Source organism: Colias eurytheme, chromosome 18 (genome assembly GCF_061535395.1).
Source record: "Colias eurytheme isolate Ceu_HAF_F1 chromosome 18, ilColEury1 Martin Lab GWU primary, whole genome shotgun sequence".
In the NCBI taxonomy this organism is placed as follows: Eukaryota; Metazoa; Arthropoda; class Insecta; order Lepidoptera; family Pieridae; genus Colias; species Colias eurytheme.
Window position 1 is genome coordinate 4,686,752 of NC_142997.1, and position 144,179 is coordinate 4,830,930.

At 33.3% G+C, this 144,179-nt stretch overlaps 1 protein-coding gene across 1 annotated transcript; it reads right to left on the minus strand.

The window, feature by feature from the left end:
• Positions 1 to 20,214: 20,214 nt before the first annotated feature.
• Positions 20,215 to 94,137, minus strand: LOC149900603 (neural cell adhesion molecule 1-like). Its single transcript, XM_090112224.1, has 18 exons — positions 93,922 to 94,137; positions 82,246 to 82,468; positions 74,672 to 74,813; positions 69,334 to 69,542; positions 62,232 to 62,342; positions 57,495 to 57,701; positions 56,248 to 56,393; positions 52,511 to 52,661; positions 45,486 to 45,616; positions 43,990 to 44,149; positions 39,551 to 39,712; positions 36,580 to 36,714; positions 27,493 to 27,675; positions 23,833 to 23,991; positions 21,626 to 21,874; positions 20,890 to 20,961; positions 20,741 to 20,817; positions 20,215 to 20,668 (listed from the first exon to the last, which is right to left on the minus strand). The coding sequence occupies exons 2-18, from the start codon at positions 82,334 to 82,336 to the stop codon at positions 20,360 to 20,362; spliced, it is 2,694 nt and encodes an 897-aa protein (XP_089968350.1). The 5' UTR covers positions 82,337 to 82,468; positions 93,922 to 94,137; the 3' UTR covers positions 20,215 to 20,359.
• Between the last annotated feature and the right edge of the window lie 50,042 nt (positions 94,138 to 144,179).

The following is a 144,179-nucleotide window of genomic DNA, read 5'->3' on the forward strand; positions in this document are numbered from 1 at the left end:
GTGTATAGTATTTACCCATCCGCTCGAAAAGCAAATATCAATGCGTATGAAGAATACTCATTAAAATTCATACATATCAATTTGTTTTATAAAATTGGTCCGTTAGGGGATGGCTTTAAACATTATATTTTACAATATCACCTTTACAGAGATATAGCTGTGGGTTGAAGCAAATTACGTATAAATTGGATAATTAAATTTTAATTTCTGCGTTGTGTCAATTTTGCGGGAAATATGTTAGTTATTATCGGATTCGCGGTTGTTCAATTAATGCTATAGTAAATATTATCATTTATTTAATTTTGATACATAAAATTTGTACTAATTAATTGATAGGCACAAACTTCCATGAGCTTAATTTAATTTATATAATATCCATTTAGGAGAGTTAGAATTTTATCCATAAATCAAATGAAATTTATAAAAGACTAGCTTTCCGCCCGCGGCTTCGCCCGCGTTTTCAAAGAAAAACACGTTCCCGTAGGATTTCCGGGATAAAACCTATCCTATGTCCTTTCTCGGGTATCAAAATATCTCTATACCAAATTTCATGCAAATTGGTTCAGTAGTTAAGGCGTGATTGAGTAACAGACAGACAGACAGAGTTACTTTCGCATTTATAATATTAGTATGGATTAAAAGATAAATTTAAACAGATAAAAAACGACAACACAAAATTACTTACTGACTTCAAACGTAGACTTTTTCGGTAATGTTTCGATCGAGAAAGCCGTTAGCTGTCAGAGACCGCAGGCTCCAGAGGTCATTAAGGCGGTTATCAAATTATTCATCCCGTGAGCTGTGATGTAGTGACCCTCTCGCGCGATTAGTCTAAAACTAATTGATTTCATGGCGAAGGGGTCCGAACCCGCTAATAAGCTCTGAGTGCTTTCACGCATCGCTCAACACTTGCGGTCTGTATCGTTCATCCAAATTAATGTACAAAATGTTTGGGCATGAATTAATCACGACTGATGTGGGTACAATCGAAGTTTTAAGCGATATACGGAGCGGAGTTGTATTTTGTTTTATCGATAAATGTGCAAGGTTTACGAAAGGCAACAGCAAATAATACATACATTATTTCGGATGTCACTGCCATATGGCATTTCGTGAAAAAATATAACTGTTTTGTTCTTCTCCGTTATTGCTTATTGTTAAGAATGTAGGTACATATTCTTTTTGCCCTATTTTTTGCTTCTTTCACAGAACTCAATTCAGATATCAGAAGTGTCGGTATTTTCTAAACTATGTCATGCGTATAACTCACAAGGATACCATTGTAAAAATCTATTATGTCTTCAAATCACAATGCAAAAAAGAACAAGGAGCTTAAGCACAATACACTGAAGACATAATAAGCTTTAATTGGTGATATATTATGAGTGATATAGATCCTGTATTGGATCCGCGTAATGTATCTATAATATCAGTAATTAATACGGGACAGCTAATTAATGATGAGATAATTGTTTAGGATTATATGTGTACAAGCATATCGTTTTCTACTATATCTTGTTTTAGCACAGAATTATTTCTTTAATCGATAGATATAAATTTCCAGAGATTTTTGTAATTGTAAAGCTGTTCATGAAGTATGAAGATTATTTTCATACGTACGTAAGACATATTTTTTATTAAATTTGTTCTACATTTTCTACACAATAGTGATACTGACGAATATAAAATCTATCTATCTACGAGATGTGCTACGAGTATAATCTCTACGGGGTACCAAATGCTATATAGTATTCAATTATACGAGTACAGTTGCATAATATTCAATACCAAATCCTCTGCTTATTTACCATCTGAATTCTATGTAATCAAATCATTAAGATTATAATTAATCATCAAAATTCAATCTTAATAAACATAATAATTAGCACGGATTCAGAATTAACATAGAAATATAATTTGTATACGAAAGCAGGTGTTATTTTTCGTCATTACAAGCGCGGTGCTCGCATTCATTAAAACTTCATGGTAATAGAGCGCTGTAAACAAGTTTAAAAGTGAGCTCTAAAATAAATATAAGGCTGATTTAGTCGTAGCGTTTATAGCACATGAAATATATATGCGATTAAATATAGATCATGATATTATCTTTTTTATTATCGTAGAGTATAAGACAGACTTTGTCTTGTTTGTTTTATTGAACTTAAGATATTTTTTATAATTTAACGTAATTCAAAATTGATGTTATACTTATCATGATGGTATTGTTTAATGTTGATTTGTAGGGGCGACATGAAATATCGTTGTATGATTTGATTATCTATATTACTTTGCTTTGATTGGTTTGAACGGGATATGACGACCCTATGATATAAATTATGAAGTATGCAATTATGAAGTTCATAGCGTATAAAAGATTAAAAATAATTATTGTAAATAACGATTTATGTCGACGTTATATTGTTTGTTTATTATATAAGACCGTAAATACTTTTAAAATTTTATCACATTGAAAAATTCTGTCGATGCTATTCAGTGGGATCAAAGGAAAATACGATTATTGAGTCGAATACACGTTACAGTTTCAATGTTACCGTTTCAACGTGTGCGCTCTATATGTTTATAGCTCTATGTATATTATGTAGGGATGTGTGATATGAAGCTGGGAGTAATCAAATCCTCGTTATTGCTCAATGTCACTGTTGTTATGTTTGAAGAATCATTTAAATTGTGGAGGTTTATGAAATAAAGATTTTGTGTTTCTATGTACGAACATACGTATATCAATTTGTTAAAAGGTTAAATATATAATAAATTTTGTCCGTGTATTTAGTTCTTTTAATATTAGTACTTAAATACTTATCATTATATCTGTTATGATGTAAAATTATAAATAGTTAATAGAAAGGAGAAAAAGTTTTGTTCTCTATCATTTATTCAGTATCTAAGGTTTCTTAATCGAAGACCGCTCGTCTTTTATTTATATCTAACCCTTTATTAACTTCCGAGAAACCGCAAGAATTATAAGGATATAATTTTTATACAAAACTAATACGTGAAGTGTTTTTTCAGTAGACAAACGTATTTTTTTAGGGAATGCAATGAATATTCAGTTTTGGCTTTCCTTTGTTGAAATGTTCATTATATTTATAGGTATTGAATGCCTTAAATTTCAGCTAAATAGTTCTTAGGTTCTCTTGGGTTCTATGCGTCCGTTGATGAATTGTCAAAATGAATTGTTTTCTATATCAGACCCTTTAAGGAAACGAAGTGCTCAATTTTACTGTTCTGAATATTCTAAAATTGTCTGTAAACTACCTTCAATTTATGTTACTTTATTTTAAAATAATATAACATAGTAAATCACACTGTTTAGCTAAACTGTCCATTCATAACCGCATACTTTATCTTTAGTAAATTGGTACTCATTTAAACTTTTATAAATATTAAATTCTGAAAGTAAACGAAAATTCATATCAGAATATGCTTGGTAGACACATGGTTAATGGAAAGAAAAATCAATCAATGAACTCCACACGTCTGCTGTACCTTGGGGATGCCGCATTCACGCATAGCTATTTTCGAACTCGCATACATATACAATGGATCAAACCTTTTCTCTGATTACACACGATTTTCAAACTATATCGTGGAACTATTAAGTTTCATATAACAATGAGGAGCAAGTAATATTAGTATCGCGTGTATCGCAACCGATCCATCACCACTTATCATTGAACTCGGTTCCTAACTTCGATTATCAAGACAGTAACGATAGCACGACGTTACTGAATCACTTTATTCACTTTGCTAATGGGAATTTATAAAGTACTAGGTTTCCGCCCGCGGCTTCGCCCGCGCAGTCAAAGAAAAACCCGTATAGTTCCCGTTCCCGTGGGATTTCCGGGATTGCCTTATAAAAAGTATAAAAGTAGGTTGCGGGATAAAAAGTAGCCTATGTCCTTCCTCGGGTATCAAAATATCTCCATACCAAATTTCATGAAAATTGGTTCAGTAGTTTAGGCGTGATTGAGTAACAGACAGACAGACAGAGTTACTTTCGCATTTATAATATTATAGAAATAGAATAGAATAGAAAACACTTTATTGTACAATGCACACAAAAACAAAATTTACAAAAAACGATATTTAACTTAAAATAAATGTACAATTTGGCGGCCTTATCGCTTAAAAGCCATATTATAGTATGGATTCCGAACCTAATGAGACGTTGGACATCATAATATCGGATTACAAATGCTTGAATATACTATACTAGCTATCCGTCCGCGGCTTCGCCCACTTTGTCTAAAACCTGTTATATTATATACTAAAATCTTCCTCTTGAATCACTTTATCTATTAAAGAAAACCAAATCAAAATCGGTTGCGTAGTTTTAAAGAGCAGAGAAAGCGTCTTTGTTTTTATTTATTTATTTTATTTAGCATCAAAAATTCGGATATCAGAGATCCATTTGTTAGTAAAAAAATAAACCTAAGTATTAATGTTAGTAAAATTATAAAATTATCTAAAAACTAAAAACTAAGTCCAAGTTTTATACTATGTAGTGATATTGTAAATACCGCATCCGACGCTTCGTATATCTAAAGGAAGGTTTTGGTATAAATCCCTTAAATAGATAATCGATCACAGAGTAATTTATAAGTACATATTTTAGTCTTTAACGTTGACATGATGTGAATGTTGAAAATAAATTGGAGTCAATTAAGAGATTAATTAATTTTAATTGACTGCCTAATTATTTTAAATCCGCACAGTTTTGTACACAATTATCGTCTTATTTCTCTGCTGTTTTATAGAAATAACAGGGACAGTTTAATAATTGTTTGATAATGTTCGCATATTACATTAATAACCACAGATTCAAAGCGATGGATTGCGTAACAGGCTTTTCAGTTGCTATTAACATTATCTATCAATAGGCGAATAGCGAATGTACATCGCGGTTTGCCCTTTCCCCGGTCCGGACGCGCTCACCGTTTAAGGTCTCTAACGAGCGATAAAATTCCCCCGAATTCCTTTTTAACTGCAAGCGGAGTTTACCTGCGGGTTGGTAAATACAAGCCCACATTTGGTCCCGGAATTGTGATTCACAATCTGAAAATAACAAGAAGAAATTTGGCCACATTCGAAGTTCGTGCTGTTTCAGGCGTAATTTAAGAAATGGCTCGTGATGTAATGGTAATTTGAGCGTTTTATTGGGCGATTGCTGGTTATTTGTAGTTTATGATGTACTGCAAATGTCTCTATTTTTACTTTTTATTGCTTAATAAAGTGATAAGTAAAATGTGCTATGCGTGCGTTTATGATATTAATTATAATTATGTATATACATACAATAAACAAATTGTTTAAACATATATGTACGATATATCTAACCTAAGTCTGACTTTTCTGTTTGTGTTAGCATAATAATTAGAGAAGATAATAATAATTAGGTATGACGAATACTAACATAGTTAAATAAAAATGTTACTAGCTACTAAAACAAAATAACATCACCTTAAAGACTTTTAATAATTATAACAACAGCCTCATAGACATAAACCATGCATAAACCGCATGTCGTAATGAGACTGTGTATGTTCGAGAATAAAATAATAACCTCTTGTTAATCTCTTGTTAAAATTACTTGCCTCCCGCTGTATCATAGCCAATCTTTTATGACCTGCTCAGCTTTTGGGAGTAAAAATTGTAACACGCGCTAAACAGAGCATGAAAAAGGAAAGTATTGGGACAAGTGTAGCGTCACGGGTGAACGCATTGATGTTCCTAATGGCCTCCATTACACACATTGTGTGCTCTATCGAACATAAAGGTCACTGGGCTCAGGGATCAGCATTTAAAAAATGTATCAAAAGGGATATTCATACATTTGTGGGGACTCGGGCGATTTGTTATCCGTGTCGTATATTTCACATTATGGAGTGCGGTTTGCAGCTCGAGGAGAAATAAATAATTATTTATTTATGTTTGAAAAAAATTAACAATGTGAGTATATTTGCGATGAAATTACAAATAAATGACTAAAGTGTAATCTCAAGGCACCGTAGTTTTGAAAGCACGTTCATTTGTAGTTGCTATTCAAAATACGGTATTGTACAGACTCAAAAACTAAACCGCTTTGTGAGAACGAATTCAATTGATAAACCGGGCACAATTTAAGTTTGATTATATATCGCACAATAGACAGTCAACGAAGCTTTGTTTCGAAGACTGCGAAGATAACTTTTATCTTGAAAAGGCACGACCACAACAAACTTAGCGACTGTCTTCGGCCAGGATAAGGAAAACTCGATTAAAAGAAGTGGGAAAGGTAATTGGAATGTTAGAAAGTAGATACGCAATGTACAAATAATATACCATTGAAGTTTCCTCATTTAGTTCTTAGCGTTTGATATGGTTGTGAAAAGAGCTGGTGTTTTTTGAAGAAACATTAACTTGGATAAATTAAACTTTATTACGAACGTCACAATAAGAAATAGCGTAAATTAACAGCATTTCTATTCAAAGAAAGAGTTTTACGAGAGCTAACCTTTTTGTTGTAGTAGTGGCTTGGAAATGTTATTTACAGAATAAGAAAGCCGGTGGCCCGGGACGGGGTGAAGGACTCTCGCTACTGCAATACTGGACCTCATTGTCTTGTACCCTCTTCGAGTGGCCTCCTCATCTGTATTTGTAGGGCTGCGCATTTGACAATATCGAATTATTTCATTAGTTTCCTTTGATGATATCGTTTTACTTTACGAGGAAAGAGCGATTTGGGTATCGGCGAATTTAATGAGCGTAAATGAGAATGGGATTAAGTTGAATCGTTTTAAGGCGAATGTTTTTGCATTTTCTAGACGATTTGTTTATGATATAAAGTTAATTTGTTTTTGTAAATCAGGTAGGTAGCCTTTTACAGAAATTACTTAAGAGCACTTTTAAATTACGGCAACCACTGTGTTTGTATTTTCCAATTGCATCATTGTAGTTATAATAATATGTTGAATCGTTGTCGTCGTTGTCGAGTATATTATACAGACATACTTTACTTTGTATTATTATATCTAGTGTATCGAGTATTCAACTGCAATTTAGATATTTGTGTTTTGTAACCCAAATCAACACAATGGAATCCTTCCATCGTAAATATTCTCCTTTCAAAGTAGTCTGGGCCTATAATTAGCCACTAATTATATATAGTGGCTAATTATGTATTGATATTTCTATTAGATATTAATAAGACACACAGCCCTTTTAAACGTATTCTGTCATAATATTTTAAAATGAACAATTGCATTCCTTGTTTCAGGAATTAATGCAGCCCTTGTAGTGGACAGTTTCGGGCGAGTCCAACTCGCAGGAAGCTTGTTAGCGACTTCTGCGGTTTGCACCAGATAACATTGTGCTAAAGATTTAAATTGTGCCCACTAGAGAGCCGTGCGGTTTGTATGTGCAAGGCGTTAACAAAATGTTAGGTTCCTACTGTATAAGTTATCAAGATAATCACGCTATTCGATTATTTGATGTGTTTTATCTTAACGATCATAAAACAAATGGCTTTCGTGCTTTGTGAGATTTTCTATATAGGTATAAATTAAATTGATGTTAAGCTGGAACTTGGACGATGTTATTTATTTATTTTATTTATTGTAATAATTCTAATTATTAAAATATATTGTAGTAATTCTAAGAGTTATACTTTATAACTCTTAGAATTATTACAATAATACTTAACCTAAGAATACAGTTATATGTAATAAGTAAAACACGTTTCAGATAATAAGTAATTTATTTATAGCAAAACTGTCCATACATTCTTAGAAAGTTTCTTCATTTGAATCAAGCAGTCCTTGGAAAGATGTCAAAGAAAATTAGTTAAGAAAAATAATACTGAAAATAAATCCAATATCTCCTGTAAATTTCTAGTGAAATCTCGCTATAAATTCAATGGATTTAGAAAATAAATCAGTTTGAATAAGCAGCGCAGTTCAACCAACTCAAATATGAAATGCGCACGACATAAAAAATTTATCAATATAATTTTAAGTGCTCATTCCAGAGATTGCCATAACTCTGTTTACGCTAATAAAAGCAAAAGTAATTCAAATGTGCGATTTCGCGAGACACTAAAACGCGTAATGTCATCTCAAAAGTTCAAAATGAAGGCCGTATATGACATCTGACATGATGATATGTGCGTGTGAGATTGAGTTTTATCGCCAGAAGCTCCAGTTAAAGTATCTTTACGACTGTTTTGAATACCTTACAAATGTGATTAAGGAACAAAATAAAATGTCGATGGAATTAAATTTGCCGGGAGCTCGTCAGCTACATTTTGTCCGGGATAAATTGGAATCAGGCTACATTGTATGAAAGTTGTGTATTCATAATTTGAGCATAAAAGTATATTTATTGCCCAAAAAGTTGGAGTCCTTTAATATCCATCAATTAAGAAGCTTTTGAGTTGGACAGCTCATTGAGTAGTTCCACGTATCGCATCTATCAGATTGAATCGCAAAATGTGAAAAGATACAAATTTGCCTCGTTAGCGTTTTATTAAGATTACAGAAAACGCTTAAAATTATATCCCACTTAATGAGGACTTTTTTTTTCACGACGATTTCATTTGAGAATTTCTTTATTTAAAACATTTAAAACATGGTACCTGTAGTTTTATTTTTATTTCAAAATAGTAAGATAAGCAAAATCATAAAATACCTCGAAAAGCTCAAGTGCGTTTCCCGCTAAGTGTGTAATCGGCTTAAAGTTGTATGAAACGTTTATACCTACTTGTAAAGTTCTAACTAGAGTGATGAAGTCAGCCCGGGTATTACACAAATTAAGGCAAACGACAGTGTGTTCCAGGCTTTACTTAGCGATTGCTTGTCAAGCGCTGTTTACCAAGTACAAGCTTTTAACCTAAGTGCTGATGAGACTTAATGTTGCTAGAAACATCTTTATTGTTTACGACTTATTAAAGCGCTGATGAAAATTTGATTTCGCTAAGGCCGTGCGGCGGGAACTTGGCAAAGTATCGCATGATTCGGTTTCGAGAAGCGAAGACTTAATACTGAATTATTATCTTCTTTACACTTTTATTTTAACTAACGAACAATGTTTGGTCTTCTGGTAAACAGAGCGAGAAGCATTAAAAATATTATTGGTTATATTTTGCTGTTTAATGCAATACAAAAAAGTGAATCATTAAATTAGTAAAAGTTTTTAATACAATTTGGAAATTTATGCATTTATAATAAATGCTTACTTAGTTAATAAATGGTTATTACATTATACTCTAAAAACACCTATAAAGTTCATTTTATATAAAAACAACCTTTCTCTAATATTAATACAGCGTAAAATAATGAAACTGATTACAAGGCTCGTCAAATATGCTGAATAATAAACACGCTCGTAAACACAAGTTGATATTACAACAGGATGTGGTGGGGATTAGAATTCGTATATTGGCAGCGTTTGTTCCCTGCTGGGAGGGTTCTCGTAAAGGCCCGACAATATTTTCCAATTATTGACTCCGCTATATTGTGCCAAGAGATGCTTAGTGGTTATTACGACATCACAGATACTACAAGTGGTTCATATTTCTTTTTTATCTGTGCTTCACGGTGTAACGCTTTTAATAGCCGCAGTAAATAGTTTACACTGCGTTGTTTTTATATTGGCTCATCTTTTTGAATGCGCTCGAATAAAACGAAGTTTAAACGTCCGCGTCGGTGTAAGATTATAGTCTAGGTTATACAATAGTACCTATGTAATGTTGCCGTAAAAATGAAATAAAACTTGCGCTTCTAGTGGTATAAGGAAAGATTTTATTTTAAGTCCATAACTGTTTAAAATATTTGTTGTTAATCGTCATTTACAAGTAGGCAGGCTGAAGATAAAAAATAAAATTAAATCAAATTTTATCGTAATACTAGCTTTCCGCCGGTGGCTCCGCCCGCGGTTTCAAAGAAAAACTCGCATAGTTCCCGTTCCCGTGGAATTTCCAGGATACAACCTATCCTATATTACTCGTGGATAATGCAGCTTTCGAATGGTGAAAGAATTTTTAAAAGCGGTCCAGTAGTTTATGAGCCTATTCATTACAATCAAACAAACAAAGTTTTCCTCTTTATAATATTAGTGTAGATGTGAGCTATCTAACAACATTTCACAGGCTTACTTAAATCGGTATCTGCATTTAAAATGTATTAGTATATTAGTTATATCATTTAATGATTATAAACCCTAAAACAAAATATGTTATGTTTAAGTACCAAATCACAAACTAAACGTAACAATAAACGCGGTTCCTCTTAATGCTAACTGAATAAATACACACAGAGAATGTGTTTGTTTGAGTACGTGCTATAACGTAACTCGTTAGAAATGGCTGCCTAATGAGCTGATGATATGTAACTTTAATTCGCATGTTATTGTTTGTTAATTTAATGTCTTAATGTTGGACAAACGCCAGTGCGGCGCAGCCTAAAGTTCAACGATAGTGTCTACAAAATAGGCGTGTACTTGGCAGAGAAATTTCCGAGCGAGCCGCCGGAGGATCCGACTCTATAATACGTAAATAATCGTCAAGAACACTCCATAACTTTCTAATTGCTTTTTACCTCGATGGGTCCATGCTTTTAGTCAGATTGCTTATTTTGTTAATGAACTTCGACGATTCAAAACTTTTTACATTTTGCTATGGTATTTAAATATGAAAATTGTGAAATTATTTTTAAAGCTTTATTCTCGTAATTTAGTGATTCAAAATGTTTGCTTATTTCGGTGCTTAAGTTTTTGAAGTATTCCTGATAAAACAGATTAGCTTTATGCGTAAAATTATATTACTGTGAGGTTTTCAGAGTAAACAAGACGATTGTGAAAAAAGCGAAGTGTAATTAGATTGTTACTTCGCGTCTACGAATGCAAGCCGGCATAAAGTTTTATTGAAAAATGTTGCGGTATGATTCAGAGTCAGGTAACATTTCGGACATGTAAAGGCGCGTTGTACAAAAGAATTTCAATTTGGTACCGAATCGCGCAACCCTTTTCAACTTTACAAAGTAATTTCCTGACGCGAAATTGATTCGTTGGCTTCGTGGTTTTTGTTTGGTGTGGCGACCGCGATTTTAATTAAAGTAGGAAAAAATGTTACCTTGTTATGCTCCTCGTTTGCTGACAACCACTTTTCACTACGAAACGGTTTGTTAGCGCTCGTCCTCCGAAACGGCAGACGGATGGTCGATAAAACGAGATGAATAGGCGCACCACTACACGGCCGGCCCTAAAAACGTCGATAAATTACCTAGTAATAGTCTTGCTTAAGTAAAACCGATTTGATGCTCCCCGCCGTAATGGTCAGCTTTCCTCCAATCCCATTAAATAAAAATAATGACCTAATAACTTGTTGATTATATTGCCGTGTAATTTCTTTTATAACGTTTATATTATCTAATTTTGATAATAATGGCTGCCGTAATTTAGTCCGAATTTATTTGCATTAGCGTTAAATAATGTAGATGGTGAAAAAGATACTTCATCGTTGGATCCTTTTATAGCAAAACGAGCGCGTTTTAAAGAGATGTAGTAAGAACTATTCTGCCTAGTATTTTGAATCGAACTGTACACAGTATGAATGTCAAGTTACTATTTAAGAAAGCCTTAGGGTATGATTTAATATAACATTTGGTGGAAACTCCGTTTGGAGTGACGTTAATATGACAAATAATTTCCAACGAAGCCTACCTTCGGTGTGCCGCGGAAATGCGTTGAATATGCTAATAATTTCCCCTGTGCTTTCCTTGCCAGTTTCATACTTGCTTCCGTCACTTAAAGTTAGGAATACTTTTGAATTTCAATATTTTAACGTTGAAATTGGATCGACTAGCGGATAAAGTTCGTCTAATTTGGATAAGTAATTTTTGCTTAAATTTTATCAAATTTATTTTATGAAATGAATAGAATATTTTTTTATTGGTAGGCCACATATTATTATGTGGCCACAGGTTATTATAAAAAATAAAAAATAATAAGTTATGTGGCGTTTGGTATAAAATATTACAGCTCTACCTCTATATGTATAGATGAAAAAACTGGTTTTACATAAATAACAGCAATGTTAATAATATTACTTGAAAACAAAACACTTTTAAAACTTGTATCCAAAAGTAACGATAATATTCGCACAGGCACATATTAAGCTTTCGATTTCACCTGAAGCTATGTAAGTAGAAAAGTAAATTCCTTAAGAGGCTATAACTAAAGATTAGACCAATTCTGTGCCATATCCACCTAGTGTGCGACCCATTTATAGGAGGAGCGTAGTAAATGGCTTTCTGAACACGGCGACAACTTTAGGAACATTTTAAACAATAATTTATTATAAAAATTGTCATAAAATGACAATTTCAACGAATATTAGCTTTTCATTTGTATCCAGTGATTGGAATCGAACCCGGTGTCCTATACGTTTTAAGTAGTCCATGAATAACAAAATGCAACTTATTTCTCATATGTTTATTTTAAAATAAATTCATCCGCTTTGCCGTGCTATCACCATTCTTGTATACTGCTGATATTGTGAACGCTGCCTAATATTAGTCCTTGTGGCTAGGCTCTCCTTTGCTCTTAGTATAGGGATACAACTTTTATACGTTTTTTATAGAATGCAATGTAGATTTTTACAGTGTGGAACAAACATAAAATTACTTTACTTTTGAAGTCGTTGTAAATAAATGTGTACCGTGAAATTGGATCGTTTGTATAATTATTGTGCTTTGTATTGCTGAAGAGGTATCTTTTACAGGTTTTATTAGGTTTTCAAGTGCTTTATATTTTTCTCCATGAATTAAAAATACTGTTAAAGATATCATTGTTTTGTTTTTTGCACTCTCCTATATTAGTTGGTCTATGGAAGTAAAATATGTTTTAATTACTGTATATTTATGACATTCAATAGAAAGCCACCCGACTCTATTTTTATAACATTAGTCTCATAACCAAATAAACCATAGTAAACACAATAAATATTAACTTTTCCGGCAATATTATGATCAAGTTAATCGGATGTTCAAATAGCAATTTTCCGGGCGTGTCGCCCCTGCGTACCATGTTACTTATTATATTGGTTATCTACCCCACTCTATTATGGAGACGTCACCATATTATGGAATGATGACCCCGCTACTGAATTCCGGACACATGTTTTGCTTTAATTCCGTCCTTGTTTTGGAAAATACGCATTTTTATCATTCATTTCCTTACGACGAAAAATCATGGAACATCATAGAATTCGTTTTATAGAAATAAATAATTGGATGCGTATTTCATAGAATTCATAATGATGTAGAAACGCACTTTTTATACGAGATTTTTTGTTGCTTTGAGTAATTAAATAAAAATGGCCCAGCGTTGGAATAAGAGTTTATGCAATTTTTCAACTGCCATGTTATATTTATGCTGAGCTAAGTAACATTTATGTAAAAAAAAAAATCAAATTTTCTGTCAATATTTAAAGCTTTGATATCTAATAAGCAATAAATTTAACTTATATACCTACCTTTTAGATTTGGGTCATGACATAGTTTAATATCACAACTAGTAAATATTTAACTATAAGCATTATATAATTTTAAATTACATTATGCTTAGTAATTCTAAATCTAATGAAACCGATTTGATTAAAATTGTTCACGCGAGCTTATTATCTATAATTATGCCAATTAATATAATTCAATTCAATCATCTCGATAGATTTGAGCTATTGAATTATAATGGATATTGGAATGTTAAGTTTAATGTGAACGTCAAGTGCAACGCCGCGACTTCGCCCGTGGTACCTACATATCTAAAAGTGAAATGATTTTTGAAATAGGTTCACTTAGTAGGTTCAACAGTCCCTAGATTAGCGCGTTTGAATAAAAAGACTCTTCCACTTTATATCATTAGTACATACGTATAAGAACAACGTGTAATAATAGTTTTAAACGATTTGTAAATATTTCTAACACAAAGCGTTAAAACGGGTTGAGCTTTTGAAGGAATCTAGAACAAGGACGGAATTCTATGACACGGTAGGGCAAAATTATGATTGCGTTCAGAAAATTACGTTATTGTTGGATACAAATTGTTGGATCGAGAGACATTCGTAGACATTCCTTCGGAAATAATAATAAAACATTGTGCCGTCTTTCACGTAAGGGGTACGCAGAAGGGTTGCCAGTTATGTAGAAGTAGCGAATGTAATGCAACTCTGTTATAAATTTGTTTAATTTGGGTAAATACTTAAGCCTTGTAAACTCTAAAGGAGGGAACTACTAGGTACGTACTAATTAATTATTTAACTAGTAACGTACTAATTACCGAATAAACGATCTAGGGATTTTCAGATTGAACAGGTACCAAATTTTTCAATAATTGTGTTCGTGTTTGAAACAATATAGTTAATGCCATAGCCTATTTTACAGACTCTAACCATCAGAACAAGCTATATAATCTATGCAAAGAAAAACAAATAACCGTACGTTGCAATCCCGAATCGATTCAATTGCTGAGGTACGAAATACTCGATGTATAAGTGAACGAGCCTAGCAATGTGGCCTTCAAATCAAACAAGTGTTCGTAGCGATTCGCTTTGCAGTTTGTCTGGATACATGCAATGAATGAGAGTGCTTTTTTTAACCATTTTTGTATGCTCCTAATCGAAATACACTCACGTTTTTAATAGCTTCACATTGAATTGACAGAAATAATAGCAATTGATTTTTTATTATTACGGTGCTTATGTTAAACTAGAGGCATATTTTCAAATATCAGGTATCACCGCTCTAAATTGCATCATTTAGATGCAATTTAGAGCGGTGAAAAGATAATCGACATGCGACTCTAATGCTGCATTTAGTCTTATTTTTATGACATGTTTGAATCAGGATAGCTATAGAATTCTGCTCGTTCATGAAGAACAATTTAAAAGTAATAACTTAGGGCATAATTCAGATTAAATCAATTTGCTGAATGTAGAACCATGTAGAACTATCGTGTATCGACACAATAACTAAACGCTTTCCTGTACAGCACTAATTTCCAATTTGGGAACTTTTATAATTATTCCATTAATAAAATCGTTTCGGGATTAATCAAAACACGCAGGTGGAATAAGGTTTTCTTTTCGTTTTCCCAATTACATATTATATATCATAATAAGCGGTGTTATTGGCTCAAACACGGAATTCGCTCGTAACACCTCTACTCGGGGCTATTGTAGTCAAAGGGCCTAAAAATAACATGTGATTTATGTATTTTAGTATGGCACATTTGGTATATATGATGCGAGATCGTTTTCTATGAGTATCAATTATGATGAGATTTATAAATGCAATTAGACAGGAACTTTATGAAAGCATTTAAATCAAATAAATGTTATTGTTAATATTGCAATCACAAAGTAACTTAATTAGTCTCAAGTCTCAAGTACTTTTGCTGTACTATTAAGTGAAGAAACAATTGCAACACACTGAGAATAAAACGTAAACCTGCTAAATGTTATATTGAATTAGAGAGAAATAAACAAATTATCGTCGTGGGGTTGTAGTAGTGGCGTGATTTCCATGCGTCGAGCGTAGAGATTAAATGGTCCCTGAAACGCTTGTTAAATATTCAGAGTGGGGTTAACAGATATTGAGGGAAATGCTTGATAATGTTCAAAGGAGTCTGTTTATTGTTAGCTATGTATCTTTGTTAGATCGGATTATAAACAAATGCGAGAATATTTCATTCATGTTTAAAAATATATTGTGTATTTTAAATGCATGCATCCGGAACAAATTCATTTTTCATTTGGGCACAATACTACTGCATGTATCTATTTGATAAGGATTCAATAAACCGAACTGTATTGTTTAGCGTAGTTAGGTATTATTTTGCGAATCCTTTCAACTGTAAAGTTAGAGCTCTACGGACCAACAATAAAATGAATAAAAACAATTTGTTGCGAATTTTATTGGATTTTATTATCATCGGAAAAAATGTGTACGAACTTTATAAAGGGTAGATTTAATATATTATGTTTATGTGGTATATTATTATTTTTCTGCATTTTGACGATTCAAAAGTGCTTCGAAATGAAGTCTAATAGAAATGTTTACATTTGTGTTTACGACAGCGTTGTACATATTTAATACATAAGAGTTATGGAACATCTCAATGGTTCAAGTTTGCCTTTAATATACATAGCTAGTATGATTCTGGCAATTGTCACATGCACGTGTTTACAGAAGCTGAGTCGCAGTTTACCTGCACTCGGCTTTGTTGCTGGAGTGGGTCACAATGAAAGCCCCCACCGGGCCTTTGTCTCAGCTAAACTCGACCACACTGGCTTTACTAAACTTACGCTTCTATATCCTCGTGAAAACAATTATCAACTGAAATATATTTGGGTAAATTATATTTGAAATGTTTCCAATAAACAACATTCAATTTACATTCAAAGACATAGCGTATTTTTTTATAAGTGGTGAGTAAAATATTTTATTGTTTCAACCAAAGAATAAAATACAACACAAAATTTAACAAACATGTTTTTATAGACCTCTTTCTTATATTTAATCCAAGAAACACTGTGTAACTTTATCTCATAATGTTATATTACGCTGAAAATGTTTCATTAAATGATTAGAATATCGTGCTTCCTTTATGAGCGCAAACCCAGAACCGAGAACGTAAGTTATTATAATTTAATTATCATTATAGAGATTACATCTGTCGTTTCAGGACTCGTTTTATGAACGCTCGTAATTCATTCATTTTTATCTTCTTTCACACTCCCAATAATATTGACACGGAATAGAATATTTAAGTCTTGTAGCCAAAATTACCGCTGTAGACGCCCGGTCTCGTTGAATTATTCATCGTCCCGTATATAATTAGCCCTGAGTATCGTCTAACGTAGACAATTTAAGTTCGACAGTCTATTTGTTTGAGCCTTGTCAATATTTGAGACCCGCGGTGAACGGTTGCGACTTACAATTCGTATAAATCGTAGATTTTTCCAATTTATTCCTGAGATTGGATATCGGAAATTTGAATTAGCGATTATTAAGTTTATACGTACAGTTTTGTTTTTCTGAGAGACATATTCCAATGATTGAAAGTAAATTATAGATTTGTTTGACAACTTTACAAAAATGTAAAAGATAATATTTTATTTTAGCCAAGGATAGCATAATGTTGAAACCATATTATTGCTTCAATGTGTATTTTGTTAACTATTGATTGGGTGATATAGACCGGGAGATACTGACACAAAATTTCGAGTCATTTGTAACAGGATGGCGGTTCCACAGGGGTCTTAGTACGCAATAACAAAAAGAAAAACGATGGTGTGAACACTGGTACCGGCGGCTTAGTCGCGTGGGCGTTAGTCGAACTCGTCGTAAAAATAGCGAAAGTCAAACGATTTGTAACACAAAAATTTTAGAATTTACCGATAGCCCATAAAAAAGAAGTAGGCGGTAGTGTCATGCCATACTTTTCCGGTGTGACTTACAGCCCGCCATACCGACGCAAATGTGTTGATTTAAAAAAAAACAATTCAACCATTTGTACCAGGCTAACTTTTGCACAGGTAACCATCGTCGTGTAGCCATTTACGAAAATCACCGTACCATACTTTTCGGACGATTCCAAATGGTCGCCATACCGCCGAAAATCTGCAAAAAATTTTTTTTTCGCCAAACTTTTTGTACCAGTATTGCATTTGGATTTTTGGAGAGTATTTGATAAAATGTGACCATTATTATATTTGCCATACTTCTAGTAGGGGGAAAAAGTGCTGCCATACTTCATAAATAAATTTATTATTAATTTATAGAAGTGAAGATTTCTACCACCTAGATCTTTGAAATTTTGTATTTATATTTGTTGAACCTCAAACTTATAGGATAGATTAATGCCATACTGTTACAAATCGTTCAAAATACGAATAAAATCGTACAATAAAAAAAAATCTTATACACATTCGCCACCTCCCACAGGTATGGCATTATCACACTTCTATTTATAATCATTCAGGAATTGTTGAAAAAAAATTTAGGGTGTTACAAATGGTTCGGCGAAAAAAAAAATTTGCAGATTTTCGGCGGTATGGCGACCATTTGGAATCGTCCGAAAAGTATGGCATGGCGATTTTCGTAAATGGCTGCACAACGATGGTTACCTGTGCAAAAGTTAGCCTGGTACAAATGGTTGAATTGTTTTTTTTAAATCAACACATTCGCGTCGGTATGGCGGGCTGTAAGTCACACCGGAAAAGTATGGCATGACACTACCGCCTACTTCTTTTTTATGGGCTATCGGTAAATTCTAAAATTTTTGTGTTACAAATCGTTTGACTTCGCTATTTTTCCGACGAGTTCGACTAACGTCCACGCGACTAAGCCGCCAGTACCAGTGTTCACACCATCGTTTTTATTTTTGTCATTGCGTACTAAGACCCCTGTGGAACCGCCATCCTGTTACAAATGACTCGAAATTTTGTGTCAGTATCTCCCGGTCTAATATATTTTATTGAGATAAAAACTTTAGATATTGGCATAAAGTAACATTATTGAAATGCAGTCTAGACGACATTAAATTTATAGTAGGTACGTAGAAAAGTTATTGAAATAATATGACACTTTATCTTTTTGTAACTGGTGTATGGAGATTGGTGTTTTTCCAATATAATATTCAAAACCACCTGATAAAACAATATCAAAGCGTTGTGTTTGGCCACAGAGTATAAAGGACCTGGAAAAATATGACTTTATTGTTGTCTGGATAACAAAATATTTTTCTGAAATGGCATCGCTTGGTATGATAACTTAATTTGGGTAAATTTGGCTTAGAAATAAGACGGGTTGTGTTTCAATGACTTGAATATTAAAACTAATATAGAAAACTGGGTCATAAAATATGTGAGTTTGTTTTTATGTTTTCTTAAAGTAAAGGAATACAATAGAATGAAAATGAAAGATAATCTGTTTTGTAAAAAGGTTTATTTATTTACCGAATATAAAATTACCATCAGATAGTTAGGACCGCATAAAATCGTTACTGACGACTACAACAAATATGGTTCGACTTAATCCAGGACATTAAACTCTATATAGAATCAACACAAATAAAAACATTTAGGCATTTATCTTATAAAATGGCACTACCTAATTTAGGTAAATATATACATTTCACAAAGAAACAACAAAAGCTCCCATCGCTACAACTTTACATTTTTATACACTTACACTTATTCGTATTTACACACACAACCGATTTATTTTAAATAAATATAAATTCTACAAGCCATTATAGCTACAATTTATGTAAGGAAAACTTAATATTAATTGAGACATTACATTGAAGTATTTACAAAATGTACAGTTTTTACAAATCTCTCTATTAAAATTAATACTTATAATTACGCTAGCTTTCAATAATACAACTGCCTAATATAAAATGTGTATTGAAATTTTAAAGATTTCATCATAAATGCAAAGATAAAATACATTTTTTTTTAAACGATAAACTTACATTTTATTTTATAAAAACGCTTTTAATTTGATGGAATGCAGTCATAAAATCAATTTTAATTTCTTGAAATGCGTTCAGCTTTATGAAATAATGGTAAGACATTTTTTGAGCAAAATTGTAAAATATTATTAGTTGCCTGCTCTTTGACCGATATAATATAACATATTGTTTACATTAAATAAGATTTTATAACACAATAAGATTATTATAATTGTAAACAGCACGTGAAAAAAGTATAATGAAATACACGAGCTTAATTTTTTCTTAAATTATTTTTTACAATTCTAATTCTTTTGTAAACAGCACGTGAAAAAAGTATAATGAAATACCTACACGAGCTTAATTTTTTCTTAAATTATTTTTTACAATTCTAATTCTTTCTATAGGAAAATTTGTATTGTCTAAGACTCGTCAATAAATTAATAATTTTGGCCGAAATTCTTTATGGCAGTTACTGTTACTGAATACATACTAATTACATAGTTAGGCTTTTTACAAATTATATACTTTAAACAATGTACATAATGTGATAAAATCATATAATACATTTGCCTAATTTGTAGATTCAATCAAAAGGAGAGAATCTTAAATCAATTGTTTGTGAAGATAATAATTCCGCTAAGATTTCTACAATTCTAAATAAACGGTAACTTCGCTTGAATCATTCATAAAACAAAACGTTTCGAGGATTCCATGAATCAATCAAACTAATATTTATTTTATTACTCGGCTGAGTCATAAAATATGGACAATTTATGAGAGTCGTACGGAGTCAGCTAGGAAAAGAAGTTAGGCCAAAGGTTTTAAGCGTTTATTCTATAAGTTTTTACACACAGCTCTCGGGGCCCGGCAAGTTTTCAGCTAAAACGTGTTCTCTTCTCCTCACGTTGGTCTTCCCTTTCCTATGTAAAGTGGAGGTGGCGAGGCTTCCAGAACTTAGAGTCGGGCCACTTAATGCTAAAGTTTGACTTCCAAATGGCGAGCCAACGTTGCCGTTTGGACACACGAAGTTGGGGCTTCCGAGCGTTGGACTTAGGTTCGGTCGGAAGTTATTAGCTAATAGAGGTTGTGATATATTTTGATTTATTGCGTCTTCTTGTCTGCTGATGGGCGTCATGTCGCTGCCGGGCGTGAGCTATAAAGAAACGCAATAATTGTAATTTTAACTATATAAATTAATTTCCAATATCTACTATTGCCAACTTACTTGTTGCGGTCGTCCCGCCGAGTCCAAAAGTGCTAAATCTTCAGCGGAGAATACTGCTCCAGTTTTAGTCCAGTCACCTAGAATATTTTTATAAATTAATTAAAATATTCTTGACATTTTATATTACGAAACAGCCCAAGTTATGGTACCTTTAACTTCCCGCACCGTAGTCCATTCTTCGGAATCCGCGTTCGCCTGAGCGACGTTCTGAGTTTCGCCATCTGAATCAATGTTAAGAAAGCGTGTATTTCCAAGTCTTTTTGCAAAGTCAGCTAAATGAGCGCGATAATGCAGGAGGCGATCAAAAGGGAGGAACGGGACCGTAATATAAACTGGGGCTCGCTATTTTGCCTCTTCTTGCTTGTTTTTCGCCGTACTCGTTTTATTTTTTCGAATAAAGAGCCCGTTTTCGACGGACGAAAACAAGTCTCTCAAATTTTTGTTTAATAAATTCACTGACGCAATTTTATTAGTATCTTTAATGGACTGCTGCGAGAATGTTGCGGTGAAAATACTTAAGTAACGATCTAGGCATACTATAAAACAAATTTCAAATTTCCATTCCGCTATTCTAAGTATGAACTTGAGATGTTGAAATAACCGAGTTATTTAAAATTTTTATTAAAATTGAGCCACTTTGCAAGGTTTTCGGCTCTGAGTACGACTTTTTGCTGAAATTATATATTTTACTTCAATTCAATAATTTTGCGGTTAGTTACTTTTTACGTTACAAGTTTTACTACCAATTGACACTAATTTCGAAAATGCTCTTATAACTACACAATATATTAATTAGAAATATACTACATACTTTATTTTCTAAAAATACTACTTAGCAATTACTACTCTACTGTTTATCAAACTACATCTTCACTTCAACACTACCTGGCGGGTTCAATATATCCGGCTGGGGTTCCTTCGACTCTGAGGGTTTGATGGTATATGCAACAACATATCGTCTTCCACCATCACTAAGTTCCAACATATCTCCCGGCGGGTGCTTGTGCGGCGCGCGGGCGCGGCGACGGCGCGCGAGTAACGCGGCTAGCAGTACTCCACCTAGCGCTAGCAGTGCGCCTAGACCAGCCGCTACTAGGATTCCTAGTGTAGCACCCCCCATGGTGTTCTTGCCATCTGGTTGAAGGAAATAATTGTGTAAAATATTATAATTATACTGCAATCATTGTTACAGTCTTAACATGCCATTACATAGACGTTGTTTTCTTTATTTCTTTATTACGGCGTATTTGATACAATGGTTGAATAATTGAGGGGTTTTATTCATCTACCTATTTGTCCGTAAATAAAACAGATCAGTAATTTCAAGAAGTTATTAAAATACATCTCATAGAATTATAAATAAATAGTAAAGAAACTCTACAAAAAGAAAAAAGGTTAATATCTACGTACTTTTATTTGAATGATCAATTGCATGTCCTATATTCGTATTTCTATAATAGAGAGACTCATGCATCTCTTTTTCAATGTATGTTTATAATATCATTTCTGAATATTATCATACAGCAATATCATCTATTTGAGTAAACGCATAAATACAATATTACTCCCATAAATGAAAAACACGTCTAGCCCGAGGTTGTTCGCAAAAGCTGCGGTTTAGATTATCTGGGAACTTTGGTATATTCCTACTGTATCTTACCGCAAAAGTTCGTTGCACGGTACAAATACGGTACAAACACGATACAGGACAAGCATATTAGTTGGATACGTTAGCGGTCCAGTATGACGTACTTCATTGCTTTAGGCAGTTAGCAATCTTAGCATACGAACATCGTATTGATAGACAAGACTGGAGTAGTTTGAAGTACTGGTAAAAGAACATACAATAAAAATTCACTTCAATATAGCTTTGTTACTGGTGCATTTTCCGATTTTTCGTAAACGTTTGCAACGGTAAAAATAGAGCGGCATTTCTATTCGAATTTTTCAGGTTAATAAAAAATGTAACTGTTGTTTAAGAGTCGACAACAGAGACCAGGCTTTTGTTAGCTTACGAATATGTTACTGGACTGAAATATCACTTTCAACAAATATTTCATATACGCATTTTTTATATGAAACTTATTCGTTGCTATGTTACCTTTCAGAAGTTTTTTTTTGTTCGGGTACCTAAACATTTTTCCATGAAAAATAACTTTTATTCATAACTCGCCTAAAACATTTAAATACAGTCCTTTAAATATAAAATTGTTTAACTCTCAACATAAACATTCTAATTCGCTTAAAAACCGCGATGTGAAATAAAAATTAATGTTATAGAGCAATAGAGCACTTAATCCAATTTTTAGGTTATATTAAAAACTGTGACACCAGCGTTTTGAATAACAATCGTAACATTCCGCGCGCGAGTTCAACAACAGACCACTTAATGAATAACTGACAATTAATTTGTTACAACCACAAAACCTCAATATTTTTAGCTGAAAAGCTTTGAGCTTCGCAATTCCGCGATCGCTTGTTAACGACTTTATTTATTCGATATGATTCTTTAATTATATCTATAAAATAATTATAACCTTCATTAGTTTATAAGTTGAAAGTACTTGTGAGGATGATAAAACAATATTTATTTACTGATCTAATTTCCGGGTCCTGTGAAGCGAATTCCAATTTAGTTTGTTTATTTTTTTTAAACTTTAATAATCTTCACTTTTGTTTGGCTTAGGCCAATTAAAAAAAAATTCATCTGTTAATTAACTGATCGTGTGACAAACTTTGTAAACCAGAAAAGTGTTATAAGTGTATTTTTTTAATCATTGACTGATAATGTTAGCAGAAAGGCACCTTTATATGAATTCTACTAATATTATAAATGCGAAACTTTGTGAGGATGTGTGTGTGTGTTTGTTACTCTTTCACGCAAATACCACTGAGGCACTGAACCGATTACAATGAAATTAAGCACACATATAGAAGGTAACTTGGATTAAACATAGGATTAAACATAGGTTTTATCCCGGACATCCTACGGGAACGGGAACTATGGGGGTTCGAAGCCGCGGGCGGATAGCTAGTACAATAAAGTAAAAGACCAAAACAACATAATGAATAGGTAAATAAAACAATCTCACCAGTCCTCCTCGCAGCGTCATTGAACGCAATGTTTTCCAGCAGGGTTTTCTCCGAGTCGCCTTTGAGGTTTTTTGCATAAATGAGTAGATTAAACGTGGCGCCCTCTGCATCGCCCGGTGACAGCTGCCCGAGATCTAATTTGAACGTCACTAGACCATCTGAAAGGCAAATTACACCAACGTACTGTGTATTAAAGGATTACGCTTTTAAATTTAACCATATTTTTTTATCTATTTCATAAGTTCTTGCATTTTTTGTTTGATTTTACGCGAGTATTCATTTGGAAATTAAGGATTTTAAACTGAGCGTGGTCACGTGCCAAACGTCCGCGTCGGGATAATAATATAATGAATAAATCGCGTTTAAAATCCGTTTAATTTTTAAAAGATCTTGCATGTTTTTTATGGAATTTAACATTAATCTTACATTGTCAAAATGAAGTGTATTTTTAATACAGTTGAAAATAATTAATTAGTATAAAACGCCGTTATCGGTAAAGCTGTGTGAAGCGGTACTCGTTAAAGTGCTTAACACTTATTTCAGTTAAAATGCGTGAAGTAAGGTCAGCCGAGGCAAGTGTGACATAAATTTAAATGGTACAAATTTTTTTTTTAAATATTTCGTTACCGTAATAGTCCTATACCGATATTTTAATTTTAATACATTAATTATTCATTTGTTCAATGTTTTAACAATGATTTGTAATGTTCCTAGAAGTTTTGTGTGACATACGTAAGCAAAAAGAAAGGAAGGTTGGCGATTGACACACTTACCCCAGGAATGGGGCAAGTGTAACAGATAGCATTTTTATTTGTTCCTCTGGTTATTGTTGCTGGTCTCTTACTGAAATAATGAGATATTAAATATGTCAACTTAATTTATGATCTAATCCAATAACACGATAGTCTATTCTTGCTTGCAACAGATTTATATTCTAGAAGGGGTAAGTGTGACAGATTTTTCGAAGACTAGTGATGTGACAGTATGTTACACTTCCCCCGGTAAGGTTTAAGCATAATAAAACGTAAATATGTACTTATTAGTTAAAAATTATATTTAATTAAAAAAAGTAACTATTACAATTGAAGCCATTTTCTTCTCAAACTCCTCTGAAAAAACTGTTGGTCCCCATGAGATTTCGATTTTACACCACGAACACCATTTACGTGTGAACATTGTAAACTCTGGATGCTTTCAAAGCTGTCATATGCTGCTCCCGTACTGCTTTGACTGCTTCGCGTAGAGTTTCTTGAGAGTATTTATCAGTAGTTTTTCTTTTATAGTATCGTACCATCTAAAACAAAACAAATGCTTCAATTTTACTTTAAAAATAAACGTTGTATAAAATATATGCTGTCCCATCACTATCATGGTATCCTCATACAAAAGGCCTGGGGTAAGTGTGACTGTGTCACACTTTCCCATGTTAGGTTAGCGGGTGAGGTAAGTGTGACAATGCACATATGTCAAAGAATATCAGAAATTTGGGCACAGAAACATATAAAACTTCAAATACAAATCGTAATACTTTGTCACTTACCTTTATTTCCTTAAAACAACACTCCAAAACACCAAAAATCACTAAACGCGACGTCCCAAATATCACGGACTTCAATCATAATTCGCTTTGTTTTTCAAAATGGCGTATGTCGGTAAAACAGTTGAGTATTTGCTGTGTGTCAATACAAAAATTAATGATGAAAAAGTTCTTCTAACGTACGTTAGACGGCGTTAAAACAAATAAACGTGTTTAGGGCGCGTAATTTGAATTTGTTACACTAGCCCCACTGTCACACTTGCCTCGGTTGACGATATACATTTTCAATATTAACGCCTAGTAGTTTATTGAATTTCCTTTTTATTAATTAAAATTCAGCTGTAATGTTACGTCAAATGAATGTAAAAACCCAGGATCAGAACTTTTTAAATCGATGTTATCCGTATTTATTCTTTGTCAATGTATTTATCCAATCTTTCATACATATTTAAATACAGTTTTTTCTACAGTAATATTATAAAGATAATTGTTGCTGATTTCAAGCTACCTTTTTCTTTTTCAGTTTCTAATCCGCTGGAAGCGGAACCCAGAGCGCCTAGCTAGTCAATCTCAAAATATTATTCTTCCAGTATTCCTACAGGAGCAGGATGTACTCTTATAAAAGGTAAAGTGAAGGCAAGACGTCATTAATTAAGACACGGTTACAGATCCCGAGAGAGCGCGCGCGGCTGCATACAAATGCACTGCGCACGTGATGATCTCGAGCAACGAACAAATGTAATGGGGATTCTGTGTGAGAATTTTGTGTTACTGTAAGTAGTAGGTAATAACTGGGCAAAGGCGAAGTCGATATTTTATTTCGTCGTAGATCAATAGAAATTTTTACATATTAGGTGCAAGTTAAAAATAATATAACACTTTTAGTTGATTGAGTGGAAAATGTCACTTACAAGTTAAACTGTCTAAAATAGTTATTTCGTCATGTCCATTTCTTGATTAACGTATGAATAGATACATTAGAAATCACGTTTTAAAATATATAGAACCTATTATAGTACCCTAGGAATTTGTAAAGTGCTACTCTATTTTTGGTAAATTACATAACAATTAATAAAAGAGAATTAAATGAAATGAAAAGTAATTTTCAATTCAACCGCAATAGAATGTTATCGACACAAATTATGTAATTGGCTGTTACACGCAACAAATATATTTAAATTTATTTAATTATATTTAACGATCTGTTTTTTTAGAATAATTTGTTAGATTACTATCACACAATACTGTAAATTCTCCAGCAAGCAATCTTGTTACCTTAAAGAGCTTCCCAGAAAGTTGAAACCATACTACGTAACTTTCATTTTTATGTATAACGTCTTCAATGGCAATAAAATAACGGGAATTTTATTTATTGTAACTCAGTTCTACCATAAATTGAAACTGATTTCGGAGAATTAAGAACAAAAAGACGAGACAGTTTTCAGCAAAATTGAACTTAAGAACATTGTAAATATCTTTATTGTTCTATTCATGAAATGTATGAGATACATTCAGGAATATCAGTAAAATACTCATAAATATAACATTTATATAACATCAATTTAAATTCATTAGTTGTAATAAATTTCTAGTTATAATATTATTTACTTGATCCTATTAAAAAAGAAGATATTTAGGTCAAAAATTTTCCATTCCATTTTTATACTTTGTTAACCTATGTACTTTGAACATCTAGATGTTGAAATCTGATTTCAAAATTGAATTACACGCGTTTTACTAATTCCACTTGTTTTACTAGCTCCACAAGTTTTTATTAAATATTAGATGCCCCGCCAGGCAATGTTCTACCCCATTGCCCCTTTAACTCAAACTCAAATACTTATTTATTCAATTAGACTTCTTTTAGAAGTACTTTTGAATCGTCATTTCATATTTTTAACATTTAACACCGACTTTAACTATCAAGGATAAGTGACAATACAATAATTCTATAAGTTAAAGCGTGTTTTTAAGTTTTAAAACAATATTTTTTATTTCTCTGTATAAGAACCTTCCTTGTTCGTTAACAAAGCCGTTATAAAATAGCCGAATTGGTCGAGACGTTCCCGAGTTTTACGCTTAGCAACACATTCAGCGATTCATTATATAGATTCAAACATACCTGTATCATTAACAGTGCTATTATATCTGTTGTTGTTCGTGTTAGGGTCCAGTGCTTCCAACACAAAGGTCTGGGGAAGACCTCCATCGTATCCCGCGACGCAGCGCACGAACAGCACCGCCGCGCCCTCCGTGCCGTTCGCACCGGCTTGGAGCGAACAGTTCCTGGGAGGCGCTGGTCGTGCTAAGGAGATCATTTAGACAGATTTACAAGTTAAAATATTATAATAATAAAAAGACGTGTGGCACTCGAGGACTGCCGCGGTAAAGCTATTGCATGCTATGCCTTCAAGCCACACCTCCGCGCCCGTCCCCGTGGGGAGCGTGGGGTTTTTTTGTTACGGAATTTCTGGATTCGGTCCCCACACTCAAGGCCCGCGATAGAAGCTATGCAATAGCTTAATAATTGATTTTCGAGGAAAAAGGTCCTTTTGTTAGTAACAAGAATTTCTTAAAACTATGTTAGTGTGCCTTAAAATTAATAATACAATTTAGTACATGTAGACATAATGACTACTAGGTATTATACGTAATACATGATTATGGAAGGCCAATTTCATTATTAACCATTTTAAGAGCCAGTTAAGCAAAATACAAGAACATGCCCAAAAGATGTGACGACCATAAATAAACTATTTAGGAAATAAAGAGTTTAAAACAGATATACAACCCAATTTGTGAATATTAGAATAATCCCTATTATTCTAGCAGTTGAACGTTGCCCTCGACGTATCGTGATGTAACATACATTCGACAAATCTGCATTGTGATTTGTGACGAAAACAAGGATATGTATCATCGCGACACGTGAAAGGGACAAAACGTTCCACTGCGTACTACTAAATTATTGGCAAAATTTCACTCCTTTGGAAATCAGAAATGTACTGTTAATGTGCTAATCCAGACTGCTATTAGGTATATATCCAGACTATCAATTTTCATACGTATTTTCATAAAAAAATTAAATAGCTAATTGGATATTCATACAATTTTTTGTATAAATATAATATTTATTATTATTTATGTTGGAGTAATTTACAACAGGCCTTGTCACGTGCAGACTGCAGCTGTATAATGTCAGTAATTTGTGTTACAAAAATCGTTAAATGAAACAAGTTCCCATTTCTCCTAACTATTGAGTGAAACGCAAACAAGTGAGACAAGTCAAGTGTACTTGAAAGGATTTTCATAGTTCTTTCTACGTTAATTGGGGCCACGTTCGCATGTTTCTGATATAAGCATGATCGGTGTAATATAATGACTTGTAAATGAATACATGGGCGCATATGAATAAATCTGAATGTCATCATACCTAGTATTTTCAATAATTAGTACAGACATCATTCGACATCGATTTATCCAAGATTTATCAAAATATATACACACTTCATTTTACCTTCATATATTTTTAGTTTTTACTCTAGTATTTATTCAAAATACTCAATGTATCGTTTTAAAAGAAGTCTAAATTACATTGAGATAATTTTATTTGTAAAATTACTTCAGATCATTTTATACAATTTTTGATATAAATAAAAGCAAATTTTGCACGCCACATAAGCGAAGCGTTGAGGTGGGTACTACTGTCACTTCGCGCAAAACATCTGATTTTTCAAACTCAAAATGTCTTTATGTATCATACATTGCACTTGTAAGATAATACATACACACACATATTAAGAAAAAACACTATTTTTAACATTCATGATATTTTTGATGTCATTTTTGTTATTTAAACTAGTTAAAAAACAGTTTAAAAAAGTTCTGTCTTGGACGTCCGTGTGTCTGTATGTGCGGAGGATTTTCTTGTTAACACGATAGCGACCGAAATACTTTACTAATCGAGTCTTTTTTTTTCTCTTACGCTTGAGTATGCTCAGGAATAGAACCCTTTCATTTTTCAGGGTCTGATTCGATGTGGTTTAATTGTTATTAAATAAACAAAAATAATAATTAATAAATAATTATTAAAAAAAATTATGAGGCGTGCACTTTTGGATTTTCCAAAGTATTTTTAGTTTTTACTCTAGAATTTTTTCAAAATACTCAATGTATCGTTTTAAAAGAAGTCTAAATTACATTGTTTGATAAGTTTTATTTGTAAAATTACTTCAGATCATTTTATACAATTTTTGATATAAATAAAAGCAAATTTTTAATAAATGTTGTAAGAAAAGCCTCATTAAAAATGGACAGTTGTAACAGCGTAGCTCGTTGCAGTGCCGTTGTGATTTCCATTCGCGATAATATAAGAGCTATATTTTTTTTAAATGTTATAACTTATATAAAATTAAGTTAATTATTATGTTACAAGTGTCAATTAAACGTTACTACGTAAAGTTTTTGTCAATAAAGTATATATTTATTCGCCAACATTTCTGCAAAGAAAAGGTAAAAAGGAATACTCAAATTATTCGGTGTTCTTGTGAAATATACAATTTATGTCGGAAAGCAAGGTGGGGTAAGGTTTCAGCTTAACAACGTAATATCTTATTAAGAACATTTTTCGCGTCAAATAATTTAATCATAGTAATCCCGAAAGGCTCGGGCGATATTAATTCATGTTACATGCGTTGAAATGAAAATTAAGTGCAGAGCTAAATTCACTAATTTCGACTTGACTTATAGCGGTAGGGTCGACAGTTTAACGTGTTATGTGTTATAATTCTGAGGATATTAAACGTTGCGGCCGAGGACGGTATTTCGTTGCACCTAACTTATATTTCCCCCTGCAGCTGCGTCATAGATATATTTTCAAAGGCATGGCTGTTCTGGACAATTTATGTGCACTTTCATGCTCAATAAATGCTATCTAGGACAGCGTTTGTCTTATGTTTTCTGCTCAGCGTATTGTTACAGAAATATAATACAATGGACACTTTAATTAATTTCTGAACTATATGCATGCGAACATGGATATAGAATTGATGGAGTTTCCTGTATAAATGCTAATTGTACTATTTTTAACATGCTGCATTTCACAGACTTTTGAATGCATTTTGAGTTTAACTTGTGATTGATGGTAGGAAGACATATATATCTTACTTAGATTTATTTATATTTAAAGGTTTGATGAGTTCAAAAAAGAGTAGTTAGGTAGGTACTAAAGTTCAAAAGTGAAATATTAAAAAATGTAGAGATATTGTGATATCACGCTCTCTTAATAATTTAATTTCTCCTATATTCTTACTTACCGGGTTTTTAAACAATTATGCACTAATCAAAGTCATCATAAATTCACTCTTAAAAACACAAGCATATTGCAATGATTAAAACAAAACATATTAAATTAGGTCTCTTAAACCCGGGTTCACTTGTAAACAAACATGATGAATTTATAGCAGCTATATCCAGAGAATCTCCGGACATAGTTGCTATAAATGAAACTTGGATAAGAAGCGGCCAAGAAGGCTTAGCCCCCCAGGTACCAGGTTATGAGTTTCGCAACTCTCCTCGTAAACACAATCTCAAGGCACGCGGTGGTGGGGTCGGGTTTTTTTGTAAACTAGGAATTTCTTTCAGAATTCTAGCTTTTCCTGTGATTGATGATACAGTGGAACAAATGTGGCTATCTATACACTTAAATGGGAATCGTTTAATAATTGGAACAGCTTACAAGCCTCCTTGGGTTAACACAGAATTGTTCCTAGATGCGTTGACCTCCTCAATTAATTCGTTTAATGACTACAGCTATCTCCTCTTAATGGGTGATTTCAATATCAATTTATTGAATGAGCATGATGGGAAAACTTTGCAATTAAATCAATTTCTATATTACTCCGGTCTAAAAAATTACGTGCAGTCACCTACACATATCACTCCTCACAGTGAATCGTTAATAGATCTTGTATGTACAGATGCCCCGGTAGTGAGTATAGTTAACCATCGAATTCCTACATTAGGTGCACATTCCCTTATTGTTACTGAGTTAAAAATTAAAAGACAAAAAATTCCACCCAAATATATTAAATATCGTCCCTTAAAAAATATACCTATTAGTTCATTTAACTCTGATTTAAATTCTATCAACTGGGATCTCTTTCTAAAGCAGGATTGCGTAAATGACTCGGTTAAATTATTCAATGGTATCATTCTTAATCTGTTCGATAAATATGCACCCACTAAAACTTCAATTATCAGAAAACCGCTTCCACCTTGGTTCACAAGCAATTTGCAGTATATGATTTCTTTACGCGATAAAGCACACAGAAAATATCAAGATTCAAAATCGGATGTCCATAAAGAAGCTTACAAAAGTCTCAAGCAGTTAGTCAATTGTGCTTTTTTCAATGAAAAAAGGGCATTCTTTAATCATAATATAAACAGTAATTTAAACAACCCAAAAGCATTATGGAAAAATCTAAAGAGATCTGTTCTACCTGACTTTAAATCTAACACATCACTACCACATACTTTTAATGACCCCGATAAAATTAATACTCATTTTCTCAATATTCCAGGAGATAACAAAGCAGATACAAATACAGTTCTCCATTTTAATTCAAAAAAATTTTCAAACGCTACATTTTCGTTTACATCTGTTAGTGAAGACAGCATAGCTAAAATTATTTTATCAATTGATTCAAATGCAGTGGGGTCTGACGAAATTAATAGAGATATGATCATATTGACATTACCTCATTCATTAAAATTCATAACCAATTTAATCAACAGATCGCTTGCTTCAGGTGTCTTTCCCTCTCTTTGGAAAAATGCTTTAATTCATCCCCTCCCCAAGGTTAACAATTGTTCAGATTTAAAGGACCTACGTCCGATTAGTATTTTGCCCTACCTGTCGAAAATACTAGAGAAAGTAGTTCAAAAGCAGCTTGTGCATTACTGTGAATCCAATAACATATTTCCATCTCTACAATCAGGGTTCAGGGCTAAACATGGGACCTCAACAGCTCTCTTTGATGTTATTGATAAAATTCTTGCATCTCAAGATAAAGGCTTTGGAACTGTCCTAACTCTTTTGGACTTCTCTCGTGCTTTCGACAGTATTAACATCTCCCTCCTTTTAGCTAAGCTATCGTACTACGGATTTGACTCAAATACTGTTGACTGGTTTAAAAGCTATTTGGAAAATCGTACTCAACAAGTTCTTTTACGTAATCCTAATGGCAACAATATACTTTCAAAATCTATGAAAGTTACCAGAGGAGTACCTCAAGGTAGTATTTTAGGGCCTATCCTGTTTATATTGTACACAGCAGACATTACACAGTCAATTAAACATTGTCAATTTCACTTATATGCCGATGACCTTCAACTTCTCATTCCTATCAGCAGGGACAATTTTGATGAGACTATCACGAAACTTAATTCGGATTTAAATAATATTTCATGTTGGTCTAATAATAACTCTTTAGTGTTAAATCCGATAAAATCTAAATTCATGATCGTTGGTTCCAAAAAACAGGTCAATTGTTTATCACAGTTAAAACCTAAAATTTGTATCGATAACTTACCTCTCGAATGTGTCAATCAGGTGCGCAACCTCGGTATTGAAATGGATAATAATTTGAATTTTGAAGCCCATGTCTTAAACGTTACTCGAAATTGCTTTTATCGTATTAAAGTTTTATATAAAATTCGTAATTTCTTATGTGAAGATATGCGCATTCGCCTATGTGAAACTCTAGTCTTGTCCAAACTAAACTATGCTCTGGCAGTTTATGGTCCTTGTTTGCTTCAAAGAACACAACGTCTCCTTCAGAGAGTGCAAAATGCTTGTGCACGATATTGCTTTCAGATTCCTCCAAGAACACATATCTCACCATACCTAAACATGCATAACCTACTTAACATGAAAAACCGTCAAAAACTTTACTTTGCCAGTCTCCTTTTTGACGTTATTAAATTTAAAAAACCTTCTTATTTATATGATAAACTTTTATGGAGGTCCTCCAAAGCCTCGAGTGAATGTAGGTCATGCACAAATATTTTTTCTGTGCCTAAATACAAAACAGCCGCCTTTAGAGGAAGTTTTAGATTTCTTGCTACGAAATGCTGGAATGATATCCCGCCTCCTATTCGAAATTCTCAATCAAGGGACACTTTTAAAAAGAAGTTGAAAGCTTATTTTCTCGTTATTCAAAAACAGTCTACATAAATACCTATAGTTATTTTCTGTGTTTAATAATATCTACTATAAACTATAACCTCCTTGATATTCATTAAAATTGTGTCCTTCTTTTACTTTATCTATATTCTACGTTTTATATATTATTGTTCTGGAAAGGATGTCTTTAACTTCTTCTACGTACTTGGCGTTGGCAATATAAATTCATAAATTACACATAAATTCATTATTACACACTATTTATTTTTTATTACTGATTCGTTTCCTCTCAACTCACTCAGCGGATTTTACGTTCTGACTGGCAAACTATGTTACATACTTCATACATCAAAATCTTCTTACTTTATTGTAATACTGTATAGCATAATTTAGTCCGTTCTTTAAAATTATACCCTATTTTATTAGTCACTCCTCTCTACTTATATGGTGCTGACAGAATAACAGCGTTACAGCCTCAGCTGTAACATTCATGCTGAGTCAGTAATCCTTTTCCCTGAGGTGATACAGATATAATATAATATTATTACGTCTACACAATATATTGTTTTACCCAGTTATACCTTGTTTTTTAAGTTATAAGTATTTTTTGTATCTAATGTACTGTATCATTTTTTTGGGAATAAATGTGTTTCTATTTCTATTTCTACAGGGTGTCCAGTGGCAGATTTCAATGTTTGAGGGCTTGTAAAAAAAGAAGTATTATTTCTAAACAAAATATTTTTATTAAAGTCAAAAGAAGACGAGTGCGGATTTTATCTTCTGAAAATTACATTTTCCAAATGCCGCCCTTCTACTCTCACACACTCCTCAATCTATTCCGCATGTTGAGAAAAACTTGTTTGCAAAGGGAACTGGGAATTCTGTTTATTTCAGCCCGGATATTTTCCTTCAGTTGTCTTATGGTTGTTGGATTTGATTGGTAAACCACAGTTTTTAGATAGCCCTACAAGAAAAAGTCACATGGACTTAGGTCTGGTGACCTGGGTGGCCACGGGATGGTGCCGTTTCGGGATATGTGCTTTTCAGGAAATAACTACCGCACTCAATTCATTGACACATTAGCAGTATGAGCCGTAGCAAATCTTGAATAATCTGAATTTAGTATGGATGGAGCTTAACCTTTTTTCACATAATGACCTGAAAAACGATTTAGGAATTCCCAATATCGACGAACGTGTGCGAAGTGATAAACGAGGATTTTCAATTACAGAATTCATAACGAGTTTAATGTTTTCTATCGTGGATACTGATGGTGCTGGTCCCGGCCTAGGGTTATTAATGACTGAACCTGTAGCCCTACACCTTGCTAGCCACGACTGTATCAAATTTATCGAAGGTCCATCTCTTAAACGATGAATTTGATAATGGTTATTAAACCGACGGCGTGTTTTTGCCAGCGAAATCACCTGAAAAGTATGCCTCAATAGCATAAGCGCGATGCTCTCCGCTCCACTGCTCTATGGCGACAAAAAAATCCGCAGAACTCACGCGCTGAATGACACCCCCCGCGTCCCCCTCGTACGTCGCGTTTTAAAACTAGAAGCGCTCAAACATTGCAATCTGCTGCTGGACACCCTGTATTTCTATTTCTATATGTTATATTCTTAAAATAATATATAGGTAGTATTTACAGTTATAATATATGATTTGCTTATAATAAAATGTCCATACCTACTAAAACCTTTTTTAAATTAGTTTTAAAGAGCAAGATATATTTTAGCACCCTCAAACCGGCTGTTAAATAACCATACTAGAAACCGTACGTATATATTAATGCTATAATTTGGAGACGTGCTGAGATTATATCTAATAATATAAATGGAAGCGGCGATAAGAGAGAACGAAGAAATTCACATTGTCACTGAATTTAAGACGTATAATGAGACAGCCGCTACAGCCGCTCTCGGGGGTGAAACCGGAATGTGGCGAAAATATCTTTTACGCTTATATTTGTCGTATCCAGCCATATGGATCCGCAAATAAGAGATATGAGATTTTGCACATTTATGTAGGTTGGACTAAAAGCTGCAAACTGAAATTATAAAACGTGTAGCATTCTCGGCTTTAGAACGTTCAATGCAAACGTGTGCTCGTATTTTTATTATGGCTGTTATTGGATTTTTATTTCATCATTTTGATTAAAAAGTGACGTGTGAATATATTTTCCTGTTATTGAAATGTACGACATTCAATGTTGTTGCTAAAATGTGTGAATGAAATATGATTTAAATAAGGCTACTTCTAATAATAATAAAAATTAGCATACCTAACAAGATAAAACATAGACCAACTGGTTACATGGATATTTTTTTTATATCATCCCATAAGTTGTTATCCCTTATGAAGTACCAAGTTAGCTTGATTCACAAAGTTAAATAACTTGGCACAAGATGGTATGCTGGTAGGAACAGGAGGGTAAAACTAAACACTATATGAAGTTTGTGCTCCGAGCTTTCTGAATTTTGTGCGTAGTTCTTCGTTTTAATGCTAACATTTATTGTCTGTATAACGATAATAATAACAAGCCAATTAATTAATTAGAACTGTGAATCATTGCTTTAAGAATTAATATTAGATGTTAAGTTGTTTAAATAAAATGAATGATTGAAAAGAAATAAATAACAATATTATGAACACTTTCAAATTTAAAAATTTCACAGTTATAATAATAAATAATATTCCCGAATAAGCACAATAAAGTAGAACAGTATTAGGTACAATAAGCACAAAAATCTTTATAAATAATCCAAGTCGAGAAGTGTAAGGGTAGGGAATCTAGCATCTAGGTAATAAATTGTGTGATATGTATATGGATAGATATGTACATTGTACACGTACATAATATTATATTATAATTAATCATTTTATTCAATACGTACATAAAGTAATAAGTCAATGATATTTATTATCTTTATAGAGACTCTAGAGGTTATAAGTTAATCAAAATCTTCTAACTGTAAGTACATTGTTAACTGAAACAAATAAATAACTACGCAAACTCACCAGCCGGCACAATCTGGAAGACGCACGGCTCGAGCTGTCGCCCGACCGAGTTGGCGCCGCGGCAGCTCAGCGCGCCGTACTCGCGCTCGCTCTGCGGCTTGTAGCTCAGCTCGCTCGTGCTGCCGTTCGCTGTGCCTAGTGTTAACAACATGATTACATGAAACAGGCTGTGTCTTTTTTTGTTGTAAATGTGGTAGCGCTTGACCCCAGTCTCGCCTTTTTTAAGTGGGGAAATGTTGCATAGATACCCAAAGCCCCCGGGGTTTTAATGATAGGGCCGCAGGTTTTGGTTAGAATTCTTCCGCGGCCACTACAATCTCGCCTGATGTAAAGCTAAGAAAGATTTTACGCGCTTCCCTAGTAGGTAGGCCCGCAGTTTTACCCGTATTGCTTCTCCCCTATTGGTCTGCCAATCTCGATCACAGCCCTATGGTGTGCTATCCCTTCCCCCCGAATTCGTTATCATTAAAAATCGTGTTCAATCAATTGTCATTTATAAAAATAATTCATCAAGTTCTCAATTATTTAAATGAGAGGAAAACAATCGTCAGAAAAATACGTTTTTTTATGTTGTACAAGAACATTTTTCTATTTGATCGAGTATGATGTGCCCTCGGATAGCGCCTGGTCTTAAGCGAGATGATGCCTTCCTCGTTATATGAGTTAATAATAAATTGGTAATATGTACGCATCTTTGACAGTCTTTCTACAGATATTAGCAAATAACGTTTTACAGGATGGCATTCGAATTATGAATCGAAATTGTCTTCAATTAATTTGATTAAAATTTCACGCATACCGGAACTATCGGTAGAAACTTGAACAAAGGGAATAGGTAACATTTTACAAGATGGAATTCAAATGCTGTGAAATACTCTAAAGTCTAAATCGTCAATTAATTTCATTGCAAAATTTATTGCACTTTTAAATCCCTACTAAAAGAGAAAATCAATAAGTCGTTTTAGGAAGGTGTAGTTTTCATACAAAAGCGAGCACATGGTCCATAAATTGGTATCATGACAAGAAGAGCTGGTTAACTTGTCGATCTGTGGTTTGTACTTTCATCAGTTCATTAGCGGGAACTGTCGGGTATTGATTTTTCATATACGTTTATTTTGTGCAACGTTATTTGATGTCAGTTTATCGTGGATGTGTTTAAACGAAGCAAAAACATTTAAAAAAACAACCCTTTAAAGTTTTTATGATAACTTTTCAATAAAGAAACCTAACTAATTCTAAAGAAAAGCATTTCATAAATAATAAAGAAAGAACAAATTGATACAGAAAACGTTTTAGGTTTCTTAAATATACCTAATGTTATAAAATAAATTGTATCTTCAAAACATTCGCTTGAAAGAAAATAGATATATTTAATACAACAATACAATTTATGATATTATGTCCTGAGAGAGTTACGTTCGAGTTGCTTTGGTTTCAGTCTAACAAAATAATATTTGTGATGGAAAATACATTTCTAGTTCTGAAGATATTCGTAAGGGAAGAGGCATTTTGAATAAAAATGTAAATTTAAATACGGGTATATTGCTTAAATGTAAATTTTAATACTTTTGGGAGGATTTTGTAACAATTATAGCTATAACGATTTAATTTAAAAGTTTGACAGTGTCTATCTTGTGTACAAAAAATCTAAATGAAACTTGAAAATGCACAATACTTTCATCTATAGAAGTTTAAGACGATCTAAACTTCAATTCAAGTGTATGAAATTGTACTGCTGTAAATAAATGCCAGCGTAAAAAAGTGATAAAACGGGGTATATTTATTCTTATAGTGCTCTATTATAGTCACTAGTCGCTTAAAGAAAAATCCAAGAAAGATGACTGCAACAGTACAAAGGAAGCGAGATATTAATTTGAAATCTTTGTCCCTAATTTAAGTTCTGAGCACGCGTCACGTGTTCCGTCTTCGGCACAATTAGATTTTCTCCGGCGGGATGTCTTGATTTTGTTCTTGTTTGCTGTTTTGCTTCGTACTTTGTCTTTTGTGTTTCAGACTTGGGTCTAGCTCATGCTATTTTGTTTGCTTTAAGCAATTATGAAGCTTGTTAGTATGACAGTAACATATTGTAGTAGGGGAGCCCAAGAGGGGATTTTGGGATTTACTCGAGCGCGTCAGATTACTATAAGGGACGGTACCTTAGCTATTCATTAGTACCTCTAGTCAATATGAGCAGTTATGGTTGGTGGGTGCGCTCAGGGGCCCCGCTGGAAAATTTGAATAATCCATAATTTCCTAAGGTTGAGCTCGAATCGTCAGATTAGCGAAATGGGGACTTCTTATAATGTAATTAACCCCCCCATATATTAATCTGACGCGCTCGAATAATATTACTTAAATTTTTTACCCTTTCTTCATAGCGATTAAATCGCCACTTAAATCGTCAGATTAACGTATACTTTTTTTCAGTGACGTCCTGGAGCATGCAAAATATCAATATCTAACGCGCTTGAGTATTTCCAAGCCAATTTTTTTCTTTTTTAAATAAAAAAAAATCAAAAAACCCTTCCCCACCGCTAAAAGTGAAAACATTATAGGACCTTTTTTTCTCGCTATGGTCTAATCTACCAATTCTAATAGGTTCCCGTGACGCTCGAGTAAATCCACATTTAGCATCCTGGGCTCCCCTACTATTGTTCTTTGTAAACGCTAACGAACGAAGGATGCGGAACTACAAGGACAGTATAGTTAGCGGACGATAATAGAAAATGTTCAGGGAATATTGATTGTAGAAAATTACGTTGAAGCGAAAATTTCCCTTTAACCGTTATTTCATTAAAACTAAATACTTTTAAAGTATGATTTAGTCAAGCAATTGTTAATAAAACATTTGAGAAACTTAAACAATCATTTCATTTCATTTAACTAACCTAACCTAACCTATACTTATATATTTATGACGATGAGAGTTGAGACACACCATAATGTAATACCCATTTATTTAATATCTTACCATATTTAGAAGGTGAGACATCCAAACTCTCCCCGCTATTATTGAACTGCCAGAAGAACGTGACGTCAGGCGGGTTGGCCGTCACCGAGCAGCGCACGCGGAGCGTCTCGTCCAACTGCGCGCCGAGCACTTGTGGTGAGGTGTGCGTGCATACTGGGGCATCTGTTACACACATATAGAACTTTGTAATAAAAAAGAGCGTGTGCCGAGCACACGTGTCAGAAGTGAAACTTCTTTGTTCGTTCTTTAAAACTTCGTTGCAAGATTCAAAGATACCAAAATCATCGCCTTACTCCATGACGTGACGGTATTGCCATGACGCTACCTTGAATTTTACTCTTAATGTGCCTGAAGAAGTTTCACTTCAATAAATAAATGACTAGTTAGAAACTTTCCATAAAAGAACAAAAAAACATGATTGCAATAATTTACGAACATTGTTTTGTATTCTTCCTTGTGAAATACCCTTAATATTGTGTAGTATGTATGGGTTCAAAATATTATTTAATAACAAAAATTTAAACCCTGTGGAAAAGTCTGTAAGTTATACATCTGTCGCTGTCCTGCTTTATGTTATTTTCGTTTTAAGTGTTTTTAAATCGCCTTAATGCATAAGTGTGCGTCCACACTGAATGCGCGGTGGCGGCGGCCTAGGCGGGCGCGACGAGCGGGCGCTCGCGGTGGCCACACCGACGCGCGAGCTCAAGTAGCGGTTCGACGTTTTTCGGGTGTTGCAAACTTTGGACGATTTGCTATTTTTACTGGACAGTCCGATTTTGAGATGAGATCATTATAGAAGTTGTACACGAAATAAATAAAACAGAGGAATAACGGGTGAATCTTATATGAAGAATTGAGATTATACCCTACAAAATTACTGTGGTGTATATAAGAGTTTTAGATTGAATCGCACTTATAAATAAAGAAGTTTCACTTCAACAATTAAGTATTTACCGCTATTTTACGAAAAATAATAAAGGATATAATATAAGAAGTCGAGCGACAAGACCGAACTGGTTTGATACCCCCGCCGTCCGCGCATTGGGTCGCTTGCTGACTAGGCCCGTAGTGTGGCCAGAACGCGCGGATAGGAGAGTTTGAAAACTACGCGAGCTGGCTCGCTCATTACCGTCGCACTAGGCTTCCGCCAAAGTCATTTCAATGTGGACGCAAAGGCGCGTTTCATACGTTTGATATTTCGCGCCCGCCGTCGCAACCGCGCTAGGCTCGCAGTGTGGACTTGCACTTAAGCTAACAGCAGCAGCGAGAGACAACATCGCCTTAAAATTTCGTTCAGTAATTGGGCTGTCTATGAACGAATCTGACGTTTGACAGACACTTTTAAGTTTCACTTATCTTAAGATTTTTTAAATTTTCTAAAATTATTATCCTTCATTCATTTGTCCTAAGTTTTATGATGATAGGAGCTAGATATTATATGTATTTCTGAGTTTCCATCCTACCCCTTATTATATTATATTTTTTACGCTTTAGTAAAGCGTTGTATATTCCATATTTAATTCTTAATTTAAATTCAGACTGCTTGTTGTTGTATGTTGCCTGCTTATTGAATATCTCCGCATTTTTTTTTGAGCAGGAAGCCTTAAACCCCTGGGACACCATGTCCACTGAAGTGCCATATAAAAATGTACTCAATTTATACCCAACAACACTTTATTTTTCACTTTTAATTGTTATAAATGATAATGCTTACCATTCAAACGATGCGGGTAGCCTTCAAAAAACTTGTAACAATTATTCCTGCTTATCTAGATTATTTTCATTGTTAAACTTATCAATTTTAGTATCAATGGAAAAAATCTCTTGAAAATAAGGCTCTATTATTCGAAGTTAATGGAATCTTGCGATTTTACGCTCGAATGAATAATGTAATTGTTTTACTTTTATTTTCTTAGCTGAATTATTGGACAAAAATCATTTTTCAAACTGTGCAGACATTTAATATTAGGTTTTTAATTTAATTTTTCTATATAAAAAGGTGTCTTTTCAAGCTGTCATATTTAAAGAATGTAGCGATAAAATCAGATGAAATTAATTAAAGTTCTGAACTTGTTCTGAATAAGGAATGAGGAATTGGGATTTAAAAATAAACGTTTAACATAACCAAATATGAGGTAAAATAAATTTGTATTATCAGGATACCTATATCAAATATACTCAAACGAGGAAATGTTTTGATCACATTGTTACGAGTCAATATCATAATTACTGAACGCTGCTTATCCATTATTGTTACATCATTATCTACGAAACAACGTAACTTTCAGTACTTCCCTCCAATCAATAATTTGTTACTGTTGTGATTGATGCTTCGATAATGATTTACGATTCAGAACTTTTACCTCCACTTGTTTACCAAAACTTTGTTATATTATTAACGAATTAATTAATGATCATTGTGAATAAACGAATCCCAACGCAGTCATTACAGTACTTTGGTTTGATCGATTATAAATCCACAGAGGCTCTATCTAAATAAATTTTGCATAATAGGGATTAAATTTCATAGAATATTGAAGTAACTGAAGTATTTAATACTTCTATAGTATTTTGAACAACAAATAAGCTTTTAATGTGGTGGTAAAACATCAAGTATAAATAAAGAATTAATAACTGGTCATAAAAGATGGCCGAGTGTAACATTAATGAATTTAATACGTGCTGGTATTGTGGGTCAACTCTTATCTACTGGAAATATCTCAGAAATAAACTAAACATGCAATTATGTTAAATTATATATTGCTTTGTTTAATCAACAGCAGTGTGTCATTAGTGAGCATTGATTTATCATTTACTAGCTTTCCGCCCGCGGCTCCGCCCGCTTTGTCTAAATCCTAATAAATTATATACTAAAACCTTCCTCTTGAATTACTCTACTTATCTATTAAAAAAATCGCATCAAAATCCGTTGCTTAGTTTTAAAGATTTAAGCATACATAGGGACAGAAAAAGCGGCTTGTGTTATACTATGTAGTGATATCGCATATACCTAATCGGGGTTAATGTGTATCTGTGGAGCAAACAATGCGTCCTTCAATAAATATTCGTCTTACCCCGTTGACTGTAACAAATCTACCCCGCTATCTCTGAAAGAATGATTGATATTCCGCGATTAACGGCCCTCCCGATGAAATGAAATTAGTATTTCTTGATAATGGAAAACAAAAGGCCGATTCAAATTGGAAAAACAATCGCAACAATTTACTTATTGAGGTGTTTTGTTTTTATTCGACTATTTTTATGGAACGGAAAGCCGTTTTGTCCAGTGGCCTATTTACGATTCAATTGTCTGTCGCATGAAAGTGAAATATCATCCAATTAATTATTCTAGGTGTAAATTAGAATCAATGTTTTATTCTTGCTTGTGTTTAATTAAATACTTATTTACTAATAACGTACAATGTAATTAACGCATTATTTTTCGGTAGATCGACGACGATTTGACTTCGAGAGATTATAATCTATCGCAGTGAAAACAAACGCTTACAGTATTGTCCCCAATAATTTACTTTACATCATTTACAATGTCCGGCCACGGTTTCATTTCGATATATTTTAATCTATCGAATAACATGCTTTAAATAGTAATTAGATGATACGGAGCACAATTTTTTGATAGCTATTGCGTGACAATTTCACGATATAGATTAAATTTAAGGTTTTTTACAATTGTACGGCGACACACAAAAAATAAAAGGCGAGTCCGCACAGAGCGAGCAGCCTCGCGAAGCAATTGCTACACGTATCAGCTCCATAAACGTAGACATGGTTCGACTGAGAAAAATGGCAGCACAGGATATTTTCCTTTGCCGAGCCACGACCACACTGGTCGAGTTGCTTCTTTTACTTCGCGAGGCGATGCGCTCCTTACAGACCCGCCTATTAAACACCAATTCAGAAATCTGTAAAAATTAGGGATGTAACGATACATGATTTTGCCGATACGATACCGATACCGATATTTGTAGTAAATAATCGGCGATGTCGATACCGATACCGATATCGATGGCTTGGTAGAAAAATAAATAGTGAATTATGCATAAAAGTTACCAACATTTAACAGAGACTCAACTGTAAATCGTATTCTTTTAAATAAAAATGCCAAATCAAAAAAACAAGAAAAACATTTATTTTAGTATTAATATTTTACAAAGTCAGTTAAACTTGAAGTAATACACATGCAATCAGTAATCAAAGTTTACTATTGGTAGAGTTTTTTCAGAAAAAGAAAGTGCCCGCGCGCTGGCGACCTCCTGCATCGTTCATTGGGCGCGGTTTTTTGAATTGTTTGATTTCGATATCGGTTGTTTTATAATCGCCGATACCGATATATCGGCTTGGCGATTATATCGGCCGATATATCGGTATCGGTATCGGTATCGTTACATCCCTAGTAAAAATAATAAAGGCGCACTCACACTGTATGCTGAGGTGCGTGGCGCGGCTGGCGGTCTCGCCGAGCGCGTTGGTCGCGCGGCACGAGTACTCGCCGCTGTGCTCGCGCGTCACCTTCTGCAGCACCAGCGACTTGGTGCTCACTATCACGCCGAGCACCACGTTGTGTACTACTGGCTTGTCCTGTGTTGAGAGATATATGATTTTCAGTTAAACCGGTTTGAGTTTTCTGTAATTCGATTATTATTAACCCATTGAGCCCCAAGCGGCCCGATCGGTCCCAGACACAATAGATTTTCTTAAAAACTAAATTGAGTTAGTTAAAACTACTTCTTTGTGTCTCGCTAACATAATTTTTACTTTTTACTAACATCTATTTATATTCATCTAGACAGTTTAAAAAGGTAAAGTAAAATGAATGAGGAATCAAATCATTAAGTACATTATTAGCTGGTTAAAATAGAAAGATACGTTACCGTGAATAATAATATCCATTAGTCCAATAAAAATAAATAAATATTAATATTCTAAATGCTATTTTTTTCTATTTTTATTCTAATTCTAATTCTAAATTGTCACAGTTTTATAAAATATCTATATTGAATAGTCTTTGATAAAACAGGAATTCAATTCTTCTATAATATGCCTTATTAGTATCATAAAACAATTATACACAAATGATGATCTAATACGTTGTTGTAATTTGTTTACCGAGTAGAATGTAATTATATAAAGGTTTAATAAGATACATTGTTCATTTTTAATAGAATAAGTGAGTAAAACAATCAGCTGACACCGTGAACAATTACGCGTTTAGTTGGAATTGTTCATGATTTATTCATCCCCTTTCCTCGACAGAACTGAATCGCTCCGTGACAATGCTATTTAGATATCTCGTTATTGTTATTCAATAGAATATTGTTTTAAATCGACAATGTTCGTGTTCTGGTAGTTTCGTGTGAAGCGATAAAGGTCACGAAAGCGCGTCCTGATTACTATACAGTTCAGCCAAGTGTGAATGTAATCATCAAAACGTACCCGAAATGTAATGAAAGCATTTGTTTGTACAACCTCGTTACAGCCAGACGTATTTATATATAAATTCATTAGGATGAAAATTAGTTTCATAATTCAATGAATTACGAGCAATTAATATGTAGTGTTTGATTATTATTTGATATAGAAATGTTTATGTGAGATTCGAATATGTTATGGACCAAATCAAGAAATGGAATTTTAAAATTATGCCAAATATGATTCATTCGAGCGCGCTTAAACCGACTGTGTTAACATTGGTTAGAACATATTTAAATACGATCGATTTTAATACGGTAAGAAAGAATTCCACAGAATCAATTGATAAAAAACATGTAAATTAGAGTTGATTTTTTACATTTTAATGTATTCTATCAAGGAGAAAGCATTCATATTCTGTTGAAGTTGTATCTATGCTATTCATAGTAAAATGAATGTAACTGCAATTGGTAGCTTCAACAATTTACAGCTATCTAATACTTACATTATGGTACCAGGAGATGCGATGCTCCTTGGGGTTGGCGCGAACTGAGCATTCGAAGTACACGTCATCGCCTTCTTTGATTTCATGAGGGTTGAGGGTGCTCCCCAGTGATAGTGATACAACGGGAGGATCTAGAACAAGATTCTTATTTATTTTTTAGTCAATTTCAAATTCTGCTAAATAGGATGATCAGTTTTCGACCCGTGTTTTAATGTAAATGTTATGGAAATTTTGATTTAGTATCATTTTATGGTAAAAAATAGAATTTCAAGTGATCATTTGACAAACGTAAGCCTTATGGAGCCATTAAAAAGATAAAAAGGCCGTGAAGCACAGCTAAATTAATTTGTGATGAGTACAAAGTTTTGACAATTTAATCGATCTTGAACTACATATAAGAACGTCAAAGTTAATAGCATTCAAGATTCTCTTAAAACGATTAAAGCTCAAAAGCGATGTCTCCCCTTTTTGAAGAACTTCGGTTTAGGACGAAATTCTATTACATTAAATTATTTAAGATGAATTTGCTGGGGTTTTCGTAGAATTGTTAATAAAAGCCGACGCAGAAACATTTCTAGTAGCTGGATTATAACAGATCCTTGATATTGAAGGAACTTGTAATTATATCTCAGCTTCTTATAAATAATGAAATATTACTCGATTAAGTATTATAGAGTTGTAAGTTTCGGTGTGGTCTAGAAACTTTTAATTTAAAATTGATTCATTAATTCTATAAAATGTGCTCGTGCTTAGCTTATACAGTAAAGCTCTATTATAATAAACAGTGTCATTGTTTTTCGCAAATCGTTAAATTAACAAGACAGTAAAATACCACCTGACACATGGTGGTGGATATGGAGGTAGCCTTCAAATAAGAAGTTTCAGCAAAACTCTTGAAATGCAATTCCAAGAACTATTAAATAGCCAATCATAGCGTAGAATTAGTGGAAGTAACATTAGGAATAGCAATGATCGCGTAGCTCGTTCCAGATTGCATCGAAGCGTCTGGCCGCGTTCAGGTGAACGGTTATCTGCGGGAAACGGGCGCTGACACTTTATTGGCCATTAAAGACCTATAACGACGTCGCCCCGCACCGCGAGAAACGTCCTACAAATAAACATTTACGATTCCTCCATTTAAATTGTTGCCAAAACGATTCGCGCCGGGAGCAGCGAAATTCTCCCCGCTCTAAATGCGTTACGGTTCGCCAAGCAGAAGTAAATAGAATTTATTTATATTTGAAAATTAATTTCCTTTGTCGTTACATAATAGAGTCAGTTATTTTGACGACTGGCCCGTTAGAGAATTAAGTCGAACTGTTTGATCGTCACGTTTAAAGGTACAAAAATTGTGTTATTAAAATTTCCTTCTCAAAAATATTACCTTCATTCAACACATAATATTTCAAATAAATATAACATCACTAACAAAACATCGTGTATAGTAGGATGCTTTTTCTTTCCGGCATATAATGAAAACAGTAGGTAAAATAAGCTTGCGTTTCAATTGTACAACAATAACAGTTACAAGTTGAAAACAATAGAAAATACAATAAAGTTCATTTGAAACGCGAATAGGCATGAAGTTGTAGCAGGAATGGGTACAATTTTCCATTCTAATTCAACGTTCTCAGCTCACATTTACGTATTTTCTAGAAGCTAGTACGAGCTCTGTGAAACATAACGTAATGGCTGTGAAAGTGTTTCGACTTCTAAACGGATGCGGACTACACTACTCTGAATTAGTTTTTGGCCAGTCCCCGGCTGTTAACTGTTGACGTTGAGGACTAGCCAAAACTAACAAGGTTTTAATTACGCTTTACAGTTCTCCACACTTCGCACAAGCCTTTAATAACACCCAGCGAAGTCACTCTTTGAAAATGTTTACAATATCTGTTTGGATGTGATGCGTGAGTGTCCCTAACTAACACTGTTTAATTACTTTTGAAGACCTTACAAGTACTAAGATCTGTTTTATTAAAGTTTTAATATTATGCAAAGCAAATAAAGGTTTTGTGTGAATAAATGGGTCAATTAATGCTTCAATTTATACACAATATATATATAATAGTGGGAGTCGAGCAATAGTGGGAGTCGAGCACGCTTCGGCATGAATTGGGCCAGCTCGCACCGGGGAAGGTACCACACCCCCACAGAAGATCGGCGTGAAATAGTGGCATGAAAATGTGACTGTGTTTCGTACGATGAGTGGGGGCACCGGAGGCCCGTATCCCTCTCCTACCCATCCCAATCCTTTCCCATTATTTCCCGTGTTAATCCTATACAATACTCCCTCCTCTCCTCATATCCTCCTCCTAAAATTAAAATCATGGCAGCGGATTTAAATTATAGACTACCCCAGGAGGGTACTAACCTCACTAGTGTTAGAGAATCCCTCCCTGAGTGTCAAAACTCAGGCTGCCCTACGTACTCTGGGGAGGGCAAAAGTCCGCTCAATAAACCACCTAAGCGTAAACGGCGCAAAAAGTCATCAAGACCACCACCTGTGCTATCAGTAGACTTCTGCAATGTGAGAGGCTTACACTCCAACCTCAATGCCGTCCATCACCATCTGGAGACGGCAAAGCCAGACTTATTATTTCTGACAGAGACTCAAATTCGTCCTCCTCTTGACACATCATACCTTCACTACCCAGGATACAAACTGGAGCACACTTTTATTCCTAAAGCTGGTGTATGTGTTTTTGTAAAGGAGGATATTAGTTGTCGTCGCATCAACAATCTCGTCAACTCTAACCTGTCGACTCTCTGGCTTCGTATAGACTGCAATGATCATCCTCGGGTCTATGCGTGCGTGTACAGGTCGCATAGTGGTGATGCTGAAACCGATCGGCTTATGGAGCACCTTCAAATCACAGCTGACGAAATACTCGAACAGATCCCCTCTGCTGAAATCATCGTTTTAGGCGATTTTAATGCCCACCATACTCAATGGTTAGGGTCACGACTTACTGACCATGCGGGGAGATCTGTTTACGACTTTGCATTGGCTAATGGTCTAAAACAACTGGTGGCCTCGATCACGCGGCTGCCTGATATCGTGGACCATACTCCTTCCATGCTAGACCTCCTGCTCACCTCCCATCCGGATAACTATCGGGTCGACACAGTCGCCCCTCTAGGCACATCCGACCATTGCCTGATTCGCAGTGTGGTGCCAATCTTGCGCTCAAGGCGGCCCCGATCAGGTGGCTGCCGTCGCGTTTGGCACTACAAAGCGGCTGATTGGGATGGGATGCGGGAGTTCTTTTCATCCTACCCCTGGAGGCAAGTTTGTTTTGCACACGATCCTAGTGCTTATGCTGACTCTGTCGCGGATGTAATACTGCAGGGAATGGAACTTTTCATACCGAGTTCTGTAGTTCCCATCGGCGGCAAGTCTCAGCCTTGGTACGGTCATCTTTGCAAAGTGGCATTTCGCCAGAAGCAGGAATGTTTCCGTAACTGGGCAGACGCATTATTAAAACAGGATCCGAATACCAGTGCTCTTAAAAAACAATATAACTTTGCCTCCAGACACTACAAAAGGAAAATAAGCATAGCAAAGTCCGAATTTATAAGCGGCATTGGCAAGAAACTGACACGCTACCCCTCCGGTAGCCGAGCTTTCTGGTCGCTTGCTAAAGCCGCCCAAGGAAACTTTTGTCAGCCGACGTTCCCACCTTTGCGCCGGGAAGATGACACCTTGGCACACTCGCCCAAAGAGAAAGCCGACCTATTGGGCACTCTCTTCGCTTCCAATTCCACCTTGGACGATGGGGGAAAGGTACCGCCTACTATCTCGCGGTGCCAGTACTCTATGGCCGAGGTGCGCTTTACACAAAGTAAAGTGCGAAAGGTACTTTTCTCTCTCGACATCCATAAAGCGAGTGGCCCTGATGGTATCCCTGCAATTGTCCTAAGAACGTGTGCTCCAGAATTGGCTCCCGTTTTTGCACACTTGTTTCAACACTCTTATGATGTCGGCATTGCCCCTGCTTCGTGGAAAACCGCCGCAGTGCACCCGATCCCTAAGAAAGGCGATCAATCGGACCCCTCTAACTACAGGCCCATTGCTATTACCTCTTTGCTCTCAAAAGTCATGGAAAGCATAATCAACCGTCAGCTCTTAGGTTACCTAGAGGAGAACCAGCTGATCAGTGACCATCAGTATGGCTTTCGCCATGGACGATCAGCTGGTGATCTCTTGGCCTTTCTAACTCACCGATGGGCTGCGGCTATTGAGAGTAAAGGGGAGGCACTAGCCGTTAGTCTTGATGTCGCAAAAGCCTTTGATCGGGTGTGGCACCGGGCTCTTCTTTCGAAGCTTACATCATATGGACTCCCCGAGAAGTTACACACATGGATAGCCAGCTTTCTTGCGGCACGAAATATTCGGGTCTTGGTCGACGGATCGAGCTCGGATCTTATGCCCGTTAACGCTGGCGTACCCCAAGGCTGTGTTCTTTCACCCACACTATTCCTTCTGCATATCAATGACATGTTACAAATTAGTAACATTCATTGCTATGCAGATGATAGTACTGGAGACGCTTTTTACACTGGCCATGCTAACTTCTCGCAAGAAAATGTCGATGAGTGCAGAAACACTCTGGCGTTGAAAATTGAAACTCTTTTGGGAGAAGTTTCAGAGTGGGGACGTCAAAACCTGGTCGAGTTTAACCCCGCTAAGACGCAACTATGTGCATTTACGGCCAAAAAAAAGCCATTTGAATCAGCTCCCCTCTTTATGAACACTCCCCTCAGCGTTAAGCCTAGCATCGCAATTCTTGGCGTCAATGTTTCTAACGATGTTCAGTTTCGCGATCATTTGGAAGGTAAAGCTTCTCTAGCTTCTAAAAAACTGGGCGTCCTTAATAGAGCGAAGCAGTACTTCAGGCCTGACCACCTTCTTTTACTTTATAAAGCTCAGATTCGGCCACACATGGAGTACTGCTCACATCTCTGGGCTGGAGCCCCGTTTTACCAACTCCTTCCACTTGATCGCGTACAACGTAGAGCAGTTAGAATGATTGGCGACCCAAAACTTAGCGATCGGCTTGACCCTCTTGCTTTGCGAAGGGACATTGCCTCACTGTGTGTCTTCTATCGCATATACCATGGGGAGTGTTCAGATGAGCTATTTGAGCTCATACCTGCTGCGGAATTTCATCATCGCACCGCCCGCCACAAAGCCAAGTTCCATGCACATCATTTGGACCGCTGGCAAACGAGTACCGTACGCTTCTCGCGAAACTTTTTTCCACGTACCACCACCCTGTGGAACAGTCTACCCCGTTCAGTATTCCCGCACATGTATGACATGAATTTATTTAAAAGGAGAGCCTATACCTACCTACGACAGTCGGCAACAGCCTCACAAAGGTAACTTTGTGAGTGCTCATGGGCGGTGGTGATTACCTCACTAGGTGACCCACCTGCTCCGTTGCCCGCTCTAATATAAAAAAAAAAAAAAAAAAAAACAATAGTTATAATAATTTTGGACGTGAATCTAATTTCATATTATTTGATTGAACAATTCTAATCCAATCTTACGTGTGTTTGCAGCAATTAATTGTAAATTAAATTGGAACAATCGACAAATAAGTTCCAAGTGGCGTAATTGGAATCCATTCTAACTTTGCGTAGTAGTAATTAATTGACGAGAATATTTAAATAAAACCTTCAATTTTGGCACCGCGTTTCAAACTGATTTGAATCGATCGTGCAAAGCTTATTGAGAGCCAACTATCATATTAGTAAATGTCGCGCGTACTTATATAAAAGTTGTCGCATAATAAATAAGAGTTAGAAACTTAACGCTGTAAGAAAAAGTTCATCTTGGAAACTTCTAATTGCATGAAGCAGACTTCGGAAATCGAAAACGACCTAATAGAAAGCAGTAAAAGAGCAATCATTAATTTCATGGCTTTATCGACTTCACTTCAAGTATTTTTAAATCTAAAGAAATCCTACGTTTGCTTTTTAATAACTTTTCAATTAAATAGTGAGTAGGGAAAGATTTATGAAACGGGATAATTTACAAAGTTGTAAAAGATAAATATAATTTTTGTTCGTCAGTATATTACTTCTAGATTTAATTAAATAATATCGTCTTTTATTTTTCTCTATTATTTAGGCATTAAACTACGACTGAGTGGAATTTCGTGTTGCCAGTAGGATAGGGCGGGTGCATTTTATAACACTTCCAACGATCGATTTTTAACTAGGGCAAGGTGATGCATTTTTCGTTGAACTTTTTTGTTTCAATTCCTCAATAAACACAAAACAATACATAAAGTGGTTTCATAAGTCTCTAAAGAATAATAAACAAATTGAAATAAGGATACATTTTGTACACGAGCTCATAATGCCACCTCTTCAGTATTAAGTTTGCATAAACAAAACGAAGAGCATGTATGCTAAGAGAACGAGGCATTTTGCGAAGGTGTTCTTCTAAGTAGCAATGATAATTAAGCTAAATGATGTCAGAGATGTGAGAACTGGTTGAGTTGAGCTCCTTTATTGCTTATTTTGCAGCAATATTTGTTTAGGAAATGTTTCCGTGAATTAAGAAGTGAAGTAAATTGTCTCATTGTCTCAGCAAATAGGCGGGTATTGGAGCAAATTGTGTTAAGCTCGTTTGCTTGCGTTGCACGGAATTAAGGTAAATGTAAATGCTTTTATAATACGATTTTTGTTTTTATACGGGTTTTAAACAATTTAGCAAATTATCGTGAGGAGGATTTAGCCTCGGTGATTTAATTTTACTTTCCTTGTCAATTATTTTGAAATTTGGGATTGTATTAAATACCTATGAGCATAGTACACCACAAGCGGGACACCCTGTATTTAATTTTTTAAATCAAACGCAGTCATCTGCTTTATCAGATACTTGCCTACGGGCAGAGTTCGTAGAACTTGTTTACGACGGTGGTATTGCTACCCTATATACAAATATATTATTTTATTAAGATAATTATTTATTATTATGTGTCTTTTACTTTATCGTAAAATATACTCACACACGACATCCAGCTTGAACGAGTCGTCTATACTCTGTCCGGGCAGCGCGCTATTATCCGCCTGGCACTTGACCAGCGCGCCGTCGTCCTCCGGCTGCGCCGCGAACTGCAGCGTGCTGCTCACCCACGTGTCGTTTGTGCCTTCTGTTATCTATAGTAGTATAATACAACATAATAAATATGAATAATACGCTACGTATGCGATGACACGATACGGCACGATACGATACGATACTCTATACGATATGCTTGCGGTGCACGGAATTAAGGTAAATGCTTTTATATTATTTATTATATGATAATACTAGCTTTCCGCCCGCGGCTTTACCCGCGTTTTCAAAGAAAAACCCGCATAGTTCCCGTTCCCATGGGATTTCCGGGATAAAACCTATCCTTTGTGTTAATCCAAGACAGTTACCATCTATATGTGTGCTAAATTTCATTGTAATCTGTTCAGTAGTATTTGCGTGAGTTACACATCTATCCTCACAAACTTTCGCATTTATATTATAAGTAGGATAGGATAATCATATAATACAGTAATTAAATATTTATACTCATTTGAATGATAGGTATATAAAGTATAATCGCAGTATGTGTATTGTGGTTACGAAGTTGTGAAGCTACGTGTAATAGAGCACGTACAGAATGAACCGATATTAAAAAATAAGTTTATTTATAATAGTTTCGTTCGGTTTTGTAATTATTGAATTTATCAATTGCACACGTACAGATATTACAATACATAATTAAAGTTTATACTATTTGAAAGTAAATGTACGTAGTTCAGACAAAATGTTCAATTCATAAAAGTACAATATAGAGCAAACAGATATTAATATAATTTAATAATATAAAGAAAAGGTTAAACATAAAAATAATAGATCGTCAAAAAATAAAAATTCTCTTTTCCCAAAAACACATTGAAAAGTAAATCTATACTAATATTATAAAGAGGAAAAGTTTGTAAGTATGTATGTATGTATGTATGTATGGTTTTCACGCATAAACTACTGGACCGATTTCAAAAATTCTTTCACCATTAGAAAGCTGCATCTTTACTGAGCAACATAGGATATATTGCATTTTCAAAAAAATTAGAGATCCTTACCAAAAATGCAATAATGTAACCCAAGGTGTAAAAAAATCCTCAATAAAACTTCTGTCATCGCGTGCGCTGCGGAATCTATTGAAGATAGAACAAAAAAATGTTCTACGGTATTATAGAATGGATCAATATCTACAAGAAAGTCCGCGATACCATATGTCCATCTTCAGTAGTTATGTTACTATAACAACTTTTTACGTTTTCAAAGTAAATAGAAGTGCCGACAGTAATCAAACCATGTTATCCATACACATATATTAATCCTTATCCCATTAAATGATGTTTTATTATAGACTGTTTCAATACCAGCAAAATACTTTTTAAATGAAAAGAATTGGATATTCCATTCAAAAGATATAACGAATTTTTAAAAGTGTCAATCTACAGAAAATAGTAGGTATACTGTTCGAGCAGGCCGTAGTGCGGGAGATTTCCCCACTTAAAAAAAAAAAAGGCCGTAGTGCGGGGGTCACGGAGGAATTCTACCAATATGCGTCTTGACGGAACACAGTGGGGTTTTGGTCGGTAGGAATCCGACATAACCCACAGCCCCTCCCCCGGAGGCCGTGGGTATCTATGAAAGATTTCCCCACTAAAACAAAAAAAAAGAAAAAAAAAAGGCCGTAGTGCGGGACGGGGTAAGGTGATTGTCATGTGATTAAAAATTAAACCTATAGTCCGCTGTCCGACCTATAGTAGACTTTTCACTGTAACGATATCGCTATCTATGCGGGTGAAACCGCAGGGCATTGCTAGTATTTTAATAATTGCGTCACGATGCCAGAGATATTTCGCGAGCCTTTCAGTCACAGGCAGACAAGTAGGATCTCAAACTTAATTGGTCTCTTTGAAATTTTTAATAAAGCTAGTTTCCTTCAATATTTCGCGAAGAGGTCCTAATGTATAAGCTTCCGTGGAAGCTCCTTTGGCGTACCTCTTAATAAGTCTGTTGATGAAAATGTACTCATTTTTATACCATTTTCTATCTTTTATAAATTGGGAGCATAAAAGAACACTGGGAAAATAAAATGGAATGAATAGATACTATTTAAAAAATGTCGAATAACGTTTGATATTAAGAAAATGAAATCATATCATACCCAAATTCAATTGTGTTTGAAATAAAGACAAAACTGTAATAATTTTTCCGTTACCGACGCAAATTGACCTATCAATCATGTAACATAAAAACAAACGTAACCTTTTAAACTCTTCCATTTATAACGAGACTCTCAACAATGGGAGCTTAGAGCCCCCGCAGACCACAGACTTTTTATCGGCAGATAGTTTGGTCGGGCTCTTAATCAGTACGCAGATATAAGCAAATGCGCACACTATGACGATTAGGTATCGGCCGATAAACAAGTTTGATGGGCTTCCCGATTCAATTCAAACTATACTGTCGGCAAACTATCGGCCGACTGTATAATCAGTATTGGCTCCCTACCACACGCGCAAACACGACGATTTTTTAGTCGGCCGACTAGGCCAATAGTTCAGTTCGCTCCGAGCTTTGACAGCGAATGGTCGGCCGCGCATGTTTTGTAAAATGGCGTCGCTCAATTCTCAGTCGCTTATTTCGGAATTTTCGATCGTAACTTTGATCGAGGAAGTCGAAAAACGCCCTCCACTTTATAAGAAAGACTTAAAAGAGTAGGTACTCTGTATTTGACAAGTTGGTTGAAGCTAGTTATGCTCATTCGATAAAAGGCGAAAATTTTTTCGGGTAATGGAGTAATTTGGAATGCATAGTGTAAAATTTTCCATTTTAATCAATCACTAAAGATAGGATGCACCCAATACTCTCGGGCTCTCTTTTTAATTTTCCTCCTCCGGTGTATGAGAGCAATAATAACAATTCTATACAATGTTTTATTAATTTTCATTGTGCGGTGTGACCACCGGTCGGCAGACTGTTGGATAGTTTGCGCACTCATAACCGACTGAACTGTTTAGTTGGCTCGGTGTGCGTACTAGCAGGCCAACCCGACTAAACTATCGGCCGATAAAAAGTCTGTGGTCTGCGGGGGCTCTTAACAATGTTTTACAATATACCGTTTCTATTTCATATTGCCATTAATCCTTTTCAAATGTTATGTTTATTTCATCATATTTTTAAACAAAATTTAGCTGAAACGAATTTAAGTTTTTTTTTTAATTGCCTCTATTGATTGGGTATTATGACGTAGGTAGTTACTTCGTATAATGTCACGGTATAATTGTAATTACAGTGGTAGATTATAATATATCAAAAGGATTGTTTAGGTTGGGTTCGTTTTCAAATACTACACAGAAATTGCGCTTCGCCAGGCTACGTCAATTCACAACCTGCACCTTACAGCTGTGTGGGAAAAGTAAATTATTGGCATAATATATAGTCAAAATATTATATCCGCATTGTAGTCTATTGATAAATAATGCGTTTAATTGTATGCAAATCTTACGGATGACAATTTCGACAGTTTTTGTCCATCTCGAGGGGATGTATACAAATATGTACACAAACATGTAGGTACTTAAGAACGCGAATTATTTTCGACTGCCTTTCATATTTTGTCTCTTATTCGGAATTTGCGACTAATCCTATTTCTTTCTCATGAAACCTTCCAAACCACAAACCAGCACATACCTTTCCCCTAGTGAATTTCCGATTGTCCTTGAACCAAGTGAGCTGAGCCGGCGGGCGGCTTCCCTCCGCCACACACGATAAGCTCACGTAGCGTTCCGACGATAGCGTCGCCGGCTTCTTCACTATCTGCACCGACGTCGGCCGCACTGTAACAAATGTGCCCGCTCGTATCTTTGCGAATATCGCGTCTGTGCTGCTGCTGAATGACATATTTGTTTGCAAATGGCTGGTTATGTTGTTTCGGATTCTGCCCTTGGTGGGATAGTCAAGATCGCAGATGTTTCAAAAATAGGTTGTTCTAGTCACGTCTGTATTGTCTACGTAGTGTGCGTAAGAAACATAAGATTTGTTAAAAAATGTTATATTAAGTGAACACTATGAATTTATGTAATAGTATTAGATAAATTAATAATTAGATTGCTTTTTATAAAAGACTGCATTTCTAGAAACAATATATAATAATCTTTATACTCTACATATTCGCTTTAAAACAATAACCAAACAAAACGTGCAGCATTTCATAATTTTGCATTCATCATTCCATCATTATTTAAGTTCTTTGGAAATGTTGAGCGGATTAACATCGTGTATTATTACGCTTTGTGTCTTTTCAGCAATTGTTTCATTATTGTCATTATTGTCTTCGGCGTAATACTTTTCGACGTGGAGCTTTTGAATGTGTCAAGCGTCATACAAATGTATATTTTTGTGATAACTATTGTTATCATTGTTCCGTAAAAATATTCTCTCTTATTGGAAATTGGCACTTACAGTTATTTCTTCAATTAGTATTATGTAAGATTCTTATGGAATTTAACCTTATTTTATATCTTTTAAAGCTTTAGATACGACTCTAGATTAATGATAAATTTTGACTAATACATATTTAGCAAATTTTCGTAACAAACGTAATTCTGAATAATTTATAAAAAGTAATTATGTTATTATATTACTGCTACCTATTCAAAAATCCTTAGGGACTCACTAAAGGACTTATTCATAAGTATTATTAAGATAAATGTATTTAAGCCGTAGTTATAATAATATTGTTAATTGCTAATCGTGTATTTTGCGCTTTCCATATTCGATTTAAGAATGTTAGTAGATATTAACATAACAATTGGCAAAATTTTACAGTATTTTGGGCTACTTTGGAATGTATAAGAATTAATATAGACTGCTTACACTAAAATTTTCTGGTTTTAAGAAAAACTATATCCCAATAAACATAACAAGACATTACTTACAATTCATTTCTAATCTGACTGTCTTTTCCTGCGGGCTGACGAGGTTGGTATTAGATGCTCTGCACTTAAACGTGGTATTCAAGTGGGATCTCTTGACATGGGGTAGTTCTAGCTTATTCACCACCACATGTGAATCTGTCTTCTCGCCAATGTATTGTGGTGCTGGTACTCCGTCGATTAGCCAGATGATCGTAGGGGACGGTCGACCTGCGAACAGAACACTATAGAAAATGGGGATCTAGTATTCTTTTTTGAGCGTATGGGAATTTATAATGCATTGAATGGTGTTGTTTATAATTATACTAGCCGATCGCTCTGGATAGGCACGGATTACCTATACCAGAGCATAAAAAATCTCTATATCACTTAGTAATAATTCGCTTTCTACTGTAATATAGTCTATAGTAGGTATACTATACCAGTGTAAAATACTCTTTCGCCATTACACTCTTATAAATCGCATGTATACGATTTCAAAATAAGGTTTTTGAATATTTTAGATAAAAAACCTAGTACTTTTGTACTATGTAAACCTACTAAAGTTAACCGATTCATATTCATGAAATTTCATTTAAATTTTAAACTAACAAAACTAAAGAACATTTTAAATTTGAATTTTGATTTAAGCTTTTAGTTGAGACCTTTGAATACATCTCGTTGAGGTCAACATCAGTGAGACTATTAGATATTGTGGTTTTTCCCCGAAATAGTTTGCATTAAAAGAAATAAAATTCATTGTGTAATTTAATTTTCACTTGAAACTCTGTAAGTTGGGTTTTCTCGCTTTTTAAATATAATATTAGATAAAGACCGCCAATAATAATCTTCCTAAGATAATCATAAATCTTAATCGCTGCAATGTTCAAGTAAATCAGTATATTTGATTTTAGTGAAGAATTACAAAAATATCTTTATCAAATTCGTATGCAAAACCATTTTATTACTTTATTTTTAGTATAAACTATTTTAAACCCCACGAATTTTATCTTTAGACACTTTCAACACTCGCTCTTGAATATTTATGTTGTACTTTACGTTTTTAAATTCAAAGCCTTGTTTGTAAGATATGATCAACAATTAACAGTTACTGTAACTGTGAAAGGGTTGAAGATTTTATCGCGAAACCAGGAAATGTGCAGTTAAATAGCGTATAACGTAACGTGTTCGCGATTAATCTTGTTCTGAGGTTGAATTAAAACTGTAAAAGAATTTTTAATTAAATATTTCCTATGTGTATATCGTTGTATGCGGTGCGGATTAATAGTTTCTAATTGTATGCTGGATACATTGTTTCTATTCAAATTGAGTTGTTTTATTGAAATAAAGACTGAAATATTGGTATACATGAACCATTTTTAACCGACTTCAAAAAAAGGAGGAGGTTCTCAATTTGGCCGGTATATTTTTTTTAATAGTCTAATATTTGTTTTTCCACTAAATTACTAATGCATACTTACATTACAAATTTTATCGAAATTAATTTATGAACTCTTGAGTAGTTTCTTTACAAATGACACCCCTTCCTATATAGTACATACCTTTAATAGAATTAGAAGTAAAGGGGTGACTTGGATAAAAATTAGGTAGAGCGTATGGTTATTAACTAAGTGAGGGTAGTTGGGTTGGATATTGATTAGACAATCCTAGTATCAAGGCAATTTATTGTGAATGGGCGCCCATAGACGCTATGTTTGAGTGAAGGTGCCAGCTAAAGCAACGTAAGCAGTGAATGAAACAAATTCAGACCAGTCAGCATAGGTTATGCTATTTCAAACTATAATAATATGTGTTCATAACCTAAAACTCATGCAGAATTTACATCAGTCTTTGCGTGAATTGTCATAATACATTGATGATTTCGTCTCTGAATACTTTTACTTTTGTTAAAGTAGTAAGATTGTAAGATTACACACATATAGGTATATCTTTAATGCCGGCTGAACAAATACTCGAAGGAAAAGTCTATGTACGAGTTACGCTTTCATAAATTAGATACGGCACAAATACTTCACCGTATCATCAATATAAGCAAAATAATAAATGTTTTGAATAAATATAAAAGAGTTATGTATTCAAATGTCTCAATACAACATTTACATCCCCCATTGAAGCGTGGCACGTTGAAATTGCTGCATTTACCTTATCCGTAGTATAATTTGTAATCATTCCGGACTGCTACCGCGGAGGTTTACAAATAAATTGAGTCTGGGCAAAAATAGCCGAACAAGATAGAAGTTACCCGTTTCCCGAATTGAATACGGTTCAGTAGGTTCCGAATAAAATATGTATGTTTAGAATAGCTTTAAATGTGTGTTTTTTACCATAAAACCTCAATTACCTACATGATATGTTTCCTCTGGTGTTTACTAAACGTCTATGTAAGTACCTATTATGTTTGAGTGATATTAACTATAATTTACTATGTTTTGTGATTATGTTCTAGGTACATTGGAAATTTTCTTTAAGGGCAATTATTCGATAGGGATTTATTTGTATCATCAAAGGAACATTAATTTACATCACTAGGTAATATCTTCGGTTGTATATTTTCTATATACACTTTTGTCCCTTAATATTTTGTATTCAAAATGATGTTCGAAAACGTTATATCGTAGAAATCAAATACCAGACTACATTATTAGACTAACCTTTTAGTGTCGGCCTTGGAAAATCCGTGAAAATATAATTAAACGGGCGTTACTTGCGTTTAATAAATACGTAGTGTATATTCATTTATAAGGCCTCAGAATAAAAAGATGATAATCCTACCAAAAGAACACACACCAGGTAAAGCAGGTAATGCATGTTAACTATATCCAATTTCTTGGTAGGTCAGGTTACGTAATACGAGTTAAGTGGAAGGGTGTACGCTAGGAGAACCGTTCGACGATACGGGCGCGGCTTTCCCTGTAATTACGTTATCGCACCGCGGTCCACGTCGCTTCACTCCGTATTGATCATTCTACGTCACCCGTTACTTAACTGTCTTCATTTTACAAACTTGCCTTCGAGGTATTTAATAGGGCTCGCCTATGTATAGCTATAGTTAAATCTGAGTTCACGCCTAAATATCAGACGGGGCACGTGTTAAAGAGGTCAAAGGTTAATGTTGTATATAAATATACCTACCTATGTTAAATAAATATTAAATAGCACTAAATAGGTACAGCATGGACTTGTTATAAAGTCTTTCGTTAACTAACATGCAATTAAATATAATTACGAAAACACTAATTCTGTCGCATGCTAATTATAAAAGTTATGTCAGCGGTTGAAAATGTCTTCGAGCAATTATTAACTTCATGTTTGTAATGACCGACAAATTTGACCGCTAAGTGGCATGAGATGACAACCCTCTAATCTCGAAGGCTATGCATAATTCCGAGTGGAAACCCTGCGCCCGGGGGATTAGCCACTGTTTATACAAGAAGATTTTCAACTTAGCGTAATGTGATGAAACTCGATAAAAATGCAGACAATTTGAAACGGTACTTTCGTGGTGCATTCTGTTCAGTGCAGATCCCTTATCAAAATTATAAAAATATAATATAACTCTTTTTTAATATTTTTTTATTACTTATTAAAAAAAGAGTTACTTGTATGCTTTTAATTTTAATTTAATCGCAATAAAAATCATTATGCATTTAATTTTTATAAATGAACGTTCAAACAAATATTTTGTGCTCGGATAAAGGAGTAATTTAATTCATATTCAGTAATGTACTAGATGCCGGTGCTCTGTAGAAACAACTAACTTACTAACAACTAACAAGTGCAGCCGATATAAGCAGATCGTTAATGTAAAGTTAGTTTAGTTTAGTCATAAAGGGTAATAATTTTGTATAATTAATGGCATACGTATTAAGTAAAGTAATGCATTCAGTAAAGTAAATATTATTATGCAAAATTAAATGATTACATTGTTAAAACAAAAAATCAAAATTAATTGTATTTTCACGAGTTATATTGTAAATCTCTACAATTAATTTAAAAGTGTCGAAACCGAAGCATTACTTCTAATACGTAAAAATATTACAGGCCGTTTCCAAAGTACCCTCTCTAGGCGATAGATAACTTTACACGGCTGCCATTCGGATGCGATCTCGCCGAGTGACTTATCGGTAAGTTTAAGCGCGATATATCAAAGTAATCGGTTTAATTTCTCATCTCCCACTTGGGAGGAAACTTGTGTTTATTTCTTGAGATTCTGCGCTACATTATAATGACACTGATGCGGTAATAACGTGGGGGATGTAGTGTTGGGAATATTTTCATGGCGATAATTTATCATACGTGACAATGTTGTTTTGATATGTTCGTGTAAACAGGATACACGGAATAGAGGTAAAAATTGTTATGTATTCTGTCTTAAAATTGTTATTATAGCAGCGACGGAGACATTAGCGCGCCTAAGTAAATAAATGTTAATAAGGACACAAAATGAACGTCCATAAATTTAAAGAATGCAAGGTTGTTTTAATATTTTCTATGAAGATATCTTTGTTTCAAAGAGCGCTCCGGCTCATAGCGCTTTAATTTAAATTATAATTAATGACTTACAAACAGAGTTTTCTTCATAACAAGATTTAGGAAAATATTTTTAGTAAACATACGACTACAAGCGATTATTTACATCTATTTCAAAGAAATTCGCGCCAATGCAATGTCACATTGACCGATAGTATTGCCCAATTAAAAAAATATGGTATTAAATTAATTATTAGGTACAAAACTCACCTCCTCTAACCTCACACACAAGGACCAGCTCGTTCCCTTCCTCCAACGGCCCCACGACACCGGACACGTCACGACCCGACTTATCGTACAGTATCAGCTGATGCGGTGGTACTGAAACAAATTGTTATTTACACACTACGACTGAAATAATAGACCACGGTTCCAAGACGGAGCAAGCAATTTGTACGTAAATTACGTGTGTGCATTTGATTTGGGGTACGTTTCAGTTTTACACATTTTGCTTATACGAAAATTAAGTTAGGGTTTAAAATTAATAAATAGTTTTCCTGGACATAATGACATCTAGCTTTAAACCAATTAAATGGGATGTAGATAATATAAGAATAAAAATATCTGTGATAGAAATAACTATAGGTACTCGTATTAATTATTATCATATGATAACTTAAATTCTATTGATTTTGGGTTTTCTTAAGCCAAAGACTTAGAAGTATAACAAGATTTGCTGTATTTTAACGAATATTCTACAATTTGTATGCGATCCGAAGTTTCACCACTCGTCCAACATTGCTGAATTTCATACAAATGGCAGCAAATACAACAACGTCAACGTTTTTTTGTCATTTCGAAATATCACCTGAGACGGTTGTATCGAACAAAAAAATTACATATGTATATTTTTTTAGTAGGTATTTCTACTTTGTAGCGATGCTGCGAGGTCGGTAATAATTTATCTTTAAATTATAAAATAAATTATATATACAATAGTAATATAATACAAAACACTATATAATTCTTAATTGAGGTATTTATACGACTATAATTTTTACGTCATGTATGAAATTTGTGTTTTAATTATTTTTATAGGAAAAATAATAGATGAAGAAATAAAAACAGTCATTAACTCATAAGCGTCCACAGAAACAATTAACCATCGTTTAACCACAAGTGTTTAAAGTTCCACAGATTTAAAGATATGAAATTACTTAGTTCGCGTGTTAGATTCTATTTTCAAATAGCCGTAATTACTCTAACTAGTAACTCATTAGTCTTTTGTATAGCCGCAAATTTATTGTTATTACGTTTTGACCGCTTGATCGCTCGCTTTTTTGGATTTTTTTGCAAAAAATATCATTGTAATAATTATTATATTATTTCTAGTAAAAATAATAAACATGGTTAAAATGAACGAGTTAAATATTGCGCTATGGAGACACAAACTTGGATTGATCACAATATTGAAAAAAAACGAAGCATTGATATTTAGTCAGGTTAAAATATTTAAAAGACCTTTTATTTAAAAACGTGAACGGCGTAGATATAAGTATCAGTGTGTCACTTATTTTATTTATGTAATGCCGCAGATTACCATGGTAATACAAAGAACGTTGTAGTTGTTATTTGATATGTAAGCCTGATGATGAAGTTAGGTGCGTGTAAATAATTGCTCTTTTTAACATATTTGAATTATACTGTTATGTTAAGACAAAGAAAGATAATAGGGCAAAATATTTAGTTTCCTGAACTTAGTTTTTGTTAATTCGTATAAAAGCTAAGATTGAATAGACATAAAATTAGTTTAAGTCGTGAGTCGTGACTATATATTATGTAGATATTGTCCTCAAGGAGAGTAAATATAAAACCAGATCACGCTAAATCTAGACCGTCCGCACCAAATATTAGCTTAGACGTGATTAGGAACAATAATTAGATTGATGCTTTTACTGTGAACAATAACACAACACAGCCTGAACAAACAGCGAGTGCAAAGTGGAAACGGAAGACACGTCGCGATAGCAAGGGATGTTTACGACGGCCTCTTATTGCCGCGGAACGGTTGTGTGCCATATACTTTATACGCATCTTCAAATTTATATCGTATCATTTTATATGAGTTACGTTTTACTTCGCATCATTTAATGATCATTTTATTTGTGTGTGCTATTTTTAGCAGAACATTTATTCTGGTATAATTTTGGACGGAATGAATAACAAAACAACTGCATGTTTGTTTCATTATTAGAATATGGGATAATATTATATTCACATAGAATTTGTAAGTACCTGCGACCTGCGTCCTATTGGAATCTGAATTTAATGTAGGTACGATGATTTATGGAAATAACTTTATCCACGGCGCTGTTGTATGGCATAATACAATCCATACTAATAAAAATGATTGCCTAGACCCAATTACATTCAACCTAAAACAATACAATTGAAAGGCACGTAACAGAAAGGCCGGCCACAAAATTCGGTTTACGCGTAAACCTTTCTACTATTTGCGACCTTAAAGCCACAAAATAGCGAATGGGATCCCGACATCCACAAGGCTAGTTAGTAGTCATTACAAAGGCGACCCCCCAACTTGCTCCTCGATAGCGGAATCAGTGGCCGGCGAAACAACATCCAATTTAAAGGGAATTTCATAGTTGGCAGCCTCAATTAAACACTGTGTTCTGAACCGATATGACGTTTGTTTTGTCGTAACCAATTTACATTTTGATTCATGGCAGTTAATTACTTCGCTTTATTGTCAACTTTTATAGACGTCAATTTAGAATTAGCAGGCTATTACGACTGGTTTAATTCTTTATATGTGGGATTAAGTATAATTGCATACATGCTCGCATATTTAAAGTAATGCGTCCATAAAATGTCCAGGAAATTTTTATGAGCGTTCTCGAAAGTCCCTTCTAATAGTAATTATGTGTCATAAAATTAAATGGTTCCTGCTCGGGATTGAGTTTTTGTTTTGTATGTTATCGACACCGGTTTTAATGGTCCCTATGTCTCAAGTCTTTAAAGTTAATTTCAAATTAATATACTTGTTATTTACATTTATAACAGTGCAATGTTCTAGATGTAATAGTAGACTATATTTGAGAATACAGCAGAAATTATGGCGTCTGAATTATGCATTAGCTGTTACACGCTAGTGCTTGTAAAACTAGTCCAGCGCTGGCCGGTCGAACACTTCTATTTGTATACAAATTACTGTACTTTATTGCAAGATCGCGTTTATGTATGACAAGTTTACGAGTTTTCGACACCGACTTCTGATATCGCGTAAATTCGCCCCCTCGAAGGTACTTTTACGATATTCAATAAAGAAATAGGATCGATGTAGGTCTATTTATGTTATGTGTAAGGTTTAAGGGAATATTTGAATATCCGCATATCGTGAACTTATCCATTCAATTTAAGGAAATTGAAATGTGATCTATTCCCATGAAGCAGTTTTTTTTTTTTTTGGAAATATCTTGTTTTTATATTTATAGTGATCGCTTACCATTTCACCAGAATATATTATGTATCATCGGGCATTTTTTTATTATGAGTAGTTAGTAGAGTAGTAGTACGGATGTTTATTTAATCGATTTTCCGTTTAAACATTCTTACTATATTGTACTGTATCATAAATGTCGTAATGTTGCAACTAGAGTATAAATTTGTAATTTGTAAATGTTTGTTTATCTTTACTTTCGATATTATTGGGTAGATCAGATAACAAAATTTCGTCTTGGGCAAAACTCATACAATTTAAAAGCAAATGAGGTAGGAAAGCCAAATACAACTTTTGCACAAATTTGAATATCGCATCAAAAATTTATTTCCACAAATTACTTCCCCGGTAAACATAATCTTAAACTTGTAGCTAATTCATAAGAAGCCCACATCGTTTCATTTCTTATAGGATCGATATTCTGTCAGCTGCTCCACGAAGTTGTTTCATTAAATTCAAATTTCGTGTTGTACTTATTAATTCAAGAGAACGTTTTCTCCGCACGTCGCGACTTAAACAGGCTGCTTTTTATATTCACGGCATATTCGTATCCATTTAAGAAAGTTTTTAGAATTTGAAAAGCACTCGGGAAGGGTTGTATGAAGGCCTTATCGACGGCTTTTATCGCAACCTCTTTTATTGCGTTCTGGTTTTTAATATTATAATGTAGGTCTGTATTTACACTCAAGGATGTGATTACCTCTCGGCCTATATAAAAATCTGGCATTTACACAGAAATCGTAATTACATGTATTGCTGAGATTTTTTGAAGGCAGAGTAAGTTTTCATTAGGTATATTTTTAATAAGAATATTGGATATAATATTTTCACTATTATGACTTTTTCGAGTAATGCCCTATGTTCGTGTGCGGTAAACCATTTACGGTTAAATTTATAATCTTGTAAGTATCTTTTCCGTAAAATAGCAATATTTGGTCGACCAACAACGTTAATATTCGCAATGTAAAGAGAGCTATAAGGCTCTAAGTTATTAGCATAATACAGTTAGTTGCAAAGAAAATTGGCCATTTTCCAAACGTTCGTGGACTAGGAAATGACCTATCGATGAGACCTATATGGTGAAATTTTTCATAGGAAATAACGTTCTACACAGTTTGAGCGAGAAGAGATTCAGATTTATAATATCAAAATATAATAATAATAGTATGAAAATATGAAGCAAAAGTTACTTTTACTAGTTCTTAATATCATAATATTTAATTTATATATCATATGTTAAAGGTCTCTAATAAGTTTCACTCTGTAATGGTTTGATAGGATCGTTGAAAGTTTACAAGTAACAATATGTTAGATAGAATTATGTACTTTGACTACAAAAGTCAGATTGTATGAAAGCAAAGTTTACAGTTAAGCCGTTTACTATAAAACAAGTTTGCATAAGTTTGTTACATAATCACATCTCCAAGTCGAAACTTTGATATGTTTCAATAGAGCTCTTCAGACTTCATACTACGGATATACACATATTATGTGACACGGATACAAACATATTAATTTTAATTGCAGAAATAACGCCTTGTATAATTTTGCGGCCCTGTTACCGGGACGGACTTATGTTCACAATTTTCAAAGAAATATTTTAATAATAATTATAATAGGTATTCATAAAAATTCATCGCAAAATATAAACCTTTTATGGGAACAACCTTCTAAAGTTACCGTCGAATTATTTTTTAATGAAAACCTCGGACGGACATATAGGTATAATATCAACGTCGTATCATTTTCGCTTAAAATTAAAAACATAGTATATTTCAAATGTTCAGAAATCAGAATGTATTGATAATATATCTAGTTTCATGAAAGCCAGCACATTACTCGGGTCGCCGTCCATAAAAACATGTTGACAAACTCGGTAAAATATCAGTTTACTCGAACCCGAGTGTTTAAACAGTTTGATGTATAAGGCTTTTACTTCCTTTTATTAAGGAGTTAGTCCTCTTTTATTGTGAAAATATTCGCTTATAAATAACTGGTTATTTGATTTATATTAAACAAATGAATGACAACATTTTTCGTTGACACACTGTACCAAAAATAGAAATTGATATTATTTATGAGATTGAGAAGGAATACCCAATACTTTTCTCTCATTTTCTTTTCAGTAAAATATTCCTAAGTATCTTTTTTAGAACCAAAAATAATTACCTATCATTAAACAAAAGTCATTATGCTTTTAATTTCTACCACTCAAAAACGACAAGTTCTCGATTTTGTTAGATCTATTTATTGTTAAAATGCTTTGTAATGTATTATTCATTTACACCAATACCAAAGATCACAGAATCTATGACCAATACATTAGCTTTAACACGGCACAAATAGCGTCTATTGGGCTGCAGCAAATATATTGAAGCTCAGGTATTTACAAATGAGCGCTGTACTGACTTGTGACCTAGAAAAATTAACTCTCCGATCGAATCTGACAGAGTCATATGTGCCTGTATATTTGAATTAGGTCATGAAACGCAGACAATCAACTAGCAAGCTCTAAATGCAGGGATTTGACTAAAGTTGTTTCCTCTTCTGTGGTTTTCTGTTCTTTAGTCAGTTTTTATCTAGTTTCCCTTTTAGTAAGTCATCTTTATCTGTTATTAATAACGTTTTTAAATAGTAATTTATTGCTTCATATTTTATTTACACAAGGGAAATTTTCCACCGTTCGCTCTTGATTGCAGGTTCGATTTAGACATGCATTTAATTTTCCCCACCGAATTCCAGACGAAGTTAATTTACAATTTAAAATCCCGCGATATACAATATGCAGATAGGGCCGACATAATAAATTTTTAGCCCTCGTCGGCCGTGGCAGCCCTGGGTGAGTGTAAATAAAAATACTTTGTGAGTCAATTCAGTTTGTAGCAAACAATAAATGTGTCTGAAGGAATTGTACATTTCGTGAGTTAAATGTGCTATAAAATTAGTTTTGCTTTCTAGTACAGAAACAGAGCTAGTATAAATTACGTAAGAATTATTTGAGGTGGTTAATAGTTTCAGTTCAGTCATAACGTAAGATGCCTCATTTTTTATAACTATTGTCGGGGTGGCAACGGTATACATAATGAAGATTATCTAAAACTTACATAATAAGGAGTTTGTTGTTGTTACATTAATTGTTGACTAGTGTAAATAAATGCGAGTTTCATATTATTTTATAAACAGAAGGAATGAAAATACTGATATGTAGAGTCTAGAGAATAAGGGAGATATAGAATTAAGTTCTAAAATGGCAAGACATTATTGTAATAACACCATTTTGAGCGTCTTTGACGGGAGCGGTCGTGTGTAACCTCTCATTTTCCTTACCGAAATTCAAAGCAGCCTTAACAAAGCTTTGTTTTGCATCGCTCGCTCGCAAGCGTCTGAAAGGCTGCCTTTTTAGATAAGGTTCCTTATATATTCTGAAGCAAACGCTCTGTTAAAGTTTTTGGAGAAATACGGACATCTGCTGCAGTTCCCATTGTTACTTCGAGCCGTCAGTCGACACGTTCGATTAATTTGTTTGTAAGATATTTATAGACAATAAACTGCACTTGAATAAATTATACATTCAAATTCTGTATTAGATATAGTAACATTTATCGTGTTGGAGAAATTTATTATCTGAGTAATATTGTATCACATACTTTTATTCAAACTGGATAGTGCGCTGTAAATTGTTTATGACATAGTTTAATTAGAGGCAATTTTCTATTCGATCTATAAAATAATTATGTGTAACATTTTATGCGATAGTAGGAGTTACCTAATATCCAAAAGGAAATAAAAGCATGCGATAAGGTGCACGCGCGTCGGTTATCACTGGTGCGTGCGTATACGACCAATAAAACTTACCTATAACGGAAAGTCGTATCTGAAAGTTCCTTGTGGGTGAGTTTTTGAAGTCCACGCGGCAGCGGTACACGCCTTCGTCGTCGAGTTGTACGGTGTCGAGCGTGAGGGCGGCGGGTCGGGCCACGGTCGCGAAGTAGGCGCGCGGACCGAACACATTGGGATCCGACCACTGCAGCGCCTTGTTGAATGAACGCCCGCGGACGTCGAAACTGCAACAAATTGAACAAAATAATGTATAATTTAATTAATTTAGATTGCAACTATATAAGTGCGTACCTATATAGTAACTATAGAATTACACGCAAAAGCTTGGATTTAATTTATTAAATAGTGAAGAACAGCAGACGATCCGTATGTGGTTGTTCTTATGTAGAAATTATAGTATAGCGGTTGTTGCATATTACGGCAGTTAAACCATTCAATTAATTAAGAGCATAGTTTACATAACATGCTTTATTAGCTACTAACGTTGCTCTTGAATGTGGTTTTATCCATGAAGACCGTAACGTTGTTCAGTAACTTTATTCCATGGATTAAAGCATAGACCACATTATGTTCTGGTTAGCCGTACACGACTCCCTAAGGACGGCTTAGTTGTTAGCGCAACGAACACCTTACTAGCGACTAATGTAGGGTAACATTTCAGGGAAAATACTGTATGACTTTCTGATAGAAAATTACGATACTATTTTTCTCTTACATAGGATTTAATGAGATAGTTACGGAGGATATATACGGCCTATATTCACCTCAATACTAGATGCCTACAGCATCTAGTATTGAGGTGAATATAGGCTTTACATAAATGAATCAATTTTAAAAATACAGTGTTAAAATAAAACCTAAAACTTAGACAACACATAGATAATTAACAGACGCTTTCATCATCATTGGCCATTTGCGTCTATTTCAGACGATTATCGTAGTCAGTAAGGAGTCTATCTATTACACTTCTTTAACAGACGCTTTACTGAGCATTTATTAAATCTACTGATAATATAATTTAAGGAATAGATAAGTTTTATTTTAATTGTTGAATAATAAGTTAAATTAAAAGAGTAACATAAATAAGTAAGGACCCTAACGCATTTATACCACACGTTCACAAAATAGTAACAGCTATTGATGTCAATAACAGAAGTTTATTGGTTAGGGCGTAGATATTTAAAAGGCGTCGTGTCGGCAGTTACCCTAATAACAGGGCAAACGACGTGCCGTGATTAATGGTCGAAATGGGATAGACTACTATTGTATGAAGTTCACTCATTCTCAATACGGACTTGTTGGAAACATTGCAAGGATCTCCGTTTGAAAGCAACTAAATAGATGGTTTCATGGTAAGGCTTGAATTCTCTGTGTATTATATGTTGCTTGAGTGTCACGAATTTAGTCGGTTTTATTCGGTACTATCATAAGCTCTTGGTTCGATATTTTTGGTCAATCACGATAACTTAAGCGCACAATTCAATATTATTTTGGATGTAAATTGTCAATATATTCGATTTTTATGCTTTATTTCATTTTCACACCTCGATTTGTAAAATCCAAAATATACGTTATAAGTTATAACTTATAAATATAATTATAATATAATTGAAATTAAAAATTATTTTCTAGATTCACAAGTAACTATGTCATAAAAATATGACCTGAACGATTTACGACCACAATTTCGTAGTACTGACGTTATCGGCATCTACTTTATGATTTTCGTGATTTGAAAGCACAGCGAGCTGATATAACCTTATGATTTTTATTTATAAACGTTCATCTAACTCATCTATTTTTATATGCATTGATTTCTAATAAACGTGTGCTGGCAATATCGGCTTTTTATTATTGCACCTTTAAAAAGATGTATCAATAAAAACAATGCACTTATTTGTAAGTTTGAAGTTAAGTTTCGTAATACGAATCACATCATTTTTATTTTCATATAATAATAATTATCTACTAAATCCATAAAGTGTATCTCTATAGTGTATCTATCATACTATACTTAAGATTCAAATGACCCAATTAAGAACAGAAAGAAAAGACAGCGCATTTCTTTTAAAATTTTAAATTGCAGTTGGTGAATTCAAAACACGAATATTTAAGTCATAAAAATATTGCCACACATTAATTATTTCAATCATATTGTTCCTTTATTCACTCTATCTATAGTTAATCCTGTCCCAGTTCAGACAAATTTTAAAATTTCCAACAAACAACACTCCAAATTTTCAACAGCTGAAGGAGTATCGCAGCACGATACAGCAATTACGTTACTAATTAAAATGTTAACATGATAATTAAATTTTTGCTCTGTTCAGGTAGGCTCCGCGTAAGTAGGTCGTATTAAAATCCTCGAGTGTACCGAACTTTGGTGAAATTCTCGTATTTCGCAAACTCTATCGTACGTATTGCATTATTATACAATATACGACGAACATTGAATCACTGGGCTTAGGTGTAATTGACCAGTAAATAGTATAACTATGTTTTGATATCCTGTACTATAATTATAATATATATAACATTGTCTGCGAGATGTTATAGTTTGTGTAATTATAATTAATTGTCGGTGCAGTTAATGGAGTACACGCATGTACCGTAAACAATATTTGCTGCTTAACGTAAGGAGAGCATTATACGATAATTTAATAGCACTAATGATATCCAGAATATAATGTTTCATTAAACGATTTATAATAATTAAGGAAAATCTGTTTTTTTTTGTTATTTAATAATAAATGATATTACTTAATGAATATTCAGTAGATTTTTCCATAAAACTATCTTTGAATATTCAAAACACTAGATTATGCAGTATTAAAGACGAGATACCGGGCGCACGATATATTTAAATTAAAACATTTGCATCGTATTCATTCTAAACTCCTTATGGACAATTTCTACAATGTTAGTATGAAGATAATGATTGATTCGAAGAGACGTTTTTATAGAAACATGAAAAAAAATCACTAAGCAGAATTATGCATTAACAAAAATAAAAGTGAAAGAGACTGATCGATATTCGAGATTTGTGGTCATTTCGTTCAATATTAGAATTCAAAATTCAATGTAGTATTAATGCGGATGAGCTAACGTTGGGCAATTTGCCGTAGAAATACGGTTCCAATAAATTATTCACGTAACAGCGACGCATATGATTAGTCCGTCCTTGATTATAATCTCAATACCTCATCACCGTATACGTATTGTACGATACCGCACATTAACTAACCATCTAACTTTGTATACGTGTATACGTGATACTGCAACATTTTTCAGCGTTGTGTTTGCAAATATTGCACTTATAGCTCACTTAGTTGTAATTAGCACAAGGCAATTAAATTTCTCGGTGCAAAATGGCTAAGAACGGCTTAAATTCTGAACGGACGATAAATGTTTCAAAGAATATCTATTTTAATCCAAAGATCTGTCTTTCTACTTTTTTAATAGCTCTTTTCTTGAGAATTTTTAAAGCCGAAAGAAATTTATAGATAGACCAGTACATTTTTAAGTGCACCAAAATATTAAACGAAGTATAAAAATTGTTCTCATATAAAATGCCTGGGCAATAAATAACGGCATACTTTTAAAATTTCATTCTATTTGCCCATAAAGAGATTCTACATATACATTAAGAGGTCCGTACTTCTTCTTTAAATGAGATTTATGTGACATATTTTAACAAAATTATGACTGCAGTGGTAAGTTTTAGTGTTGGAAAATTGTGGTAAGTGCAACGTTCTGAAATATGCAACGGAAAAACTTAAAACACCAAGAATAATACAACTGCTGTAGAAATGAAATTATAAACTCTGTCGCAGAGGTGGTCACACGGGACCCATATTTGTCATACGACTGTGACGATTTTGTTCTTGGTCGAGAACAATTATTTAATGATATTATGGTATGTTTCAGCGAAAGAGAACCAAGAATGATAAACTATACTGGGAACAAATAGTTTGTATTGATATTGAGAGGAAAAATGTTAAAGAAATTGTAGAATCCATTATATTATCATTTAAACGAAGAAGATTTTATTTGAAGTATTCAAGTATGTACCTATTTTACGAGGAATCTGATTTATGTGTTGTTGTTTTCATCATTATTATTACACTGCAGATATTTTGTATGTAGTTGTAACATATTCTTCAGGGTTTGGTAGTTGGTACTGATAAAAATAATGTTTACGTTTAAGCACGCTTTATGACTTCATTTTAGTAGATGAGATAGTTTTAGTAGACATTAAATGAAATTTATCCTTTTCAAAGTTATTTTTATATTGATTTTCTACTTAATAGGTAAGAGATTTTCAAACTGAAACATCATTATCGACTTTTTATACCTTTTCAATTGCTGATTCAATAGTTGACCCGTACAAATGATACAAACACTCCAATCAAAGCACAAACTCGCATAAAGAAGTTTCATTAAACGCGAGGACGTTCTAGGATCAAAAATCAATGACATACGAAAAGAAAACGAAGCAAAATTAATTCCTGGCGTGCTTTAGCGTACATGTTTATCTTGACCCGTTTTCCGTCTACCAAAGAGAATGTCGTACCGTGTTACTCGCAGGATTTTTTAATAATAATGAAGCAAGCATTGAATACTGGAATATACAATGTTCGAACAGTTTTGCTTTTTTAGTAGAAAGTATTCCAAGTTTGTTGCAGATTCACTTAGGTATTTCAATCAGGAATGTAGCCTGGAAGAGTAGAAATGCAATGAATAATATACACCTAATGTATGGTTTTAGATTACAAGTATGAAATGTCAATTTAATATCTAAAATTGGATGAAAAAACACACACAGTGTAAAGAATTTTAAGCTAACAGTTGTGAAATCAAAATTGCAGATTTTATATCATCCTAATCAAAGTTCGTTTGAAATTGATTATCTATGTATGCTCGTACGTGAACAAATGGGGCAAAAGCCAATTTTCAAACTTTCGCGATAAAAAAGGTTCAAGCGTCCAACGAATGTATTTTTTATACAAATAACAACGACGTATTGATTGATATTATTTTTGATTTGTGAAAATATTGTTAGTTCACCATTTTGGGCACTGTTTTAATTATTGAGAACGGTGCAAAAGTTTAAATTTACAATGTAGTCATGTATCAAAGCGTAATTTACACTGTAATTAACGTTTCGCGTTATTAAAATAAAAAGTAGTGTCCATGGTTTTTATTATTTCTTAAATTAAACTTTATTTTGAATGGAAAGCTAAAACAAAAAAAAAATAAGGTATAAATGAATCAACCAGTTTTTGAGATCTTATTCAAAAAGAGAAAAAATGTCTTCATGATCAGTATCGTCGTCGTTTATTTTATACCATACCTATAAATAGGTTTCCCTCCAGTGCTCTTGCCGGCCCGAAACCACAGCACCATATACACTCGGTCCTCGTTGGCGTCCGGCGTGACGTCACACGGCAGCGACGCGGTGCGACCCAGCACTGCGTCCACGTCCACTGTTGATACTGCAACAATATTAACGAATGTTCATTATATGAATCAGAAATCGTTTAGATATTATATCAAGATGTGGATAAAAGGCTAAGTAATTATCTGTAAAAAGAAACTGTCAAGTTCATGTTGCCACGTACCTATGAGACTTCGAATAGGTAGCGAATCTGCCGATGCTGAAATATATATGTAATACAAAACAATACAATTCAACACATAAATAGAAAAAAATACAGCCTACGGATTAGATTTTTCTTTTCATACTTCAAGGAATATTATCAAAAAAAGAATTATCGAAATCGGTCCACCCGTTGACGCGTGATGCTAAAACGAGTTTCATTTTTATATATGTAACTATATCGATATTAATTTATGAAATGAAGTAAGTTGTTTAGGTGATTAATTAGGATTTCAATTCTTTGAAAACGCATTAACAATCTGAGTCCTAAACCTTAATTTTTTTAAAGTATAATGTTTCAAGTTTCATAACACGTATGAGAAAATGTCTAAATATCATACATGAAATAATATAACGTTGGCATTAAAAGCAGAAGCAGAAATTTGCTAACAACCGTTACATTCTCATATCAGAAACATTTATCGGAAATACCAAGAATTACTAAGTGAATATCACTGTTTCGTTGCCAACACGGTTATGACTCTTGATTTTCCCCTCTCGCGATAAGAGGACATGAATATAAATAGGAGTAATATTAAAATGTCGCTTTCGCACCGCATCAAATAATCCTCTTTTCTTTACGGGAGATTGTCAACGTGTTCAGGCCAAGTAATATGCAACATCATTCATACTTAGTTGGACTTTTCAATTTACTTCCCGTGAAGAATACCCCAAATAAAGATAGATTACTATTTTGGATGAATTATATCAAACAGTTTTTGCTATTTTTATATTAGGCTGTACGTAGTTTGAGGAAAAATCTGAAGTAAAATACTATAGATCATATTCCAATTTCATTTTCAGCTATTTGAAATAAACATTGATTTTATACTATTAGTCTTTTCTCATGTTTCAAAATTGTTACATTTAGCTCTAGTATTCCCTGAGCAAATATTTCGTAATTAAACGGAACTCTATTTAGTAATTACGACAAAAGTTTGAGATAGGCTTTAATGTAGTATTTTCGAAGGCTAAAATCAAATTGATTACCTATATATTATATGAAAAAAAAAATTATACATGGTGTCCCACCGTTGGTATCCTAAGCTCAATGGAGGTTATTGTTTTGCATACGCTGCAAGTACGTAAAAAATACTAATAAAATTCCAGATGCATTTTTTTTCAAATAGATAAATACAAGCAATCCGCCCAACTTTGCCACGCACACGTGAGCTATCGTTTAAGATTATGTTTTCATAGCAAAGCGTTATATGCCGGCTGCGCGAAGCTAGAGAAGAAAAAATGAATTTTATGGAAAAATTAAAAAAAAATTTGGCGTAATTTTGCTGTTTAAGTATTTTTTACTTGATCAGTGTATGCAAGTCTACAATTCCCTTCGCGCTTAGTATACCGATAGTGGGACACCGATAGTGTATAATATCATCGGCTGCGTGAAATAAATATCGTACCCTTTTCAGTAAGGCACTCTAAACATACACTTGACCGTTGTTATTATAATTTTTGTAAATTATATTTTTACGGGTTGAGAATTTTTTTTTAATAAAATCAAATAATGACTATCCTTTGTAATTTTTACCCACTAACAAGAAAGTACCTCATTTTTGTGAACTCACCATGTAAAATAAATAATGTTTTTTTTATATTTTGTGCTTGACATTTAAAAATGAAAAGGTCCTTAAAGTTAGATGTTTGAAATTTGCTCTTCGTTCCATTGTGTACAATAATTTACTTGTGGTAAATTAAGTTACTGACCTTCTGCCTCGGGCAAACTTGTTTCGGAGGCCGAAGAGTCTTGTTGAAAGGCTAAAGAATAGTTATTTATTCTACAAGCACGTGTGGGAATAACACTTGATAAATACAATAACTACAAACTAATGTTACGCGAGTTGTGCTTATTTTATTGAAACTTGCTAGGTGATGTATCAATCAAACTGGTTGTAATTTGTTGTTGCATGTAACTGCTAATAAAATGTTTTAGTTTATGTTTTTAAATTGAATTACTTTAAATTCACGGATTACTATTATTTTAGTAGACGATTTATTGAAAATGTTAACTGTTTAAAATTAAGTTCAGTAAACACGATAAAACTTGTAGAGGCTCGATGCTATTGATTATTTAAAAGAAAATGACCTGTAAATACAAACTCAACTAAGGAAGCTGTTCAGGCAAAACTAAAGTTTTTGGTTATGTTTAACATAATGTATAGGAAATATAAATTATATTAAATTAAGGGTTCGGGCGTAATGTACAGCCATAACGCTGAGATTATGTCGTGTTTGAGGGCACTAAAGAATTGTGCCACTCATAATTGCGGCGAACGAAACTGCGAGTGCCACATTGGAGACATGCAACCATTAATATTATTATGATTTTGTGTATGATGAGTGTGTTTTGCAAGAATGTATTTTACGATCGTATATTATAAGTGATTAAATACAAGATTAATCAAAGTATTATAGACGTATCTCATAGACATATAATATTCTTTTGTAGTAGACATAATATTAATTAAATAATTTCATGTTACTCTAACTATTATTTAGGTATGGTAATAATTTGTTTGGTAGAGACTGAGACAGAGGTATACCTACTTTGTTATTTACGGAAGATGGGTCTACAATAATAATCGTTGTCGGTGTGGGACGTAATACAATTGTTACATCTCGAGAATCAAACAATAAACTAAGTAAATAACCCATCCGACAGACTATTACGTTGATGTATTGTTTTCACAAGTATGTTGTGTTATAAGCAAAAGGTTTTCACACTAAAAAGACACTAAACACAGTGAGAGCGGCTAAGAAAAGCTCTTACGTCTCTCGTTCTCTCAATATATCATATTTTTTCCCGCGTCTGGTGATATACGAGCGGTCTAGAGCGTGACAGGCTTCCGGGGTAATATTAATAAAATTATTGTGGGGACACGTTGCGGGCTTCAGGCACGACCTATCCGTCCAACACGTGCTGCTAGTCATTGAGCAAACTTCATTGTTAAGCTGGCCATACACGCTAGGGTGTACCTGACAGATTTGCCTGTGCAGTTACGCCTGTCAGGTAAAGTTGAGTTGAGAAGAGGACATACACGCAGCGGTAAACCTGCACAAACTCTCATTTGAAACCATGCCCTCGGCCGCGGCGCTTGATATCGACGCAGTAGCTTTAATTGATTTATTATTTATTTTATTGAAGAAAAAGAAATATAAACGAAGATACCGTGAACGATGGTGCAAATCATGGTTATTGCAAAGTTATTGTTATTATACTGTCATGTGATCTTGTTGAAAGAATTGATATTTGAGCCGAATGATTTTCGCAACCATCTACGATGAAAATACGTATCTCAAACTATTAGCAGCTATGACTCCTTTACACATATGCACGTGTTTCCCTGCTAGCACTCACTGGACAACTGACGACTACGTCGAACCGCCCCATACACGCTCAGGTTTGCCTGCACAGTTAAACTGCACAGTTACCCCACGCGTAAAAAATATCAATTTTTATATTTTTTCTGTCGCCTGAACAGGTGTGAAAACTTGCACAGTTCTGTAACATACACGCTCCGGTTAACCTGAACAGGTGACCTGTACAGGCAAACCTGTCAGGTACACCCTAGCGTGTATGGCCAGCTTTACACTATGCTTAGATGTCGCAAATAGCGAATTGTTATAATGCTTTGCATATTTTAGTAATACATCGCAGATTGGTGTCAGGTTAAGGAATTTGTAGATTATTTTTAACTATTTATTGCTGTTTTGTAAAAAAAAACCAAACGCTTGTTAGAAATGGTTTTAATTTTTTTAGAGTAGAACAGTATTTAATAAAAATAAAAGGTGTGAATTCACTTTTACCAATACATTTACTTACACATGTAGTTCTGAGTGATGACTTTACACTAATACAATAAATATGTAAACTGGTAAAATAATAGTTTCTGTGGTTCGCATTCCGAGTATTCCCATGAACGTTCCAACTCCTAATAAAAATCATTAATCACTTAGCGTCAGGAAGTTTTCTGATAAGTCTTATGTATATCTATATCGAGACATCTTTAATTACGCGAAGGAAAATGATACACCGAATGCTTATTCCGTATTCGCTCAAATAATAAAAGAGAACCAACGAAGCAGGTAGCCGATATTAGTCGATACGATGCTAACTATTAAGATATTTCGCCGCTTCATTCGATATTACCTGCTTTGAATTGGCTCGATCATTAACGGTTTCCAATTACATTAAAATTTGAATTCATTCATCACGATCGGAATAATCGAACGAATACTTTTTCGGCTGTCTGCTCTTTGATTAGATTTTTACTGAACAAACCCATCCATCGCCGAACCACAAAAGGTCGGTGAAGCTACGGCCGAGTCTCGTTTCCCATTCGTTCCGCTGTCCAGAAATTTTCGCAATAAAATTAATCGTTCCAATAAAATTGAAGTAGAATAGAGCTTCCTATGCATGAGTACCTTTTAATTGGATCGTTCATTTTGTTCTTTGCAGACAGCGCAACGAGAAATCAAACTTCAGTGAGTTGTTCTTTTGTATGAAGGCGATTTCAAGACGCCGCTAACTAAGTGGTTAAAAGTTTCTGCTCCTTATACAACTTTTGTGCAGACGAATGTTTGTTGGAGTTATAAGTTAAAACAATATTGTTTATGAGCAAACTCGATAATATGTTCATTTAATAGACGTTCTGTTGGGATTTTAAAATAATTAATTGACTCGGAAAATGCTTACTTTTACAATTACTATTCTTTGAAAGTTGAAGTCTGGCACTAACGGGATATTTGTGTTATTTTATACTAGAGGTCCACCCCGGCTTCGCTCGTGGTACATATTTCGCAATAAAAGGTAGCCTATGTCCTTTCTCGGGTATCAAAATATCTCCATACCAAATTTCATGCAAATTGGTTCAGTAAGTAGTTTAGGCGTGATTAGGTTACTTTCGCGTTTATAATATTGGTATCTATGGATTAACAAGTGAAAACATTTAAAATGCATTTCAGCAATGCTCTGTAGTATAAGTTACGTTAAAATTCGTCAAAGTGAGCAATTGGTTGCGGATAAGCTGAACTCCCGGTGGGTTTAACAATAAAAATCAGAGAGAAGCATGGGATAACAGGCATGGAACAAACGGAAATGTATCCCCATTTTAATTTTCGACAAGCAATCGCGTTTAATGGGTTGATCGCGATTCCCACTTGAGTTTGTTCGATTTTGTTTAATTTGATCGCGTCGGCGATTCAGTGCCGGAATGTAGGATAAAAGCAATAAAAGTTATTTGGATTTCTGTGCATATATTTGTGTTAGGTATTTACAATAATGTTAAAAGTATTTTTAGTTATATAAATGTTTTGAGTGGATTGAAAAATTATAGAGATACTTAAATTTTTCATGGGTATGGATAGCATTCGCCAGGCATTCGCGTGTGTTTTGGAATAAGTCATTAGTTTTGTGCGCACCAAATACACTCAAAGGTATTGGAAGCGGGTCAAAAATTTCAACATATTAGAGGAATATAATATGTAGCAGTAATTTATATTCCAAGTTCATGGAAAAACGAAGAGATAGCATTTTTTACAACTTCATAATAATGGTTTTATAATTTTTATGGCAGTCAGCGTCTATTCGAGCGAGAGCTTTACCCTGACCTAACCTAACCTAGGTTAGGAATAAATGTTTTAATCTAACTAAAATTTCATAGTAGCTTACTATGGAGATAACTTTCTCGGAGTAATATAATAATAGGAGCTGGTTCACTTTGCAGGTTGTTCTAAGTTGCAAGTTTGCTAATTAGTTCATAGTCATTTATACGTATATTATAATAATTATTACTCTCATTGTCGCCATCATTATCTTTAGCAGCCTTGATTCCAAAAGTTTAATTGATGTTGTTGCTTGAAAGCTTCTTATACTTTTACCTACATAAGAAAGGAGGATAGGTAGATAAAAGCTGAATTGCAACACACGAACATTATGAAATCCATACTAATATTATAAATGCGAAAGTAACTCTGTCTGTCTGTCTGTTACTCAATCACGCCTTAACTACTGAACCAATTTGCATGAAATTTGGTATAGAGATATTTTGATACCCGAGAAAGGACATAGGATAGGTTTTATCCTGGAAATCCTACGGGAACGGGTTTTTCTTTGAAAACGCGGGCGAAGCCGCGGTCGGAAAGCTAGTAATAAATAAAACAAAATTGTCTGCAGATTTTAAGAATAACATAAAAAAATTGAAAGTAAGCGTCTAAAGGTAAATTCATTTTTAAACGAAAGAAATAGAAACTTCTAATGAATTGTGGTTAATAATGGGGTTAATAAACAATAGTTTGTAAAAGGTGAAGAAAATAACTGAAACAATGAAAAGAGGAAGCTGAGTCACGAGGCGCTAGTTAAGAATAATTAAGACAAATGCCTGACAACCGCTTAACTTCAGGGGCTGAGTTATGCAATAAGGTTCCCACGAGGTTTTCCAGTCTGGAGTTTTGGCTTTTCTACTTTTTAGTGTTTGTTCAGTAACTTTTTTATATTATAGTAAATGTTAATATTCATACATAAGTATTTTGAATAAATAACACGGTATTTGTAAACCATGCCGACACTCTTCTTAGTCTATGTTAGAAATGTGTTTTACGTATCTCAAGATATAAAAAAAGACGTGTGGCATTCGGGGACTGCCGCGGTAAAGCTATTGCATAGCATGCCTTCAAGCCACACCTCCGCCGTGCCCGTCGGAGTGGGAAGCGTGGGGTTTTTTCGTTACGGAATTTCTGGATTCGGTCCCCGCGCGCGATAGAAGCTATGCAATAGCTGAAAATATGAATAATAAGTATTTTCAAAGAGCTATAAATTAGTTTCATTTTTGCGCGGGCCGTTATATAGATTTATAGAGTCTAGATCACACTGCTTTACATAAGTTACTATCATTTGAACGAAGATACGCAATATTGCATTGTCTTGACGAGATAATTTAGTAGAATGTCACGTGCATATACATCTCACCTTCCACTGCTCTAACTTAAAATATTTTGCTCATCATATAAAATATAAGAAAAAAAGAGTTCATAATTTCCGTACCTATTCAAGATATATGAACTGTATTTTTATTTTCTACTCCTCGCCAAACGGTCCACAAACTAAAAGAATTATACACGGTACAACGTCAACAAGAACACACATTTACTAGAATCATTTATCATCAATATTATTACGAGAATAAATCTTTATTGATGCGTCACATCTACACAACTGCAGAGCCTATAGAATAAATTATATAGAATGTTTACAATTTACATACCAAGATCCTCTGCATCTTCGCTCCACTCCCCCTCCTGAGCCCAGCAAGCAGCCAGCATCACAAACAACCGTATCCACTTAACCGTACACATTGTTACATTATGGACACTCACCACACACACTTAAATTGCTTTATAAACGGGTACTGTTTCATTCTCGTCACGATAACACTGTTCCTTGGCATGTTTATTATTGGAGCATCACATTGAGTTTTTAGCTAAATTCTATAAGAAAATATGATTTTTATTTATTATTGCTTCACATTGAGATGTTTAACTGACTTCTATAAGAAAATATAATTTTTATTTTATTACCTAGATACTTAATTAGTAAAATTGTCGCGTCAAAATACGATTTAAAAACCAAGTACAAACTACGCAGCAACAAAATGCGCGGCAAAGCGTCTTCTAATTTTGAAAATGGAATGATCTCTTTTTCTTTTTTTATTGTTTGCCAGCATTGTGCCAGCATAAAAATAAACGATAAAAAATCCAAATAATACATCAAAAAGAATTATAAGTGTGTTAACGAATATTATGTCTGAATATTGGAAATATTATATTTTATTAAAATTTCTTTATTTCAGTTTGTAATACATATTAACATGCGTCACAGATTAAATAAGGTTACCCGTTCAGACAGATTGACTTGAAAGGGACTGTCATTACCTACTTGAATCAGCTTTTTTAATAGGTAAATATATTTTTATAAAAAATGTATAACAGAGGCGGTTCCTATAATTAAATATTAATTATTTTAAAAATACTAATATTTATAATGATAATTTTACGGACGACGTCAAATTGAAATAGCTGTGTGCTTGCTGTGTACTTAATGTTTTAAATGAAGAATAATAAAAAAAAGAATAAGTTTTGTTTTCTATGCACGAAACAATGTTAATGCCTTATAACGAGAATGCAGCTCGTTTTATGTGTAAGTAATCTACTGTTACATTATTTAATAGCCACTTCATAACATTTCCATATCAAATTACGACAGTCAACTCTGTGAACGATATAATATTATATTATACCCCTGTCAAAAATATATAAAACTTTGACGCACGGTTACGTTTAGCATACATGAGTAAATAATGTCTTTTAATCTCCACACAAACGACTGACCCTTATCCCGGGAGAAAGTTGGCGGGAGGTTAGAAACAGTAACGAAAAATGTATTTTTCGATTATGTTGTATAACATTCGGTCAAATGGAAAGGGAAGAGGGCTAGTTCGAGGCTCCTTAGCTAGATTGGACGGTAAATTTAAATCGGATACGTGACTGAATTATATGAAACTTATTACAGTCTCAATTCATTTTTCCAATAAATTTTAAACAAAAATTTGACTATCTCTGTATAGATTTAAATAGCGAAAGAACATTGTCAGACGTTTTCATACCTAATCAAAAAATGGATGAAAATTTGTAAACTACCTTCTATTCATATTTGTAATGGACGATATATTCCCAGCAGATTACAAAAACTCTATTGATATAATAATAAAAGTATCTAAACGTTCTATATATAATGTAATATGATGGATCTTGTGATAAACGTTGCGTTTTATTGAACGATGATATTATAGGTCATAGACTCCGCATTAGCAATAAATCCAGTTTGTAGGTCATAAGTCTTTGTTTATCTTATCTTTTATTGAATATACAACGCGAGCCTTCCTTTTTTTTTTATTGGATGGCTTTATTTATTGCACAAGTTTGTTTTTGACCGCCTCACGTACATTATAGGCCGAACCTTTCCAATCCGGAATTGGCAATCGCTATTTGATGTAATATGTTATTCAGTAACTTTCACTCTAATATTTCTTAGAATTTTTATTTTGATGGAGGATAAATTATTTAGTTGATAAGCTGTTCAGTATACGTGTCTTTATAAAAATAATATTTGTATATGCAAAATATTTACCTCTTTCACTTGTGTCGACAATAGCGCCTACACTTATTATTTCTATTTTTAAAAAGGCGAAATATAATGTATTTTTTACGCAATTTGGATTTCTCTTGCGAGAGAGATTGATTTGATGACTTTTATTTATTGGTTAAGTTAAATTACACAAAATCGGCCTGTTTAAACCGTCGTACATGTTTCATGTTTACATGATTAATCTTATAAAAATTAGCGTAACTTATATAAATTATTCATATTCACTAAATAAATTAATATAGCCCGATAATGTCGGCCGAGGATTTGACGACCTCAAAATTCTCATACACGTTTAGGACGGCAATGCCTTGGAAGGACCCTCTTTTGGGTGAACGACGATCCTGAATCTTTTATTAGCTTTGTGAATGGATGGCCAGTTGACATAGCCGTCGTAGACATCTGTTGTGATATTACGCCATATTTCCCAGGGTCCTTTCGCTTCATTCCATCGATTTAGGAGGAAGCCGATTCCACTATTTTTCTGCACGTGGAATATTTTAGGGCTGAATTGAAATCGACGTAATACGTGTCGGTAGGGGAAGACAATTGCTGACGCGGGGAATATGGATGTATTGTGTGTCATCAGAAAACTTGTATTATACGGTTTATTTCGGAAATTGAATCTCAGGGGGCTTTTTCAATAGTTTTGTCGTGCGTGTGCTTTTCTGATCAAGGTGAATGCGTTTTATCGATGTTTATTTATATTTATTGTTACCTATATTGAATTAAAATTTATTTGATTAGAGGCTTATATATACGTATTCTATAACCATTAACTGTATTATATTCTATAACATAACTGATTTAGAAATAATTAAAAAGTACGAGGTGAAAAGTAAGCATTATCTTCATGGTCTACATAAATTATTAACTACAGAATTTATAAAATACCTTCAAAACTATTATCTTGCCTTATATTTGAAAAGGTACATTTTTATATCAATGAATTAAAGAGCAGTAGGTACAAAGTATTAAAAAAAAACATTGTTACCAAAATTATTATCATTGTAACGTTCTTTAATACTCACATAAAGCTCATTTAGAAAATCACTATTTATCTTCACGACTGTAATATTTAAAAAGTAAATTGAGTATTTCCAGAAAATTAAGCGCGGAAGAATATTTTCTAAATCAACTTCAACGGTTGAACGGAGGTTACTCGTGAACGTCTTCTTATAGACATTTTTTCAGCTCGTTTAACGTTTAACTCCAGTCGCAGCGTCTTTTGTAAATGGTTGAAATTCTTTCAAATATGGTATGGTTGGCATTTTTCAAGTATACTAACATTGTGTTAGGGCGTTCAGGCGGGAAAATTGCCCGAAAGAGGCTGAATTTAGGCCGCAAATTATTTTTCGTAACCTTAGTTCTAACTATTCTCGTTGCTTATATATTCAAGGTCAAGTTTTCAGTATTTTTAGTTAAGGCTGCAGTCTAGCAAAATTGCGTTTTCAACAAGTTATTTGACAATTTTTTCCCGGCTAATGAAATGATAAACTGAATTTTTTTTTCTTGTTTATCAATAAGTGTTATATACGCAATGCGCGTGAATTTTTTCACATTTATAAAGTTACTTTATGTTACCTTAATCAGGCCTTCAAGATAAGTCTCTTTCCCCCAAAATCATTTCGAGCTAAGTTTGTGCACTCACTACGTTGCAACCGATTACAATTTACACAATCTGATCAGCGCATTATTATCCTTATATAGTCGTTATTAAAAACTGCTGAATACAATTGCCGAAAAACTTATGATTTTCTTAATTAGAACGTTATAAATTCATTAAATTTCCCATTTTTTGCCTTACAAAATCTATTGATAAATACTGCTAAAAGTTATTTTTTCCATTAATTTATTCGAGTTGGTTGAAGACCAATGAGTATTAATGATTTAAAAAATTTTTTTTTTTAATTTTGATAATTCTTTAAATATTAAAAAAATATTTAAAATAATTAGGAAAAATCCTAGCGAATTTCTTTAGTCGCGCTCCTTGGGCCGGAGCGTTCTGACGTGTGCTCTACGCTCGATTTTCCTTCATACCGAAGTGAAAGTTGCTCTACTCCATTAAATTTAATATTTTTGTTAATTGATTATTTTTATCTTAGTTTTGTGCAAATATTCGTATTTTTAAACATTTGATTTCGATATGGAAAATAAACGAAAAAAATACGCGTGTAACTACTAGAAAAAAAATTATCTTCGAACATAAAGTTAATGAAACCAAATAGATTGCAAAGGTGATTGGCAACAATTTCTTTATTTTACGGGGTGTCAGTAAAGGGATGTATATTTCTTTAAAACTGAAGTAAGCTCATAAATTTTCTTATAATATAATTTTTTTGAAGTTCCAAAAATGTTTATTTTTCGTTTGAGAAATACGAAATATAATATAAACTTGTATTGAGAACTTGAACTTCCTAAGTTCATCCGGGGAAATCCCCATACGGGGAAAATGATTTGTTTACTCCAAAATTGATCCGAGGTGTTTTAATTTTTTCTTCTAGTCATTTTCAACGTAGCGGCATTTTGTTTGATTATTAATTTTGTAACTTAAATACAGGATGTTGGTTTTATATTCTGATCTTACAGACGCGCTGACAAATTTAGTCCGCCATTTCTAGTTTAGTCTACCAACTCTAAGTACCAATATTAAAACGAATGGATTATCATCACATCATCAAAACTCAGATGTAATGGAAGATCACAATAACATAGAAAATTCAGTGGGTGTTGAGAACTAAACAAACAGAAGTAACAGAGACGCGAAGAATAAAAAAAGAGGACGAAACGATAATTCGTTGATGCTTTCCCTTTTCGACGTATTGTTAGGGTACATCACCAATCTGCATAAAACAAAACTGATGATTCCCAATTGCTGATTAAAAATGAAAAACAAATAATCGACAACAGTGGTGAAAATTTGCTGATCACAATGAAACATCCTTCAGTGGTAGCAGATTTACTCATTTAAAATGTATCGGTGAACAGCGTAAAGGAGAGGAGGACAGGAAAACATTATGAATGTGGATGGTGGATTGTATACAGGGTGTAATCGATAAGTATGTGCAGGCGATTATAACGTTATTATTGCAGGTATCAAAAAACTTAAAACTGATATCGAAATTAATTTACCTAATGAGCAAAATGACAATAATAACTTTTTAAAAGTATAACGAGAAATATCTAAAAAATTTACTTTATACACTCCCATATCAAAAAGGGAAAATGGGACTAGTAGAAGTTAAATGTCTAATTCCGGCAAAAGACATGAATGCGGAAGATGCGGTTAAAAAAAATTAATATTTGAAATACAATGCAAAAAATAACACTTTTGTCATAGATAAGAATCATGACTATTTTTTCCAAATTCAGGGACAACTAAACGTTGCAGAAGCAGAAGTCTGCTTATTTGCTGTTTGGACTGGAGTGAATCATTCGTTAAAAATATAATATATAAAAAAGTATGTAACGTTTAGGCAAAATAAAATGATGGACCATTATCAAGATTTTACATAAATTGCCTACTGTCAGAATTGATTGATTCGAGACTTCAGCATTCGATGTCCATCAAGGACCCATCCTATATCATTCAAGCGATTGAAAAAAAGAGATAAATCCAGTGCAACCGATAAAGCATCAGAATGCTAGCAAAAGATTTATTAGGTTTATCAATATAAATCTATATATTATACATAATATAATAAATCTGTAGAAGACGCGAAGACTGACATCCGCGCGGACGGAGTCGCGGGCGGAAGCTAGTCAGAAATAAATATCTTTTGTTTTCATTTGCGTATTTTTCTATTTAATAATTTTTTAACACAAACATTACATTTTTTTTATTATATAGGTACAAAATTTGTTTATCCGTTTTATTAGTTAAACTGAACAACTTTCACTAAGAAACTTAGGTCGAAAAAAATGTATAGAGTTATGCATTTTGTATGGAAAGCTTATTTTTTTTTATATTTCGTCCAAATTTCTTTGTAAAAGTTGATCAGTTATATAAACATGAAGTTGAAGATATCAATAGAAAGTATTCGCAAATTTTGTGTACTGATAAAAAAAAAATCACCCGGTGTAATTTTCACGAAAATTGTTTCAAATTGTCATTTTTGGTACTTATTACGAATATTAAATTATGCATACGAATGATTTAATTTTTAAAAATTAAGTGGAGCAACTTTCCCTTAGTACATTTGTATTATTTACATATAGGATGACAGGATGCATTTGTTTGCACTACTAGACCAAGCCCTTAACCGTTCGTTAGTTTTATACATAACGAAAATAAGTATTCATAAATGTTTTATTTACTGCATAAACGCTAGCCGACTAATGTAATTAGGTGTTATTTCCACGAACTCAATTTAAACTTTAGTCAAAAACATTTTGTACTCGTATCAAATTTGTATTTACACAAACAGAACATCGAGGGACAATAATACTTGAAACTTGGGATGAATAATTTTGCGCTCGATTTATGGCCTAATTAATTCTACATAAGTATTTGCATACATTAAAACGGTCCGAAATTATTAGAATTGTACAACCCTTAGAACTCGAATGTCCCTTGCGTTAGTCCATCGTTTCGTATAAGTTTTATCCCAGAGGGCTAATTAGAATAAAAGAGTGTTAAACTTTTAAATAACTGTTGGGAACGATTCCAACGATATGCACACTCCGAGCCATTGCTGTTTACAATTATAAAAAAGAAAATCCAGTTTAATTTTACAAAACTTTTGCAATGCCAGGGTATTATTAATATAACACCTAGGCTTTAATAAAGATGGTAAAAACTCATTTGTTCAATTGAAGCGCCAAAAAAGCTAAATAAATCACATAAATGTGAACTCGGGCGTGCTTATCAAAATAAATATATTTTGTTTTATAAAAATTATAGTAGTTCTTTTGGTTCAGTGATGAATTGTTTATTTAGGAGGAAAATAATTCATTATTTTGCGTAATACATTTCTCCACCAAGATTTATTTCGCTTAGATTAGCATTCCTCTTATTTATGCTAATGTAATTTTAATGGCACCAGCTTTTTCGACTAATTTCATTTTACGAAAAACTCCCCGGATTTTGTTTTAAGTCTTGGCTTATTAAAACTGCTGTGACGATTGTGCTTTAATAAAATTTGAATTATCGGTTTAGTTAAGAATTAATTACATTCTTCGTAATTAAAAGGATAATGAGTCCGTAAAGATTCGTCTTTATAGCCGGAAAATAAGCTTCTAATTACGCAGCTATTTAATCTTATAATTCCTTGATTCGAGGCGATTATTTCAGCGTTGCGTCTTTTTTATCCGAGCCGAGGCCGATGAATTACGGAGGACTTTCTTTCGTTTTTACGCAAAGTTTGTAGGCAAAGTTAACACGTCGACGTTTAAGTCACGAAGAGTGTATCGGAAAATTGGAATAGAAAGAAATTCTCTTAGCTAAGGCTTTCTGAAACGAACACTAGCGTGCACTTTAGAGCTCTCACCGAGACATGTAATTGTTTATCATGCGTCCATTAGTTTCGGTTCGATTTGATTTTCTAACAAAGAGCGATTGCTGTGAGAAAATGTTAGCTACATTTGTGTGTTTGCTATACTTCTCTATATAATGCATTAGTCTAACCATGAGTGATTGAAGTCGATTCTTTTCAGGGCTTTTACAAATAAATTTTTATTTTAACCTAACAAATCACAACGTGATTACAATATAAAGGTAGGTGAATTTTATAATGTTATAAATTCACAAATAAAAAATATAAAGAAATAATTATAATACATTTTCTGGCAAACAATCCTTATATGAAACAAACAGAAAACCTACACGATAGAAAAATGTATCAAATGAATGAACATTATAATTGTAAGAACTAAGAACAAAACCTACGCTATTTGCCGAGGCGGACATCATAGTATGTAATTTCATAAAATACTAGCGGACCGCCCCGGCTTCGCCCGTGGTACATATTTACGTTTTCTCTACATAAAAACCATCCTCGTACTTCAAGGAATATAATAAAAAAAGAATTATCGAAATCGGTTCAGCCGTTCTCGAGTTATGCGCTTACCAACACATTTTGCGATTCATTTTTATATATAAGAAGAAGATAAGATTAGCACCGACTAATATTAGAAAAAGGGTTGCAAATTTGTTTAGTTGGTATCTCGAAGGTAAATAATCTATGAAACATTTGAGCCAATTTCAAAAGTTCTATTTCTAGAAAAGATGGCTTTGTGGGATGTATTGGCTATTTTTATCACAGTACATTTTATTTGATTTTAGTATTGAGGAAAACTTTTTCCACGTGTACAAAGTCACAAGTATCGGGTATATAATCAATATAATGGCAAAATTGAACGAGATAGGTAAAAATAATAAGCACGTGTTTCTGGAGTTTATTACGAAACCGTTAAGAATTTTTTGTTAAACAATGGCCAGGCAATTAATTAATTTGTATCGACATAAGGTTCAAAATGGTTTGAACAAATGATGTCAGTTAGGACTCGGTTTGTACGTTTCGTATTGAACAACGCATGGAAAAGGTAAAAACAAGCCCACGCAAATGCCTTCCTTATCTGTGGTCTCTATCATTCATAGTCTTGATGGAGTTTGTAAGGACGGCTCGAGGGATCTTTTGCAAGTGTCAGTAAAATATGACATCTGCCATGAACGATCTGGCTAGGTGTATTTAGATGTTGAACTATAAAACGACGACTTAGCCTTTACTAACTTAATAGTTAATACACTTAAAATTATAAAATACGAAAAAATAAATCTGAAATTGATTCACATGCGTGCTAGCTTATCGACAAGTAATATAATTATGAATTATAGTCCTTTCCACCTAAGATGATTTCTGTGACACATCGATTTTTGACACGCGTAGAGATGTCTTGACTGAAATCATATCAATTGTTTCCGATAATCGATAATATTTTATATGGAAATGAAATCGATTTGAATAAAGTACCAAAATTAGTTTTTTCGGCATTTCGCTAACAATTAACTAAGGAAACTTAGCAAACAACAGCAACAAAAAGTCAACAATAACAATTAGTAACAATAACAGAATACCACGTAAAGTATCAATATAAAAATGCAACTTGTATACAAGGCTGACGCACTCGTACAGACGATTGACTCGATTGACAAACGATCACAAGATGGGCGCCGATTATATGATTTTCCAACTCTATGATTTTTCAACGATCCATTTCATGTACACGAATTGCGTAGGTATTATATTTTTGTGTTATTTTTTTTTTGTTTTTCATTATATTAAACTAAACAAAACTGTTTTTGATTTTTAAGCTTAAGATGTTTCATTTTTATATTTTTGGTAATAATGCCGCCATAAAATAAAAATATTATGCACTAAAATATTTTGACGTTTTAAACATAAAATACGTAATTCGGAACACGATGAAGTGTCACAGGAATCATCATAGGTGAAAAGGACTATAGTCATTTTATTAGTTTATGCAAACGACGTTTGTTTCTGCGTAACATGATTAAGGCGAATTGTTCGTGTATGTAGGTATTTTGTTTCATAATAAAATATAATTATATTATCGTTAAGTCAAAGTCTATATTTGTTTTTTACGTCTTTTAAACTGTATATTTTTGAAGTGAAACTTTGGGCGCGTTGAGAGTAAAATGTCAAGGTCGCGTCATCGCAATACCGTCACGTCACGGAGTAAGGCGACGTTTTTTGTACCATCTTCTGACACGTGGGTTCCACTCACACGTTCTTTTTTTCTATAATTGACACGTAGTAACCAGCGTTTTAAATAATAGTACAAACAATAATATTAAGGGATAATTTTTCAATCCTTGGTTAAACCTTATCCGTCCAATAAAGTATTACACGATAATATTAAAATGTCACTTAAACTGTCAAATACGGGCAATTAGAATACGTTTTTAAAATGGTAGTTTTATACATTATTCGACGAATAAGTTTTAACCAAGGATTGAAAAATCAGCCCTAAAACGTTTCGTCATACGTTTATATAATTTTGTAAATAATATTATATTTACAATAATATTATTTTGTAAATATAATATTATTTACAAAATAATATTATTGCTATTTAATTAAAATTAATTTTAATATGCATGTACTTAGTATGTTCGAGTAATACTTTTAATGTGTAGAGATATTTAGGAGGCTAGAGAGTGACTCTGTTCTTTTTACGGCGTTAAAATACCTAAGTATATCAACATCCATGGGAACATTGACCATGCGGGCTATGGGCAACATTTATAACTAAACTTTTTTTATACAAGTTACGAACATTATAATATAGTTATATCACGCAAACATAATTTTAAGATTTAACTTATACCTATTAAGTTGAACATTTGTGTGACTTTCATATTTATAAACTACTAGCTGCTCCGCGCGGTTTCACCCCCGTGGCTCCACCCCTATTGGTCGTAGCGGGATGATATATAGCCTATAACCTTCCTCGATAAATGGGCTATCAAACACCGAAAGAATTTTTCAAATCGGACCAGTAGTTCCCGAGATTAGCGCGTTCAAACAAACAAACAAACAAACAAACTCTTCAGCTTTATAATATTAGTATAGATAAATCAAAGATATAAAGCGCGTCACACACGGTGAAGATACTATAATATTTTATCTTAAGATACTGTAATATAAAATCCTCATCGTGTGTGACGCACTTTATACCTCGATTGATATTTTCATCATCCGCGTATTAAAATGCCGCGTATTAAAATCCAAAACTGTAAATTATTAGATACTAATGCTTTAATATAAAATGGATAATTTAGTCCAGGAATAAAAGACGCAGCAGACTCTACCTTAATTTGGGACATTGAAGATAATATTATAAAGCTTAAGATAGGAATAAAGCTTTATTCTTGGCTTTCCGAGAACTTTAATTAAACTTATCATTTGACCTTTCATATAATTTTCTTGAAAAGTTAATAAATGCGTGAAATAAAATAAAAGTAGCGTATATAACGAATGTGAGAAACCTTTCCTCTCATTATGTCGAGTCCTTCAATTAAATAGCTTCATAGTGGATATACCTAAGACTTTATTCATACAGTTCGCTCGTGTGCGCTTATTGCAGCCTATAAAGCTACGGAGTCAATAATATTTAATATTTAGAAAATAAACCAATACTTTATTTTGAAGAAAAGTACCTATTAAGGCTTACACTAATAATTCTGTAGGAGCTCTGAATTTTTATACAATAGTAACATTTAAGTGAACATAATTATTGTATTGAAAAACGGGGCTTTTACGAGCAAACCTGCGGAGCAAGTAGCCGTCATTACAAATGAATAAAAACATAAAAAATATGACGATCTAAGTCACAAAATTGCGCCGGTGTTATAAACTGTAACTGGGTCAGTTTTATACGGAAAGAAAAGCAAATTTAAATAATATGCAAATTTATATAACGTAGAATTATCAGATGATTATATTATACATAATATTACGGTTAATGCCTTATGCGGGCGATACTCAATATTGTCTTAGTGTTTGTCCTAGTGAATATATTAGATGAAGCTATAATTATTGTTTATATATTGCTCAATTTATATTTAAATGTATTTTAGTTTAATGTAGTTGATATTATTTTATAATACACGTACACATAAAACTGTATCTGTATAAATTATTATTATTTACTGCTTTAGAAACCAACCTATATTTTAAGAATTAAACATTCAGTTGACACACTAATATTTACTTACAAAATAGTTTCCACAATTACGATTTACAAACAAAAATCAAACAAACTTCAGCAATGTGGTTCATTTTGTTTTTAACCCATATCTAGTCAACAGGTCAGTACAGAGCTTAATTAATAACATGTCACAATTCACAGGTAATTATTGTAATGTGGTTGCTAATTTTATTTTAAATGAGACGAGACTCGCGTGCCGAAAGCTTTGACAAGCTCCCGCATGTATTCGTGGCGACCCGCGAAGCAATACTGAAACGGCATTGGACGACGTTTTCCAAAGGTGAGGATTTCGCCCGCTCTCGGCATTCATCGGCTACTTTCGACTCACTCATCTCGATTCGATTGTAAGGAAAGAATTTCATATTTCACGAATATGAACATTTCTTATTGAAAAGCTTTACTTAATACATTGAAAGGAAATCGACACAGCCTGAAAGAAATATAATACAGTAAATAGGTAGGTAGTAAAGTAATAAAAGTAAGAAAGCATATTATGGAAATGAATGGCCTTCGATACGGGAAATAAATTGCTTGTTAAGTATTTTATTGTGATACCATTTATTTATAAAGTTGTGTTTTATTATTTTTATTTACTTTAAGTGAGATGTAAGACATTAACTACTATAAGACTTAACAATTTATCATACTTTTATCATTAATGTATAAACAGACAATTGCTTCATTATGTGCTTTTAAATTTTACAACATGCAGATACAATTCTAAAACATGCAGATCAAACAATATTGTATGTCATTTTTGGGTTCAATTTTGGTTTCTTCTATGTAAATTCCTTTCAAATCATAGCTTAGACCGTCGTCTGTCGGAGACGTAAGATTCACTGAGGTAAACAGTACAGATTTATTCAGAGAAAAAACGAACAGAAAACAATAATGTACAGTTCGTTTAACACGCTCTAGCATTCAACTCATTTCATATTCCTGCAAAACAGTTTGTCGGAAATAGAAATGTTTTTGACTTCAGTTCAAAGTGCAATATGCTATGCGTATTGTAGTTTAACTGTCAGTTATATGTAGTGTCTAGTTTATGAAGTTCTAAAATTACCTAGATACAAGCTGTCTTAGTGTAGGCCTGCAGGTCATATTATCTTTTAATCATCAGGTCCTATTATAATATTGTTGTATTTTTTATGTTTAATTAATTTAAGATAATGATTTCTATGTATTTAATTTTATATTTATGGTGAATAAATGATTATGAAATGATTGATCGTTATGGATAGGAGATCTAGAAAAAAGTAAGATTTCATCTTTCCAAGACCTCGTCATACGTAATCATTAGTTGATTTTACAGACGTCAAATAAATCTTAACTCAATAAAAACCCTACGCGATAGTTTAGGATTTCTAGAAAGATCATAGAACAAATGTAAAAGATTTAGTCTCTTTTAAAGTACAACAAAGTAGCACTTTGTTATTCATTACATCTTCTATGAGCACAGTCTCACCAAACTTGTAGTTATTTCAGAAGTTACACGGCCACGTGATCTTGGTACACGCTGCAATTTCCTTCTTCTATAACTCCTGTGTTTTTTACTTTCGGGATTATCAACACTTTTCTTATAAAACGTGCTTTCGGAATATTCCAACAAACAATAATTATTGTTAGTTGTTCCTATTTTTTCTTCCAAATTATTTTATTTAATTGCAAAGAAATTGGATATGATAGAGTTTTAAATCATATCATAATCTGTAGAGCTACGTTTACAAACCACTCAATATTCAATTACAAATGAAATTATTAATTTGTCTCATACAAGTTCGAATGAATTGTGACTGATATATTAATGACTAGTGACTATAATGCGAATAAATAAAAATAATAAAAATAAATAAATGCAGAATAAGTTGTACTTCTTTACATTAAGTCAATTGATTTCGTTTCTTTATAAATAACACAAATTTATGTTCCCATAACATTAGTCAATTTTTATACCGTTACCAATACCACGTATCATTATTATGTATTCTCTGCTAACACTTAATTTGATTCGCTAGAATTCTAGTGAAATAAAACGAGTAATTTCTTTACCAGCACAGAGCAGGTTATACATGCAAAATAGTTTGTTTAGTGAGCTTTTGATCGTAAGATAGGAACGTGCCAGTCAAACAGCCAATACATACATTATCTTGGCAAGGGGTTCAGCGAGTAATTAAATTTGTTTGTTTGCGAAGGGTTATACAACTTAAACAACACGGCGTTAAGCCAACACTAGCGAAGTCATGGTACACAGTTTTATAATTTAAACTATGAGCACGAAAACATCCAGAAAATGATTTTTGAAATGTTATTAAGCTTCGCAAACGGTGTGGAATGGCCGTGTTGGTTGAGGTTATAATTTGCATGCTCATTGTTTCAATACTGACTAAGCTTATGAATATCTTTGGCGAAGTCTAGTCTAGTCTAGATAATATTATTTTGAATAGAGTCGATCTTTATTTTTTTAATGTTTATTTTTTTTTAAGAAACGATTTCGGTCGGATAGTACATCACGATAGAGTAGGTATATTTCAAAGAAATACGGGTTATTATACAAAAATATACATATTTTAATTAATAAAATTTATCCTATATGATTTTATCTTAATAGTTCTTTTGTTGGTTACTATGTATAACAATTTAAACATATTGGTGTATTGATTTAATTATATCATGGTTTACTATTTGCAGCACGTACTGTGTGATGTATTTTATATTCATATCTGTGAATTAATTTTATTGTTAAAGCTTTGAATTAAATAATAAGTAGTATACTCAATAAATCGTATTAAAATTACATCTATTCTCTTAGTCTTTCGCTTAAACAATGACAGTTATTCGCGAAGATTAATGCCGGTTACAAGCAGATATCATGAAAAGTGAGTTTAACGAATTTCTAACAGTAATAAATTACGAGATATAATATTAGGCAGAGAAACAGCTTTGCGTAGCTTGAAGAGATAAGGCACGCCCGGGCAAGCCAGTTAACGTCCTTCAACAGTACTCAAATCATAGACCTATCTCAATGTCAAATGGACAGTTTTTAAATGTTAATTAATAATTAGGAAAAACATTTGTTTATGTTTGTAGGTTACTATACGTAATATGAAAGTGAAACGTGGTAGCTGAATGTTACGTCATTTTCGATTAATTTGATCGAATTATGATTGCTTTTTCTTTAATAGAAATAGTTTTTTTACTTATTACACGACTAACTATTATAAAGGTGTGTAACTAATAGTATTTTATTAATCTAACAAAATTTTATCTAAATAAAACGTTGGGTACTTCTGGAGTATTTCACACGTGGTTTTTTCTTTACAAAATAGCAGATGTTTACAAAATATATTTTGTTCTCTCTAGAAGCTTATATACTTTATATTCACCTGGGATTGAACCAAGATCATCTTTCTCTATACAACATGAACCACAACGTCAAAGGGGCAGATATTGTTGGGAATATCAATCTGACTGACAGCCTCGTTTCGTTTGCAGTTGCATCTCTATTGTACGGACTATTGTATGCCTAGTTTCTACATAATTTTCCCCCAACCTTTTATGATAGAGCTCTTGTGGATAAGTAATAGAAAAAATTAGGATTATATTTAGATAAAAAGGTTAATTGTTATGCTATGTCGACGTTTATGAAATCATTCTAAAGAAATGCGTTAGTCTATAATTAACATAATGAGTATTATGAATATTGTATAATGGATTCTAAAAGTATAGTGAAAACAATACAAAATAATAATAATTTAAGCATTATTATTGATTTATTGATTAGTATTGAATTATTGAATAGTATTGTTTGAAAATACTCTACCTGTGACCGCGTTTGCTTTACCTAGTAAAAATATAATAATTATACAGCAAAGTGAATAAATCGCGTTAAAAGTATTTAATTTCATATACTCAATTTAAATCACATCACATACCTATTATTAAAAACATTATAGAATCAATGAAATCACTGACGCAGTATTTCAAAATTCAACTTACAAAGCTCGTAGCACAGCGCTACGTAACGTAGCGTGTTTACATCGTTTATGGCTACGCCTAATTTTTCCCACGTGCTACCACTATGGGTGAAATATCGTTCCCTCGAGTTAGTGCTACGGGGCCCGATTTTTCCCCAGGGACGCGTTTCTGTTTATCCAGCAGGAGATAATGTTCAGCCCTTTGTGTCAACTGTTTTTGCTCAGGATTTGATTTATGTTTATGTTGTAGCTTTTACAATATTAAAGTTTATTTGTCTTTTTCATCTTGTTATACTTGCAAGTTACGACATTAACGAATCTTTAATTCCTTTATTTTAAAGACGTTATTTATATTACAGAATTGAAAGAAAAATATAAAATAGGATTAAATCTTTCGGACGACTACTAAGACTCGGTACATAATTTAAAAAACATATCTCTCTCTCTCTATTTTACAAGAAAAATAGAGGTAATTTACTAAACGTCTGATAAAAAGTTCGGAGCGAAATGTGCAGCGAATCAATACAAAGGACATTCTTGAATTTAAATTGTTCGAATGTCGCTCTCAATCTATTTTTACCGCTATCCGTTTTCTTTTAGAATTAACCCTAGCGCTCTCAATCAGAAAAACTGTGCGATACAGTTTTGTAAAAAACGCTCTTTAATTCGCTTATAGCTTTCAGATGTGCATGTAGTTGCTTTTAGTTGGATTTTGCATTTGTTCGGAAAGTATTCACTTGTTTTTTGTGCACGTGGACAACTGTCAAAAGGATAATGACAAATATTTTTGACTATTCCATGCGCAGTTGTAAGTTGTTTATTAAAAAAATAACAATGAAGTAATTTTAAATGAAGTAGTTAAATATAAATTCGACGTATTTATATTATTTTTCTAATCTCGCAATTTGGAATTCGAGAATGTATGTTTCATTACAGTAGGTACGTCCAGAGGCAGGTGAGAGTAGAGCAGTAAATATGAAATGGCACAGATTATTAAACATAATACATTTTTTAACGCTATAACTAAAGGGAATTTTCAATACAAATAAAATGGTATAAAGTACAATAATAATTTATTATCGTTTTATTTTGAAACGCGTAAGATAAGTTTGCTCTTATGAGCAAATCTCTCTGGATAAAACAGAGATGTTTTTTGTCGAATATAAACCCAGCTACTGCTATCAGCGAAAACAAAAACAATCGTTTTAATTTATTCTTAATCAACTTTTAATTTTAATTACAATCATATACTATCAAACAGTTTTACATAAACTTAACAGACATGAAACATACAGCAAGCCACAATAATACAATACACAATGTTTAATTTAGTATTGTATAAAGTAATTTTGTCGGAGTTGCTAAAATAAGCATTAATGTTTACCGCAATAGAGCCACTGTTTCAGAGGCTCCATCTACGAGGTCTCATGTTTCATCCTTTGTGAGATTTTGGCTAAGTAATTTAATCTGATGCTTGAGTTATAATTATTTTTTGATAATGAATTTAAATAACACAACCTAAGCGTTCCAGAAAATAGATTTTAGGTTAGATAATATTATTTCAATATACAAGCGTATCAAATAATGCAACAGTATTTAACGTAAGTGAAAAGCTATATTTTATTTTGCATAAGAATAATAGATAATAAATTATTCAATAATTTTATGGGGACCATGAAAAATAAAATCAACGAACAACACAGCGTTATATGACAAACAAAGGATTTATATTGAAGACCTTGTCAGGGGATCTTCGATATGGAATTTTCCATGGAAACATTGCTACTCTACAACACACAAAAACATCAAATCTATATAAATATTACAAAGCTGAAGAGTTTGTTTGCTTACTTGTACGCGCTAATTAACAGGTACCACGGGCCCGATTTAAAAAAATATTACTCTGTATTATCCATCTATCCATCATCCGTCCATTTATCAAAGAAGGATATATTATCACGCTAAGACCAACAGGGGCGGAGCATTGCGGTAAGAACCACGGGGTACAGTTAGTCATTTATATTTTGTTAAAAAATATTAGGAGCGACATCATCATTACAAGTGTAAGCTAATTCTTTCCATACGTGAATAAACGCTCGTAAATATACATGAAATTTAACTACATTTCGAGTGCAACTATTGAGTGTATGTCAGAGCGAGGGTCGTGCTTTATCGCGCTGGTCCCGGAGTGGAGGGCCCTCGTGTACACTGGACAAGACGTCTTTGATTCAGCTAAATCAACTGTATCATATTAACCGCCTCTTCATCATGCGAGGTGCAATCTAGAACGAACTAAAGAGTGGTAAATAGAGAGGTGAATGACTTATAGAGGGTTTTTTAATTTTTTATTTGGGTTTATTTATGAAAGAGATTCAATATAATCATATAATGACGCTGAAAATGTTGTTGTACTTAATTTGATTGCTAATATTCTCGATCGTTATAATTAATTACACATAATTATTTACATATTACATAGATAATAATTAAAACTCACAGGTATTATAAAATCAATCTATTGCAATGTGTAAGATAGATAAATAAACATACTTTCGCATTCATAATATTAGAAGAGATTATACGCACAGAGTAAATTAATTAAAGTATTAAATACTTTTGATACTGTTAATAGGACACCGGGAATAGATTCACTTTCATAATACAGGTTTGGCCTAGGTAGGAAGCCCTAGAATCGTAACTATATATTTGTATTCATAAAGAAAACAGTTTAATTAATTTATACCGTAAACAAATATAAATACACAATTACGTCTAACAAATGTTTGTACGCATATTTCATTACTAGCTTTCCACCCGCAGCTTCGCCCGCGCAGTCAAAGAAAAACTCGCATAGTTCCCGTTCCCGTGGGATTTCCGGGATAAAACCTATCCTATTTCCCGGGATAAAAAGTAGCTATATCCTTTCTCGGATATCAAAATATCTCTACACCAAATTTCATGCAAATTGGTTCAGTAGTTAAGGCATGATTGAGTAACAGACAGACAGAGTTACTTTCACATTTATAATATCAAGTTTATATTTTATTAAAAATTGATTTAAATAGTTTAAAGTATCAAGGCATCTATGCATAATTTTTAAGTTGTCCCCAAAAAGGATAGCATTAAAAAAAAATAAACCGTGCATTACATAAATCGAATGAAAACGTAAACTCTTTCGTTCATTTTTCACTAGTATGTACTTACGATTCAAATCGATGTTAGTTCTATCTAAGCTTAAAGTTTGAAATTAGTATTCAAAGAGAGATACACGCAATAGAAATAGTATTATATTGTTGAGTTTAAGCAAAGCTCTAACCACTATCACGACAATACAATAACAGATTTGAACCCGTTATAAAGTTCAAGAGATTACTCAAATATATACACAACACAAACTTTCTCACCTTAACTATATTTACTTGAGTTAAATTACGTTTATTTACAAAATGTTTGAAAAAACGAAAAACATTGTTTATTAGTATACAACAATATTCTTCGAAGATCTTTTCGTTGAACTTTTCTATTTAGTTGTACCATCTCCTTTAAACATTTTTCATCGCAAGTTTTAAAGTGATAGGGCTCGTTTTTATGACTTTGGAGAGAGCACATCACACGCTCATATAGGTACTTTGAAATTTTGTTGGTGGTCCATAAATAATGAAGATTTCATTTTTTGTTTTTACCTTGGATTCAGATCACGAAAACCCGGTACATAACCGATGTATTTATAAATAAACTATATTCTATTCTATTGTTTAATAATTCATGTTCTTTCATTACTTGCTGTTGTAGGTATGATTGTATAACTTAGTACAATAATATAAAACAGGAACAATTTAATTTGTATCAAACATTTTGAAATGAATATCTGGTTCTTCTCTCCGGGACTAAACAACGGAGTGAAATACTTCGTAATTGCTAAGTTTTAACTTCATCAACGTCCAAATAATCCGATAAAGCTGGCACCATGTCTCGGCATTAATTCGGGATAGCTGACTTTCTTCCAAATACTTCAGATTGTACAAAATAACTCTAAGTTTAGATAAAGGGTAGAAGGTGTAGTTAAGTGTATCAGGTTCTCTCGTAATTTAATTACAATTTCAGAAAGGGAATTTCACAAATGACTTTACGCGTGATGTATTTACGAAGACCTAATAGTAACAGAAAATTGAGCCGCTTTGTTGAAACTTTGGGCGAAACAATTTATCGAACATTACGTTTCATTTCAACTCTACATATGCTGCAACTTTATAATTGTTTCACGTTTTAGGAAATTAAATAAACGCCCGTGAAAGTTTTAATTATTTCTTCATTTATTCATGGGTGTAAACGGAATTGTTCAGAAAATTGTTTCGGTCTGTTTCTGGAATTGTATTCGGTGAGAAGTTTTAAACTTAGAAGCGACCAAGATTTATTATATTTTTTAAATAATGTACCGCTATTAAACTTAAGGTATTTCATTATTACAGACGCATTAAATTCATTGCGGTAATAAATACATCGAAAAACATGATGCTCTACAAAAGTTCTAAAAGGCAACGTAGTCACAACAAAGGTCACACGGTAGACAGTAGTAATTCGGGACATTCTTAAAAATACAATGTCTAAGATAAAAGAAACGGGACAGAGACGCAAAATTTAGATAACACAAGTTAATAAACGGAACTTGTAATCTCAGAGTTCGGTGGTAAAAATGCCTATTGTCATAATATAAAACAGAGCGGCTGAATAAAGCCACCGCCCCGCCGACACTTTCATAAGACACTTCCACCATAAGAAATCCAATTTAACTTTGTCGCCGAACAAAATGCTCCAATAGAAATAATTTCGTCAAGGACGACCAACAGCTGTACAATTCAATCAGAGACTTGTGTTTTTTCTCGCTACCGTATTTCCTACGCGCCGTAAAGTTGGTTGGCGTTGTCAATACTTTTAACACCTGTACGATCGATTTTATGACTCCGCTTTGAAGCTATTTCGCAAATGACGGTTTTGCTTTCGATTGAAGCTATTATTTGGGGCGCTTCAGGGTGATGTTTTATTTTTAGAAATTTCACGGTGTTATATTCAGAGACTTTGTTTATATTAAAATTATAAAAATAGGTAAACTGTAGGGCTTCTTCGTTTATTTCTTTGTAATTTTGTATATTAAGCCTTCATATATGTCATGAGATCTATCAAGATCAGAGGTGAATGAATATTTATCTTACTAATTTAGACTCAACTATAATTTTATTAATGTTTAAAAATTATTTGTAGAAAGCTACAGTAAAAGTTCAACTACGCTAATAAATTACAAAGTTAAATTCAACCCAATCAATCATACACGTGCAAAACCACTTATATTTTCAGGAATAAATCACGGTATTTTATATTTTTATTACTGAGTAACAATATACAGTTTTACAACCAGTTTTATTGGTTTTACAAACGTGACTGTGGCTACGCTGCAGGAAATACCGCTTTGCAATTACAACCATCAAAGAGAAAATATTAGGAATAAAAAATACACGTTGACCAATTTTTCTTTGTCGATGTTTTTCCTTCTATTGCTTTATTAATCAAAAATATGGTACTAAAAATCTATAAAATCACCGATTTTGTGAATGCAAAAATTACATTTGTATATTTTTTTCTTGTTGTGATTGAGTTCGTTTCGGGGAAAAGTCGATAGATTATAATATTATATAGACGTAGACTGCAGATACATCATGAATGATACATGTGATACAATTTGTACTAAGGATTTTCAGTCCTTCGTCACTCTATTGTTTTTTGGTACAACACGGTATTAATATCGTATGTTATTTGGAGATAAAAAATCGTACACTAGTATCCGCTTTTCAGCAAAACTTCAACTGTCATTGGATACCGAAATATCACTTCTATAGAGATTCACTTTCATAAAGCCAATGAAACAAAGCATTTTTCGTCTACTGCTTCATAGCTCTATGGGTAGTTTTGTATTGAGTTTCGAACAAAAAGCATACACATGGTTACCCTACTCGCAGGTGCACTTTTAACTTTGCTGGATCGCGCAAACACGTTTGACAAAATAATATTTTACGTGATGCAGTCTTGTTTTTAGATAGCATAAGACTTTTTTATTATAATCAATTCGCGCAAAAAGCGCATTATTATACTCGCGTAAAATCATACACAAGAAAATAATATTCACGCATTTTTTTCCGTTTATTTTACGTTTAATGTTGACTGTATTAGAGATACAATTAAAACAGTATACATATACAGCGGTTGTTCACATAGGTTTCTTATCTAAAAGCCTGTCATTAAATGTTTTTATTATACCACAATTCCATAAGGTATATCTTTTTGGTGTCTTCACTAACATAAGTACCTACTTATAACTATGTGATAAGGAGTGTGCCGTACATTATCGGAATTCTGGATCTGAGCCAGAGGAAAGGTAAATGAAGATTGGTCAAATTTATGTGTGAAGTATTACACCTTCTTAGTGGGCTATAATATATTTTATTGCTTACTAGCGGCTTAATAAATTAGGCTTAGAACAGATGTATTCTTCTAATGGTATATTAGTTTTTAATTTTTATTAATCGTTCAAGTTTTTGAGATAATTCATAATTCATTATAATATTCGTTTAGACAACATATTTTAAATCACATTTAAATTTCAAGCACCCCATCCAAAATCATCATATAATATTTTGATTATTGATTTTTAAACACCTTTTTCCATAATGCATGGAAAGTTCTATTTAGAAAATAACCCCAAGCTTTCGTCCCCTTACACCCTTCACCCTCGAGGCAATGAAAAGCTACAAACGACACACTCGCTACAACAAATCTTTGACAAGTTGACGCGTTATTGAAAATAAAAAATGAAAATACATATCATCGTTCATGATGACGCGTTATTTTTACTGCGTGGAATTGTAGATATACTGAGGGGGATAATATAACAATGAAAATAAAATAGAAGTACATGGGCGAGATATAAACAAGCAGTAAAAAAGTTTTTTTTCCCTGTCTGTTATTTTTATTTTGGAACCAGTTATACTTGACGACAATAAAATTTTAATATATAATAATGAAACATTTGTTTTTCTTTTTAATAACCATCTATACCTATTACCTTTTCTTTCTTCTTTACATTGTTTCCATATTGTTTAAATGCTACCATTCAATTAAAGTATAATTCGAAAATAATTTATAATATTTGCCTCAATCGAGATGCGAAGTGAAACAGTTGCCTTGGCAACCTAATAGAAATTTGAAGGCGGAGAAGCTCCTAGTCATTATGCAAAATATTTGCTCCAATGGGCATTTTAACTGTAGACATAGCGTCAAATTTGATTTATTTAAATTGCGTTTGTGGGTCGGCCAAGGCAAATGTTATCAAAGTGTCTTTGAGTCAGGCCGACGATGAGGACTTCCGGAACCGTTACACTCTGTTGAATTTTACAGCGATCTTGTTATTTGTACCCCGACGGGTATCGTTAACTGCCACGAGGTTTTGACAAATTAGCTTTGGATTTGGTCCGATAACCTAGTTAGTTATTTGCCCCTCACTAGAAATGTGACAGCTAATTTAATTGGTATCGATTTTAATGAACGCCGTTCACTTTGATGTCTTTGAGTATTGGGTTTCGTTTTGTTTAAACATTGTTATACGAGCCAGTAAACATTTAATGTCATTAAATATAAAGTATTAATCACCAACCTTTTTATAAAATACTTTCTTAATGTCTATTAGATATTGTTTGTATTTTAATTACACAGCCAATTGGCAGTGACATCGAGCGGATTGTTCCAATAGCTTAGTTTAATTTGAACTAAGGAAGCGTAGTTTCATTACTTGTTAGAAGATAGGAGCGTTTAATTACTGCAAGGCTCCGCTAATTTGACACTATAAGCTATCTCTATATATCGAGTTTGGGAGCAGCGGGCTGTATGCGTCTATTAGTTAAGGCTAAATTACAAGCATACTTCGTCTTATGTACTAAACAATTAATACTTTTTAATTTGGTTCATAGTGACTGTCTTAAATTATACAAGTTTTCCGTCATATAAAGCTGCTCTACTAAATACAAATTCCATAGTTGAGGTAATAATAATTTATAAGAGGAAACGTAGAAAATAAAAACAGGATTAAATATGGCACTTGTTTTATATTATTACATGACATTTAAAAAAATAGGTATAATCTATAAAGAGAAAATAAGCAAACACTCATAAAATGTTTATACTTACATGTTTTCATAGTTGGATTGAGACTATCCAGATAAAAAACCGTTCCAAAAAAATCAATGAAAAGTTAAACCTCGCTAAAGGTCAGTCAAAATTTACGACGCAAAATAAATTTTAAGAGTGTCACCGTCGTACAAATAAACGAAATTGACACGGCAAAGTTAATACTCTGTACGGCTCGTCAGTTTTCAATACATCAGAGTTAAACCCCAGGTTCCCTTGGATAGCCACTCTCATCATTTCCTACGGGCCATATTTATCCGATAGGAGGGTGGCAATAACCCTGGAGTGCGTACTTGAGAGGTATTGCATTTGTTACTCTCGATACAGCATATACTCCGATCCTCCGCGTTGCTATGCTCCAGGATATAAATTTAATTCCAATATCGTGTTACGGAGGAATGATATATTTGTAACAAGTTTGAGTACAGTCGAATCGGTATGAGATCGTGTTATATGCATGTGTAAGAATGTGTTATGTGAAATTGTGAATATAGGTTTTTACGAGCAATTTGTCATTTTGGATATAACATCATTCCATTCCAGTTGGTAGCTATACTGTCAATAAGACTTAATTTCGAGATTATTATTTCTATTATGATTATTGCGATGTTTAACTTTAATCTTAATTTCTATTTCTCTAAAAGGCACGTTGATTTTAAATTATATGTTCACTACTTTTTGTTTTTAACTTCTATTTTATAAAGGCTAGTTTTTAATTACGAGTGCAAATCTCTCTTCAACCATAACTCTTATTTTTTGCCATCCCACTCGAAAAAAACTGTCTACGAATACAGAAATAATGTCCTTAATTTCAATTAATTTAAATGAATTGATTGCGCGTACGAATCATTTAATAATTTCGATTGCTGCAGATAAATGAAGGTTTACATCGCATAAATCTCGCGGCTGCGTCCGTCCCGTGGCTGAAATAAAGAGAAAAAATGCCACCACGCTCGCCGACGTGTCGGAAATATTAACTCGGCCATTTGAATACTTTATGATCAGTAAAAAAGGAAGATTTGAATCGCAAATGTGTTCGCATTTTAATCAAACAAGTCGAATTTCTGCGCCTCCGAGCGTTATGTTGTAATGTTTTATGTGGCTATTGTCAGGCCGATTGTCGGCTTGTCAGCTTTTGCTGTGCGAGCTTTTGAGTTCTTTATAAATGTGTGTTGTGTTTATAATAACAAAAACGAACGTTCGAAGTTGGGGTGGTTCACAAATGTGATGTGAATTGGTTTGAATAAGGGAAATAAATTAATATTGAAGTGAATTTGTGTTAACGTAACGAAGAGCTTTAAAATTATTATAAAGAGGTATACTTAAAACAGTTAATTCGAATACATCCATACTAATATTATAAATGCGAAAGTAACTCTGTCTGTCTGTCTGTTACTCAATCACGCCTAAACTAGTGAACCAATTTGCATGAAATTTGGTATGGAGATATTTTGATACCCGAGAAAGGACATAGGCTACTTTTTATTGCGAAATATGTACCACGGGCGAAGCCGGGGCGGTCCGCTAGTATTTATATAATGCAGTGTAAATTGTGAGACACATTTTTATTGTTGTTATATTTCACAATAGATTTTCTATAAAAATGAAAATAATCTAAATAGGTAGCAAAACAAACATCATGTACCTAAATATAATTATTTATTCACTGCAAGTACTATAGAATATTAAAGGCTTTATATCAAGTTCCTTCTGTCAAGAAAACAAGCTACACCAACAAGAATCTCGTAAGAAACACAATTTAACTTCCACGCGAAACAAAATGTTTCATTTGAAAACGTTTCCTAAAGACTGTAACAAATTGAATCTCACGCCCGCTCAATCCTTTATTTCATCGCCTTCCTTTAATGCGACGAAAAGATTATTAATCGCAAATTTCCCATCCAAGGGAATGCTTTATTCTTCACGATGAGAAATATTCGTGTTTTGATTTCTAAGTAAAACGAACCATTCTTCTATCGCTAAGCCCTTCCTGGTTTGACAGAAAGACACCAATAGCTTGACAAATTCCCTCTTATATGATAAAATAGGACATAAACTAAGCTATAATTCGATTGAAATGACAAAGGAGCAAGTTAAACCAGTGTTAGTGTCTAAAGAAATTATTCAGTCTCGTTCTATGGTTATATATAATAACCTTTGAGTTACCTATATGTAATATTACACGACAGTTTTATACGATATTCAATACATAATATGCTTACGACGTTTTAAATGTACAAAGACTAAAATGGAAATACAAGGCACCGAACCTTTAAGAAGTTTTTACACAACAAAGAAATCAATACCATAATCCTTTCACAATTGACGAAAAGATAAAGTAAATAAAATACGACAAACATTGAGAAATTGTTCTATATTGAAGTCAGTTGCTAAGGTAAATTAGTTTTCAAATATCCGTAGGTAAATAATTATAATTATTATGGTTATGTAATTCAATTATAAATACTGAAGTTTTATTTTAATCCCGTCAAATTTTCGGTATTATATAATAAAATACGTGTATGAGTCAAACTCATTAAACTTTTAATTGCTCGAACATATAATTTGCTCCCCAAATCAATTAATACCACCGCTTGAATATAGTATTGCGAAATTATGATGTACATTATCTCGAATAACAATTTCACCCAAACCACTTCCTTACAACATCTCAGAATTCCCGCGAGCAAATAACTGAATACCAGCACGCGTGTTATATTTCGCAATTCCCCACAACGGCTAAACTACGTAATAATATTGTGGCCGGGCTCACATTCGGGGTGGAATCATCGATAGTCATTATCGGAAAAGCGGGTTTAAGAGCCGTCCCGGTCCCGGCGGGACCTTTACGGAGGTCTCATCCCAGCGCGTTCGATAACTATGCTAATGTTATTTGCGTGGTGGGTTCGCTACGGCAGCATCTAAGTTGTATGCTCCTAGGAACGCAAGGCGGATCCCCAGAGGTACGCACTCGTGAACGAGTATGCCTTTGTTTATGACTTCTGGCCCCGTGAAAAAGGATTTGATGGTTACTCGATGCTTACGTAGAGGATTTGGGAATAAATCAGTTTATCTAGAACCTTTTCAAACACGGCGACCGTCAATTGCAAATCTGATTTTGTATAATGCATACTATGTAAAAGAGATATTGAGATGGTACGTACAAACATATTTTATATATATGGTAGTTATATTTACGATCTATCTGTTTTTGTTCAGGTACCTATTTCTTCAAACATGGCTTTGAAACATTTCAAACCAGTTTAATTCTAAATAATATAGAAAAGTAAGTCGATATATTTCTTTAGTTTTTATTTTATCAGCTTTTTTCGTAATTGCTTTTTAGGCCTCATGTGGCTAGACAAATGATTATTGCTTTACTATAACCTATCCTGTCAGTCTACCCTCCTCAACCTCTATACTTATTACTTAAGTAGCGATTGTTCCCAATGTATTGTAGGGATTATTTCCAGATGATATTTTTAAGCTGTTACATTCGATTGCTTATTAGTAAATTTATTGACATTATTTGAAAGAGGCGTTCTTTTTCTTCCAAAACTTTCTATCTAAATTAAAAAAAATATCAATATTATTACTTATTATTAGTTGTTAGTATGCCTTAGCGTTCGATAAAGTATAAGCACTGTGAATATATTATGATTAACGAACAATGAAAAATAAAACGCACACAGTCTTTCAATTCATTTTTATTCAAATAAATTTTACTTTTTCTTATACTACTTCTACAGACGTAGATAATCAGCCAATACTATATTGAATGAAAAAATTTGTAAGAAAAAAGTTGATGCCATTTTCTCGTTGCGCGTGACACTGCGGGTTGAAAGCGAGTAAACGAAATAAACATTCCTTTATTGGCCGACTTGGAAAAATAGTTTTATCTTATCAACGGGCCAATTTGAAGACGTTGCGTGAAGATGAAACTATGAAACTGTTTAGCTCGTAGCATTGTGTGTGGAATTACAAAAGAGTCCCATCTGCCCGTTTATATGGCACGTAGAAAGCACTATTCAGTTGATCGAAAAACTTTTCCAATAGCACTGTGACGCTGATGATAGAAATAGTCGGTGAGTATGTACCTACCTGCGTATGGATTCTGCAATACCCCGCTTTAAGTTTCCCAGATACTTACAAGTATATCAATCTTTTATTGGCTGAAATTGAAGTCTTGTGTTTCCAAGCCCGCGCTCGATGTGCTCGAATGGACCGCTGTGAAATTTAAAATCGGACTTGTTGCGATACTGAGTGTTCCGTCTGACTGAAATACTGTTAAAAATAGTTTCAAGAATAGCTAATGAATTTAATGGCGATATATCTAAATGAATATATATAAATATATATTATAAATATTATCTACATAATGGATTACCGTAATTTAGGTTTAGAAATTTTTTTTATTTTTATTTTCACTATACTAAAAAGCAGCGACTAAGTATATCAAAGTATATAAGCTATACGAAATGAAATTTATTGTAATACAAAGTAGATCATTAAGCTGCTTAACACGTTCACTGCGGCACCTAAAATGCCAAACTTACCGTTGTTGCGGCATGTCTTCAATACTTCACATCGGCAAGTTCACCACTGTGCGTCATGAGCCATTTTTATCACATCGCACCTACTGACTTTGAAGGTTAATAATTTCATGAAATTTCAAGATATTTCAAAAATTTTTTTTTCGGATAATAGTATATATAGTCTTGTATATACCGCATAAATAGCTTTTAGTTTGACTCAATAGTTTAAAAGATATGAGGGAAAATGTAAACCCCTGATTTTGTGAAAAATTATTTGCCATCCCGCACTGCGTTGATACGGCATGTTTACAGTAATAGCGATGGGAAACACTGTAAAATAAAACATCGATATCGATATAAATCAATTTTGTATATTTCAGTCTGTTTGTTAACAGATAACAAGATCGTCGATACAAAAAAAAACACATATAAAACAAGGTACTTGATAGAGTACTATCAGGAAATTGTTCAGTAACTTTTGTTTTAATTTGTTCAGTAACTTTTGTTTTAATGTTTTATATTATTTTCACAACTGTCATCACATTTTTGCATTTATGCTACGAAATAAAAGAAAGTAAAAAAACTAAAGCCTCTAAGGTATCATTGTCATTTAAAAAGGAGACTATTTTTTGTGGGCCCACCAAGACTCGGTAACGTATAGTAATAAAAAAAAACGTGTAAAAATATAAAATTATATTATGAATTTTGAAGCTTCGTTGTTTTACAAACGAAACCGGAATCATGAAATCAAATTAAAAAGCTTTATTTTGATATCATCCCTGCTGTAGTGCTGTCTAGAAACCAAGAACAATGGCCAACATTAAAAATATCTGGAACGAAACGTTTTTATCGATAGAATGAAAATAAAACCAAAAAGCGAAAAAAAACTGCCTTAAACAAATCACTTTAGAAACTGTTTTTATTCCTATTTATATGGAAGAATGTGATTGATAGCGATTTTAAATCCTGTAATTAATCAAATAAAACAATTTGTTTCTACTAAGCTAAAAAAATCCGTGTAACGAAACTTTACATCTTTGGCTGCTTTGATAGACGTCAGATTCTTCCTGTCGTAGTTGTAATGTTTTTAACCACATTTTTAAGATAAACATGTTTTTATTTCCTATTTTAAAATGTAATTGCTACAACTTAAGAGCTTTTAATATTACAATACAACTTGAATAATAGCATAGCTGTGCAAATGGCTACCTATATCCTAATATTATGTACCTACTCCTAGTCATAAATCACGTACCTACCTACCTACTTAACTAATTATTTCTTATTTATTCAGTTTTCCCATTCGCTAAAATCGTATAAGGTCCAGAAACTTGAGGTACACACACTTATATCACTTATTTTCTATACTATTTATAACCAAATCGGGTATCTGTGTTTGTGGTAACTTCGCTGTTTCCGATTTCCGAGCTTGGAATCGTGACAATGTATGTGATGTTTTCTATTATTTATTTATTCATTCATTTAAATATATTATACCCAATGATTCGGATGGGTCACACAAGACAAATCGCTCATTATCAGTTAGTTTTTATGTAGGAATGAGGTTAATGTTTGCACATCGTGTTTCTAAGGATTCCGGTTAAAACATGTAAAAATAATGTCACCACTGTAATCTAGGGACTTCAAGGAACAAATTAACACACATTTCATTAATATACGCTAAGAAATTGAGGTGGGCCTATACTCCAAACAAAAAAAATCGTCTCGTTTGATAACGACGCGTGCGGTCCTGGTACATCACTATGCGAGATTGACACGCGGCGCGCTCGCAGTACAGTGCGGCATGAGGTGCTTGTCCATGGCAAAATATTTGACATGCCGCACACAAAAGAAACGGTTTCTTTTCTATGCGTGTGTCCAATATTTTGCCATACGATTTTTAAACGAAATTGAGTCCTACTTCAAACTGTGATCACAAAAATATATTTGTCTCTTTTCTAGTCATTGATTAACATATAAAAAACCTCGCCGCACCACGGTGAAAACTGCGATTTTGGGCGCCGCACTGTGGTGTAGTCGCTGATGGCCCGATACTGGACATGCCGCAGTGAACGTGTTAATGAACACATGATTAATTTTGTAAGCATGTTTATCCTTTATCTCGATATTTTCGAAACCGTTTCTGTTTATTCTCCAATTATCTAAACATTGGTTGGTAAGATCGCTCGGTTGTTTGGAAAATTTAACATATTGAATTGAAACTGTGATGAACGGGTTTCAAATTAGATAGCTATGTGTATTGAAGGCTGGTAAGGCGTAAATTGCTATGAGCCTGTATATTACTGCCCACTAAGGATGTCAACCATACGTACGTTAAATAATATAGAAAGCTTAGGGATGCGAACTTTAATTTAATATGAATAGTTAATAATGTTTACTGGGTATATTCATTCATTTAGTGTATATAGACAGATATCTGTTTATTTAATAGGATACTCTGATTATTGATTGGCTATTGGATATATTGAAATTATTATATATATAGTTTTATGTTGAAGGTAATGTATCCTGTGATAGAAAGCTTTATTCAAATGAACAAATACTTTTTTGTATAAAGCTATAGTTATTATTAAAACTGGTATAAATGGTGAATTATTAAGGTTTAATAAAGTTTTTTCTTGCTGTGCTCGTGCTATATTTACCCTACTTTTGGGTTTTGTTAATTAATAGTTTAAATTTAAATGTAAAAATGTCGTTGGCAGCCCTATAGTCCTCCATGTGATCATCACCGAAGCTAAAGGTAATAGACCGGATATGCTGATGGCAACAGCAAGGGATATTAATAAATACGTTTATTACTAGTAGGTAATCATTCCGTTTTCCTAGTTATTATAATAAAATAAATACTAGATAAGTTTTTATCTTGAACACAGGTAAATTACAGCGAGGATTGCGTTAATAAATGTACATTTTCATAATGACAGTAAAAAAATATACCAAATGCATTTATTTTTTTATAAATCGATCACATGGAAATAAAAGCAAAATTTAGTTCGAGTTTGAATATTAGATTTCGGTTCGGACAGCGGTAACTTTCCGATAATTAAATAAAAAAGCACTCAGCGTTGCCTATTTTTAGTGAGAAAACAAACTGGAATATCTTCATAATTCCATAATGTGGAATCTTTTTAAATTTCCATCTAACAACGATCGAATTAACAATTCACACATGTGTATAACAGGTACAACAAACAATAAACTCTATGTTTTGTGTTATAAGCGGTCAAATTGAATAGCAGAATACATCGACAATTTAGATCGGCTTATTTGGATCCTCCTTGTTTACTAGGCGTCATGAATACAAAGGATTGAAAGGCCGAAGCAGAGGTTTTGTCGTATCCCTCGTATAGAGCCGTAAGATCTTATTCACTATTGATTGCATCTGCTGTGATATGTTTGATCGAGAATTAGAGCGAACAAGGCGTCTTGCATCCCTAATATGTTGTTTTCGAATATATTATAATTATTGTTTTGGGGTATACACCTTATACATAGTATTATAATGGGTACCTTGGTATATACCGTAAGAATCTGGGATTGATAACAGGTGTCAGATTCAGGTTTAATCCAATTTATGTTTAAAGCTGTTTTTCTGATATTGGACATTTTAAAATCACAAATTGTTTAGCAAAGCGTATAGATTAATAGACACTAGATGTGGAATCATGATATCCTAGATTGAAAGAATACTAAGCGTGGTATTTAACAGTAAGTACCTATTTAAATTGAAATTAGGTAAAAGTAAGAACAAAAACATCCTCATAATACATCTTGCTATAACTCATATAAACATTTTAGACTACAAGCCCGCATAGGACAAAAATATGGGTCAAATGAACCACCAGGGGACATATCTAGAACGATAGCAGAGCAAAAAATAATAAGATTCATCACTATGCCGTCACTTGTAAGCTGTCCAACTGAGTGCAGATGAGAATTGAAAAGTACAGGTAGACTCGGTAAATTTTGGTCATATATTTTTGTACGGCATTCTTAACCATCGATAGATCCATTAAAAATAATAAGAAACCGCTCAGTGCCGTACAAAAATGGTGGTCCACCAAGTCGGAATTTTTATTTAATTTCCGAGAGTTACCGGGGGTAAATTTGGTCATTTGACCATGTACGGCATCTGTGTCATACTATTGCTATACTGCTTTTAATCCATTATTCCGCAACGCCGTACAAAAATCATGGGGACAAGGGGAAAAAATCGAGAGTTGTAATCCCCTCTCTTTCCCCACTCCAGGGGGTCATTTGACTAAGTACGGCTTCGGTTCCAAAATATTATCTAGCACTCAAAAGTACTATTAAAAGCAATGCCGTCAAAAAATAATTGTTCTTTTAAATGTATACCAATAATCATCTTAATTTCATCGAATTCTTGATATAAAGAGCTGTAAGGTCATTTGACCCTGTACGGGAACTTTTTTTTAACATGATATTGTAAAATCCAATTGTTGTATAGTATTGCCGTTCAAAAGAAACCGTTCTAAAAAAAGTTATAGAGAAATGCAAAACCAGAAATTTTGTTAAAGTTTAAACATCGTAGATTAATGAAATATAATAGTTTTCTACGCTTTATTCGTTGTTTTAAATAGTATTAACATAGATAAATTAGGAAAAAACGATGCCGTACATTTTTGTGCAGACCACATCTTTTAGGCTGATGAAAGCGACGAAAGCTACAATTTTAAGGGTGCTTTATGGCCATTTGATACAGTACGGCATTAACATATTTTTACCCAACTACGGCAAAGCAAAAGGAGGGTTATGGTTGTTTACAGGTCATGTATGTATGTTCATCTATTCCCTCGTAACTTCTAAACTACTTATCAGAATTCGACAAATGACATATCATTAGAAGCGTCTGAATTGTTCACTGGATAACCAGCGACCAGCTAGCTAAAGGCTATATGGGGTTTCACAAAATCTAATGTGGCGCCCTCTAGCGGACAAAACATACAGAGTAAAAAAATAAAGTTAAGATAAATATGCAGTGTTTGGTATCATTTGGAAGCGCTTTACTTGTACATTTTGAATATGTATATATTACTAGCATTTGCTTGTAACTTTACCTGTATTCATGGGCTGATTGCATATAATTCACATCTTTTCGTTCATAGCTTTTTTATTAGTTCATCAATTTAACGGAGTCCATTCCACCTGACTCCGACTTTCCAAGGTGATAATTAACCACCTCGAGCTTCTTAATATTAATGTATATTTATATTTTATTATCAAAATATAAAGCAAACATTTCGTTAACTATATGGATTTTTTTCTTTTTCAGATTTTTCCCCTTTGAACCAACGAAAATGTACGGCACATGAAAAAATATTATCTATGCATAAAATACTTTAAAAATAAATTTATTTCGTGTTGTGTCAAATGACCCCCTGGAGTGGGGAAAGGGAGGGGATTACAACTCTCGATTTTTTCCCCTTGTCCCCATGATTTTTGTACGGCGTTGAGGAATAATGGATTAAAAGCAGTATAGCAATAGTATGACACAGATGCCGTACATGGTCAAATGACCAAATTTACCCCCGGTAACTCTCGGAAATTAAATAAAAATTCCGACTTGGTGGACCACCATTTTTGTACGGCACTGAGCGGTTTCTTATTATTTTTAATGGATCTATCGATGGTTAAGAATGCCGTACAAAAATATATGACCAAAATTTACCGAGTCTACCTGTACTTTTCAATTCTCATCTGCACTCAGTTGGACAGCTTACAAGTGACGGCATAGTGATGAATCTTATTATTTTTTGCTCTGCTATCGTTCTAGATATGTGCCCTGGTGGTTCATTTGACCCATATTTTTGTCCTATGCGGGCTTGTAGTCTATTTATCTTTCAACCCTAATTATGTGACAAAAATTTATTGTGCGGGTCAAAACTCAAGTTGCGAAAATGCTATTTATAACTTGCGAAGTAGTTTAAAATCTGTTTAATGGCTTCAGTTTACATTTTCCTGTTTCCAAACTTTGCACGGTTTAAACATAGTTAATACTTATAGGTTAAACCTTGGTATACGCGAAAAGCTTATTTAATTATACTCAAATATAAATTAACCTATATGATCTACAAGGTTCACTTACTTTTAAGTGTAATTTGTCTAAAAAAACCATTGAGATAATATTACTATACGTATGGAGGAGACACCACGAACAAAATCTTTGCGCCATTTTTTTGCTCTAACTAAGTTTTAAAAATTATTATCTAGTTAGGTTCTTACCGATGAAAGTTATTCCTATGCACATTTCCATATTATTTGTATTATTTGTGCAATATCGTAACACACACGAAGGCATATTTGATGCGTTTCACTTTAAAACCATTAAAAAAAACCGCTCAACATACGCCATGTGGCGTATGTTGAGCGGAACATAAGTGATGTAGGCGGTGTCGTCTCCATATATGTATATCTCAATGAAAAAAACAATGAATTTCTCATAATATTATAATCATAGCATAGAATATAGACTAGATTTCCGCCCGCGGCTTCGCCCGAGTTTTCAAAGAAAAACCCGCATAGTTCCCGTTCCCGTGGGATTTCCGAGATAAAACCTATCCTATGTGTTGATCCAATTTACCCTCTATATTATGTGTGCTAAATTCCATCGTAATCGGTTCAGTAGTATTTGCATGAAAGAGTAACAAACACACACATGTACACATCCTCACAAACTTTCGCATTTATTATTTAATATTAGTTTAGTAGTAGAATTGATTCAACTATCTTTAAATTAAAAGAATTTTCTTCAAAACTATATTTTTATTCCAGTGTTTCAGAACGCAATTTTTCTATTGCCCGGTTTTTGACTATACTTATAAATCTCTAAAACGACCAATTTTCCACTAGACAATTTTCGGTAGTTTAACCAACTGCAGGCGCAATATATTTCGCAACATAATAGCACTGTGATGTAAAGACAAAAAGCGTAGAATGAATACTCGTTGAATTTTGTTTGTAGTTGGAGCCTCGTAGAAAACAAATAGGTCTTTTAGGATAGGTACAGCTACTCGGAGACAACAGACAAGGCTATAGCTGTTACAGGTAAGGTACAACCTCGTTAAAAAGGTTTATAAATTCATCAACGTATTAAAAGCCCGTATGATGTTTAAACCAGAAAATTTGAGAATTATGAGCGCAAACCATGAAATGATACTTTTTAGTTTTTATATTGAGTAAGGGTGTATTTAGTATTAACATTGAATATTTTTAGAGGTCATTTGAAAGCAAGGAATGTAACTAAATGATAATTTTTAATTAAAAAGCAGCTACTAAATAGTAGGTAGCTTTTTTTGTTTGAAAAAATGTTTATTCAGGTCTTAATATGATACGAGTGAAAGGTTTATAGGCGTGGGCAAAAAGATATCATTAAAAACATTTAAGCAACGGGTTGCTTTATATAGGACAAAATAAATTATTCATGCGGAAAGTGAGCCAGCATTGCCGTAATTAAATTTTTTAACTGTATTTTTATAGGCTGATACAAAAATACAATTGTGTTGATAAAACATCCTTTACCCATATGTGTTTAAATTTAATTGAAAATAATCAACGAACGTTAAAACATTGCAATTACAAGCGAGCGAAGGTAATAGCTGTGATTATTATAATTGTGTGTTCTGCAGTCCGTTATCTTTATTACTTCCATGAAAAATCTAATATAATGTTGAAATTAATAAAGCTTTTAGACATTTTACAATTTATATGGAACGTGTAAACTGTAGTTACTTTTCAAAGCTTTAAAATGATAATGCATTTCATTTTCAAATACAATTTTGCCAAAGAATATTCATAACGTGCGAAAAATCATCGACTACATGATATGATCCGACACGATCAAGCTGTATCCAGTAAACCACAAAATTAATAAATTGACAAATAAATTCGTTTACACATATAGCAAACAGCGTACAATACAAGTACCTATGATACGCCTGCGGTGTATGCAGCTGCATTTTAATAATAGATTAACCTCTGTCCAAACAGGGACGCGCATGTAATCTTTAGAATACACACAAATTTAATTAATTCTGCTATGGCAACGACAAACATCACGTTTGACTCTCCTACTACACTTGCAGAAAGTTAAGTAACTAGCCGAGCTAACATTAGTTAGATGGAGTACATTTACACCAGTTATATCACTACGACTCTTACTTTGGTGTTGTGGTTGGTAATTTATCATTAGAAATAAAGTTCGCTTAACTACATCCAAGTTTACTTTATGTTAGTTATCGTTATGAAAAGGCTTTGCAAAAAGAAAAAAAGAATTGATCTAATAATAAAAAGCTGTTTATTACATTACTTACCATGAGCAGAATCGTTTCATTAACTAATCAAATAAATAAATAAATAGGTTTTATTGTTTTGTTTTCATGTTTTCTATTTATAGCTATTTCCTATTTCAGTTCAATCCACCATTTTCATATAAAAAGCGCACTATTTACTGCATCATAAAACACAATGTTCCTTTCAAAACAATCTGATATTAACAGACGTCGAACACATAATAAGACGTGTATCGTTAACCGAACTTTGGGGAGTATGCTCACACAACAACCCTTTCACTCGCAGATCTTCAGGATCCAAAGTAAAATATAGTATAGATATTGCATCATGTACAAGCAAAAGTATAGCTCTCTAACGACCAAAGCTTGCCTCGAAGTTTTAATAGCGCTGCCACACTTTTACCTACCAGTTCGAAACGAGGTCGGGAACGCGTTAAAATAATACACATTTATTTTTATAATGCAGCTGATTTATGATATGAAAATGCATTTTAGTATGTGATGAGAGAGATTCAAGAGAAAATTCAATAGAAAGCTAAATGGAAGGATATTTGTGAGGAAAATAAGTTACCCAAAATTGTAGCCATAAAGCATGCGATAAAATGATTAATAATTTAAAAACGACTTTCCACGGCAGTCCCAAGATATTGCAACAATAAAGTTTAGAATTAATTTACCAAAAAATATTGGACGTATCAATAAACCATGTAGTATTCAAAGAAAAAGCAATATACATTATACATGTATAATAAAGAAAATTATTCGCTTAAATATTTGAATAGAAATTTTATCGATACCATGAAACCGTCAACTACAAAACCAGACGTCTCAGGCATTGCTCTATTGACTTCGCTATAAACCCTTGTACTAATTAAGTCGTCGTAAGCCTCGTTACGATACCTAGTAAAAGCTGAAAAGCATCGAAAACTTTATAATTGCTTGTTCTGCAAACAACCACAAGGCGATCGTTTTTGTAAGGAGTTAGTTGGCGAACAACCAAAACGAAGCAGTCAGGCGCTCTCAGAAGTCACCGCCGCGCGCCGTCTGATCCTGGTTTAATTAGACAATGCCTTGTGGCCAGTGCCAAATACGCGATACATTCTCTCTTAACTTCGTTCCAGGGTTACATTTTTAATGTGAATTCACAGCTTGACATAACGCTTTTAACTATAATATAATATTTATACTACCTCTCTATTAGCTTCTCACTATTTATAAAAAATATTTATCTTATTTTAAAGTACATATTTATAGCGTATTTTTTTATACTTTATTTCTTTTCTATTCCATTAATAATAAATTAGAAGTTATTTAATTAATGAACGCTGTCCAAAATATTATTGAAATATTAACACAGATTTTATGTCGTTATTAAGATGGTTTGTTCGGAATGTAGAAAAAAATACACAAATTAATTATGTTAATAATTAATATGTGTATTGTTTCCTTAATACAATTCTAAAACAAAAAGTAAACAGATAATAACAGTGTTTGCTAAAAAAAGTCTCTTGTAGAGTTTTATTCGAAGCTATAATCTCCTAAGGTCTAATACATTTATCATACTAACTGATGACCCTTTAAAGGTGATATATCACAATGTCAAATATAAATTCCTATGTCTTCTTGTTGCTAGGTGATAAATTGTTCTGATATAAAGAAATCCATTATTGTAGTGCACTAGTGATTGAGTAATCATTTTGCAATATATAAAAGTATACGAGTAGGTGTAGATTGGTATCCTTTTCAACCCTCTTTACTTTTTTCTGTGTGTTTATTTTTTCTCTAGACGCAATTTTGACCCACTCTTAACGGACAGATTTAATTCAAACTTTTGACACTTATCAAGAATCGGCGACAACTCTATAATTCCATGCGTTGCGTGTTTTTAATACTATGTATAATTTAACTTTAAAATATTTCATGAGTCAATAATATAGTAGGTGAAGGTTTTGATGAACTTGAAATAGACTGGATTAATGTTTGTTTTATCTATTCTAACAAGATGTAGGTAGAAAGACTGAAACTAAAGTTAAATTGTTATTATATTAGGGACGCTGATTTAAACATCAATAATCACCAATTACAAAAGCTACAGCCACTCGTAGAGACAATACAAGAGTGATATTATAATTATACAATAAGTAGTTTCTTAAAAAATTTATAAATATTCGAAATTACCTATTATTTGGAGAACTGTAATATTTTGTTTAATTAACGTAGTTAGGCAACCATTTTAAGATTTTTTTTTAAACTCTGTAAGAACGCATTATACTAATTCTTATAAATCCTATGGGAAATTGAAAATAGTAAATTATTTATCGAAAGTAATTATTCTTAAACAACATTACTCGTGAAGTAATATTAACAATGTTTCTGGGTAATAAATCATAGCAAGTTGGGTCTCAAAATACAACAAATTAGCATAATTGAACTGAGAATTGAAATGTAAATTTGGAAATACAAACAGGGACTTCGTGAGTCATGATTGATTTGTGACGAGTTGCTTTAAAATTGTTTAGCAGAAAATTCTTTACAAATTGATATACAAAAAGTACTTATTTTGTGACTTGCTCTACAATTATTAACAAAATTATATTGTACGTTTATTATTTAAGAGTAGAAAATTTCCTTTCATTATAATTTTATGACTCATTTTAGATGATTTGTTTAATATAAACTTTATCGTTAGTAACAAACAACATATCAAGAGTAGGTACGTGTATGAAATTTTGTGACATCTTCAAGGAAAACAAAGAGCGTTTTATTTAATGACCTCTCCGTATTACGTCTGAAAACGGCCCAACTCGAGTTAATTAGCTTTGATAATAAATACTTTAAAGGGTTTTGTTAAGTTGGTGACAACGTCGCTTAAACGAAGTATGTGAGATTAGGTCTGCTTAAAACATGTTTCATTCGGTTATGTTAAATCTTTTTGGGTCCATGATTGGTGACTGCTTGTATCTTTTCGCTTGGTTTATTCCGGAGTATATCGCAAATAATTATTTTGAAACAAAAAGTTAAACCGTTTTCAAATGGACATATTTTAAATGGCACCAACCGGAAAGTTCTCCCAGTCAAAAGCTCCGAGTTACCAGGGAATAAATTAAATAAAAATAAAGTCGAATTGAGAACCACCTCCTATTTTAGAAGTCGGTTGACAAAGAGCCGTACTGTTAATCTAAATTTTGGCGTTTTACGAGTAGAGTTAAATTAATCCAAAACTTCCATTTCATAATTGAGTGAAAGCTTACAGTTAGTTAGATAACATTTATGACATATCCATGTTCTCGTTAAATCATAGATTACTAGATAGTTACTACGTTAATATATAATCAACATATTATTGTAATTATCTATATAAATAAATAAAAAAGCGTGTGCCGGTCACACGTGTCAGAAGTGAAACTTTTTGGCAAGATTCAAATATCAAAATCGTCGTCTATAGACGCGACCTTGAAATATTACTCTCAATGCGCCTACAGAAGTTTCACTTCAAAAAAGAAAAAAAAAGAACATCTTCCATCAGTTAATAAGCGGTAGGTAAACAGAGTCCTTCGAATATGTCATCCTGAGAGCTTGCACATAAGCAAAATGCCTAAGGTCAACATCTCACTTCGACAAAACTTGTGCCTTCAAACAAACCCGACTTTATAGCTCAATATTGATGCGTGGCTTTGACGTTAGAGTGACCCTTTGGAAGTGGGTCTCTTATGAAGGTCTTATGTTACGTGCCAATTACTTAAGTTGTTACTACGAAAACTTGGTTTGTAAGTCGACTTAGGTAGCTGATGGAGTTTTGCCAGGTTGATTGTTTTGATCATTTTTGAATTAATATTTAAGTTAGCATTTGCTCTAGCATTCTAGGCGTGAAACAAAAACTGACCAACGGATCAAATAATACTAATATAGTTAGTGTAAATTTTGATGCACAATATTATACATAATAATATACTAAGTATTTTGCTCATTACTTTATAGTTACAAAACAATTTAATAATGATAAAGAAATAGTATTTTGTTTTCATGTTATGACAAATCAGATGCCAGACCTTATCAATTAACATTGAAGATTTTACTTTTCAATGTATCTGCTATAAACAAATAGGTACATGCTTAGAACAGCCCAAATTGAATAACAGGTACGATCCACAATTGACACGTCACAAATCACAATTCCCAGTGAAATTATTTGGCTGAAAACTCAATGTTCTCGATTGGGGTAATTGGTAGCTTAAAGGAATTTATTTTCAATTTCCTATGATATGAGGTTTCCCGCCTATGAGATATTGCGCCGGAGTGATATTAAATTTATAGCCTGCCACTTTTAATTATTTCACGAATATCGATGTTTCAGTATTTATTAATGAATCATGAACATGTTTTATTCAGGTATGAAATTTCGCTTTTTAACGAACAAATTTTATGGAACATGTTATTTTATTGTTCCAATGTTTTACACATACTATTAAAAACGGTACATCGTATCAAAGACATTTGACATGACTCATAAAATTGTTTTTTCATTGTTATCGTTGTTTTTAACTATACTATTTATTAACAAACAGTGAATGACAACATTAAAAATCGGCAATAATATGTTTACTTTATATAACATATCATTGTGTATATTTAACTGATTACCACATATTACGATTAAATACGAAAAAGTAATAAGATCGTTATTTTTTAAATTAATCTAATACCATATTTGACCGAGACCGAGGTTCTCCACCCTTCTTTAAAACCATTTCATACGTATTACGTACTGAATAATCTTAAAACTCAAAAAAAATATATTGCAAAACAAATACCCATTATAATTATTTTCCAATACGCTGACACATGATACATCTATATTGGAAACTAATAACCAATATGTAACGTAATCTAGAATCATTATCCTAATTAACGAACGGATAAATAATAAGTCATAAGCTATAAATAGCGGGAAAATAAAGCATCACAATGACTGGCATTAAGTGCCCCAGCTCGTTTTGTACACCCATATCACTATTTAATGACATGACAAACAAAGGACTTGGTTCTTGATGGAGCGGACCAAAATTGGGGAAACTATCAGCAAAATTAGCCGCTATTTAAGGCTCGATCATGGTAATTTTTGGAACACATGGTTATATTGAAGTTAAATAAGAGATTTAACTTTTAATCTTATGATAGTTAAGTAAATTGGCACAGAAAAATCTTTTTTTATAACGCTGTGTAATTTATAATTTATACACAGTGTAAGCCAGGAAAAAATATTTCATAATTAATTGCATTTTCCACACATCTCTGGATTGATCTTGCGCTGATAATTATTCTGAAAATTAAATTATTTAATCTTAATATTATAGTATTGCTATCTATTTTTGAATCAATAAAGTTAAAAAGAAAATTACAGAGTACCTAAATGTAAAACAAAGAATCATTTTATTTGGTGGCATTTTAAATAATCGATTTCAAGTGGCAAGAAACAGTATTGGCGTAAAAATACAATGTCCAAGGATTCATCCACGGAATATAAAACCTCTATGTAGTAAATCAGCACTAAATACTGGTCTTGTATTAGTTTTTACATCGCTAATCTCAATTTGTTGCTTAGGAGGGTATCAAAAAGTAACACTAGGTATCCGATACGAAGTAACCAACTCGCTCTTACTCGCTCGTAACTCCATGAAGTTGGTGCAAACGAGCTTACTTCGTATTGGGCATCTGAAGAGCTGTTTACGACGTGAACAGAGTACAGAATTGTTATTGTGTTTAATTATTGTCTTAATTATTAGACTGACATTTCAAAAGTATGTTGAACAAAAGGCTATTATTAATTTTACAATGTATTTATGTATGAAACAAAATAAAAAATTTAGCAATGAATTTTGCATATTATAATTTAAATAATTAAGCTGTGAATATAATATTAAAAAGGTTCACGCAAAATAGGCGAATGTGATTTGCGAAATAATGTTCTTATTGTTATAATCAGTTCAAAACTGTAATATTTTTTTTTCTCTGCGTCTTCGGAGTAAAACTATACCAACGAAGGTGAAGAGAAAGATTTACATTGTAAATAAGGGATATTTTACTCTACTCCACTATGTAATAATATACTCTACTTAATCTAAAATAACCTATTCACATGTCTGTTTGGGAATACAAAAAATGACGGCTACAAATAAAGAAAAAGCGTTATTTATCAACATTACACGTATTAGCAAAGTGGCCATACCATTCCAAGCATAAATCAATCGTGCTAAAACACTACTATACATTAAAAGTATTAGAAGCGTCCATCACTCAAGATAAAAGTTCAGTGGAGCGAAAATCGGAGGAACTTGCAGTCGTGAGATAAGTTGCCAGCTATCTGATGACACACGCGTTACAGGAGATAAATGTGTTCGCTCACGTCACGTCATCTCGCGAGTTAGACAAAGACTGATATTCTTACAAGACTCGGTTTTTATTGAAATTTTTGTATACGGTTGCTTTTAATGACAATAATTAATTGTACAACACATTAACCTTGTCTAAAGTACAGTTAAATGTTGTGGTATGTCTCCACGTTAAGCTTCTAAAAGTTCGGGTGTAATCCTTTTAAAGGTGTCTGGATAGTTCTGAAAATATAATAATAATATTATAAAATAACACACAAATAAAAACACTTCAACCGATTCAGTCTAACAAAAATATAAAAAACCAAAAAACATTTACTGCAACCGATACAGTCTTGGCCTCTGCCACGAGTTGACTTTTCGATATGATACGTGTTCGAAAATCGGTTTATATATTAACAGAAAACTGGACTTGTATTTTCTTAAAAGTAGGTACTTTCTTAGATTGCATATTAGAATCATATTATTATTATTGAATAAGATTATAATATGGATGCGATTGCGATGTGTTTTTTTGTTCTACATTGATAAGAATTGAAGGCATTACTCGTTCATCTCGCTATAGACAGTATAATGTACTGTCGACAATATAATAGGTAAATGCCTACATTATGTACTGTATGTATAAAATACAAACGCAAAAAAAGCATTTACAATTCTTCCGTCAAACCAATAAGTGGATATATTACTAAAAATACTATTGATACAAATACCAAAGATTATTACACCGTCGCGATTCCACGAAAGCAAAAATGAAGAAAATGTAGGGCCAGGTAGTAGGAATGGTAAAAATACCTATACGATAACTACAAGTGGACTAATAAGGCACGTCGTATTTTCTCGTAAATGTGGGAATTCGGCACAGCTGTTTTGCTCCAGTGACGTCACGTAAATGGCTCTAATCCGTGTCAAAATGTGAACAGTATTGCACGCCTCATAAGCGAAGCGTTGAGGTGGGTACTACTGTCACTTCGCGCCAAACATCTGATTTTTCAAACTTAAAATGTCTTTATGTATCATACATTGCACTTGTAAGATAATACATACACACACATATTAAGAACAAACACTATTTTTAACGTTCATGATATTTTTGATGTCATTTTTGTTATTTAAACTAGTTAAAAAACAGTTTAAAAAAGTTCTGTCTTGGACGTCCGTGTGTCTGTATGTGCGGATCCTTTTTCTTGTTAACACGATAGCGACCGAAATACTTTACTAATCGAGTCTTTTTTTTTCTCTTACGCTTGAGTATGCTCAGGAATAGAACCCTTTCATTTTTCAGGGTCTGATTCGATGTGGTTTAATTGTTATTAAATAAACAAAAATAATAATTAATAAATATTTATTAAAAAAAAATTATGAGGCGTGCACTTTTGGATTTTCCAAATTATTTATAGATTTCTCTGGGTTGAACTGTTATGATTAACTTCAGTTAGTTTTCGGATAGTTGTACAAAATTATAATATTGTTCTGTCTTTATTTTTAATTTCATATTTACTTTTCTTTTTTTATGGGTTCCTTGGAAAAAAATCTCTATGCAGAGATAATGAAGCAGGCCCCGTGCTGTGAATTAATAAAGCAGTATTATATCATCATCCATTCAGCCTGGATTAGTCCACTGTTGGACGTAGGCCTCCTCCATAATGTGCCACAGTTGCCGATCTTTGGCTTTGCCATCAGCTTCCAGCTGTCTAAACTATATCATCCGACCACCTAGTGGGAGGGCGTCCAACAGTGCGCCGTCCGCGGTTCTTGGTCGCCATTCAAGGACCTGTATTCCCAAACGAGCATCGCTCCTGCGGGCTATGTGGCAGTATTATTTTACAGGTCTAAAATCACTACATAGTATAAAACAAAGTCGCATTCCCTGTCCCTATGTCCCTATGTCCCTTTGTACGCTTAAATCTTTGAAACTACGCAACGGATTTTGATGCGGTTTTTTTTAATAGATAGAGTGTTTCAAGAGGAAGGTTTATATGTATAATAACATCCATTAAATAGTGGAGAAGTACTGTTATTTTTGAGGTTTCTAATGTGATGTCGTAAAAAATTACATTTTTTCCGCTTACATTGCAAACGCAGGCTGAACCCTACGAGTTTTATCAAAATAATGTACTAAGTATTATACACATTGAAAAGGTCTATAGAAAAGTCCGCGATGGTATATGTCTATCTCTAATGGATAACCCACAATAACTTTTTTTTGTCATTTACTTTTTACGACAAATAATGGCTAATTTTCGATGCGATTTTAACCAATACAGCATTAATCCTTAACCAATTAAATACCTTCAATACATTGTTCATTTAATATAGATCTATATGGGCCTTTACACCGTATGATTTAAGTGAATATTTTCGAAGATATTACAGATTTAAAAATTGCGGGACGTAGCATTTGCGGCGCTACCGGCCGGCCGCCCGGCTATAATATACCTATTTTATACCCGTGTGCGAAGACGGAGCGGGCCGCTATTTTTACACGCTTTATAATTAGCTTCACCTGTATGTTTGTATGTTTGTAACCGACTTCTTTGGGCGCGATTTTGACCCACTTTAAACGGCCAGATTTCGTTCAAACTTTGCAGATTTATTGAGGACCGATGACAATACACTAATTTGATAAAATTATTCCATTTTTTAGTTCGGTTTCTATAAAAAGCGTGTTTTTTAGTTTTTTTAACTATTATTATTTTATTTACAACGTTCACAGTTTTCCTGTAGTTTATTTAGTATCAGCATTGCACCCGTGCGAAGCCGGGGCGGGTCGCTAGTTATACTATAAAACTGTATAAAAAAATTAACTAATTAAAATAAATCGTCTAGCGCCATAGCTTTTCCGCACTGGAAATAAGACTGCTATAAGACATCATGGTAAACCCTCGGATCGCGATTGTCTAATCTTTATTTATCCCTCTGTGATTGTGTATGAGCAATAAAGTTATTTTCATTCATTATTATGATCCATATATTATTGCTATTAAACTACGAAAGACATAGCAACGATGATAACTTATTATGTTCGGTCTAATTACGTGCGCTGGATATAAGAGAAACTACGAGAAGATAAGCATAATCCCATTTAATATTGGTATATTCATATATAATTTTATTGCGGGTTTTTATAGAGTTTTATATGTGACTTAAACGGGAAACAAGATGTGTAAGAGATTGCGTTTTACTTAGTAATAAAATATAAATCAAATAGAAAGCGAGGTCTATAAGTTAAATAGGTCTTTCCAGAATAAGGTAACTTTATTGATGTTCATTATTGACATGGAATTAGTTCGGTGTTAAACATAGTCAGTTTTTTCCAAAGAAAAACCAAAGGTTGTAGATTATTATTAGATAATGACAATCGATTGATGATTGTATTTTTCCTTTTACAGAATAATTTCTCATTTGATGGAATGATGGCATGAAGCAAAAGCTTTTTTAATAGAAACTCCTTTTTTTCTATCAAACAGTGACGCCAAAAAGGCGAATACGTGAAAATTTGAGAAACATGGCACAAGAATGTAGTAGGTATTATAGTATTGCCACCAGCTTGCTACGACGCAAGTGCCGAAATTATATGAAAGCCATATAAAACTTTTAACAATACAAACGTGCATAAAGCGTTATGTTTATTAGAATTAATAAATGCACTCGTTATTTACTTAGGAATTTATGGCTGGCGCGCACCTGTGACGTCATAAACTTTGTTATGTTTTCGCGTTGCGCTTATTTTATGGACTTGCCAATACGTGCCGGTACATTTCAACTGGATTAGCTCGATCGAGTCTAATGATAGCGTTATTAGATTTATTACGGTCTAATGAGGACACTTCGTTATAGATTATGTAAGTCAGCCTGATAAATGATGTCCAGTTTGCGATTGATTCTTGCGGATGTTTCTTTTTTATTTTTTCGTGATACTTGTGATAGGGTTATGTAAAATGTTAATTGTTATTCTAATAATTATGAAGATTTTTAATAAATTTTAACAATATAAAGTTAATTTAATTGCAAGTAGGAGATTTGAAAACCCATAGAGCGGAGTTTGAAAGAATTAGAGTTGGATATAATATTTGTCTCAGTAATATTTTCTTATTATTCAAAATGCTTCGCAAAGCACCTCGCGTGGTCAACTATAAGAAAGCTTGCTATTAAGATAAACAATAAGCAAGAAGTTACTTTGTTTTCAAGAAATAAAACCTTGTAATTTCAAAGTTGCGTTGGTAAACACTAGCCTTTTAGGCAAATGAGTTTAAATCAGCGCGGGTTCCTTCAAAGAAGTTCCCGGGAGTTGCCTCAGTGCAGGGTTAGGTGTGGACTTATTCCGAAGCAATTAAAACTTCGACTCTAGCTTAGGTTGTTAGCGAAATTCGAACCTTTTTGTATTGTTCCACTCACAATTGCAAAGCAAACAAAGAGTGCGAAGACAAAGGAACTTTACTTGAAAACAGTATTTAGTGCAGATTTTTATTGGACTTTGGAACTGCAAAATGTATCCGTTGCGAATAAAAACTAACTCAAGATGAAATTTATAGTTTTATTGAAAAGTTCGTCGACTTGCAATTCTCTTTCGTGAACTGTTGTTTGTTGCCAGGTTTCCCGAACGTTTTGAGAAAATAAAACTGCAGTCTCAGCGGAGTTTGTGGTTGACCAAACTTTCTGACAACAAACAGAAGCTACTTTTGAGAACTTTCAAATGACTTCTTTATGCATTATGGTAAGACCTGGGTTTATAGATACGTAAACAAGTTTTATTTTCATTTATTCTATATTAATAATATATGTCCAGCACATCAGGATACTTGTTACTATGGTGGTTATATGAAGGGTAATAAAATCAATTAAATAATTTGTAATAGATTTAGCGCTTTCTTGTACGATATTATTTTGCCAAGCGGTCTAATACCTAAGTAGTGTGATATTTTATTATTTATTTTCTTTTGTTAAACCAATTGTTCTTATTTCTGTGCATCTATCACCAATAATTTATTTACTGAAGATGACGTGAAAAATATACAGTGTAAACTCTATATAACGTCACTTAAGGGACCGTGCATTTTTCGACGTTATAGAGAGTGGTCGTTAAATGGAGAGAAAGGGAAAATTGCATGATTGGTCCCGAGACAGGAATATTATTTTGATATTGCCTATGAAACCATGTTATCATCGCTTGATCAAGGTCTTCATATTGAGGTTTCTTCAATTTTTTGGCAGATCGTCCATTTTTTCGGCATGCAGAATTTTTCTTTATTTTTCTACGACTGCATTTCTGAGAATCTTCGGTATGTCAGTAAAAAAGAATGTACACAACTACATTTTCATTGATTTCGGCAACTTAGTCAGTACAACCTAGTCCTAGTTCCTAGTGGTAATGTCTTATTGTGGTCGTTAATTAGAGTGAGCGTGATGCTATATGGAGTGTATTATTGTATAGACAACAATATAAACCAACCAAAGTCGAGAAATCTTGACGTTATACGGAGTTTGACGTTAAATGGAGTGTCGTTATACAGGGTGTCCCACTGTTGGTATACTAAGCTCAAAGGAGGTTATAGTTTTGCATACGCTGAGTACGTAAAAAATAATTAAAAAAATCCAGACGCATTTTTTTTTAAAATAGATGAATTCTTAAAACTCTATGTGTACACCCATAACAAGCGAGCCACCCAACTTTGCCACCAGCACGTGAGCTATCGTTTAAGATTATGTTTTCATAGATAAAATGCTCATATTAGAGAAGAGGTATATGCCGGCTGTGCGAAGCTAGAGAAGAAAACATGGATTTTCAGGAAAAATTTAGCAAAAAATTTTGGACGTAATTTTTTTTTAAAGTATTTTTTACGTGATCAGTGTATGCAAAACTACAAGTTCCTTCGCGCTTAGTATACCAATAGTGGGACACCCTGTATAGAGTTTACACTGTATTTCTTTTTTTAGATTAAACGGCGTGGTACTACGTATCACCATCGGGTACTCTCAATCAGAACATCCAAGTCATAGCTGCTATTAAAATTGAATTCAATAATCCGGGATATTATGAACAGTATCGCATTTGTTCAATATTCAGTAAGCGACGCGTGATGAACTCTCGCTTGAGAGTTTATCATCGCCCTGTCACTCTACAGTTATTTATGGTCGAGTAAACTTGGAAATATATTTTCCTCGCTGCCGGCCGCGTCCATTTCAGGTTAAACCCCTTGGGTCCAGCTAGACGAGTCAAGTGTCATAAATTTGAAAACTGTTTTGTGAATGAGATAAAATGTACCAAATATTTGACCTTCACGCTCAATCGATCGTTATGTATTATTGTATTTTTGTAGAGCGTGTGTGTTGGATTTCGCAAATGTTACAGTGTGTTCAGTCAATGGGAGTGTTTGTTACGGGTCTTCTATCGTATTATTTTGCAAATGTTTAAGCTATATTTGCAGCTCATAACACAATCAATGATAATAAAAGATGCCACGGAACATATGTTTTTATGTGCAAGGAGAAATATTTATATTATTACCTGAACTATGGTTTCAAAGAATATGAGAGAATACTTAAATCTCTGAAAACTATTCATTCATTCCACATACAACTTTTATATCCAATGGTTATGAAGTGCAACATAAATTTATAGAGCGCCAAATCTAAATACATAAACTCTTTCAAGTCTCAGCAAACGCCGAGTAATTATGGAAGAGACTAAAACAAATATAAAGTCGGTAATGGCTTCCCACGGACAGATATTGTTCCGAATGACGGCTAGTAAAATAGCTAATTTAATGACACTTTGATAACTTTTATCACAGGTTTTCGCTTCACTTGTTCCCTTCGAGCCATTAGTTTTATGTGGATAGCCACTGAGAAATTACCTATTTATTCCTCCTATCGTCTATAGATTTATTTAATGCCGTAATAATGATCAGCCAATGGTGTAAATTTGGTATTATTATCGTTATAGCTTTTCTTGAGAATTAATGATATTTTTAGCTAATTTAAAATACACTAGGGCAGAAAAATAATATGATAAATTAAAACTCATAATATGAAGTTTGTTTCTAAAGCGCGTCACACACGGTGAAGATACTATAATATTTTATCTTAAGATACTGTTATATTTTATATTACATACTATAATATTTTATCTTAAGATACTGTTATATTTTATATTACAGTATCTTAACGCATCCGGTATCAGCGTTCGGACCATCATTTTTCTTTTTGTCATTGCGTACTAAGACTCCTGTAGAACCGCCATCCTGTTACAAATGACCCACAAAATTTCGCGTCATTTGTAACAGGATGGCGGTTCTACTGGGGTCTTAGTACGCAATGACAAAAAGAAAAATGATGGTCCGAACGCTGATACCGGATGCGTTAAGATACTGTAGGTAATATAAAATATAACAGTATCTTAAGATAAAATATTATAGTAATATCTTCACCGTGTGTGACGCGCTTAATTCGCACATACATAATTTATTTATTTTTGTGTGACGAATACTTTCTTAACATGATCAAGACTAAGGTAAACATTCTAAATTTTATTATACCTAGGTAGGTGTACCATAAAGATAAGTGTATGAGAAATCGTCTTTACAATAAGCCCGTCTATTTTAATTAGCATTGTTAAAAATATCCTTGTTACCCGCTACCGGTATTGTTTCATTGTGCTATTCTTTATTGCATTTTACTTTATGTATAAAATTAACTTACATTTTTATAAAATTGCTCACAATATCGAAATATTGCAGGTTATTTTTATCGACGGATAGTTAAAAAGTAACAGTATATTCTTATAATTAATTTGTTTCATGTAGTGTGGGTTGTCGCTTTATTTTCAGCGCAAGCGTTTATTTTCATGTTCAATAATATTTTAACATATACGGTTATACCTAATAATTCACATTTCCACAGAGAGAACTATTTTCATCCTTATTTTAGCAAACACTCAGAGAGTCAACTTGTTACTGTCAAAACTTCTAAAAAACTGATCAAAGCATATTGGGACAACCAGTGAGATTATCAAGATGTATACCTACACTATTGACTATTTTATTATTGTGAAATTCTATATTTATAAAATCATTCATATTCTTCAGCTTATGAATAAAGCTTTAAAACTTTTAAGTCAAATAAATCTTATGAACATGAACTATATAATTCGATAATAATATTATTATTCATCGTAAATCTATTTTTAAAAACACCAGCGGTGACTTGATTCCGCCCAGTTTGACCTGGGATAAAAAAATCTTAAATTATAGCCTATATCCATCAGGGATAAAGTGTCTATTCTATATGTAATCTAATGGTAAAATATTTTTTTTGTTAATCGGTCCAGTAGTATCAGAGCCTATTCAATTCAAACAAACAAACAACCTAATATTTCCTCTTTATATTATTATTAGTGTGAAAGCACTCTCCTAAGTTTGTCTGTCTGTTTAAATAACTAAAAAACTGCAACTAAAACATTAAATAAGTTTCACAGCATTCGATAGAGTGCGAAAGATAAATATGATGAATGACTGTTTTGACGTGTTCGTTGCAAATATACTGGATAGTTTTTAAATAAAAATATAACGTTATCAAGATAGCAATTTCACGGCAGTCCTTCAAAATGGATGCGAATTTTAGATTATAGAAAGGCAATTTATCCGTTCAAAAAGTTTCGATAGCGTTATACTTCTACTAAAGATTATTATTTATTATATATGGTAATAAAAACAATTGAATTAAGCAGATTAAAATATATACAAGTGAAGAAGAAGTTGGAAGAGAATTATTTCATTTATACTTTACAAATACAGAAATTGATATGCATTGCATGAACTTGAAGATAATAGAATAAATACAAAAATCATATAACTCATCTACATGGAAACTTTTCTAAACAGACAATAATACCTATAGGTAAACACTAAACTCATTTCATTAAAACATGTGTCTGTTCAAAGTAAAGTGTCTATAAGGCAAATTGGTATCAAATAAAAATAAATAGTGCATTTTGTGTAACCACCAGCCCACCACCAGCCTATGCAAATTTAAAAATAAACGCAATAATATATACACTAGCTGTGAGTATTTGAAATGAAATTATTTTTCAGCTAGTTGCTCTCACTAAAAAAGTTTATAAAATTTTCATAATATGACAAGAAAAATATTTCATAAACTTTTGAAAGAACTATGTTGGGTTGTTTGCTAAGAAAAACAGGTCAAATTGTATTTACGTATGTTTGATGCAAGTATTATATTTTTTACTAGATCTTTAATGGTATAATTATTGTGCCTAATACTTCATGACCTCAGACAAAAACATGATCATCGTAAAAAATAGCTTTATACTTCTTTTCCATGTCTCATTAGCTAATAAACAGTACTCGTAACACTCGCACTCGATATATCTAAACGAGCGCCCATATAATAATCAGTGAACAAACCAAGAGTTACAGTAAGACGCTGCAGGTCGACCATAAACGTCGAATCAGCGTGATATAATGGCGACAAACGACTTCAGTAGTCGATTTACTAAGAACAAAGGCGCTCCTAGCCCACTTTTCTTTTGTCGCCGCTCGACAGTTCGCACTCTATTATGCCGGGTCCAGACTGGTGAAACGTAACATGAAATGTAACATGCAATGAAAGAATTCACCGTCCACATTGCTGCAATGTATCATGAAAGGTAACACACTTTGTAACAATTTCTCATAGTTTGGACGTCTTGCGCGCGCGAATTGTGCATTACACGCGCATGCTACGAGCATTACAAGCCGCGCGCGGAGCGATCCGAAATTTGTCGGTTTTTCGACGAACACAAAGGGGCAAGGAACACGACTACGGGAGGTTCGTAGTGAATGCGCGTTATGAGCGCGCTATGCGTCCACACCAGCAGCGAACATGCAATGAAAGGCAGAATGTTACATTGCATGTTACGTTTCACCAGTCTGGACCCGGCATTACTGATCCATTCATTTGCTCAATTGAACCGCTTAATTTTTGGCTTTCTTATTAAATTGTAATGCTCATTGATAGAATGAATATTCATTGTACAATTGTTTGGCGATTTAACAGTTCTTCCGCGATATAAAAACGACGTTATTCGAAGTTATTTTGCTTTCGAATGAGGAGCTTAATTATTATTTTTGGAAATATGAATTCAATATCAATGCTCGACATAAAAATGATGCTTTTAACGAATTTAATTTAAAGCCCGGATGTTAGCTATGCGATAGAAAACTTGTTAAACAATGATATGCAATATTTAATGCTGATAAATCATTTGAACCTTGTTTACGAATAACGTTAAACTGGAAATTATTTTGTTATTTAATATTCTCCTGTACATCGCAAATATTATATGTATAATTCCCTGAAAATAATTGTTGATATAATATAAAAGCAAATAACGAGCAGTCCGCCAACTATATCATATTTTTGCTGCAACAAATTTGGTGTATTGGTTGTTATTATCAACATACTCGTATTTCTGATAAAAATATGCTTTAGTGATACATTTTGAAAATCATGCTCTATTTAAACCCAGCATTACTTCAAACAAATTCACGTTTCAAGCTGAATTCAATTCGTTTCATATTTTAATTAAGAAAGAGGAAAACACGGAATCGTGTCAATTCTACTGAATGTTGTTGGAATTCATTTAATATTTTTTTCCCATTACATAATGTGCTCATTTTTTTTCATTCTCATTAATTTGAAAGATACGCACGTTATAATTTTACGTGCACGGACTGATGTTAAAAATGACATGTGATTTTTCACAGCGTAAGTAGGTTATATGATATTATGTATTTAAGTAGTAAATAAGTATATTTTTAATAATAAGTAACTACTAATAAAAAATATAATTGAATCTATAGCTAAAAAACGAACAGTATGCTTTATTAATAATTATTATTATCTACTATCAATTACTAGTCAATACATTGTTACATCTCTATTAATCTAATATTACCGTCATTTGAATATGTTTGATCAGGATTTATTTTCTACTTCATAATAGAAACGAAAGTTAAAATAATTATTCATTCAAACTGAAGTATACGTTTCTGTAGGAATTACTTCGCTACGTCACATCGCGACTTAATTAGATCAGCAGTATTTAATGGTCCTAATGAGTGTTTCCGTTAAAGCTTGAATTAAGTTTCCTAATTTATTCTAATCTTTATTTCATGTAACTCATGGGAAAATATGTTTAGAAAAAAATAAAAATAAATATATTTAATGTGTTAAAAAATTGTAAGAGTTGTTTTTATGTAAAATAAGGCTAAAATAAGGCATATTATAAAGATGTTAAAGTGTAACGATTCTTAAATGTAGGGTATAGCTTGTATGACAGTCAAAGTACATAATATTATGACCATAAAAAAGAGCACGCAAATCGATATGCGTAAGTGAATACAATCGCTACAGTTAAATTTCTATCAAGTGAAAGAATGTTCTTTTCCGAACTTTATGAACGCGTTTTGAAGGATATTATTTATTGGAAAAGTTGCAAGTTCCCAGCGTATATTCCGACAAATAGCCGCGCTGTGTACAATTCGCTAACTATCGGCTGTTGGCTTTAGTTAAGAGACAGGACTTTGTTTCGTCGCTTTTAGCTACGGAGAAATTCGTGAACAGTTCCCCGCTTGTTTAATGAAAACATTGTATGTTTATGTTCTTTTACAATCAGAAAATTAGGATGAAAGTAGCAGAGCTTTCGGGAGTAATCTACCTAAAATAAATGTTATCCAGCTTTAATAAAACACAACAGATTTTCATTAAACCACTCAAATGGAAACCTTTAAATAAAGACATCTCTTTGAACCGCCGGAGATAGAATGCCACTAACAGACAGATACCTAAATTACGTTTTTTCCAGCAGCGGGATAGTAAAATTGATATTAATTTATAAATAGAATGTTCAATTGATTAAAGAATCATAAATTGTATAAAGATACAAGTTAACCTTTTATGTCGTTCCAATCTTGAGAAAATGAAATTTTTTTTATATTATGTAGGTATACATAAAAAAATAATTGTGTAGGTAAATGATCCTTACTTCATATTATAATACTTATTAAGTACCTATGTAGAAAATATTTGCAATACCTGTATTAGACAAAAAATAGCATTTGACTTATGTTCAATGTATTGTTTCTAATAAAGCTAAGTGGGATTCGTATAAACGCCGCTTAGACCTCTTTAAATAATAGCAAACAAAAATCATCCTTCAGCCAACGGTTCAGGATTTATCACACCCGCTCTACAAGATTACTCAATACGACATTGACAGATTGACTCACAGACCAGAGATGTAACGGAGCTTCGATTCCGGTTCCGTTAAGTCGGAACTTCCGATTATTATTACACTTTCGGTTCCGACTTCGGTTCCGATACTTTTGTATCGGATGTTAATCGGAGGTCGAACGAAACAAAGCGGGCGGCGCGCGACGGCCTGTGCCGAACAGGTTCATACATGTCGCGCGGGGAATCCCCCGACCCCCACTACGTGCACTCTATCATCAATTATTTTTTCACTTGTTAGTTGTTACAAAGCATCAAAGCTTTTGTTCATAAAGTACAATACATTACTTTTGGAGTCCATTTTGATTTAATTTGCTTTAGCTATTGCACGCCTCATAAGCGAAGCGTTGAGGTGGGTACTACTGTCACTTCGCGCAAAACATCTGATTTTTCAAACTTAAAATGTCTTTATGTATCATACATTGCACTTGTAAGATAATACATACACACACATATTAAGAAAAAACACTATTTTTAACGTTCATGATATTTTTGATGTCATTTTTGTTATTTAAACTAGTTAAAAAACAGTTTAAAAAAGTTCTGTCTTGGACGTCCGTGTGTCTGTATGTGCGGATCCTTTTTCTTGTTAACACGATAGCGACCGAAATACTTTACTAATCGAGTCTTTTTTTTTCTCTTACGCTTGAGTATGCTCAGGAATAGAACCCTTTCATTTTTCAGGGTCTGATTCGATGTGGTTTAATTGTTATTAAATAAACAAAAATAATAATTAATAAATATTTATTAAAAAAAAATTATGAGGCGTGCACTTTTGGATTTTCCAAATTATTGTTCATTTATTGTAATGTCACCAAATGTAACACGCTACTTTGGGTTTTAATTTTAATTAAACTTTAAATTCATTAATTTTATCTTTTGTTCATTTGGAATTATGCCAATTTTTTTCACAGTTGTTTTTTATTTTATAATAAAAAATAAAAATGAAAAGAATTGACTATAAATCATGTTTTATTTGTCCTTAAACAAACTGACCCTGCCTCCGATTTCGATTCCGATTCCGATAAACCAAATTTGAAAACTCCGATTCCGATTTCGGTTCCGATAAAACTACCTCCGTTACATCCCTGTCACAGACTACGACTCTCTCTTTCTTATAATTTAGACCCTTTCCACACATTCCTGGAGTCGAATGGATGGGCATAGAGGCCTTCTGTTGTCGTGATATGAGAGGATGACGCTGTACATCCATACTAATATTATAAATGCGAAAGTAACTCTGTCTGTCTGTCTGTTACTCAATCACGCCTAAACTACTGAACCAATTTTCATGAAATTTGGTATGGAGATATTTTGATACCCGAGAAAGGACATAGGCTACTTTTTATCCCGGGAAATAGGATAGGTTTTATCCCGGAAATCCCACGGGAACGGGAACTATGCGGGTTTTTCTTTGTCTGCGCGAGCGAAGCTGCGGGTGGAAAGCTAGTTTTTTATAAACGTAGTTCTACAAAAATGTATATATTTAATAGGTAATCGATTGTTTATTGGAGCTATACTCTTTCTCATTATATGGTTTTCTTGACTCATCATATACATATCAAATACTTCGGTCCACAGGCATACATTAGCTGTTAATTATAAGCAATGAATAAAAATTGCTATTTACGTTTACTCCATCTCATCGTTTGCAATATTACTACTATAAAACTTTTCGGTAGAAAGCATAGGTGAGATTGACTTACAACTAGCGAGGCTTTCCATTTTCCGTGAATAATTCTAATTTAATAATGATTATTTTAACGGTTCGTGTGTAAAGGGTCTAAATATAGCTATTTCTTTCCCTCCAGCCGGTAATTAGGTACCTGCATTTGGTCAGGTCGCTCGGGATCCAGGGTGACTGTATCTAGACGCGGTGCTAATGCGAGGAGATTGATGAGAATCTAAGTATAAGCTGACAAAATAATGGCTAACCTATTACCACGCCTTTGTGAATCGTTTTAATTGATTAAGCTTTTGGTATTGATAACTTATACGTATATACGTATGGATAACTCATTGGCTTGTAGTTTAGACTTTAAATATAAACAAGTTCATACTGTACGTCAATATATTCTAGGTACATCTTATAATCTCTATATTTAACGGTGTTTTAAAATGTACCTAATTCAGTATATGTCGTATACATTGATATTCGTATATATGCAATAGTACCTTTGAAAATCAGTGTTAGTATCAACAGGGTTCATAATCATCTCTGCAAAATTGTATATGAAAACTTAACACAGACGTTGCACTTAAACATAATAACGTTGATAAATACCCACAATCAGCGTACGTGATGGACTGCCACGAACAGTTGTTGACTTGATTCATACAAAGCAGTGCGGCCCGTAAATTACAAATAGCAGTACTCAGTCAATGTTATTGAGATTACGCTGTCCGTTGTAAACATGGCCACTGATAACAAAGAGCGGAGCCGCGGAGCCTACCCTAATCCTCTCTACACGTGTCTGCTTCAGAAGGATTTTAGACAACATATCAGCAACTGTTAATTAGTTAATTCGATTCGGAATTGATCACGCGTGAAAAGGTTTGGTTATAACAGTACCTTCAGGTTCAAATTATATAATAATGTAAATAATTTATTGTACTAGCCATTCGGACCGCTTGAAAATAAATAAATAATATTGGTCAGTCGCTATAGGTAAAAGTATTTTAAAAATTGTTTAAGTATTGAGTTTCATCAGTCATCAGATCAATAGATATAGAGCTTAAAATGTCAGGTATAGTCGAATAAAGTCGAAAGAAAATAATTCAGTCTCATGTTAAAAATATTTATAGCTCTTTTTTAACAGCGAGATTCGGTACAATATTTAAGTAGAGATATTATGATACGTAAATATTATATTGTCTATTTCGCTTTATTCCACTAGCAGATGATCTTAAGTTCCTTTTACAGATAAAGTAGAAAATCCTTAATCAAATTACAAAACGCTGCGTATATCAGATTTTCTTTCAAAGCTCTTCTTCTATGAAATAAAATAAAGAGCTGAACAATGGCTATCGTGAATAATTCATACGATTTCAATAAACGGGTGTTTTGCTGTTTAATTATTCTATGGCTTATGCAAAGTTTAACAAGCATATAGTGTATTTGAGTGGAAACTAGGATGCAACAAAAAGCAGTCTGCGTTTCTTGCTTACTTGTTGAATTCCGGAGTGCATATTAACTTCCGCAACTTGTCAACACACATAATAAAATTATAGGCAAAATCTGATGGAACATTTTGTCGCAATAATAAAATTAATAGAGCATAATCAAAAATTATCCGCGTGTAATTAAATTTTACTTTACAATTCAATGATCGCATATGACCTCAATTTATGACGTTATTTTATATTCAATGAGAATAAAAAGAAAATGTTTAAAATTGAATGTAACTAAATTAAATAAATAAATAAATGTAAAAATAACTTATTTGCCTCTTCCTTCGTTACGTTCCCACTTTACATATGAACAAAGATATCAGTAACAAATTATCATCCACAGATACATTTAAGCATTACATAACTGCATAGCTATTCCGTCCACGGCTACAGGCGAGATTAGATGGTGGCCGAGCGCAAACGTAAAAAGCAATCAATGACAGAAGGAGGTATCTGATACTCCCCGCTTGTGGATTGGAGTCACGTAACAAAGCCACGGCACGACGCACACATAAATAACTATAATGACACCGGACCGTCCGCTTTTTATAAAAATATGTATTACATTGCTAATCTGCCTTTTAATTATACGGTCGGTAGTTGCGTAGTTACTTGGTGTATACGTGACAACCGTGGTGTAATAACAGTGTTTCCGGAGTTAATATACGCTTTCTTTGCTTACAACGTCAAATACTGGAAAATAAAATCATATAGTAAGTACCTACTATATACATAGTATGTAATCAAGATTCAAGGTATGTATCATTGGATAAGGTACTAAGTATACCTTATGTACAATTTTCCAACAACAAATAATCGAATTTGTGATAAATAAGTGAGGAATTTAATATCTAATGATTTTTTTATCTGAATGAAATTATGCCTTGCTCAAAATGAGCTCACTTATCTGTAACTAAAATAGTCTTTTGAAGTTTACGTAACTGAATACACTTCTAGTCTAGGCGGAAGCGTAAGTTTAAAAATCATTATCTTTACTTAAATGGCATTGTATTATATAATCTGTCCTACAGCATTCAGAAGAAATAATAAACCATCTTCACGTGCTATTCTCTTCGTGGAAGCAAGTCCATACGTTCATCGAATTTCAGCTTTGAATAGAATAAACTATAGAATAAAATGACAAAGATGCTAGTTATCTTTACTGGTAACACTAGAGACGGCACATATTTCAAAGAACATGTATCCTGAAATACGCAACAATTTTATTTGATACAAGACAATTCTACGTTTTTTGTCACGATTATTATTTTTATATAGGTCATAATAATTGACCCAGCAACGTTTTTTGCTAGGACATCCTTATCATCCTTTCTTTTGATCTACTCTATCTATAAAAAATACCACATCAAGTGAATCTTAAATCAGTTGGGTAATTTTTTAGATCTAATAATTATACATTCGGACATACATACAGGTAGCGGGAAGCGATTTTGTTTTATACTATCTAACAGTGATACGTATATTATGTATAGAATATATACAATGTACATTGTAGGTGCATGCCGTAAACGTCACATTAAAACAGTTAATGGCTAATAATAAGTGTGCGTCCACACTGAATGCGCGGTGGCGGCGGCCTAGGCGGGCGCGACGAGCGGGCGCTCGCGGTGGCCACACCGACGCGCGAGCTCAAGTAGCGGTTCGACGTTTTTCGGGTGTTGCAAACTTTGGACGATTTGCTATTTTTACTGGACAGTCCGATTTTGAGATGAGATCATTATAGAAGTTGTACACGAAATAAATAAAACAGAGGAATAACGGGTGAATCTTATATGAAGAATTGAGATTATACCCTACAAAATTACTGAGGTGTATATAAGTGTTTTAGATTGAATCGCACTTATAAATAAAGAAGTTTCACTTCAACAATTAAGTATTTACCGCTATTTTACGAAAAACAATAAAGGATATAATATAAGAAGTCGAGCGACAAGACCGAACTGGTTTGATACCCCCGCCGTCCGCGCATTGGGTCGCTTGCTGACTAGGCCCGTAGTGTGGCCAGAACGCGCGGATAGGAAAGTTTGAAAACTACGCGCGCTGGCTCGCTCATTACCGTCGCACTAGGCTTCCGCCATAGTCATTTCAATGTGGACGCAAAGGCGCGTTTCATACGTTTGATATTTCGCGCCCGCCGTCGCAACCGCGCTAGGCTCGCAGTGTGGACTTACACTAACATTTATTGTATGAAATCAAAACTAACATAACTTTAACATAATTCTACGAATTGTGGTAACCTTGAAGTTGTATATCATTAGGCGCGGGTCAAACACAAGCGGCGCGGGCGCGGGCGTGCCATAAGCGCACCTCTTGAATCTGTTTTGCACCACGTCCTTCTTATACATTTTGTATGAAAGAATTTTGGAAAGGCGACGAGGCGGCACGCCACGGTTGCGCCGCGGGCGTACCGCAGGCGTACCGCAGGCGCGCTTCCCCCATCGCATCCAAATAGAGGTCAATTCACGGTCATACACAATCAAAAACAAATCGGGTGGTAGTAGACCGGGAGATACTGACACAAAATTTCGAGTCATTTGTCTGTTACAATTTTTACAAAAAAAAAATTTGCAGATTTTCGGCGGTATGGCGACCATTTGGAATCGTCCGAAAAGTATGGCATGGCGATTTTCGTAAATGGCTGCACGACGATGGTTACCTGTGCAAAAGTTAGCCTGGTACAAATGGTTGAATTGTTTTTTTTAAATCAACACATTCGCGTCGGTATGGCGGGCTGTAAGTCACACCGGAAAAGTATGGCATGACACTACCGCCTACTTCTTTTTTATGGGCTATCGGTAAATTCTAAATTTTTTGTGTTACAAATCGTTTGACTTCGCTATTTTTCCGACGAGTTCGACTAACGCCCACGCGACTAAGCCGACGGTACCAGCGTTCACACCATCGTTTTTCTTTTTGTCATTGCGTACTAAGACCCCTGTAGAACCGCCATCCTGTTACAAATGACTCGAAATTTTGTGTCAGTATCTCCCGGTCTATAGGAGACGGTAGCCTGTCAGTCAAAAATGTGTTCTCTCTGTGTGGAATTATATAGAGCTGCTATTACATACCCTTCTTCGTTTTGTTTTTAAAGGTGAATTGAATTAATCGATGAAACGATTTACACAGGTGATGGCAGTAGGGAAAGTGAAAATGAAGAAGAGCATAATGAAAGTTCCCATGTATTTACAATGTCAGAAATAAAGATAATCCTGATTTTGATTGTGTTTTTTATTTATTTGTAATTGTAATAATATTGTGGAATGATCAGTACTGTAAATACTTTTGAACTGAGATTTTAATGATAAGATTTATATGGTTTAAA

Coding starts and splice junctions, on each gene's coding strand:
- LOC149900603 (XM_090112224.1), bottom strand. CDS start 82,336: ATGTGTACGGTTAAGTGGATACGGTTGTTTGTGATGCTGGCTGCTTGC. Junction 52,662..56,247: donor GGAAATTCACTAGGGGAAAG/GTATGTGCTGGT, acceptor ATACTACTATAG/ATAACAGAAGGCACAAACGA. Junction 20,669..20,740: donor CGGCGGGACGACCGCAACAA/GTAAGTTGGCAA, acceptor GTTTCTTTATAG/CTCACGCCCGGCAGCGACAT.